Source organism: Nesoenas mayeri (assembly GCF_963082525.1).
Source record: "Nesoenas mayeri genome assembly, chromosome: 5".
Lineage (NCBI taxonomy): Eukaryota > Metazoa > Chordata > Aves > Columbiformes > Columbidae > Nesoenas > Nesoenas mayeri.
Window position 1 is genome coordinate 8,982,512 of NC_137548.1, and position 144,179 is coordinate 9,126,690.

The window sequence follows — 144,179 nt, forward strand, 5'->3', positions numbered from 1 at the left end:
CAAGCCGTCGAGTGCCATCTGCTGCTATCTGGAGATCATGTTAGCTCTGCGAAGGGCACGACACTTAGGGGTCTGCCTAATATGGAAGGAAAAGCAGGAATGAGCTCAGTGGTGCTGCATCTGCTCTCCCAGGATAAGGACGAGCAAGGAAGGGGTCTGGAAATTGTATAGATCCACCAGCTGGCTCAGCACAGTCCCGATGCAGAGCACAGCCGTGCCCCCACGCTGGGGAGGAAAATCTTTCCCGGTGATGTTTTCCTTGCCACCAAATGTTAATAACATGGTGTGAGGTCCTCGCAGATAGGTAAGCGCCACCCTTTCACCTCCTGCTGCAGAGCTCTACGAGGTGGTTTTTTTTGCCGCTGCAGGGATGGCTGGTTTGCATGGCCCGTGCTGATGTTGTGCAGGGGCCTCTGGCAGTGGATGGGGCACAGCAAGGCTGGCAAACTGCTCACAGGAGCTCAGGAGCAGCTGTAGCTCCCAAAATAGTTGGGTTGTGCTGTTTTGGTCCCAGTGGGCCAAAACCAGCATCCATGTGGAGCAATTGGGAAGCTGTTTGGGCAGCATTCGGTGCTTGCACAACCCTTCCCTGTGTCCTCTGGACAGGTGGAGTTGCTGCACCAGGATGGGACCTGTGGGCCACCGAGGGAACTACACTGCAAAGAGGGTGTGTGACACACGGTTGCCTGCCCTCCTCTCCCACAGCACCCCGGATCATGCCTTAATCATGGCAGGGCTTTGCCAGGAGACAGAGGATACACCCTGCAGCAACACCGCAGCCTGAATCCTCTTGCCCCTGCCTGACTCAAGGAAATGCAACCCCTTCCCTTGACATCCCCCATGACTTCTCCCCATATGTAAAGTGAGGTCCAGTTCTGGTGTCCATGCCTTGTCTCAGGGCACAGTGAGCTGTACACGCAGCTCTGAGGCTGCCCAGCTACTTCAGTCTCAAGCAATGCAAGGGCTGCAATTTTCAAACAAGTGCTCTGGTGATTATTTCATTTCAGCATGGTGTGAGCTCGGGCCCTCCTGTCATTCCCTTAAGCCTGACTCGGTTAGGAGGGCAGGTTCATTTGTCAGTGGTGTAACAGCTGCAGTTAAATCCAGTTCTCATTCCCACCAGGCAGCTGACCAGCTTGTTCACAGGCCTACCCTGATCGCCTGGCCACAATACCATAACCTGCTCCATGCACTACTCAGCGCTGTAAACCGTGATTTCTTTAGAAATATAGATGTATCACAGAAATAATGAGATGGTTTCGCAGTTGAAAATGCTTGGTTTTCTGATTCCAGCCTTCCCCTGTGCACTGCAAAACCCTTTCTCCCTCACCAAGAGGCAAAGCAAACAGTAAAATTCCTTTTTTCTTTTCACCTAACTGGGTCTTTGGATGTTGTGAGCTACTTCGCAGCATCATTTCTCTGACCCCACCGGCAGCAGGACAGGTCTGGGCAGAATATGTCCGTAGTGTGGGGGATGTGGGATCTGGGGGGCAGCACAGGGGCTCAGCACCAGGGCAGGGGTGGAGGAACCGGCATGCGCCGTCTGTGCCAGCAGCACCTGCTCGCGTGTGAGTCAACTGCGGAGCGGCAGGCTCTTGAGAGAACACAAGAAGGAGAGCAGATATTTAAGAAATTAGTCACAAACATAATGGCTTAATCAAGAGCCTGTTGAAGGCAGTTGGTTTCACCAGAGGCTGCTCCGGCCACCTGGGCTGAGACGTGGGGGTGAGGGGTCTCCTACAAGAGCATGGTTGGCTCTCACCATCCCTGCAGCTCTCTCCACCTTGTCCCTCAGCAGCGCTGGAGAAACCTTCTCACCACATACCCACCCATGTGGCATCTCCATGAGCCAGCCCAGGAAACTGATCTAGCTGGAAAATAACATAGGGAAACATAAAAGAAAAAATAGATTATGTTTTCCCTACAGCCAAATCTGATCTCTGCTGCTGTCCTCACCAGACCCCGGTATCCTCCCGCAGGCATGGCCAAGAGGATGGAGCAGGCAGGAGCAAGTGGCTGGGAGAAAGGGGTGTGAAGGGTTGGTATGGCTGAAACTCAGCACAGCTGGAGCTAATGAGCCTGGAGATGGGTCACTGGCCTGGACTGGTGTATCCGGATGGGGTGCCACACCACCCCGTACAGCGTTGGTACCTGGACCGCCATGCTGGCATCACCTTCAGGCCTTCAAAGTCTCTGAAACAGACAATACAGTGACAGCCTCCGCTCCCTCGCACTGCCTGATTGTCCTTTATCTGTTGCTGTTTATTATAACAGCAGGTCATATATGTATTAATAATGACAGCCTGGGTATTACAGTGCAAACCCAGATAACAGAGGGGTGAGATGCTGCAGTGTTTGCATGTTTATGTTCCTCACACTCGGCAACCGATTAGATCTTCTGTGCAAAATGGACATTGAAGGTAAACCAACTGCAGCTCCCAAATGGGAAAATAAGGATTAGTGCAAGCACAAAGGAAATTCGGGCTGAATCATCCGAACCTAAGAATTCAGAGGCTGAAAATACTTTGTATTACTAACTGTTTATTTGATTTGAAGTACTGACTGGCATATATACTACTAGTAGATAGAAACAGAGGCCACACTGCTATTAGTTAACGTAGTTGAAACATTTCTGAAGAAATACTTTCGCGAGCAGAAACTAATTTTCACATACAAAAGCCTTTATCTATTCCATAAAAGAAATCCAGGAAAGCCAAAATGCTTCATTGCAACTAAAACTCCATTTAGTCAAAAGATATCTCAGTTGGAAAAGGGGAAGGAGAGATAAGGAGAGGATTTTCCTTGTCCACTCTAGCTGTTTGCCACTTTGTTGCTTGATATCTTGGTTTCATGACCTCTAATAAAAAGTTAAGCTACAATACAGGGAAGAGTCGCTGCACTATGAAGTTATTTTCACTATCGCTACAAAAATGCCTCAATAAATGTTTGGCACAATGCAAGAAGCTCTGATAAGAGATATTGCCAATAAATTCCCAGCTGCATGAGGATGTAAACATAAAAGAGAAGCATTACCCACCACCCCCCCCACCCCCCCCCCCCCCAAAAAATAGTAACAATTTCTGTTAAGCGCGTTCAGGATGGAAAAGGCAGTTGCTATAAACAAAGCAAGAGGTTTGAATTAGATCTTTCTTTTGGTTAGCCCACCTACTTCAATCTGGCTCAGGAACTGAAAGCAGAATCTGGCTTTTTCAGTGTATATCTCTCATTTGCATATCAAGTCTATGAAAATGTGCTATCAAACTTAGATTTTTACTTCTCATATGTTCCCTAAAGGCGAATCCTTTGCACAAAGAATTAAGACTACGTGGCCACATTTTCCTTACAGTAAAACAAATGAGAGCAAGGAGGGAATAAAAGCCACCAGCAAAACCCACTCCTTCTGTTTAAAATTATAGATGTAAGCAAAGAGCCCAGGGAGCAGCCCATATTAGGCAAAGTGCACTCTTTTCTTGTAAAAAGTTTGAAGAATTGAAGGTCTGCTGTCCCCACTTACAATCATCAGTGCGCTTGTGTACTGCAAATGAAAACACGGGAAGATGCGAGGAGACCAGAGCAAAAGGAGGGACTTTAAACTCCTCGCTGTAGGGACTAAGGGGTGGAGGGGGTGACAAGATGTGCACAGAGGGAAATCATGGGGTCACCCCCATTTTGGCTTGGTCCCTTCAGCCAAGCCACGGTTGTCATCTTTGCTGCTGTACTCGCTCTGCAACCCAGAGGGGACTTTTTGGCTGGGGACCCCAGGAGAAGAAGTTTTTGTGGGGAGAGCTGCATCCCAGGGATTTGTTTGGGGTGCCCACCTCCATGCTGCAGGTAGCAGTGATGGGCCATGTTTCAATTTTCAACCCAGCAAACAGTGCCCCATGGTCCCGAAGTGCCACCAGACAGACCGTGCGCACCCGAGACACAATGCTCTGCCTGCAATGGCAATATCAAAATCCGGTTTAGCTCCAAGAGCCTCACCATATGTGACGGCACTGGGTAACCTAGCGAGGACATCGCGAGTAATCAAACCTGTTCAAGGCACGATGTAACGCTATACCTGGGTCAGGATCCCAGGTATGATTTCTGCCAGCTCTGCAGCTGAAAATGTGCTTTCTGGTATCTGGTCTCTCTCAAGCTTCAGGGATCAGACTGGTTTATGAACCTGCTTATATTAAGAGCAAACAATTTATCACTGCAGATTTTCCGTGGAGTCGCCTCACTGTTGTTCTTCTGGTTTTACAGCTACCTGCCCCTGAGAGCTCAAATCTCGACCCATGGCTTTTGGGAGCAAGGCAGCCTGTGGTGACCCCATGGGCACCTCTCCCTCCAAGGCAGACCCCAAATCTGGCATTTTTAACCTTTCTTTTTGCCTTTCCTGTAATTATTCCTGCAAGGTGGCTTCAATCACAAACATTGCATAAAGGGCGCTGGTGCATAACATGAGCAGTGATGGTACACTCTCTATCCTTTACACACAGATTTCTTATTTACGTGCCGTGTTTTTTGGGTTGGTTACACTACGATCAATACATGTGTTTTTTTCCAGATATTCCCCACATACCGTACAGTATGTTTAAAATTGCTGCATCAACAAATCAAAGTAAACAACCTTCTCTCCTCTGTGAGATGATGAAAAACATAAATTATGTAGTCTTTAAACAAATGGTAAAGAGTTTCCTTATTAGGCTTCAGGGTCCTGTATGTGTATATGCCCCTTGTAAAATCTTTGTCATTCCTGGGTCTGTAGGTCTGTATAATGTTCTTTGCAGATTCAATTGAGTGGTCAGCATACCATGCCTGGGCTGGGGGATTTGACACAGACACACATACATATATGCAGATAGATGTATTTATAAACTGCAGTGAAAATGTTAAAATCTCTCCTGATTCTTTTGCAGAAATTTTCTTGAGAGTGAAAGCTTACCTTGCTTTGGGGAGATTTGCTCTTCCATTTCCCTTCTGTAGTGTTTTCACCATTTCTTGGCTTACATAGAAATGTCTCCTATGTTCAGCCTCTGGCTTTACTAGGTAAAAAAGATGTGGGCTGGGGACATGACTTTGTCCTTCCCAGACATGTATGCTCTACTCCATCTCCATATCTCCCAAATGATGGACCCAGCCACATCCTCGCCCACTGCCCTTCCCTGCCCACCACCTTCTCCTGGGCCACAGCCACTAAGGCACCTGAAAACCAGGAAAGACCTTGGATGAAAACTGAAAAAAAGACACCAAAAACATTGACCAAAAAAAGTATCAGCAGCTTTGCTCAGTGTCTCCATGGCAAATTGGGCTATTGAAGACATCTGGGTGAACTTCGTGGCAGCAGAGGGTGGGAAAAGCAGTGAGGAGCCATGCTTACTGTTCCATGGGCAGGGGACCAGGACAGCTCATCACAGTCCTACAGGCACTGGCTCCTTTGAAACAGGACATCATTGTGACCATCAGCTACCTGAGAGCACCTGCAGGTATGGGAGTCACAGTGCCAGCCTTCCCAACACAAATAATTTTGCTTAAACAAATAGCTTCTAGTTCATTGTACCCATTATGAGAAATATCTTGAATAAGGCAAATACTGAGGTTATCAGAGAGATATGTCTTATCTAAGGCAAATGGCAATTTTTAGAAGGGTCATCGCTGTTGACTGATTAAACATGATCCTAATGGGATGTCTGGCATGCACTTATCCATAGAAATGCCTCACTTTTTCTGGGTAGCCTTTGAGAGAAAAACCCCATCCTGGTCTCTTGCCCAATTTCTATTTCCCATGCAATTACCTGTTATCTCAAATCAAATGTACAATGAAGGAGGAGAACCAACAAGAACTTTGCAAAATGGGGTGCTGAATCACAGCTAGGCCTCCAAGGATTACAGCAACACAAATAAGAAGTGTGCTAAACCAGACAAACTCAATATCTCACCATCCCAGGAGTTCTCCATCTCCTTTCTATACCAACTTTTCACCCCACCACGTTGCTGTGTCTAATTTGAGGTGTAACTCACATTGAAGCTACCAAATCCCTCAAGTTACTTTAACTGAGACATTGAACATCCATCCTATGATCAAGCCATGAAACTGCAATCTCTGAGAGTGATCTTTTTGTTTTCTTTTATTTACTATGGACAGGTAAGGAACTGCTCATCTTTGAGAATATAAATAGGTCTGGAAAACCAGCTACTGTACAGGTAAAAGAGCAGGATTAAGGATGTATTTAACTACATCATCACCTCAATTTTCTTGCCCCATTGCTAACAACTGCTCTTTGCAGTAGCTGAGATTTTGCTGGCATTGAGGAGTCCACCAGCATGACCTCCTGAGAGTCCTAGCAGCATTACCTCATTTTGAAAGCTGGAAAAAGGAAAAACTAGGAGATTAAGGTTAGGATTGCCAACTTCCCAATTACTAGGAGAGCTCATCTTGAGATTTTTCTGAATGCTCCATGTTTTAGAGCATCAAGCAGACTTTGTGGTTTGAACATAAAGACTCTGCACCAGCTGTGAACACTGAGACATCCGGAAATCTGAAGACAATTATTAATCCAGTGCTTGTGCCCTTACATCTCTCCTGAAGCACAGCCAAGTCAATGGATATCTTCTACCTGTCCCCTCTCCTCCCTCTTCCAGTGCATGTGTACACATACCCTCAGCAGACCCATGGAGGGACAGGAGTGTCACGAACAGACAACAAATAATGCAAAGATCGTTGATACCCAAGGACACTTGGCTCTCCACTTCATGTGGTAGACACTCAGGTGCTATAAAGAGTGGTGGCAATGTAACATGGTAAAATACATGAGTGTCCCATGCTGGGCACCTAGAAAATGAGGAATACACTAAAAAAAAACAATGCATGCAAGTAATTTGCCAAGGGAAAATCACATCTGCCATTGCCACCAGGCAGGAATTGCTGCTCACACCCTGCTCAGCTGTCCAGCCTCAGGCTGTGGGGGAAATCAGGGAACACAAGGGACATGGACATCAGGTTGTCTACCATGGCACAGGGATACTGGCTGTGTGGGAGATATTCCAGCTGCACAGCAAACAAGTCTGATGGCACAAGATCCTGAATGAGCCCAGCCTCTGAGTTTAGTTAAGGATGGTGTTTTCAGTTAAATGGGCATTTTCTAAGGCGATGAGTAGTTTGAAGGTGATTTTTGGCTTTGATATCTTAGCATGTACTGCAGCTGGCTTTTTTAAATCACTGTTTTTTAAAACCTCCAAGGTAAGGCTATCCACAATTTCTTCTCCACTTTCAGTACTATCAGTCTTTCATGGTGACACATTATTTTTATCTGATTACTCCTAATTTTACTTGTCCTGCCTGGTGAGAATCCCCTGCAGTAACAGCCCTTGCATCCTCACTCATGGCTTTGAGGCAGAAAGGTTCAAGATCTGGAAAAGCGGGTAAAGATTTACTGGGACAGTAAAAAAAAAAGCAGCACACGGAAAGAAAGCTAGAGATAAGCATTTAAAAATCTTAAATACCTATCATTTTACCTTAATTGAGATTTTCTGCCACGGGTGGTTCAACACAGCTTAACATAACATTAGGGACCTGACTCCCATTTCATTTACCTCACTGAAAAAACAGAATAAATCCATTCTATTCAGAGAAACTATAATAAACCATTTTAAAAGGGATTGGAGGTCACCAGTAGGCGTATGAAATCTAGGCAAATTTACATGATGTAGGAGTCCCCAGCTTTTCAGCCACAGTGTAGCTATTAAGTGAACGATCAGCGGTTCATTATATTAGTGTTGGCATGCAGCACAAGGTAGCAGATGACTGAGTAACACATTTCAAATGATTTCTGTGAATCAGATTTAGCTCAAGCTCTCACTGAGGCCTGCTCACCACTTATCTCCAGGCATCAGCTTTGGGTGAGCATGCACCGAAATGCTCTCTCCCTATAGATCGGTAGATGTAGAGAGAGATGGAGCAGGAGATCGATGATATGCACACCTACGTGGACCAGCAGAGCTTCAAAGCTCCATCGCAGCACCTCCTACCTGGGGTGGAAACCACTGCCCATCCCTGAACTTCCAGGACAGTTCATGCTGGAGCAGGACCAATAAATCAATGCTGTTTACATCTACACTTCCTCACTTTAAACATCAGGAGGGTTATGAGGTATATTTTGCTTCCGTGCACAGTGTTCGTGAGGTGCATTCCACGTTTCCTGCGCTCGCCCATGCACGCACTGATTGTGTGGATGCTGCCTTATCTTTATCCCAGCTAAGCTTTTTTATCTGGACTCTGCTGCTGAGTGCTTAATACATCCCCATATAGTCATTTGGCAGCTGAACACATGCCTTGTGAAGAGAAGGAAAGAGGTGGAAGGGCATTTGCAGTAGATTTAGAGACTTATTACAGTAACCAGCAGTTTGTGCCAGACACTATAAATCCAAAGCATAGAACAGGATTTCAAAACCTACAAAAATCCAGAGATTTTAGGCTGATTTTTCTGCTATATTTCTATTGTCCTTTACTGGCTCAAAATAGCACTTTTCAGTGTACAGACCCATACCAGTACTACTTTTCCATACGGGTAGAAGGTAGACCAGAGCGCAAGCACACAGGTCTCCAGCAGAGATAAGAATTTGCAGCTCTGTGCCTCCAAACGTCTCCCCAGTGGTGCCGGTGGCTGGACGAAGCTCCCTCCTGAGCGCCCAGGGAGGAGGAGCAGCGCCCATGACCCAGCAGTCTGCCACGGAGAAGAACCACTAATGGCATTTCGTATCTCTTGGCAAAAGCTGCTGGTGATCGCATTTTCCATTTCCACCCCTTCCCACCTCCCATTAGACCAATTTGGCTCCCGTAGCAAAGTAGGAGAATAAAATATTTGTGGTACTGGGACATGCGCTCATCTCAGTGGCCAGCAAAGCCAGCCATGAAATGCAACTTATTTAGAAAGTTGATTGTTGCAGTGATTTAGAGACATTCTGATGTTTTCTTTGCCTTTCCCCCTTTCCTCCTTCTTCATGCCTCTGTTTTTTGCCACCAGAATTGCTGTCTTCGTATCTGGCTTCCACCATAGGCAGAGACACCCACAGTGACCTGCTCTGCCTGGTGTGTTGCTCAGCCCAAGCCAAAGTCCATGCAGCTCCTGGAACAACTATGTGTCTCATCTGGGACTGATGGTTAGGTCACAGTGCTTCCTTCACATCCATGGGAGGACTTGGAAACAGCATAAATGTTTCTGCATCCAGTATCCAAGTCCAGGAATGGGGCTTACCACCCCAAAGCAGTCACCTGACGTCTCCAAACTGCTTTCTGACCCATCTCGGTTTGCAGACCCTTCCTTCCCAGGAAGTGCCCTGAAGGAAAACTGAGGCCAGCTGGAACAGGGTTGCATTGCTTATGCTACAGACCCACGTCTCTGGTGTTTGAAGGTGAAGCAAATTGTTCTTAATGGATGGACAGGATGGTAAGAGTGTGTGGAAGCATGAGGGAAGCCTCTGGGGTCACAAGGACCCTTTATGGTGACACTATTGTCACCTCCACTGCACTGGACAAGCTCCAGCTGTGGATGCGGCCATACACTGTGTTTTCTTTACTTCTCACAATCTGAGCACAAGAGATGTCTCTCCTGAGGCCACCGCACTGCTCCTTGCTTTCCTTCTCCCAGAGGGAGGGCGGGCAGCCAAGGATCGGGCCCCTGAGGTGAGCCAGGCTGGAGCTTGGAGCCCCTCAAAGACCAGTGGTGTTTGGATGTAGGAGCTTCATTCAGTCTGCAGCAAAGACAGAGCCTGTTCGCAAATCTGGATTTCAGCAGGGCTGAAAAATCCCAAAGTAAAGACACCTTGTGATCTAAATAGGGCATGTCTTAGTTAAATGTTCATGCAAGAAAGAGTTTAGCTTTTGAACCTTCCTTCTAGAGCCCGAAGGGAAGGATCAGTCCCCTCAGTTTTCCTCCTTTTGCATAGCACCCTCTGAAAGATTATTAGACCCTTCGTGAAGTTTAGATATAATGGTGATGGGCACATTTGCTTTGACCGTTGCAAGTTAATTGGGGATTTCTTTTCTTTAAAGCCCAAAGCCCATCTCCTCAGTGTCTGGGTTGGTTTGAATAGGACTCAGAGGTCTAACATTCAACCTGGGCTTTGAATAGGATCCCACAAAGCATTTGCTTCATTCAGACCCTGAATGTGATGGCAAGTGCCCAATAAGTGAGTCAGTGAGGTTCTGTGAATCTGTTTATCAGACAGCAACAATCATTCGTGGAAATGTCTTTTGTAGCAACAGAAGAGCCTATTTGATGGTAGCACTGACTAATGTAAATGAGGATTAATTAATGTTTTCCTGCAGTGATGTTGGCACTGATAGCGCCTTATTCATGTAATTTAATTTCTATTGACAGGCTGCTAATGGAAATGGATAGCAATGGGCGTCTCTTCCATCAGGCATGCTCTGCCACAAAAATAATTCTCTGAACTGGCAGTTGGACTCATTCGTCGCTGGAAACATGAGGCAGCAAAAGAGGACGAGTCAGAAATGGGAAACAAAGGGATTTATTGTCTGATTCATAGCAGCTATCTCCCAGGTATTTGAACCAGGGTAAATTTGGGGGTTCAGGTTCAACTTCCCCTGAAGCCCAGTTTTGATTCAGCCCCAAATCCTGGATGTGCAGCTTCACAGTGGGAAGGAGCATATTTAAAATGAGCAGAAGGATGTGCAGGCAGTCCCCTGGCTCAGGACTTGAGACCCCCACATCACTCCCAGCCCAGTTCTGCGGCTGGGGAGAAGGGCACAGCGGGGTTCATGTGCACCGAGTCAGGTCCTGCCATCCCCACAGGCAAATCCTGCGTGTACAGATGCACAGAAGTCCCTGTTTTGAACAGGTCCACCAGTGTCATTCTAACACAGTAACCAGAGAAAAACTGCTGGTGTTCAGTGATGGTTTGAGCTCAGCAAAAGACATTGAGACCTCCTTATTAACTGAGAGAAATGGGCCAGTCTTCTTCTTGTGTTCAACTCCACACTGTCCACAACTACTCTCCTTAAAGTTTTGGAGTGCAGTTGGAGAACTACAGCTTATCAGAAATCACAGAAGTAGGAAAGCAGAAAGAAATAATCTGATAAAAAAAAAATAATCCCTCTTACCTAGCTAATTCATGTACAAAATCCACATACAAATATTTTTTTTTCTTTTTATGTAATTAATTCTTTATATTGCTTACTTCTTGAGCAAAGATAACACTTTCTAAGTGTCCATGGGAACTCATGGTGAATTTCAAAGGGACCATGATTTTATCCTGTAGTGAGGAAGTCCCACATAAGGCTGATGGAAAGGTCCTTGGGGCAAGGGGGCAATTTGCCAACCCATCAGAGCCTGACACATGCCACTGCCTCTCTCCTTGCAGAACTGAATGGCAGGAAACCATCTTTCAACACCTTTGTATCTTCAAGCACCACCAAATGTCTGACTCTGAAGAAATTTTAGCTGTTTAAGGTCTTTCATATGGTCACCCTGAAATAGTCAAGGTGACATTTTAGGTCATACTCCCACTCATATGACAGCCAGTAGAAAAATACTTGGAAATGTGAAATGTGCCTAGTCATAACAAGTGGTAAGGCTGGAACAAGAGCAACACAACCAACAAGGCATAGTAGGACGTCTCTGAGAGGCAGGAGCAGCCGAAGAGAGAGCCCTGCGACCAGTAGCTGCCCCACAACTCTGCTTGTCCCCACACGTACCAGCCTGCAGCTCTCCCTCTAATCTGACCACCCATTTATGAGCTCCCCATTAGCATTTGCTTAATCCTCATACCTTCACTGAACTCCATCCTTGTCCTTTCAAAGGAAAAGCAATAAACTCTCCCCTCCGGGTGTGCTGCTGTCTCCATTCTCTAACCAAACTGGAGGCTCTAATTCCACACTTCTGCTGTGCTCTGCCCTGAGTGCAGCAACAAGGAGAGTCCAGCACCTCAGAAAACGAAATCTTTGCCATCTAAATACAGCCAAGCACCCAGAACTGGAAGATACTGAAGTCATGAGAGACTGCGATATCCAAGTGAACCACAATGCTACCCCCCACATCAAGGTGTGGGTCTGGGTGACATCAGCCCTGCTCAGAGCTGTGCCCTGGGTGGTGGCAGCCAAGCCATGGTGGCCCAGCCTGCATAAGCCCTTCCCAGATCCCATCAGCTGAAACCATTGCTGCTGCAGCGCTTTATTCCCTATTGCCTTCTGGGGTATCTCCTTGCTGCTGTGACCAGGGAGGACACCAGCTGTGGGGACCAGACCCCCTGGTTCCCACCATGGGCACATTCAGATGAGGAGCCAAACCTACTGGATGTCCCCCAGGAGGGCACCCACGCCTGGCTGGGATACAGAGACATTCTCCATCCTTCCTCCCACTGATGCTGAAACAAAAATAACCGCGGCTTTCATTAGCCAGGAGATGAGGAGCGGAAACAGCTCCCCAGCCTCATGCTCAGGGCACCCCTAAGGAAAGCACTCTGCATTTAAAATTAAATACATGCTGAAAGAGTTGGGAGAAGAGGGACAAGAGCACAGGACTTTCCTCTCCCTGCTTTTACGCAAGACCAGGGTTGTATGGAGATATAACATCCCTCATCAGACAAGCTCACATGGTTGGAGAAAATAGGCAGATTTTCAGGTCTAAAAGACCTTCCTTGGGTTTGAAAGAGAAGCAGCAGGTCCAGTCTAGAGATATTTGAGCATAATTTCTTGAGTTTAATTTTGTTAATTACTTAAGGTAAGTGAAAAGGGTTAGCACCTGCATAGAAGAGAAGACTCTTAGCAAAGTGATAAGGTTAGAAAAAAAGAAACAAAGAGCAAGAATTACTGCCTCAGGGAGGGAGAGAGGTTAATTCAAGGTAAGATCTGAGGTTAAGTGTTAATAAAAGCCTGTGGAGTCCTTGGGGTTTTTTTTGAGTCAGCAGAGCTATGGAGTCTGGTTTCCAGGCTCACTTTTGCCACAGAGTTATTTCCCTCCTTCGCCCTCTTTTCCTACAAGTACCTGTCTGCAGGAAGTCCTAAGCATCTCATCTGTGACCAGACAGCTATAGTGCTCCCCTAAAAGGTGAAGGGAGTGGGGCTGAACCTGTCCCCTCTTACAGAAGTACTCTGATTAGGTGAGGGTAGGAAAAGTGACCCCAGCCCACCTCCCTTCCCCTCCCTGTCCAGGGTAGGGAGCTGAGCACCAGCCCTGTCCCCTTTCAACAGGGATGCCAGATGTGGGTGATGCAGAACAGCTTCTCTTTCCTTTTTTTCAGTCTCTTACAGCCAAGTGTTGTTTTTGCTGCCTGGATTGGGCCTTTCATTGCCTACAACATCCTAAACCTCAGTGGTGCTCAGGCAGCAGGTAGGCAGAGAAGAGCAGGAATTTCCACCCAGATTGCACACTTGTAGGTGACGTGTGGGAGTGGGCGACACATTGGGGCGCTGAACAGGAAGTGCAGCTGTGTGCCATGGAGTGCTTGATGCTCAATGCTCAATGTCCAGAGGATGGCCACGAAATTGGTGAAGGGTTTGGAGCAGAAGCCATATGAGGAGCGGCTAAAGTCACTTGGTTTGTTCAGCTTGGAGAAGAGGAGACTAAGAGGAGACCTCATCGTGGTTACAGTTTCCTCACAAGGAGAGGAGGAAGGGCAGGCGCCAAATTCTTCTCTCTGGTGACCAACGATAGAACGCGAGGGAATGGCCAGAAGATGTGCCAGGGGAGGTTTAGGTTGGACATTAGGAAAAGGTTCTTCACCCAGAGGCTGCTGGAGCACTGGAACAGGCTCCTCAGGGAGGTGTCACGGCCCCAAGCCTGACAGTGTTCAAGGCACAATTGGACAACACCCTCAGAGGCACAGGGTGAATTTAGGAGTTGTCCCATGCCAGGACAGAAATTCGATTCAATGATCTTTGTGGGTCCCTTCCAATTCAGGACGTTCTATGATTCTACAGTTCTCCCAGTTCGTGCTCTGGCCATACCTGCACATGGTCCTTCTCCAGGGATTTGGCTGCTCTGTGGACTCATTAGCTGATTTTACAGGGCTGCCCCAGGGCTTTGCTGCCAGGGTGCATGCATGGGCAGTTTGCACCCAGTGCACAGCACCCACTGGACACCACAGCTCAAGGTTCTTGTGCCAAGGCTTGGCATTGACTCGCTCCCACCCAGGCAGTTGTGGGTGTCCAGCAGCACCCCTGTGCTGGCCTTGAAAGCCATCACCCAATGGAGGTACCACTAAGGAGGTTGGGCAGCTCTGGAGTGAGCAGAAGAGATTTCTGCATCACAAATTCAGCCTTGAGTGCTTCCTCATACATCCTATGTTTATCACCTGTATCCTTGGCTGAATGTATCTTACAGCAGCCCTGCCCCAGGTGATGGCCCACTGGAAGCATGGGGTTGCATGGAGGCTGCCAGAAGCCACATTGCTGGAACTGAAACAGTTGCACAGATGATGATAGGTGTTTTTTGAAAAATCACTTTTGCAGTGTTATGGTATCTTATATTTTGGGCATTTACAAACATCTTAAAAACAACTTCCTTACATTTGATGCCTGAGAAGCTGAGTGCTGAGCTTCTATCTGCAAGCTTGCTTATTTTCTGCTGGGGTACCAATAATTATATATATATATTTTTCCCCCTCATGCATTTGTTGGTTGCTAAGCCTGTGAACTGATCTCCATGAACATGGTCACTTAGATCATCTGTCGAGGAGACGTGACCGACAGGATTCACTTTCTGCTGGATCCATCAAGTCCACCAAGCAGCATCTGACAAGCGTGTTTGCTGATCTTCTGATAATAATAGCGTGTCACCCTACATCTTCAACACTCCTACCCCACGCAGACTTTCTGTATCTGTTTCCTTTACAGAACACAGTAATTATCTGTTTTACACATGAAGATACTAGCGGCAGCCCAGCATTGTTCGGCTGACGGTGTTGCACCGCAGGTTGTAGTTTACTCTCGCAGCCCGAGAGGTAAACAAACAGCCTATTTAATAACTACCAAATTCTGTCAATGCTGGTAGTTGCCATGGTGAGAATTCCCAGTGCGGCGCTGCAGCTCCTGGTCACTCCGGGCAGACAAACGTGGGCGTTTCGGATCACAACACCCTGTTTACCAAGGCAGGTCTGAAACGCATCAGAGGCCAGGGGCGGAGGTTGCTCGAATAGGAGCCTGCTAAGGAAACCATCAGTAACAAACACTCATGGATGGGAAGATTTAGGAATAATCAGAAAAGCAGCTCAGTTCGGCAGAACCGAATTCGGCGCTGGCTGAGAGCTGTTCGGTTTCTGTTGCATTGGCATTTTTCAGAGCAACCCGGAGCACGAAGTGATCCGTAGCACAAAATCCCCCGGCACAGCAGCCAGCAAAGGCACCAACGAGCAGCTGCAGATGGAGAAATATCTGCTCTTTCAGCCCTCGGGGAAGGCTGTGCAGGAGAGATGAGAAGGCTGATAGCACGTTTCTTGATCTGCCTGCTGCGTCCCCACTGTGCAAGGAAGATTGCAGGCTCCAGGGCTGTCAAACCGTCAAGTTTCACTTGGTTTGACAACAAACTCACTTCACATATACCGTTACATTTAAAGAAAATAAGAGGAAGAAAAAAAGAAAGCTGTTGGAGCAAGTTATGTCCACAGATGCTTCCTAGAAGTAGAATGTTATTTTGCGATCTGGCACCAACATTTTAGCAGCCTATAAAAGGTAAAGTTGGTACTACAGCCAGCCATTTGTACTGTACAAATAAGAGCTGTGAATATATTCTGGAAGTAATGTCAAAGAGGACCAGATGGGAAATGAGCAGCATTCATTCTAATTTAACAAAGACAGCTAACTCAGAATATGCATTAACATGTAGCATTTTTCATCTGCCTCCATTCAGAACAGATTCTCAGTATCATTTCCAAGCAAAGGAAATTGAAGGAATACTTACTCCTTGGTGAATTACTGTTCTCTCATAATTGGAAAAGTTTGGCATCCGAAGCTAGGTGTAATATGTTTTGCCTGGAAATGTATGCAAGGACACAATACACCCACAAAACCCTGCGCTCGGGCGTGCAGCCAGCTCCGTGTGTTTTGGTCCATGCTGGATGGTTCCAGGGCTTCAGAGGCCCTGGGCAAGTTACTGGCCTGTGGAAGGAGGTTTCACAGGGCACGGCAGCGAGGGGAGGATGTGCCAGCCCTACAGTGGGTCTGACACAGGAGCTGGGGGGTCCCTCTCCAGGCTGGGACATGTTGCTTTAATGCACATTAAAGCAACAGCAGGTCTGATTCCCTGTCTCCTTGCATACATACATCATGGCTTGCGTGCCATATACACTTTGGACACACACTTTGAGGGCTAAAACCAAATTCGGAGGCTACCAGATCCCAGATGGACATTGTCAAAATGCAAATTCATTTTTGGCTCTTCCAGGACTGCACCAGGCAGGGTGAGCCTGTTTGAGGTGAGAGATCCCAGGGTCCAGCAAACTGTGGGGTTTCTTAATGTGTTTAGTAGAACCTCTGATCCTATTTTTAAACAAAGCAACATCTCCATTCCTTCTCTTTTTCTTTTTTTTTTTTTTCCCCTTAAGTATTTAGAAGGGATTAACTACAAAAAGAAGACATATCCTGAACACTTTCTTTTGCATCACAAATTCAATCTTTTCATTCAAAATAGTTCATTACTGTTCATTACTCTCTCAACTTCCAAGCTCCTTAGTGTAACATTTATTTTTTTTGAAGTCTTGACTGCTGCAGTTCTCCCAGACCCCCCATCCCACCACACTACAAAGCTGAAGATTTATAACATTCTGCTTAGTGGAGCTCTGCATTTAGAGCATACCATTAATTTACAATAGCAGCACAACTTCTACACACAGTTAAGGAACAGGTATCAGCTCCACTCCGGACCAGCTTTTTCCTTGAGATAAATGCATAAACACAACCTATGGCATGTCTCAGATCTCTTTCTCTGCTGCTCACGGATGTTTTCTCAGTTTGTTACACAGCCCCCAGGGCCAAATCCTGCCCAGCGAGTGGCCCTTCCTGAACTGAACGTGGGGAGCTCTGCTGCAGAACCTCTGCATTAATAACAGCAAATGGAGCAAAAGTCTGAAAGCCAGTTGAGGTCAGACCAGGTCACCACAAAGTTTCTGTCTGACCTTGAAAGGCCTGATCAAAATGCACAGCTCTGACTGCGAGTTGACACTGTACACAAAATGCTTTTTGTACAACTGAAGCATCTGGTTTAATGGATCCCTTTGGTCCCTCAGCTTTTTCTATGCAGAATCACAATTGGAGTGGCGACGTGTAACTCCTGGCCAGCGATAGGTGTCTGCAGGGCATAAATCCTCTTTCTATCTCTCTCAATAATTCCTACAATTCCCCCAGCTGGTATGTGAAGAAGCTACTTTCGGAAGCAGAATGGGATCTCCAGGTTTCCAGGTGAGGGCTCTGCCCTTGATCCAAAGGGACGGCTGTGCTGGCCCAGGAGCACCGGGGGTTGACCCAATCCAACAGCATACCCTGGCTAAGGTCTATAGCCAGCACCAGATCGTCCCAGCAGACTCACCCAAATCCCCACTCCTCCCAGCTCTGGGATTCTGCCCTGTACGTCCCTGTGCTCCTTCCTACAGGGTCACTGCACTAACATCTATTTGCTGTGTAATTCGCCGTGAACAAGATATGGTGGAGCCTGTTGAAAGCGGTGGCAGCCTGTTTCACTACCTGCTTCATCGCTGCTGAGCGCTTAGGTGCAAAACTGGTTGTTGGTGAGTGAAACGAGGCACAGGTTTGAGTCTTGCTCGTTCATGGCTTTGAGGGTTTATAACGCAATACTGAACAACGTGAGGCTGCTGCTGTGTGAATACGCTGGGGATCATCATAATCAGGAACATAAACACAGGCTGGAAAAAATCTTAACCTGCAATTATGTGCAGTATAGTGCACAAAATCCTCTACACCCCACAATCTTTTTTATTTTTTTTCCATGTTTTCAGCCTCCGCAAAGCTACAGTGCAGGTTGTGTCCTATTCATTAGGGCTAGAGTAATGACTTACAATGGCTCCTGAAATCGCTACCCTTGCTGGCTAGGGCAAAGGAAACAGCATGAATCTTTATAGGCAAGAAAGACTAATAATGTGTCTCCCTTCTCCCTTCCTCTAAAATCCTCCCTCACCCCTCCTCTCCCAGAAAAAACACACTTTTAAAAGGCTTTTAAATAATCTCATGTTCCTTAACAAAATTACAGCAGCAGTTTCCTCCTTTAATAGCACTCTTCTTCTTAGTAATCTTGTTTTAGCTACAGTTTTTGATGGAGAATGCTGGCAGATGAATCATCTGTTGCCCCTCTTGGTTATTTTGCCTGGCTCCATGAAGAAGGAATTCTGTTTCGGAGCAGGTTCTCTTGTTCAGAAGAGGAAGCTCTCACTCATGCCTGCTTTTAACTAGGAGTGATAAAAATTTTATTTGAATGGTTAATCAGGGCATAAACAGATGAATTGTGAATGTGACTCTGCTCCCGCACAATGGATGGCATGGTCCTGGCTCTGACTCATCTCAAATAAATTGAGCTGTCTTCTGCAAGCTAGAGCTCTGCTCCTGCACATCACCTTCTTATGGAAAGTGCTGGAAGGCACTGGCTGAAAGAAAAGGCAAAGACTGACCGAGATCCGAGTGTTAATGGAGACAGGGGCTCAAGTATTACAGTTCAAGAGCTCTGATGTGAATGATCACCTTTCCGATAACTTCAGCTACACAGAAGTTCAAAGAGATAAATAAAATCGAACCTCTTTCTAAAAAATTATCAAAATGCAAGGGGCTGGAGGTGCCAGTGATGGAGAAGAAAGATTGCATGAACATGCACATCAGATCAAATTATGCATCAAGTAGCAATTCAAATAAATGCATTAATAACTGGAAAAATATATAGGAATGTTGTAGTTATTGGCCATCTTAAGAAAAAGAAAAAAAAAAAAAGGTGTCACTGTACAAGCGCAGTATTGGACCTTTTTGCTGGAACACCTTCTCTTGTGCATCTCCGATGCTGAGGCTGGACTGGCATGAAGCTCACACCAGTGTTCAGTAGTGCCATTTCCTTAGGCCTGACTGCTTTACATCTAAGCACCTTGTGTAACAGCAGTCCCGACATGACAGAGGGCTCTAATAAAAAGCAATCCCTCCTCCTTCAGCGTTGGGTAGGTTTTCCAGGTGACCAGAAATACTGGGCAGTATCGGCTGAGGATGCTGCTGTGCCAAAGCCTGATATCAGTGAGGAATGCATGAACCCTACTCCACTGATGGTGAGTAGGATGCTTTCAGACAAAAGAGATGGAATAATAGCTTTAAATATCTCATATTTTTTCATTGTCATCTACCATACTCTCCACCATACTCACATTTAAGTTTAACAACCTGTGAGCTGGTCAAGGCCAATCACATGGCTAACGTAAAAAGAATTTATTTGTATGAAGAGAAGTGTGCCATTACATCTATATACGTATATCTGTTATCTCACTATGTTGCACCTTAACAATTCATTGTATAGATAGATGTCTGCTTGCCTCCCTATCCATTGAATTCTGCTGCCTCCTCTCAGCAGGACAACAGCACCTCCTGGTCAACAATGGCTCCTGCTCTGCTGAGTGGTCCAGACACAGCAGTGGGATATCAGGCCTCCCTCTTCTGACAGATTATCCAAGATGTCAATGGCTTAGTCTGAATCTAGACTGGGTTTCAATTAGATAAACTTCCAACTGCATCCTGGATAATTTCTCTATGAATTTTCCATGGGAACTAGAGATCTGATGTGTTGCCAGTTGGCTAGAATCAACATATCCAGAGCAGGTTTCCTTAGCATTGACCAGAACAGTTCATGTATGAAAGGAGGAAGGGAAAATTCCTTCCAGGAATAAAGCACTAGCTATTTTGGTCATGAGTGGCATCAGCTGCTTATAACTCTTTTCCTGGAAATGAATGCATGGCTGTGCAGGTGGCATCACCAGGAAGGTTTTGACTTGCCTGAGCCTGGATGGATGTTCCAAGAAAAAGAACTGGTGTTCAAAACTAGCATTCAACTCACAAGGCAGAAAGAGCATCTCTGTGCCCTGATCTGCCGAATTAATGCAACTGGGATCTGCAACGATTAGTTTCAAAAGTGAACAGGTAAATAAAAGCATCAAGTACTTGGGCAGAGGTGTTATAAACTAGGGGAAATACCGTTACTCATAAGAAAATAATTGGAGGGGTGCTGAAGAGGATAATGGATCACCCAATTAAATAATGCAAACAGCATAGGGAATAAATAAGAGATTAAAACCTTGATACACAATCAAAATGAGAACAAAATTTGACTCTAACCAAAGAGAAGGAATCGCTTATAACATGCAAGAGGAATGCAGCTTGGGTGAGAATGACCATGAACAACACAGTTCACGAGTCATAGGAAAGGAAGGAAGGAGAACAGCAAAATAAATACAATGGACTTCCAGAAACCATATTTCAAAAACCTCATAGAACTGATAATCATGAGAAACAAGTCTCAGAGAAAAAAGAATTCAGGAAAAGTTTACAGCACCTTAAAAAAAAAAACAATGGTAGAGGCATCAGTTCAAATAATGCCAGCAGAGAAGGGAAAGCAACTATTGTAAAAGACAGATGATCTGCTTAAATCATGATCAGTTCATCGTCCTATAATGCAAGAAATGGTGCATTCAGAAAACAGAAGTTAGATTCACTTGCATGTGAATGTAAATGCATAAGCTGAAAATGTAGAGACCAAACCAGAAAAGTCAAGATGCAAAAAGAAATGCAACCAATAGGACCAACAGTGCATCAAGAAAACACAAAATACATCAGCAGTGACATGACGGCCATGAAAGAACTACCAGACATGCAAGGAAAGCTAGCAATGCATGATATGAACACAGTGGAAATACTTAGCTTTTTCACTTCAGCTTTCAGTAAAAAGACCACTCACAGCAAAACAGTTAACACAATTAGGGCCATAGATGACAGAGAAAGGCCTCAGTCTAGAAATAAGAAAGAATAAGAGAGGAATACTTACCTAGATTAAACATTATGCACTTAGACTGCTTGTTGAGCAATCTTACAGCTGTTAACAGCTTTCTGGGACCCCACAGAGAACCAGCAAGTTGTCAGAAGGCTGGAGAAGGGACACAACAGCTTTTTGGAAAAGGGAGGAGCTGAAGAATAAAGCAAAAGGCAACCTGATTTGAATTCCCAGAGAGAATTGGAACAATTATAGAAATGTTCTATAAACGCCTGGAAAATAACAAGGAAGCAAGTAATGGCTAACACAAATTTGTTAAATCACCCAGATGTTTTTCCGATCACTGGGGCAGCAGGGTATGCAAGAGCTAGTAGATTCAATAAACCCTATCCTTTATTAGGGATTTGGACACTTTCATGCTGTTCTCATAACTAGAAAACATGATCTAAAGTTCCAAGGCTAAAAAGCTGTTCAGTGGATAGTAAACCAAACTGAAGTCAACAACATCATACTGTTGCAAGAAAGAAAACAGAAGGGAATGGGGAGGTGGAAGAGTATTAAAGCAAGCATCATGCTTGTACACATAACCAGAAGTGACTTCTGCCTGGTCTGTGATGTATTCCTCTCACATCATCCGGTGCTGTTAAGATCTCACGGGAACTCTGTGTGCAATTTGGGGCATTAGATTTTAAGAAAATTAAGGACCAAGGGCAGAGAGACTATAGTAGAGTCCCAGGAATGGTCAAGGGTCTATGAAATATGGGCTATGACCATACAACACCTGAAAAATGCTTTCCTCGCCCCATCATTGTAAAGAAGAGACATGAGAAGGAGGCACAACAGTATTCTTCAAATACGTAAAGGGTAGCAGCAGAGAGAAAGGGAATGTGCTGTGCTCCACATCTATTACAAACAGGTCAAAAAGTGGGATCAGAGTGCAGCAATGCAGTAGCATACATCCTCTGAAGGTTAACCACTAGAATAGGTTATCACAGCTAAGAAATTTCTATCTGCTTTTAAGAAGAGGTCGGATACCCATCTGTTATGCAAGAAGCAGGCACTGTTTGTCCTTCCTCGTGGAATGCAATAAACTAGATAATCTATGGATATCCTTTCTGGTCTTATTTTCTGTGATTCATGCACAAGGAAAGTCATAGGTAGAGGTGTCTTTGAGGATGACTGCAACAAACATGAAGAGGAAAAGCCAGTTGTGGTTAACAAATACAGGATGGTTCAGTCTGTTTTGAGAATGCTTCTCAGACAGGTTGTCTTCTGAAAATCCACCAAGAAGATAAGCCAGTGGGAGAGCATGAACTTCACTCTTAAGGGAGTGGATCAAGTCTCAGTAGTCAGATCAGCTGAGCTGGTTTTCTAATTTTTTTCCCCCCAAGTGACCAGTTAACACCTCCACCCTCATCCCAGGTGTCAACATTTTAGGCAGGGCTTTGATACATAGGAGGTGATCAGCTGGGAAGAACTCTCAAAGTCTGTCTTCAGTAAATCTCCTTCATTTTGTTCATGTTGCTGGCCTTTAGTACCAAGGTGTACAAGCTGAGACCAACTGACTTCTCAGGCCAGACTCAGCATATGCTTCTGCTGGCAGAAGAGCAGACCCCAAAAGCAGAAAGCAGCAAAGTTGAAACAGTAGGAAACCACCTTCTTTCTGCTCTAAAGCCCGCAGAGGCCAGCACCAACTCAGAGCTGGGCAACCACTGAAATAGGAAAGGGTGGTGCCAAGATCTCATCTCCTTTCCTGGCACAACTTCCATCAAGTGCAACTTCACTTTCACCATAGTAGTCAGGAAGGAAGACGGATATAAGCACTACCTTATGCCTTCTCCACCTGGTCTTCTCTTGGGCTGTATTAGTAGCTCAATCCTAAACTAAGAGAAACCACTCCCAGGCCTTTTACTGGAAGGTATTTTAAAACAACATCCTTGCAGTTCAAGTCTGCTTTGCTTCCATGAAGAGCATGTGTATGCATGTATACACTCGTTAAAGACATTACATGAGCCATACAAATCCAACAGGGCTCTTCAGTCAAAGTCAAGGGAGAAGACATGTCTTTGCCCTGCCAAGCCCACAGCAAAGCTCAAAATACCTTACTCCAGCCAAGTTCCACAAAAAAAGAGAGAGGAAAAAAAATCCTTCTCCTCTGGTTACCCTCTAGCTCTCTTCCTGAGCAGTCTTCTCCATTCACACTGTTAGCCCTGGCCCACACGGCTTCTCATGGAGGAGGAAGGAGAGAAATTAATTCTTCACAGCTGGTTCTGTCCTGCAATGCCTTGCTCTCAGGACAAGCAGCTGTAGCCTTCCTGGCCAGAAAGGGAGGGTTAACTCCTATCCTGCCAAGTTTCAGATGGACAACATCCAAAATGATCTTCTTGCCTTTAACTTTCCCAAGTGGACGCATTCTGGCCTGGGTAAATGAGATATATGTCCATATCCACACACACACTGATAAATGACATCCCTATACCTCTGCTGTCTCTAAGGCAAGGGATAAACCGTGCCCCTTCCTAGCTGCTATGATCCTCCAGGGATACTTTAGGCAAATGATTTAATGAGCATACTTGCAAAGGATTTGCATATAGGCATAAACTTAGCTCACGCGTGCAGCCAGAGAACAAGAGCAAAAACTCCTGGCCCAGAGGGCCGGGAACAAGGAGGTGTGGGATGCCGGCACTCCACCCTGCCCGACACAGGCGGTGAGCGTGTCCCTCCCCTGCCAGAGGGACCGATGTTCTCCAGTCGCGTCCCTTGTGCAGGATGAGTAACTGCTGACTGCAAGCTCAAACCCCGGTTGAAGTCAGGCACAAGTTTCCTCAGCCCCATTTCCACCCCTTTCTCATGCACGGCCCCCATTCCCACTCACTACCCTCAGCAGGGGTTGCTGGAGAAAGGAGAAGGAGCAACAGGAGGAAGTGAAGGAGCAGCAATGGGAGGGTATTTATGGGGATTTTTTAATCTGGATCTTGACAGCCCTTGCTTTGTCGTGGATGGAATGAAAGAAGAGCAGCTCAAAGCTTGTGCTGGGCATGGAGAAATTCATACTGACTTCCCCTGAGCAGCAAGCAGGTGTCTGCCTGCACGGGGCTGCATGGACAGCCCCACAATTGTGCAGAAGCACAGGGACCCTTCTCTGGCGAAGGTGAGGGGACAATGACTCTACAGCGGGGAAGGAAAGGTCCCAGCCTCACCCACCAGGGAAGATGCAGCCAGTTGCAGGACGGCCGGGAAGGGCGGCGAGTTGGGTGACAGCAGGCTGGGTGACAGCAGGCTGGGTGACAGCAGGCTGGGCTGCAGGTGTGCCTGTAAGAGGAGACATGTTACACTTGGCAGCCACGGCACTGAGCAGGCCTTGGAGAGCGCAGCTGATTGGGAATGAGTTATGGAGCCCGGCACCTCCAGCGTGCTTGCTCAGAGCAGGGAAAGCCTGGTCTCGTGAGCTGCCCTGGGTGGGGGAACGCTAGAGCAAGAAAGGAACAAATCCTGCCAGCGCACCCCTGGATGCAGCAGAGTTTGGTGGCCTGTTGGAAGTATCCAAGGCACCCCAATGGTTGCAGATGACCTTTTGCTTTTCATCTTACCTAACCTCATCTCCTCCAAAATGCCAGCAAGAGGCAGCCCCCACGGGAAGGCAGGGGCTACATGGGAGGCTGGACTGTCCCCCTTCATGGGCAGTCCCACAGGGACAGTCCAGTGCAGGCTGTCCAGCCTGCGAGGAACAGCTCCTCTTACCCTCACTCAGCATTCACCTCCAGATCTGACCAGCAGGTTTGTTTCAAAGCTCAGAGTTCATCTGTTAAGAAATGCTGCTGCTGCATTTCCTGAAAACCGTCACTACCTGTGCATAGCTATAATGAAACAACTTTCCATACCCGAAGAATAGAATGCAAGTCCATGGCACTTGAGAAATAATAACCATGGTGAGAGAACTAAAGAGTTCAGGCTGAAAATGGGGCTGCAGTACCAAGAAGAATAAAATGAAAATTTCCCTGAGCAGAGAGAATGCCTGGAAATAGCTGCACCTCCCCTCTCTGCTCCTGTGAAGTCAGGTTACAGCAAGAAAAGGCATTTTAAAATGGCACCAGAGTTTCTGAGTACTGCAGAATATTTACAAAGGCAGAACCAAAGCATGAAAAGAGCATGCAGCGGGCTCCAGGTAACAAAGAAATTCTGTGATACAGCAGGTAACCGAGCTTGGCTCTGTAGAGACTGAGCATATGCTGTAACTACTGGATCATCTTTCTTCTGTATTACATTTGCTTAGCTTGGTGATAAAAATACATGTCTTCCTCCACAGGCATACTGACCACATAATGCTGAAGGTAGATTATGAGGTTTTATGTTTGTTTATGATGATATATGCAAACAAAATACCTGTCTTGCAAAATATTTTGGCTGCCATCCACCACAAAGTAATCATTAGGCAGAAAGCAAGTCTAAGAAACTCCTTCCCTTCAGCCATCAGAAAAAGTAATTAAAAAGTAAAGAGCATTCGTCTATCCCTTTGGAAGCAAAATTAGTAAAACTTTAAAATAACACATTAAACTGATGTACTGGCCATCCCTCAGTTTCCCCTGCTTTCCCTTTGTCACCTTCTAAAGGTGGTTATACCAGAGATTACCTTAACAAAAAAAATGCTTGAATGCACTTAGGTTGGAAGGCACAGTTTAAAAGAGAGGACACATAAAATAATTAAAATCAATATTCACCGCTCCACTTGAGAGAGCTCCTGTTTGAGCTCAGGAGAGATGAGAGGGAAAGTAGGGGATGCTTCCTGAGAGCAAGTGAGGTGAATCAGGACAGCAGAGGGGTAGGCTCAGGACAGGAGGGAGGTAGGAAAACAGAGCAGATTGTGGTGAGTGGGAGATGTGGGTGGGGAAGGAGAAGCAGGTCTGTAGGTGGGGAAGCAGGAAAGCAAGGGGAGTGGGGCGGACAAGAGGATTTTGGAGAGCAGCTAGCCAGCTGGCACACATATAGCAGCTGCTGCTGTGTCAGCCTAGGAGAGTAGCTGCAGCTGCACGCTGGCCATGAATAGCAGAGGAGCAGCGTGCCGGCTGGCTGCTGGAGGGATGGGAGGCAGCCGGGGCGCTGAAAAGGCAGGGGGAGGCTCTGTGAAGGGTTTTCCACACAGGGGAACATGACAGCCCTTTGATTTCTGAGCTGTTTGTTCTTCAGTTGTCCAGTCCAGTGGATGATCAGTACTAAAGAGTTAAAATGGGGCGTGGGAGCCGAGGGAGAGAAACAGAAGGAAAACTTAAGTCCTAAATGCAGATCTGGGCTTTGATAGCATATCCATAGCATGCAGTTGTCTGGATGTATAGCTTTCATAGTTGTCAGCAGGGATCAAAATCACAGGGTGCTTAAACTAAAGGACAAATCTCTGCTCAGTGACTCTCAGAGTTGCTTGATCCACCACTGGAGGAGGACATGATCCCACCACTTGGCCATCTGGTTCGTGTACTGCACGTCACTGAGAGAACTCTATGAGCCATCCTGTGAACTTCTACATGGCTGTGGGTGCATGCATCCCATGTACTCCTCCACAGCTGTTGGCACATGCACCCCACACACTCCTCTGAGGCTGTGGGTGCTCTCACTTTGTGTTTCTCTACAGCCACGGGTGAACCCACCCCATACACTCCCCCACAGCTGTGGGTGCGTGCACCATTCATGCTTTTCCACAGATGTGGATGATTCCACCCTGTGTTCATCTCCATAGCTATATTTGCATGCACCATGTGTGCTCCTACATGGCTGTGGGCACTCCCAGCCAGCTCAGTTCTCCGTGACTGTGAGTGCATACATCACATGTGCTCCTCCACAGCTGTGGGCAATTCCACCCTATGTGCTCCTCCACAGCTGGAGATGCTCCCACCCTGTGCACCCATCCACAGCTGTGGGTGCATGCTCCTCCGTTGCTGGGGTGATCCCACCCCAAACACTTCTCCCTGACTGTGTGTGTGTGCTTGCAACACGTGCTCTTCCACACCTGTATGTACACACACACTGTGTAGCTCTACATTAGTGTGGATGCAAATACCCCATACACTCCTTTATGGCCAGGGATGCATCCACCCTACACACTCCTCCACAACCGTGGGTGCGCATATCCCACGCGTGTTTCTCCAACACTGTGTGTGCACACACTCTGTGCAGTCCTCCATGGCAGCATATGCACACACACACCCCCATCCACTTACACGCAAGGGTGGGCACACGCACCTCAAGTGCTCCTCCGCGGCTGCGGGCGCTCTCACCCCGCATGGGTGCACATACCCCACTCATGCTTCTCCAGCCTCGCTCCCCCATCCCGCACCACCTGGGGCTGGCAAGACGCCCCGCTACCGGCGCGGCAAAGCAAGGCAGGACGCGGACCGCCACCCGCCACCCGCCGCCCTTTAAGAGCCGCGGCGGGAGCGGCGCTGGCCCCACCCGCCGGCCGCGGGGCCGGGCCGTCCCCCTCATTAATATGAAGGCGGCGGCAGCGGCGGCGAATGGGTAATGAAGCTGTCACTCCGGCACCTACTTGTTGGGTGTCCGCGGAGCCGAGGCGCATAGAGGGCGAGCGGAGCCCGCGGGAGGGGAGCGGCGGCGGAGCGCTCCAGGCGGCCCCGCCGGCAGCTCATGCCCTGCGCCCCCCGGCGCGCTGCGGGCGGCTCCCCCGCCGCCCATGCCGCGAGCGGCCCCGGGTCCGTGGCCGGTGGGCTCGGCGGGCTCCTCTGAGGCGGCCGCGCGGAGCAGCAGGCATGCGGGGCGCCGGCCGGCGGAGCCGGGCCCCCCGCGCCGCCGCGCTCGGCCTGGCGCTGCTCATCGCCTCCTGCGTGCAGGTAGGGGGGCGCGGGGGGCTCCGCTCCCGTCCGCGGGGTGCTGCTGCTGGCGGCGCGGCTCCCTCCTCCCGCTGCGCTTCCACCTTGCGCATATCTTATATATATATATATGTTATACATATATATTTTATATATATGCCGGCGCGGTGGGGTTAAACCCGCAGCCGGCGAAAGTTGGAGAGGGGAGAACCGCGGAGCGCCTCGCCGTAGCCCCGCGCTCCCGGCGCTGCCCCGGCCGCGGTAGTAACGAGGCTGTCTCCCCCTTGATTTTTATTTTTAGGTGTCCCGGTCCACGGGCTATTTCGAGCTGCAGCTTAACTCGGTGCGGAATGTAAACGGCGAGTTGTTCAATGGGGAATGCTGCGATGGCAGGAAAAGCCCCCAGAACCAGGACTGTACCCGGGACGAGTGCGACACTTACGTGAAAGTCTGCCTCAAGGAATATCAGGCCAAGATCACTCCGGTCGGACCCTGCAACTACGGATTCGGATCTACCCCCGTTCTCGGTGGAAATATTTTCTATTTGAACAACAACAGATACTCCCATCAAGGCAGAACCCCCGAGACGGGCAGGATTGTTATTCCCTTTCAGTTTGCATGGCCGGTAGGTTGATGATCGCGCTTTTGTTATCGCCCCTTTTTTTTGTTCCCCCCCCTCGCCACCCCGGTCGGTTCTGCAGCAGCTGCCCGCTCCTCCGTTGGAAAGCCGGGCGAGCTGCCGGTGCGCGGCCCGGGCGGGGCCGGTCGCCTCTCGGAGCTGCGGGGCACGGGTGGCGGAGGGGGATGCGGGGGCTGTGCCCACCCCTCGCCCCGCCGAGGGGCGTGGGGGCCGCGACAGCCTCGCGGGGGTTTGCTGGTGAGGAGCGCCCGGGGGTGCCGGGGAGCGGCTGCGGGCGGACCGCGTGAGGGGCTCCCGTACCGGCTGCAGGTGCGGCTCTCTGCGGCTTGTGCGCGAAAACCTAAGAAATTCATAATAACGCTGTGAAGACCCACCCGGCAGCCGCAGCCCGACGGCGGCAGCGCACCCCGGGCCGCGGAGCGCCCCCTCCCCGGCTCCGCGCAGCGCGGGGCTGTCCCCGGCAGGGGGCGCCGCCGGGCGGGCGCGCGGCGCAGGTGGGGGCGCGGCGCAGGGCGCGTGCCGCGGCTCGCGAAGGGCGCGAGCTGCCGCCCCTCCTGGGGCGCGGGCGGGGCCGCTCGGCGGCGCGCGGGGGCTGCGGGGCGGGAGGCGCTGCCGGTGGGCGGGAGGGGCCTCCCGAGCGCGGCGGGGCCCCGCACCTGCGCGGGGGCGGCCGCGGGTTCGCGTCCCCCGAGGGGCCAAGGGCGGCTGGGGCTGCTCTCCTCCGGGCACGCTAATGGCGGGGAGCGCCCGGAGCGGAGCGCTGCACTGATCTTGTCCGAAAACGGACCCCTGCCTCGGCTCCGTGGCGGTGGGAGCCGTGGGCGTGCGAGCCCCTCTGCCCGTCCCTCGCGGCAGGATCTCGGGGGTGTCTGACCCGCTCCCTAACCCAGCCCCCACCTCCCCGCGCGCCGCCTGCCCGCCGGGGCGCACCCGCAGGGGCTGCGCTCGGCCTCGGAGGATGGGGCGCTCCATGTGCCCCTCGGGGGCGCCGGGTGCGGCGCGGGGCCGGTCCGGGAGCGGTGGGCGGGAGGGCCGGCCGGGCGGGCTGCCCGGCAGCGGGCAGGTACGATCCTGCCGGGAGTTTCGCAGCTGTTGCTCCGGGCTCTTCCAAGTGGGGCACGGGGTGGAAGCGGCAAGTCGTGAGGCGCTGAGGAATGGGGATGGTGCAATGCCCGAGATGGGGATCGGGAGCCCCGGTACCTGTGGGTCGTATTTGGCACCCGGTGCCTAACTGACCTCTTGAGAGACATAGCTTTGTTGCTGGAAAACTGCTCCTAGGAATAGTCATGAACAAAACTGCTCGTTTGTGTTTCTAGTCCACATAAATCTGTTAACTTTCTGAGCTCCCACCTGATGCACCCATACCTCAAATTAAGAACTGGATGCTATTTGGAGGTGGGGGTTTTGCTGGAGTTAGATGGTTTAAAAAATATAAAAAAAATAGTACAATGGTAAATTTCTCTGCACAGAGGCACTCGGGTTCTGTTGGCCAAGTTGGGGTGTTTTGATTGCTTTTGTTGGTCCTGTGACCTGTTGGACACATAAAGGTTCCTGTTAAGAGGTGTATCCAATACTATAAAAAACAGGGTATTTAGAGCTCTGCTCTTAAGTTAAAAGATCAAAGGGAAAATTAAGCTTCTTTCTCCTTTTAATTGACCGTTTAATACAGGCTTTATGAAATAATAAACTCTTCAGTAAGAGATTTCAGTAACGTTAGCACCTCAAAACTTCATATGTTATCTGCATGAGGAAGTAAAGGTTAACTTGACTCACGCTTGTATTTTGCCAGTTTCTGGTATTGCTACTTGAAACAAGAGGAGAGTTTGATAATCCTTGCAATACAGGTCCCTAAGCCCAGCCTTCTTTGGTTTTTCTCGGTTGGAATAAGCACATTCCTACCTTGCAGCTGCCGGATATTGTTGTTCTATGCTCATCAAGTCCTAAGAAAGGCCTGTTTGACCTACCTCTTGCAGGTAAATTACCACAGCGTCTCTAGCATACAGTGCCCCGTCTGCTCTTGTTTCTTGTGTCATTGCCTCCAGCATTTTAAAGGGTTGGAAGTCTTTGGTCTTTCTTTGCAGCGATTTTTTTGCAGCTGTTGCAAAGCAGCCTGTAATTTATTTAAACGGTACCACTGCAGTTCAGTGGGTGGCTGGCTGATTTTCGGAAGGTTTACTGAATACTCTCCCTGCCCACCTTTGATTCTAAAAATAAGCTGTGGAGTAGTTGTACTTTTAAAAACAGTCCCTGTATTGCAGTCCGTGGATGCGCTCATGGAAAGGAGTCTCTCCTGTATGTTGTAAAAACATTTTGAACTCTGGATGTTCAGTCTGTTCATATGGAACAGGGCATCTTTGTCACAACTGTACATAAGCTGTACAGATTCTGGAAGGAGAGGCTTAATTGTAATGCTAGTTTTATGCAAGGGTTTTTTGAAGGAGACTCAGTTCCTGGGTTAAGTTTCAACTCCCTGCAGTAATTTCAAAATTATTCTCAAGTAGTATTCTCTCTCTACTCAAGTTTGCAAACCAGAACCAACAGTCAGACATAGTCTTTTCATAGACTTTTTCTTCTGCTATGCAACAGTAATGAAATTAACATTCCTTTATTTAATATGCTGGGATGGGACAAGACTAAAGAGAATCAGAAAGTGTGTCCTTTGGTTATTAAACAAATTTGCCCTGGTGCTGGCAGTGAGCAAAGCAGTTACTTCAGTAGTTCTAGACTGGATTTGCAAGACTGAGAAATCCATCCCTAATGAAAGCCAGCACTGGTATATGTGGGCTTCTTACTGAACCTCATCTGAATAATGCCCTCACTTAAGGAGACTAATGCATTAATGTTTAAATTGCTCGAGGGAGGTTTTCTTGATGTCTGTTTGATATTGCAGTGTCTTAAGTTAACAGTAGCTGTAAGGCAAGTAGTATCTTGAAAGGTGGGGTTTTTTGGCCTTGGCTTTGCTATACTGGTTTTCTTTTTTTAATTTTACATGGTAAAATTTTACTCTAAAATTTGGACAGGTACTCCTTCTGTAAAACTGCAGTACCAGAGTTCAGTGGCTTCCACTGTTTGATACAGTGTCAGTTATCCAGTTTATTCATATTTCCTGTCTGTTTTTTAATGTCATTAGTCTGATCTCTGATTTGGAAGAGGAGCTTGGGGTATTGCCAAAAAGTTCTTAAAATTGCTACCTTGGGATATATCATCCACAGAAATCTGGCAGTGGGAGAGACCGAGGAACAGCTAGAACAATGCAGCTGTCTTCTTCACCCACCTACCTCACATTTTTTTTCTTTGCCTCCTGCTGTAAAACTTGAAGTTTAATGCTCATTTGAGATTAACAAATGATGCAATTAAAATTTATGTGTGACTTTGAAACAAACAAACAAACAAAAAGTAGCTTTGAAGAGTTAATTCTCATCACTTATACAGTTCAGGTTCATTAGACTTGAACGTGTTTGGTTTTTTTGCTTCCTAGCACAAAGCTGTTAATTCAGACACTGAAGCTTCAGAAAGTACCTTGCACAGCAATATTTATCAATAACAGGTTATTGGCAGAATTTTAGAGTTGGGCTCAATAAAAGAGGGATTACTTTGAAGGCTGCTTCTGAAGAAGAGGTTTTAAAGTTGCAGTTCTGCTGGATGTGTTGTGTGGAAACATTTTTCGTCCTCCTTTGCAAGGTGGCATGAAATGGAGTTGTGCATGTGTGGTTTTTCCCTCCACCCTGTTCCTTCCCTCGGGGAATTCGCAGCTTCTTCCTGCACCATAAATACAAGTATGGCATCCATTACTTCAGTTAATTAGTCATATAGAGGAATTGTTCTGACTAGTCGTGGATGTTGAAATCCTGTGTTATGGCATGCATCATCATCTCCCCTCAGCCCCTCCGTTCTTGTGATTCTAGTGCGACTGAGGGTTCAGTGCACTTACGAGGACAATATACTCTGAGATCTGCAGGTGAACTTCAGAGTTCAAGGCCTTGGAGATAAGTAGCAGAAACCAGAAATTTCACTTTTTCCGTGGTGCTTAGCTGTGCTCTGTGTGTCTATCTGAAGAAGGGGTAGGAGAGGTTCAGGCAGCCCTCACAGCTTGTTCGGATAAAGGGTGCCTTCTGCACTAGAACGCGAGCATCTGATTTTATTAATTTTTAAGCACTGATCTTACATTTTTCCTATTTAGAGCGTGATTGTGGCACCCTTTTCTAAACTTCCGAAGTACTGTTAGCTTTCAGGTAGATAAAAATATGTGGAAGTATATAAACTTAGTATCCAGGTTCTGTGTGAGTTTCATCCACGTGCAGTCCATATGTGAGTCTCATCCAAATGCCTGGAAGGGTTCAGTCTTGATCTAAAACATACACAGGAGCGCGAACCATAAAATATGTAAAGCTGTTGAGAGGATGACTTGGCTGCAGCAATAAATGTTGAATTTCTTAGAAAGCAGCCCCTCCCCTGCCAAAACCTGAGCCGGAATACCTGACCTTATAGCTTTTATTACTTAATGGGTACAGTGTTCTCTTTGGCTCTTTCAGATGTTGTCTACTTCAGTTTAGGACTCTGCATCAAGCTCTCTCAATCCTTTTAATTTGAAAAAACCTGTGTATTATGAAGGTGGTTAGGCCCTTGAAGGCATTCAGCCTTGAAGCACATCATCTGGGATCCTTGGTGCCTGTAGGGAACTAGGTAGCCTCACTGTAGGATATGTTCTTGTCTATTTTTGTGTGGCTGGTAGGTCTGCAGTTGGTCTGTCTTCTGTCATGGCACAGCCATTGCTACTCTCTGATCAGGATCTTGAGGCACTGTAATGAAAACATCCCGGATTAGATTACTTTGTGCTCCCCAAAAGAGAAAATGTGCATCCTGTCAGCTTGAATGACAATCCACTGTGACAGATATGCTTAAAGTTAAGCCATTTAGCACTGAAAAAGGTATTTGTACACAGTTGTACCTGAGGAACAGTATGTATACTTTTCTAATGAGGATGCTTCATTTGTAAAATTCTGATTTTTTTTCAAGTGGTATGCAGGAAGCTTCACCTCTAAATGATTGTTCTTTGCTCCATTCAGACTCCCTTTAAAATAAATCAGTGCATACAACCACATGTCCCAAGCAAGACCCAAGGACAGGGAATAGTAACTGAGAGCAAGACCTTATACCAAAATGTAAAATTCAGCTGGTGTAGTGATGGGTTATAATGCACACACATCACACCTCCTTAGCAGAGGGAGTCAGCATGGAAAAAAAACCCACAAAACAAACATGTAGTTGATAGCCATATATTAATGAACTATGTAGATGTTTAATGTGTTATTTGCCTGCAGCTTAACTTGTTTTTCCCCAGGTGGAAGGCTCTGCTGATAGCACAAAGCTTACTTTTTCATACCTGACTGCTCTCCCTGGCACACCCCATGCCCCAAACTTGATGCTTGCTCATGGACTCTGCCCCATTGCCTTGTCAGCGGACCCCAGGACTGCTGTGGTGGCCGGCATGCCAAACTGTTGCTTTATTTTGAGAAACCACCTGTAGCCCTTGTGCTCATAAAACCTTTCCCTGCCTGTTGCAGTTCACAGACAGATATATCATGGATCAGAAGCCATGGATCCATGTTTCCTAGTAGATCAGAGAATTGTCTTTCAGTTGCTCAGTGCTGTCTTTGCCTTCAGACTTTTTTTGATCAGAAATGAAAGGCTGAGATTGGGAGAATGGCTTTTTATATAAATAATATCCCTTATTTTCAAGTTATACAAATGCAAAGAGTAGCTTGCAGGTTTTATTATGCTCTTTCTTAAAAGATGATGATTGGGTGATGTTTTAGAGACTGACTTTAGCAATGCTGCTTAGTGACAACTCCAGTTGATTTCAATAGCAGCTGCAGGTGTCACCTCTAAAAAAGAATCAAGGCCTTCATGGTGAGCACTTCAGAACCACCCTTTGAAAAAGGGATTTATTATTGGCATGCTCTGTGTGCCAGCAACTATTTGCAGCTTGCCTAGAATAGAAAGCCTAAAGACTTAAGTTTCATGTAACTATAGAAAATCTGTCTTCTAATTTTAAGCAGAAATGTTCTTTGCACTCCTAATCTTTCATACATTGATGTCACTAGATCTAGAATTTCTTATGTCTTTGAAATAAATAGGCCTCAGAGGACAGCATTTTGCTAACTATTTAAGCTTTTATACCTTAAAGTTCTGAGAGGTTTTTGAATGTCACAGGGATGGTCAGATAGTAAAGAACATTTCTATTTATACTCCTTCAAAGCTTCCTTAAATAAATACTTGCTTGTTTATTAGAAACACTGAGGCTGAACTGAAAACGTGCAAACAAATAACCTTACCTTCCAGACACTGAGATACACCTCTTATCATCTTTCTAATCTTTATTCCAGAAGGTACTCCTGCCAATCAATAAGTGCTGCCCTCCTAGCCACACAGCTGGTGTGGGCATTAAATATATGACTGGAAAGGGAATAGGTACTAAAGCTGTGAGGATTACAGTTGAGATGTGAGCTGGAGAACAGGGCGAGGTAGAAACAGAGCATGTTCCCTTCACCGCAACATGATGAAGGCTCCGTAGCACTCTCTTTGGGCTGTTTGAAGATGTTTCAAACACGTTTTTCTCAAAAAAAAAAAGTCTGCATGTGAAGGGTCTGCTAAAAACATGACTACTTGTAGCTTTAATCTTAAAACAATCAGGTTTATCTTTAACAAAGTTGCTTGGGGTAAAACCATAATTGGTTGTGTTTATATCAGACTTGTGATGTTTGGCCTAATTGGGCCGTGTTCCCACCGCACTGTAGGCTTTCTGAGCGGCTCTGTGAAGTTCAAGGAAATCTGGTGGGGTAGATGTTGAGAAGCTTTGTGTTGTAAAAGCTGCTTTATGTGTTTGATGGTGCTGCTTGTGTTCCTTGTTCAGCTCTCTCTGAGTTACTGAGTTCACTGTCAGCACAAAAGCTGCAAAAAAAATATGTTTCTGTCGAAAAATAAATGATGTAACCCAACTGTTTCCTGGGTATAAAAAAATGCCAGAAATAGTGTAGTGCATTTTTAATCTGTTTGTCATTAATCAGTTGTAACAAAGTTTTTATTGTGTGAGAAGGACTGTATTTGAGACAGATGTGCAAGGTGAATGATGATGATTTTGTCTTTAACTTTTAAAATGGCTTTCGTTTGTCTTGTCTCTGTGGGCCAGTAGGTGCATGGCCCCTCTTGAGCAACACCTGTAGGTGAGAGGAGTGGAATCCATCCTTCCTGTGCAGTCTGACTCCATCACTTGTTGTCCCTGTAGGTGTAGCTTTCTGCAAGTGTTGGCTCTGAAATACACGCTATGAATGTACTTTAGAAACTCTTTTATTAAGTTCATAAAGCAGCTATGATCACATAGGATCCTTACTCATCTGCAGAAGCTTTAAATTGCTGTGTGCCTGAAAGCTTCCCTCCCTCCTCTTCTGAAAACAAAGCCCATGTTTTGTCAACTCTGTGTGGGTCCTGTTTTCATTGCTTGCTCTAATTCACAGCTTCTCAGCCTACTGAAGAGACTAAAAAGGGAGGGCGCTTTCCTGCTAGCACATTGTGTACTTTCCTTGGACCTCTCCAATTCTAGCTGCTAGTAATCCTCTGATCTAGAAGCAGCTTGGGAGCAGCAATTTGGGAGGAGAGAAGCTACTTCAAGAAGCAAGGAATAAGGGTATACAGGCATTGCTTCTGGCTGCTTAATGCTTAGCCAGATGCCTACCCAAAGGATAGTTGCTACTGTTCCTTGGCAGTGACTCCACTGTTCTCTGCCTCTCCAGCACTTGGATATGCCTTTGGGCTTCTTGCTAGAAAGCTGCTGTGGCTTCTGGTTAGTGTTTAAAGTTTATCCATCTTAGGCTGGAGGTGACAGCTGGCCTTACTATCTGCCATGTCCAGTTGGTGGCTTTGGAGCTGCCTGTTGAGGTGCTGTGTGAGCAGGAGGTGGACACGGACCCTGTCCACTGCCCCCAGGGTTGCAGAATGAAGCGGTATGGATGGCTAAGACTGTCTGTGCTAGGTCATGTTGGGCACCTGCTGAACTTGTGCCTCCTTATGGGGTGGTGGGACCCTCTTAGAGCTGCTGCCTTCCCTTGCTGTACAACCTTGGAGACCTTTTGGGAGGGGGAGAGCTGGAAGAGCTGTGCGGTAGCTCTTGGGTAGATGATCTTGTGTCAGGGAGGAGCGACTGTCCTGATTTAACTGTACACTTTTGGTGCCTTTGCTTACTGTATAAGGAAAAACACTCTATATAAAATTTAATCTTTAAGACTGCTGTCTTAAGTGGAGACTATCATATGACCATAGATACTATAGGTGAGCAATGACACCGTACAGATTAGTTTATTTTTCATTTACTCAGATGCCTCTGGCTTTTTTTTTTTTTTCCTGGTCTGATGGCCAGAGTTTTGCTCAAAGATATTTGGTTTTAGGAATCCAATGTGTAGATACATTTCAGCATCACCAAAGATTTAAATACCACTGAGCTCTGAGATAAATGCTTGTTATTTACCTAAAATGTCTCTACTGCTGCTTTTGATATTAAGCTTTTTTTCTTGTAATTATATCTGGAGAATGTTTTACTGTTAAAATGTTGTTATTTAAGAGTTGAGCTACAGCTTCTACTCACATATTAAACTTTATTCCCAAGGTCACTTTTTTTTTGAGTTGTAGTTAGCCTTTATTTTGTATAAAAAGGAAGAAATTTAAAGGTTTATTTTATGAATTGCTGTTTCGGACACTAAATTAAGTGCAAAAAGCATATTTGACATGAAGATCCCCATAGCAAATGGTAAGAGGTACTCTCAGCTGAGACGCATAGTAATCATGGATTTTATCTGTGGTTGGAATGACTGTTTGCTCCTCAGTAGCAGTTAGAATGCTATATTAGATGGAAAGGGCCGGGCATTTCAAGGCTAAATGACAATCTTAGTCTTACTTGATTAGAGCTTGCAGAGGTTGCTAAGAAACAGCCTAATAGTCCTTGAGTAACCAATTATATGCCTCTTGGACAGATGCACAGGTGCTCATTCTCTGAAGTTTTTTTTTTAAATCTCAGATAAGACTGGAGTATTAGTACATAAACTGCAATCTGTTTGCATCCTGCTTTGGGCTTGAAAGTCCTGATTACATATATCTTGTTCCTAGCAGCATGTGTTCCTGGTGTTTTCTGTTCAGTACATTACTATTTGATTGCTATTCCACTTAAATTGTTTTTGCAATGCCTCGTCTACTTCCAGCTAGTCCACTAGACCTCTAGTTTCTCCTATGCATTCTAGTAGTTCGAACAAACCAGCTTAAATAACTTTAAGCATCTAATGTTCAAATTGGAATTAGTATTAGTATTGATGCAGTATCTTACAGTTGGTAGAAAATGCTGGCTTCAGGTAGAGCTAGCTTTCATTACTCCTTCCAAAGCAGTTCTGTACATGCAAATTATAGTGAAATATTGTATGAGATGATAATTAACCTAACACATCAAATAGGATTATTTCAGTCTCTTTTTCCCTGAATATGTATAATTCTGTTTATAGCATTTGTAAAGTTGAAATATCTGCCTTAAAACACAATCTGCACTTTGAATGTTGAAGGTCCAGGATTCCAGCTGGAGAACTGAAGTTCTAATTAGGGAGCTTGTTCATACTTGGAAGTCTTGACTGACACATACTTTAAGCAGTAAGTTAAGAAAAATGTAAATGGCTTAATTATTGATCTACTTCAAGACTGAAGCAGAAGTATTTTTGGGTGTGCCATTTTTGGTACCATTTACTGTTATTCCTATTGGTTGAGGACAATTTTAATAGCATTGCACCTGTGCTGCTGCCTAATATGTTTTAGTGGCAGTTCCTTTCTCTTAATGTACAAAACATTTTTTAAGGTACTTTTGATATTTCTAGTTACCTTTTACTTTACAATAGCATGATTTTCCTTGTATCACAGCATGGAGTTTTTACACTTCCTGTGTTGGTTATAAACTGTTGTTTAAACCATATGTTTATAAATAGGCCCCAAATTTTTTAGTGTTTTAGTTCGCTATTGTAGACCTTTGTAGAACAGAGTATTGTGTCCATGATTCATCCACACAGACCAGTGCTTTCTTCTATCAGAAGGTGAGGAAGGGAAGGAAGTAGAGAAACTGAAATGTTTAGACTTGCATACATACTTAAGATGTTGGCTGTAAAATAGTTTGTGTTCCTGCAGTACCTTCTGATGTTTGCTGTTAAGCTGTGATAACTTCAGGGTTGTATGGTTTATAGCTTGCAGTCACTGCACATCTCCCCTTGCTGTGTGAGAGGTGAAGGGTGAAGTGGTTGCTCAAACCCAGCTGGTGGCAATTCTTTAGAAGTTGATTCCCAGAACTTAAATCTCTTTTTTTTCTAACACTGCATGTCCTGGACTTAAAGTGTGGACTGTCAGAACCTAATTGTCACATGCCTTAGAAAAACAAACTGTTGCATATCAGCAGGTCTTCACAAGCTGTTCATATCTACTCCCAGATCACCACAGATGTAAGGTATATAAAATAAGCTTTAGCTGCAGGAAAAGACAGTCTGACTTGTGGCAGCTTGCTGTTCAGTGATAATTTGTTTGTTCCTAAACCCTTAGGATGGATTTTCAAGATTTGGTAATCTGTGGAGTTTCAGCTTGCCAAAGAATCTGGAGAAGACAGAGCAGTGAAAGAGTCAGTGGCATATGAAGGACCAAATAAATTGAAAAGTATTCATTAGTACGCATTCTTGAATTGTGAGTCCAACTTTAGACTAGCAGAATTAGTTTCCAGGTTTTCTAATGTTAGTTTTCTTTACGTGTCTTCATTCTGTTTCTCCATTGATACTTGTCCTTATGAGGAAAGCTGTAACACTGGTGCCCACCAGAGAAGTCAGTAGGGGTCAGATCCCCTCCAGTTTACATTAATCTGAAAGATACAATTTGATATTGAAGTTCTGATGCTGCTTAGTTATGGTGGGATTGATCAAGTCTTTGTTGACATATATTCCAATAGGTACCTTGGATTTACTGTAGCCACAAAGTACTGTTCAGAAGATTCAGTTCTGCTGCTGGAATACGATACAAGCATTTGTTTCAGGAACATGACGATCAACTTTTTTCTCAACTAAACTCTGGTGCTTCCATATATATTTAACTAAGTACGCATGTCTGTGCAGAATCCCTGTTTAATCCTTTATTCAAGCTCCTTGCATGTCTTGATAAAAGAACTTGCACCATCTCTTACAGTGGTGACTCTTATTTCTCAGCTTATTCCTGTAGATTTATGGAGAACAGGAAGATACGGATATAGCTTTGGTTGTGTCTACTGTGTTCTGGTTCAGAGAGCAGAGGAGGTTGTACGGGAAGGTGAGCAGCTGTCCATGAAGTTGAAATAAGGCATTTTCCTTCTGTTTGTTTCTCTGTGAGCCTCTTTAGCATGTATGGAAATCCAAAACTGAGCTAGTGTTCAGTCTGGGGCTAAAATGAAGGGCAACTTAATGGCATTATCCACTTTTTTTTGATTAATGACATGTTATTAGTTTTAAGGAAATGTACAATATATTTGATAAGTTTCTTGTGAAAATGCAAAATTCAAATTGACCTAAATGGTTGTGCAACTCATGTAGCAATAAAACTTAGACATTCATGTTCCTTTATAGTGAGAAGGTGTATGACGATACCTGTGCTCAGAGCCAACGCCATTGGAGAAAAGTGATGCATCTTGTTTGGAGCTACACAAATGTTCAGTCAGTCAGCTGTTGCCATCACTGTGGGCCAGTGAAGCCTTTGCCTTGTGTGTTGTGTTTCAAATGTGATGGATGCTGCCCAACTAGCCCTAGAGTTGACTCATTTGGGTAGGACTGATGAGAGAGTTGAAGAGGATTTAGAAAAACAGTGCTCCCTTAGGAACAGAGGTTGAGTATGGGCCTCTCCTCTTCCTAGGGCAAGACATCCAGGCTCATTAGCTTGACTTGGTTTTGTGGGCATTTGCTTTTTCGAAAACAAAGAGAAAGACTGCAGTGCTATCAACAGCTAACATAATTTAAAAGGGTGAAGATTAAAACACTACTTTCTCTTCCTGGGAAATTTGCATACATAGAACTTTGAGGCATATCTTTTTTTTTTCCATATTTGCCTACCTTCTTAGTATGCATATTTCCAATACAAAAGAGAGTGCATGCAGGTGTTCTGTGTTTAGAACAATAATTAACGTCTGTTATTACATAGTTAGTTTAATTCCCTCTAGACTTCAAGTTGAAATTATAATGATGCATGGCTTGAAGTGCCCAGAGGACACTAATATCCATGCCACATGGAGCGTGGAGGGGAGGGGAAGAGCAGTATTAATTACCAGTTCATCTTTGAATTCTAAATATTAGCATAAAACAAGTCTTGCACTAACCATTAATGGGTCTTCATGGTTGTTACATACACTTCAAAAGAGGCAATCTAGCTACATTTTCATTAATGCAACAAGAAAGAGTACATATAATGGGTTTAATTTATCTTGGACTTCTTCCAAAACTTTAGGAGAAGAGGAGGGCATGGATACTTGGTTAATATCAAGTTTGTCTGAAACAGTTCAAAGGTGGTAGCAAGGCTGAAAGCTCCTGCTTAAATCTCATAAAATGATGTTAAGATGGTACCCAACTGTCTATATGGTGTTGTGCATCTCTTCCTAAAAGATTTTTTTCCTCTGTTCTCTAATTTTATCAATAGTTTCTTCTGTTCTTTGCTGTCAGATTAACTTAGTGGACTTCTGGAAACTGTTAATACTGGCCCCCGTGGTGGTAGAGAGGACTGTCTTAATAGCTGTGAACTCATGACAGTATCCATGATGTAAATATCTTGTTTATTTCCTTTTATGAAATGATCAGGCAAACTGGCTGTTGAAACTTAATCCTGTGACTGTTTAAAACAGTGTTTTCTGATAGGTTTCTGACTTTTTTTGTCCACTAGAATTGGATACTCACAGAGAAACATCTACTGGAATTGCGACTCTTTTCTCTTGTAGATAACTTCCGATTTAATCTCAATCAAAAATCAACATCCCACGTCCTACTTGAATAGGATGGAAGGGAAGGCTAGAACCTGAGTTTCAGGTGTGTTTGCAGTCTTGATGCATGTGGGGTTTAATTTCATTTTCCTTTGTGCTGTTTCTGCTCTAGAACTGTCAGAATGAGAAACAAAACCTGTGGAGGTTACACTGGGTTCTCCCATTTGAGAGACAGGTACAATACAAACTGTGGCACTTGTTTGACTACCTTTGGGCAAACTACTGGATGTTGTCTCTTCTTTTTGTATGGTTGTGGTACAGAACGCCAAATTCTATTGCTTTGGTAGCTGTTCCGTTTAAAATAGTTTCATTTTGGTAATTGACTGGCTTTTCTATTATACTGAATTCTTCTAAGGTATGGAAGGAAAGCTTGCTGATGCTATTTTATATCCCAGTTTGCTTTCCAGAAAACCTTGGTGGAGCAAGACATATTAACACCTATATCAAAGGATATTTAAAGATTGGTTAACTTTTAATCAGATTGTCTAAAGGTTTAGCGTATATAGTTGTGTTAGGTAAATTAAGTAGCAGAGGGGAGCTGTGGCGGTAGGAAGTGGTCACTAGTGCTGCTTCTGAGCACTAGTATTTGCTGATTGTCTTAACTCTTTCATGTTTTGTGCTCATCATTACCTCTGATCAGCTACTGAAACAAAGATAAGTGACAAGCAAGATGATTTGTTAAGACTCTTTTCTGTCGGATTTCAGTTTGTGTGCATATCATCCTTCTTTATAGTGCAGTTTGTTCTTCCACAGTGGGTCGCGTATGAGCAAGAAGAGCTTAGCAGTGCTCTGGCATCTGGAAGATCTGGCCAGAGCTGGGAGAAGCTGTCCTTTTTGAGGCCTGTTTTACACGTGCCTAAAGCTTATTGGGGGGGTTCTAGGTGGGCCTGTGCCCAGCAGATCTAACGATCCATCTCCAAGATGCAGGCAAAATCTGCCGTGCTCTTTGCAGATTGGAATGTGTGTGGTGGGGTGGGCTTCCTTTTTGTACAAGAAAAGCAGTTTTACTGAGTTTCTGGAAGTCTTTTGCCATGATTGGTTAGAGACCTGAACGAGGTTGTGTTCTGTGAGTACTGACCAAGATGTTTAAGGCATGTTTTCCCTCCTGGACAGTGTGCAAAAGTTCAAAAACTTTACCTGAAATAGGTTTACCTCCATAGGTGTGGCCTCAAAAGGCCTGTGATAGAACCCCTGTTCCTTTTGGTCTAAAACGTGTTTCCTGAGGTCACTAAGGATTCTGATCTTGGCTCAAATTCTAGACCTGTGTTGTCTGAGCCCTGGACTGAGCTGAGCCTATAGTGACTGTCAAGTCCATAGCCCTTTGGATCTGCTGGCAGCAGCTAAGCGGATATACTGTTTCCCTTTATCAGGAGTACTTAGCATAGCTGGTCAGAGTGTCTAGAAACCTAAGCAATCAATCTGGCTCTGAAGAGACTGGATCTTCTTCATGTAGACTGTCCTGAGTGCTGACAATGCTTCCTTACAATATTTGAAGATAAGTTTTATAAATAGCAGTGTTGTTTTTGAGGTGGTTCAGTCAAGTTAGGGAAACTTCTGCAGTAAGTCTATGACTTTTTTTTTTTTTTTTTAATTTAATTTTCCCCCCCTTTCTGGCTTTAAAGGTCTATCACATCTTCTTTCTTCATAGTTGGTATTTCCAGCCTGTCACAGGTGCTCTTGCCTTTGCAGCACTTGTGCTGGTTATGCTAACCCAATATTCACCATGCCTGTTTGCTTCTTCCCCTTATTTCCCCTGGAGAGTGAGAGTATAGGTGATAATGTTTTTTAATAGTTAAACCAGGATCTGTATCACAAATGTGCTGATAAATTTTTATGTTTTTATGTTGAAAAATTGCTATTAAATCAGTAAGCTTAGTATTTCACTTGATGCTTGTCAATCTTGTTGTATTTGTGCATTTCTCTTATCTTGCCTTGGATGACAGTATGTTCTGCTTTGTGCCACCTGAATTAATCCAGAAAGTCTTTTAAGAGTGATTAGCTGTTCCTTAGGGGAAGTTTCAGAAAAGCTTATAGTCCTCTAAATCTTTATTCCAAATAGTAAGATCTCCCAGTTAAATGTTTTAGCTCAGCTTGTCTTTTCTCTGAATAGCATTTGTTGCATCTACTGCAGCAGGTACATGGCATACATGGTTTGGTGATTTGTTTTTAATTATTTCATGTGACATTTCAGTATGGCAGAAAGAAGAATCCTGATTAGGTTTTTCAGTTATGACCTCTGACGTGGCTTTCAAAGGGGTGTTCTGGGAAAATTATAAACCTAATTCAGAACTGTGTTTTCTTTCTCTTGGCTTACATTTTTTTCTCCAGACATGCCTTGGTCGTTATTTTGATTACCCTGGGATACATACTCAGGCAGGCATGCAAGATTCTACAGTGTAACTGAGTTTTTTTAAGTACTCTCTTGTTTTAATGTCAGCCATCAGAAAAACTGGAATACTTGTTTCAGAAAAGCACCTGTACTGAAAACAGAGTCCAGGAAACATAAGCAAATGCTCATGGAAGGTTAAGTGCAAGAATACAGAAAATTTATTTTAATTCTCCCAACTTCTGTTTTCAACCGGGGAACTTCTGAACTAGTTGATGGGTCTCTGCTCAGTATCTCTGCCAGTCTGGCCTTGGATCCACAAAGCTCTTAAAACTACTTTGCCCCTGGGCAACCTGTGTAACATTTTGCCAAACTTCACATGAAGTGCCATCTAATTTCTTTTCTTCTGACCGTTGTTCCTGTTATCTTGATTTGATGCCCTAAAAAACTAAAGTTTTTGTCAAGAACGAGAACCTCTCCAGGGTCTTCTGTAGTGTTGCAAACTTCTATTGCATACTCCAGGTGTCTGTCTTCCATGTGGAATTTTGATCAAGTCTTTAATTCCTCTCATGGAAATAATTCGATTCTTTTCTTCCTTCTTGTTGCTTTCTCTGGACCTTTGATTTCTAACATCCCTCTTTCAGGGGATGCTGTCCCTGCCACACTGCTTCCTTTCACCTGCATTTACAGAATCCCTGTTTCCCCCGCCATGCTCAAGCATCCCATCTAGCCAGGGCGCACTTTCCCAACTGACTTCTGAACATTAAGTAATCAAGACATGGATGAGAGTGTTACTGTGGTCTGATCAAAGAACTTGGGTGAAGCTTGTGAAGGCAACTTGCTTAGTGAGAAACAAGCTGCCTTTGGTGGGTCAAAGGACCAGCTGTTTATGGAATTGACAAGTCACAAGACATATTTTGTGCTAACTTGCTTTATCAATGAAAGCTTGCACAGAAGAACAGTCACAGGTGTCATTAACTCAGGGTTATATGAGGCTCTCTGAAAATTAGTTTATATTCATCAAGGTTGGATGTTTAAATAACAATATTTGAAATACTGTACTCCCATTATGACAATTGGTACAACGAATTCTTAAAGATACCATGGAAAGAGAAAGAAATAATTGGTAAGATTAAACTGTGTATATATTAAAGAACTGGTTTAAAGACCTCCTGGAATGCTACTATTCTAGTCACTACAGTAAAGTTCTAGTTACTAATAATTCACCTAAGATTAAAAAGATTCTTATTTTTTTCATGAGCATTATGCTTGCTCATCTGGTAGGCAAAACAAAAATCTATCTTTGTCATCCTTGATGTATTGATATGTTCAAGGGTTGGACTTGATCTCTGAGGTCTTTTCCAACCCAGTCGATTCTGTGTTTTTGATATACTTTTGTTGAGACTTGTGGTTCATAGGAGATGTCTAGAGGTGGCATAAGCAGAAGGTATCTGCAGTAAAGTAAGTGTTTCCATAAAACTGGTAAATGGGGTAGCTGATAGCTTGCATTGGTATTACCTATTGATACTAGTCTCATTTCTTACTGGAAAATTGCAGCAAAGGATAAGTAGCTATGTTTTCACTGGCATGGGATTTTTTTGTTTTGTTTGTTTAGTTCTGGAAGTATGAGGGAAATAAATGATTTGGAAGCCAATCCTGTGGTGTTTGTTTAAATTTAAGTGGCCCCAGCTGACAGCTTGGACTTCAGAGTAGGAACTTGATCTCCCCACGTACAGAGATGTGTATGTGCTGGAGTTGGGAGGGGGTGGGCAGGATGGGGATGGACAGCAGACAGCTATAAAAAGCAGAGGCAGGACTAGCATTTCTGCTGTGTGTGTAATGGTGAAAGGCACTGCTTTAAAATAGGGTTGAGGTCTTCGCTAATAGAACCTTTTAGTGTTCTGGGAGTAGCTGGCAGATCAGCTTTTCTTCTGACATAACTACTGCCTGGTCAGGTCTCCCACAGCTTTTCTGAGTTAAGCAGCTAGTGATTTGCTCCTGGCACTGTGAAAACTGTGAGGTGGATGCTTCCTATTTACTGAAGGAGGATGCTGCTCTGTCTGCAGCAGCTGTCTGACAGAGGCTGGGACCAAAGGTCAGAGCCGGTACTGAGGTACTGGGAGCACATGTGCAGATCTATAAGACCTTTCATTTGTCACAGGGTTGAATTGGCGGAGATTTGCTTTGGGTTTGCCCAGGGTGCCAAGTTGCAAGAAGCTTTGGGAGTCTGTGTTCTGGTAGTTTATCTTCTCATATGTAGGTGGATCTCCAGAGAGCTTTCTCCTTGCTCTGTATGTGGTCTGAGGTAGCTGCATTAATGCTCTCCCTTGAGGAGCTCTAGTCAGACGCATGGCATTTTTGCCTCTTGTGAGCTACCCGAAAATGAGTCATTGTTTCTACAGGCATAAGCTAAAGCTAATATGTGACTTCAGGTGTTTTTTAGAAGCCCACAGCTAACATGTTTGCCGTCCCAAGACACCCTCATATCAAGAAACTCCTGTTGCATTGTGCCATAGCAGCAGGATCAGAGTATCTTCAAACTTTCACTTGAAGATCTTCCTAAAATTATCTGGTGAAGTATGTAATGATTTAGTAGTTTGATCCCCTTGGAGAGAATCACTTTCTGCTCCTGTTTCACAAAGCGCTAGGCACTGCCAGATAGATGTTGTAATACCTCTTTGAGTTCCTCCTTGAAGTTGTTTTATCTTCTAGATGCATGCGGCTGGTTGTTGGTAGGATTTTTCCACCCAGTTCCTGAGTAATTTTATTTAATGGGAGGTTAGTCTCTACCTGGGTGTTAAATTTGATATATTAACTCTGAGACGGACTACATTATTCACCTGTTGTTTTGATTTGTGCTCCTTTTGCAATGAAATGAGTCTTTAATAGTCTAGACATCTAGATATTCCCCTTTGCCACCCCCATATGTGTACACACATACACACTCCTCCAGTTTTGAATTTGCTTAGTTTGGGGGAGGAGTGGAATGAAGTGTTCAAATTCATGTAGGCGGAGAGATATCAGCCTGCTGGCTGTTAACTGTGGCAAAAAATACCCCCCTCTCCACTCTGGTTTTGCAGACTTCCTAAAGACTGTCAGGTGGGGCTAATTCATGAAGAGATCCCCTCAAACAACAGGAGGGCTCCAAAGCTTGTAAACACTGTCCTGCTTTTGTGCCTGGGCCAAGAGGAGTATAACTGCAGTAATTGCTCTCAAACAGAAAGTTGCTCAACTGTTTTCTGCTCTCTGCTGTTTGCAGTATTTTAACCTGGCCTTCCACAGCACTCATAACACTTGTTTTTTTTGTTTGTTGGTGTTTTTTTGTCCCTGGTTTCCAAAGGGGAGGCTTTTGTTTAGGACTCGTTATGCCAATGGCGCTTACTTCTCAAATGAAAAATGAGGGTTTAGAGGATGGGTGCCTTTATTTTGTGTGATGGAATGGCCTTTGCGTTCAGCAGATGAGTTCTTGCATGGCTGAAACATCCTTCAAGTTTCAAAAAACATCTTTCCCCTCACAAATGGGGAACATTTATTCCTTCAGTAAAGGTCTCAGTTGTGTCTTTATAATGTCTGCTTCTAAAAGACCAACCTGCAGGCTTTTTCCATCTGTCTGCCTTTAAAGCTGTGTTGATGCTGAGTCCTGGACCTTTTTGGAGTGTTTCTTCATTTCTCCCTTATTCTCTTTGCACTTCTGGCTTATTCATGAGGAAGCTGTAAGAACTTGCCTAGCTGCAGGGCGCCTGGGGAAGGAAACAGAATATGCCTGCCTTCAGGTCAGCTTTTTCCATGGCAAACATGCTGCTTGGGGGAGGGAGAGAGGTGCTGGGGGGGAAGCCCTCAAATCTGTGTTTGTCTGACTTGTCTAGAAGCTTCTTAGGAAAGCAAATCTGAGTGTTGACTGTGCTGATCAAGACTTAATGTGCTTGGTTGCAAGAAATACTGGTGATGAGTTACTACTAGTATAATTTTTGTAACCTCTGCAGTAAGAGTAATGAAGTGCCGCTGGCTTTTGACCTGCTTTTTTTTTACTGTTGAAATGTTCAAATAGAACTGTTGCATATCCTTGATTGAGATTTGAAAGGAAATGGTACGGACTGGTGATGAGGCCTTGTGTTTACTGTGTGACTGGAACAGGAAGATAATCTGGGCTCTGGATTTACTTAAGAGCCACGCTTATTTCTAATTCATAGACAGTTCCTGATTTTTTTCTGAGGTTTTTTCCACGTAGAAACTCCAGTCAAAGTTCATTTATTCACACAGAAGTGGTAATTCTTTGTTTAGAGTAGAAGTATTTTAATACACAGTAGCTTGTTATTGATGCAGAAAATATCAACTGTTGATTTAACCTCAACCTTTACTTTTAGCAGTTTTCAGGCTTTGAGTTGCAGCACATAAGTTCTATTCCTGATGGAAAATGCTGTCAGCAGATCGATCATCGTTCTTGGGCTAAAAAGTCTGACATGTCTGTTTTGTCAAAAACAACTAAAACAAACAAAAACCAAAAAACACCACTTTTGAATGTTGATTTGTAAATATCAAGGTAGTAGTAATAGTTCACGTAAAGAAAAATGCCAAACCAATATTGCAGGTCTTGTTTCCCCCCTCCCCAGAAAGGAGGTAACTGGGATAGTATGGGGAGTGTTTTGTTTAATGTAAACAGTGGAATAATGCTTTGAAGTTGCTTTTGTCAACACCAATCCTGAGAAGAACACAACTGAAACAGCATAACCAGGATAAACAGGCTTAATTTCTATCTTTCCAAACTGCCTGGTGTATCTATTTAATTAACTCCTACAAAATGGTTCCCTCACAAAGCTGAGCTTTTCTGCAGAAGTGTGCTGGTGTTTCTCTTCTGACTTGTAGCCTTTAACATCACCTGGAGTTTGATTTGATGAGCACAAGTGCTGTCTTGTGTTTAATTCTCTATGGAGGATAAACTAGCCACCAAAGTCTGTAGAATCAAGTATGTTTTCAGTGCTCTGTATTCACCCCTTTTTGTGTATTATGCATAAAATACTCATGAATTTGAGACATTCTTGGGGTGCTTGCTGGAAAAATAGATTTGTATGTTAAATTTATGCTGGCACTTAAACACACATCTATGTTAATCAATAACCCCTGTGGATAACTTTTTACCTGAAGTAGCTTATAAGCTAGCCCCTTCTTACTCATGATATGTCAAAGAGCTGGTACACTGCTGGTGATGTGAGGGGTTTAAAGATTCACAGTATGGGTAGACCTTAGGTTCTGGACAAGAGTTAAGTTAATGCAAGTTCTGTAATTGTTTACTGGAATCATAATTTAAGAAAGATGTCTGGTATAAGCATCTGTGCTGTAGAAGAGTTACTTGCAGGTTGTGCTGGGTTGTCTATGTTAGACTTTCTGTTGGAGAGCACAGACATGACTAATGCAAGCCAATGGCAGAGCTTTTATAAAATGAGTATGTCCATTACGTAAGCTAAAAGTGTTCTTCGGAGCTCGTATCCATTAGTGTCATTCAGCTTACAGCTCTTACTGTGGTTATTGGACAGGGTTATAGTATGGGTGAGTGTATGGATATTAAAATTTTCACTAATAAATGTTTCTGGTAGTCAAACAAACGTTGCTGATAGTTGAGCAATAACTGGAAAGCTCTCAGTGCCGCATACCATGAACATATTTGGTAACAGTGGTGCTTCTTTGTAAGTTTTCAGCTGTTCTTTTGAATTTTGCATTTTTTTTTATAACAACTTGAGCAGATATTTTGCAAGACTTGGTACTTTGGGGCAGGCAGGAGAGGTGTGTGCTTGGTGTGCATGTGTTTGTTTGTTTTTTTTAACCAGTAGATTAAGGATCTGTTTCTGGTTTTGAGGTATAGAAACTATCATGTGATTATCCCTCACACTACTGTGGAGAGGAATTCCTCTTTGTAGTTATTGACTAGCTGGAGGTGCGAAGAGGTGCCAGGTTGGATTGGTAACAATTGTCTTCTCTAGAGGCAGGATAGCCACAAAATCAGTTTTTCTGGTTATGTTCCTGCTGTGTCTGTTGGGGGTTTTTAAGGGTGACTGTAACTGTGAGTAGAGAGCAGGAAGTTGCACAACTGAGAACTGTCCCAGCTGAAACTGATTTTTCCAGTAAATGTGCGTTTGTCTATCAATACCATTTACTGCCATTTGAATAACATCTCTTGTTTCTTAAAGTGTGACTATGAGTTCTTCCTAAAGTGTTACACTCTGCATTGTTGCTCATGTGTAAATGGCCAAGTGCTTGACTGTTAGACCAGAAGTAGACACGGGGCAAGTGAGGCAATGGGATGGCAGTAAGTGAAAGGATTCAATAGTGTTGGTCTTGTCTTTGTTGCGTATGTTTTTTAAGTTTTTCATAGATGGGCTTATAGTTCTTGATGGTCACCAATGGGAGGAGGGTAGAAGCAAATGCTTGACACCAGGCCTGTGTAAGCTGGGGCTTGCAGAGCCATGTCCTTGCCCTGCCTGCCACCGGGAGGCAGCACGAGCTGCATGGGCTGCAGGGTCAGTTATTTGCCCAGAAATCTGGTTCTTCCACATCTTGGAAGAAGATTTGTGCACCAGAGTCATGGTTACTTGTTATGTACTGTTAAGTTTCTATAAGGTAGTAATCTTTTCAACTCCAGAGTCTGTGCTAGCTTAGATGGTGAGATTTGCCACCGGAGCTATGGAACTCTTAACTTTAAGCATGTAAAAATTGGTAGAATGCCTCTTTGTCCCTATTCACACCTTCCAGCACATGTGTGCTGGAGCAGCGCATTGCATGGAGTTCTTTTACCCACAGAACTTCTCTAGTATCCTAAGCAAAGATACAAATCTGCTTTGAGGTGGAATGTTGGGAAATAATAGTTGACCAGTATGCTTCTGAAGGCAGCAAGTCCAGCTTAATTATTTCTTTTGTTTCTTGCCCTGTATTAGCCTGTGTGGGCAGTCAGATGCAGCAGCCAGTTTGCAGGAGGAAAGACCAGCACTTACATAAGATGAGTAAGTGGACATCTGGAAGCACTTGAGCACTATTTTGTACTTCTAAGACAAATCAATGTACCACAGGAAAACCAATGTTAGAAGATTGGCTGTTAAAAGCAGGGGTAGTGGATAACAGAGCTTTGGATCATGCACTGATTTGCAGAATCCTGCCTAGGTTAGCACTCTTAATTTTAACCCAAAATAAGGAGACTTGCAATTGCCAAACTTCAGGGCTTATTTTCTGATACTGTTCACATTTGTTTTTCAGATACTATTTTAGGAGATGGGTACCAAGTAGTGTTTTCAGAATACAGGAGGATGCTATCCTGCTTCCCTCAGTGCTGAGGTTGGAGAACAGGCGAGAGTGGGCAGTTGAAGGGTGAAGCTACTGTGATGTTCCACTAATTTTTGTTTTCAAAATAATTGTGGAGTTGTGAGTTCTGTGATGTTGTCGTACCTCAGAAGCAGAGGCTTTTACTGTCTCAGCTGGTCTCTCAGTTGTCCTTTTCCGAAGGAATTCAAATATGCCTCTGTCCAGTGTTGTCACTGCTGAGCTTCTTTCTTCCCTCCTTCATTGAGTGTAATCTATTTACCACTAAACCTTTATCCATTTCAGTGATTTACCACTAAACCTTTATCTGTTTCAGTGATAGAAAATTATCTTCCTTGGTATATGTCTGAAGCTGCAAGTACAGAAAAGTATTTCAAAAGCATAGATTGTGGTTTATATGTTAATGTAACTAAGCAATAGAAAAATATGCACTCAGTTAAATTCATTTCTGAGTAGACTAGTCCCTTGCTGTAGTCATGAAGGACCTCAGGCGAAGAGCCCTTCTGCTTAGGGTGCTGCACTTATCTTTTTGTTGTTGTTGTTGCTACTGTTGTTCTAAATTCACGATATTTCAGTGTTACGATCAACCTTCCTTAGTGGGGATGGTCTGTATGTAACAGCAAAATGGTCCTAAGCACCCTGTGAAGGGCAGCTGAATTCTTCAATAATCTTCTTCCTAAGACGGTGCTCTCAATTTACTGGCTGAATGTCCCCAAGTCCACGTGAATCATAGATGATTAGCCCGTGAATTCTGTGCATATCAAGGCTTGGCTCTGCTGTGTTTAATGAGCTTCAGTTTTTGGTATGACTTGCCTCTAAGCATAAAGATGTATACATGAGGGTTTTTTGATAGCGGTGCAAGAAGTTTCTGTTCTTAGAGGTTTTTTCCTTGGTTTTAAATGTGTGTGAGCATCTCAACATTAACTTGGTCAAGCTGGAAACTGTCAAAGCTGAAGGGTTTCACACCTGCTCTTGTTAAACTCAACAGGTAAACATTACATGTATGCATAAAGTAACTTTTTCCTAAAATAGTTTAGTATTTGAATATCTATCTATCCTACATATTTGGTCATAAAACCAAGAAAAACACCTGAAGCCTTGTTTTAGTGAAGTAAAGCCTTCATGCTTTTTCCAAATCATTTTAAAACTTCTTTCCTCAGGGGAAAGTATACTACCAAGTGTGCTTCCTTTAACAATTATGTTTCTGCTGTGTCTTTTCCAGGTCTGTGTTTCACCCTACTGCTTTCATGAGAAAGTAGTCTAAATTCTTGATAGATGCAGCATGGATTTTTGTGTGTTTATTCTTTAGAGATGTTTTTTTTCTACAAAACAGCAAAATGATCTGTTATATAGACTGGGGATTTTTTGTGCACTTCTGAAGGGATGACTCTGATCTTATTCCTTTTTTTTAATGGTCTTCAGTTGCTTAAGTCTTAAATATCCTGGCTGTTTCCCAATCTTCAGAACCCCTCACTTCATTCAAACATTTTAGGGCTACTTCTGAAAAGGATTTCTGTGGCTAAGCAAAGCTGAAAATTAGATGCAGTGGGAAGGGAATAATAATTCAGTCCTTGCTGTGTGGGGAGGGATGTTTTTGTTTTGCTGTTAGCATGCTTCACCCTACAATTTTTAATGCTGTTATTTCATGCTTTTGAGAAGATGCCTTCGAGGGCTTTCACATGACAGCAGAGAAGTAAAATTTAAACTGCTTTCAGTTGGCTTTCTTGTAGCAGCAATGTTTGCTATTACGTTGGTGCAAAAGGAATTGCAGTTTTTGCGTTGTTGAAATTTAGTGTCGGGTATTGGAATACATTCTGAAATAAATGTGGTTATGTTATACGTCATTTTAATGTGCTTTTCTCACTTTGTGGGTTTTTTTTTTTTTTTTGCTACTGACTTATTACTTGCTATTTATCTTACGTTTATTTTAGACTATGGAAATTATGGTAGACAAAAAGCAAATTCAAGCAGTTGTCTTATTCAAGTTCAAATGGGTCATAAAGCAGCAGAGACAACTCACAACAATAACACACTTGGCCCAGGAACTGCCAATGAACAGACAGCAGTGGTGGTTCAAGAAGCTTCACAAGGGAGATGAGAGCCTTGAAGATGAGTGTAGTGGCTGGCCATTGGAAGTTGACAATGACTAGTTGAGGGCAGTCATTGAAGCTGATCCTCTTACAACTGCATGAGAAGTTGCCAAAGAACTCAACATTGACCATTCTATGGTCGTCTGACAGTTGAAGCAAATTGGAAAGGTGAAAAAGCTCAATAAGTGGGTGTCTCATGAGCTGACCAAAAATCAAATGAGTTGTTGCTTTGAAGTGTCATCATCTTTTATTCCACCCAACAACAGTGAACCATTTCTTGATCAGATTGTCATGTGCCATGAACAGTGGATTTTTATGTGACAATAACCAGCTCTGTGGTTGGACCGAGAACCTCCGATGCACTTCCCGTAGCCAAATTTGTACCAAAAAAACAGGTCATGGTCACTGTTTGGTGCTATGCTGTCAATCTGATCCACTACAACTTTCTGAATCCCGGTGAAACCATTCCATCTGAGACGTCTGCTCAGCAAATCAATGAGATGCATTGGAAACTCTAATGCCTGCAGCTAGCATTGGTCAACAGAAAGGGCTCAGTTCTTCCCCGTAACAACACCTGACCACATGTCACACAACCAACACTTCAAAAGTTGAACAAATTGGGCTATGAAGTTTTGCCTTGTCCGCCATATTCACCTGACCTTGCCAGCCGACTACTACTTCAAGCATCTTGAGAACTTTTTGCAGGGAAAATGTTTCCACAGCCAGCAGGATGCAGAAAATGCTTCCAACAGTTTGTTGTATCCTGAAGTACGGATTTTTATGCTGCAGGAATAAACAATTTCTTGTTGGCAAAAATGTGTTGATTGTAATGGTTCCTATTTTGATTAATAAAGATGTGTTTGGGACTATTTATAATTATTTAAAATTCAAGGTAAAAAACTGCAATTATTTTTGCACCAACCTAATAATTGCCAATCACTGCTTGTGTCTGGTGTGTAGCATTAGTTTATTACTATCTAACTGGTGTTTTGTTTCTTTTCAGAGATCATTCACATTAATACTAGAAGCGTGGGATTGGGATAATGACACAAAATCTGGTGAGTATGTATGTAAAACTTGCAGTTTTCATTTACTCTGTGCTGTTTTTACACAGGTTGCGGAGATTGAGGGGGATTGGTATGATGCTGCATTTAGCCATTCCTCTCTATCAGTCTGAATGTGAGCCTGCTATTTAAGTAAAGGGCATGTACTAATCCAGGCAATGAATATTGGGTTAGGAGCTCTGAAAAATTGTTGCTGATAGTAAAAAGGATGAACAGTAGTAAGCGAAGGTTGTAATACATGACTCCTAATCATTAGTGTTAAATAATGTTTAAAAATCATGGTAGGCTCGTTCTTTTTTTTTTTTTTTTAAAGGAAAATAGTCTGTGGTGTAGAATTGTGTTTTAAGTTCTCCTCAGCTTTCACAAAACCATGTTGTGCAACACTTATCATGACCAGGTAAACAAATAAGCATTCTTCTCCCTGTAAAGAAGCCATACCAGATGTTTTTGATGGAAGTGTTCTATATCATGGTATGATTCCTTCATTTGTTTCTTCTCAAGTACTGCAAGTTACCTTGCATTTCTGGTCTGTGAATGCTAATGCTCAGTAGCAGAGCAGGGCTAGTGATATGAAGAAAAAGCAAGATTATTGCATAAATACTTCAAAGTCATATGAAGGTGCTGGTTGCCATGTTGCTGCTCAAGTAGGACTCCAGCTTTTGAATCTACTCTTCGGTAATGATTTACAAACCTGTCTAAAATGATATTTTTGCTATAAGTGTTAAGTGAATTTCAAACTTTCATTGTGGTTAATGATGGACCATTTAATCTTGCCTGGGATCAATATAGAGGAATATAAGGGCTTCAATATTAAGATAACAAATGTTTGTCCCAAGTCATCATCAGTTTTTAACTATAGGTTCAATTCTATGCCGCTTCTCTGACCATCCTTATCAAGCATAAAAAATTGGCAAAGCTTGATTGATATTGATATTAAGGCTACCTTAGAGTTTCAGGGTACTTTTTTTTGAAGTATTTGGATCAGTCCCACTTGCATTTCCTGACAGAGTTTCCTAACTTAGAGGTTTTTGTGACACACTCTATCTCCAATGATAGACAAAGTAATGATGAGTTTGTACTTTGTTCCTGAGCCCACCCCACCCTCTCTTAGAGTTAAGCTTCTTATTTCATGCTTAACAGCTCCTTCAACCTTTTCTAATAGGTATGTTTTCTTTAGATCTCTGGTAATTCATGTTGAATTCAAACCCTTCAGTTGGTTTATAGCCTTCTTGAATGGCACTTCCAAAAGCTGGACATGGTATTCAAAATGAGATCTTGTGTGCTGAGCGGAGTAAGCCTGAATCTTACATATCCTACATAGCAACAAATCAGAGGCATCCTCTTGAATGCTTCAACCAAAAAGTACTACATGAAGTTAATTCCTTTAAAGAGTTTCCAGCTTGGGAGTAATTTACCTAGGGGCAGCTAATACAGCAAATGTTGAAATATTCATGCCCTAGTTCTAGATGACAAAACATGAGATGGTGTAGAAGGGGATGAATATGGGGAACCTATCTTTCAAAACAGATCTGTATGCATTTAAGTGCTGAAATTTGTTTTTTAATAAGCTACTTAACAAATAATGGTCTTGTAACTTGCTATGTTTATGTCTTAGAATCTGCAGAATCCTCTTGCAAACCTTTAGGTTTAAAACTCAGGTTTCATTTTAAATATACTTGATAAGGGAACAGTCTCTTTAGGCTTGTGTTAAGTCTTTCTTATGCTTTTTAGTTTAACATGCCCTAACAAATCTGTTTGCTTGCATTGGTGTAACTTTTTTTCCCTGAACTTCAGGCCAACAGGTTATATAGTGTATTCTGGAGGCCCAGTGGGCCATCTCCTTAATTTAACAGTTTCCATGGACTAGGGGAGTCAAGTTACAGTTTAGTGTTGATGAGAAACTGCTAATGGAATGATAGCTTCCCTTTAATGTAGGCTGCCAGATATTGCATCTGAAACCTCAAAGGCTTCCCACATGAATTTAGCAAGGCTTTCTTGGCCTATAATTCAGCAGAAGACTAGCTTGTCTTGGTAAAATATTTCTGTAGTCTGTTTACCGATTTCACGATTGAGACCTGCTCCAATTTAGAGTTGCATAGGATTCCTAGGAAGAATTGCTTAATGCTGAAGGTATCATGTGTTCATGTGTGGTATATGGGTGTGTTGTTGTGGGGTTTTTGTTTGTTTGGGTTTTTTTTTGTTTTGTTGTTGTTTTTTTGGTGTGTGTGTGGTGGGGTTGTGTGTGTGTGTGTGGTTTTTTTTCCTCCTCTTTTGAGTGGTCTTGTTCCAATAAGTTTTGCCTTGTGAATCTGTCAAAATGCAAAGATGCTTCCCTTTTGTTTCTGCAAGGACTACTGAACTGCCAAGCAGGAACAGATCAGTAAAACTCGTATGTGAGAGAATAGGAAAGGGAATATGGCAACTCCTCCAGAGAAAAGACAAACAAAACCTGCATCCTGGAGGGGCAAAGAGCATATCTGTGGAAAGCTGAACTCCCTCTCATATCCTGAACACTGAGTTCATCTCTGGATCAGGTTACATGTGTCTTCTTTTGCTACTGTAAGAAAGATTAATCGAAGTAATTGCTAGAGTATGTCTATAAGCTGATTAATTAGTTCCAGAGTCAGGTTTTGCTTTCCTTTAATGGGGATGAGCAAGGCTAGAAGTTTAATGCAGGTTATCTGTTCCCACTTGGACTTTGAAGTGGATATTTTAAACAAGCAAAATCCCAAACAAACCAACAAACAACCACTGTGCCCTGGTGAGGCTGCATCTGGAATATTGTGTCCAGTTCTGGGCCCCTCAGTTCCAGCAGGACAGGGAACTGCTGGAGAGAGTCCAGCGCGGAGCAACGGAGATGATGAAGGGAGTGGAGCATCTCCCTTATGAGGAAAGGCTGAGGGAGCTGGGTCTCTAGCTTGGAGAAGAGGAGACTGAGGGGTGACCTCAGTCATGTTTATAAATATGTAAAGGGTGAGTGTCAGGAGGATGGAGCCAGGCTCTTCTCGGTGACAACCAATGACAGGACAAGGGGCAGTGGGTTCACACTGGAACACAGGAGGTTCCACTTAAATATGAGAAGAAACTTCTTCATGTGACAGAAGGGTGAGGATGACAGACACTGGAACAGGCTGCCCAGGGGGGTTGTGGAGTCTCCTTCTCTGGAGACATTCAAAACCAGCCTGGACACATTCCCCTGTAACCTAATCTGGGTGTTCCTGCTCCGGCAGCGGGATTGGACTGGATGATGTTTTAAGGTCCCTTCCAATCCCTGACATTCTGTGATTCTGTGAAATAAAACCCCCTGAAACCTGTAAAGGAGGAGCTTTCATTGAACAATTTGAGGCTTTAGAACAGTTGTCATTCTTCCCTCCCTCTGTCTCCTAGCATCCTCTGTTCTCCCTTGCACCCATGGAAAGCGAGGCAAAGGTGCTCAGAGCAGATCTGTGATAGACCCATTGCAATAACAATTCTGCAGGGCAAACGCTTCCCCAGTGCTCACCTCAAACTGCAAACTTTAAGAGGAGCTGGTCAGACCTCAATTCCCAGAATGACTCCTGCGCTTTTTCCCTCTCCCATGTGCAGCAGGGTTGGCTCAGAGGGAAGGTTGTGGCGGTTTGTGTTACCGCTTGTTTGCTTTGTGAGGGTGGAGGAGGAGGAGAGGAAACTGCCTCAGATACAGAGTCACTGTGAGGGGCCTGTGCTCTGTCATCTGTCACAGCCGTTAGTGCTGCTTTCCAGGTAAGTCGTTTGACTTGGCAAACTTTGAGTTGTGTAGCAGGGCTCTTGGCAACGCCTAACCCAGCGCTGCCATCATGAAGCGAGACTATTTAAATCTTCACATGTAACTTTTCATTCGACTACATGTGTACTGCAGAGATGCAGTGGTTGTCTTCCTCCCTCATGTCAGTCTGTAGGAGACTAATCTGTCCTTATGGCTTTTTGAAATGGTTACTTGAAAAAGGCTGAAGAGAATGTGCTTCCTGAGGTGGTCACCTCCTGTTCCTTTGGGCATGAAGTCCATGTGCTGCCGTGTGTGTTTCCTGGTGAACAGTGACTGGTGTCACCTTTTGTATTGCCCTGTGAGTGGCTTGTTGGGCATGTCTGACCTCTGCTAAAAGTTAGGGTGTTGATAAGAAGTGTTCTTATTTAAGTGTAGTCATGGCTCAAATCAGATGCTTTCAAAACGTTGATTTAAGAAACACCTTTTAGCCCTCAGCTCCTTTTATGAAAATGTCTGTGCCACTATGTGCTTTTCTAGAAAGGCTTATAGAAAACTTATTAGTAACCAAGAAGCTTTATTGCTTCTGAGGTGTGTGTGAGGGGAGGTTTGAGTAGCGTATACTGCTTTTTTGACCAGAGCAATTCAGTTATGCAGCTCGGTGTCTTTACTGAGGACTATAAGTAATGTGTATGAGTTCCTAAGTTGAATTTTAATGGAAAACCAAATGCAGGGAGCACACTCCTTTCATCAAAACAGTTAAATGTGAGAGACTGAATATCTTCAGAAACCTTTTGGTATTGTGGGGGAGGAAGGAGGAACTTTGACAAACACGTTCATGCCTGTGATTACACATATCTTTGGAAGATGCACCTTTATTTGGGATCAGTTTTAAATTTGAAGTAAAGCAGGGTTCTCATACTTACACTGGTACTTAAGAACTTAGTATTAGAAACTAAATGTCTTGCAGCTGATTTCCGGATACCTTTTGTGATTCACGTTAAATTATTTGGCTTGCTTATTTAGGCTGTTAAGCCCTGTTTTCACTGATACAAGCTATAGGAAAAGCTCTTCAGACTCAGAATATGATTTCTTTATTTCAGGAGTTTGTGAGATAAAGTTTGAGTGTTTAAACATAGAAGGTGCTATTGGGTTATTTCCCCTGTTCTTGACCCGAGATATTAAGAGGATTGTTTTTCATAGGTGTATTTGCAATAGCTGTAATGCTTGTTCCAGTTGTTTAACTGTATCTGATGAATCTGCATGAACCTGAAGATGCTTGATAAGACTTTTATTATATCAGCCACTCCTCTAATCTCAAGACCTGTTCTTCAGTCCATCTGATGCACTCTGAGGAAATGCTTTTATAGCAGTGGCTATTGCAACCATTTTTAATGAGCTTGTGTTGCTTATAGCCGGAAAGTAACTCTGTGATGCATATTTGCTATTTGTTTCAATCCTTTGACCATCCAATGATGCAGCATTTTTCCTTTAGAGTTTTTCGTCAAGGTTTTCAGATCAATAGCCATTAGAGAAGAATGAGGTTATGAAAAGATGTTGAATCTAATCGTGAAGCTTTTAATGGTGACTGGTGGTATTATATATCCTGTTTAGTCAAAACTAAAATGCAGGCAGTCTTTTCTAGCTTGCAGGTTTCTTGTCCACTCTGCTGCTGACCACATGCTGCTGGATGACAGAGTTCACGTATAGGAATTTTAGAGTTAAAGAACAGAGACTTTAATGTGTCTTGTCTAACTATATAGTATGTTTTATGCAGACTAGTCCAGACAAGCATGAATTGTGGTCTGTACCTGGCAATACCACTTTTCGCATTGAAGCACAGAGATACTTTGAGTTCTTAATAATTGGAGAACCTTTCAATGTTTAATTAAAACAGCTTTTTAAAAAAATTTTTAGTTCAATATACCGTAATTTTAAGAGGAAAAAATTTTATGGTAGAAGCAAGCTTGAAAGAAAGACATTAAGATGACAAAATGCATTGCAGAGCCCACTGCTTCTATAGGTTTCGTTTTCATTAAATATTGGAGTGACTGAAAATTGCTGCTGAAGTCCTCTTATGTTCTGAGAGGGAAGTGCAGCTCTGGTGACAGATGGACAAGATGCCTCTGTGCTGTCAGTAACTTCCTAGGTGAGAAACAGTCACTTTTGGTTTCATTTTCTAAACATATTAGGTTAATGAATTCTAGAAAGTAAGTAGGTGAAACACATTTTCTGAAAATGATAGTGTTGGTTGCTACCAGCTTAGTGTGTTTTGTATTATTAAGAATCTGAAGTTTAGACGTTATATTTCTATCATTACAGCCTCTTGCTGTGTACAAGATTTTGGTTCTTCTTTTAACATGCATGTTAAATCATCTTTACTATTTAAAGAAAATGGACACTGAAGCTCTGAGCTGGCAATATTCTAGCAAGTTCATAAATGGATATGAAATTCATGCATACAAATGGAGCGCTATTTTGTCCTTAAATAGTGCTTGGAGTTCCAGCTGCACCTTGCAGAGTCACCTAGAAAGTCTTGCAGGAGGGTTTTACCAGACTGGAATAGTGAAAACATTTGAAAACTTACCACTGGGGTTACTCACTGTCTACCCTTACCTTTACTGCCTTGCGCTTATTCTTAACATTTACTGAAGCAATTGTATAATTTCATTGTACTGACTACAGTTGTGCCTCATGTCCCAGTAGTGAAGCTTCTATACCAATAATAAAATAGATAAAAATACAAAATGGATATTCATAAAAATGAAAATACTTTGTGTTGCCAATTCCATAATCTCATATACTAGAATCCTCTAGTCTCATGTGGCTGCTAATGCTTTGTGTACATTTGGTCTCAGTTAATGGAGCCTGGCAGTAGCAGGGTAAGGCAGGATGCTTGTAGAGTGTATGGCAACAGCGATCATAACTATCAGTAGTTCCACTGAGGATAAGGATAAGCAGGATACAGCGTTCAGAATGGCCCCTTGATGATTCCAGGTTCACTTGTATATTTCTTCTCAAAATGCCAAATAAGAGCTGCACAAAATATTCTATGAAACGCTTGCTAAAGATGTTTTGCCTGTTCTGTAGGGAGAATGGTAAAATGGAAATGAGCTAGTTTATGTACATAATGCAAGCCTACCAGAGCATTTACTATTGCTTAGCAATTTTGCAGCAAATTGATTGTGTTTTGCTTTATTTTTAAAATTAAACTTGCACAAGAGAACTTTAATATCTCATCTACTAGGTTATGCAGATTTTGCAATTTTATAAGAACAAAAGGGAAGCAAAAAGAGCCTCAGATCAAGATAAAGCTGCTGGTTGTCAGCGTGTGGGTGTGGTATGTTGGCTGCCTTGAAAAATTAGCTATTTCCTATGGATTATGTTCCAGGATTTTTTAATATTTCCTTTGGGACACTTTTTAAAATTGGCCTTCCTGTAATGAATTTTGCAAGGCAAAGGAAAGCTCAGTTATACAGTAGATCTTTATCATCTTAACATTTTCTTTACTAGATTTTCTCTTAACCAGTTGAATACTTTTTGATCTGATTTTATATGCTCTTGTGTGCTATGAGACTTATCACCTGTTGAATTTACCTTTTTCTTTTAAAGGTGAAGACTTGTTAATAGAACGAGTGGCACATGCTGGCATGATCAACCCAGAAGATCGATGGAAGACACTACAATTTAATGGTCCTGTTGCCCATTTTGAAGTACAAATAAGAGTGAAGTGTGATGAAAATTACTACAGTGCTCTGTGCAATAAATTTTGTGGCCCTCGAGATGATTTTGTTGGTCATTACACATGTGATCAAAATGGAAACAAAGCCTGCATGGAAGGTTGGATGGGAGAAGAATGCAAACAAGGTAGTATTGTTTGCTGCTTTTTAGATTAGCTCTAATGTGTATATAATAGGTATGAACTGAGTAGGTATTGCTGTAGCATATGAATTTTAACAAAGATAGACTTTGTCCCCTTCAGAGTCTTTGTCAAAGTGTAATTATAACTTCATCTTGTTACTTTCTTTTGAAATGAATTTGGAAACTGGTGGCAGAAGAAACATCCTCTGTGAGGAGTGGAGTACAGGTCAGAATATGGTGTTGCTTAAGGTGTGTGCTTTGGAGGCTCCACAACAAACTTAGGCTTTGAAATAGTGCAGCATCTTTTTACTAATGGACTTCATTCAATGGTAGTGTTACTTCACAGCAAAATGATATTTTACATGTGTTAATGTAAGATTTTATTGAACATTAATGATATCAGTGATACTGTAGACTGTAAAAATGCCCTTGTAACACTATTTTAACAAATTAGAAAGTTTTACTTGTACGCAAAGCTGAAAGCTTTTTGATAGCTTTTAATGTGAACAGAAATTCAAGTATAGTCATCCTTTTTAATGTGCCACTCAATCAAATCTCTTTGCATTTTGCCTTCAGTCTCGGGAAGTAATTAGCGCTAAAATTGCTCAACATAGCCTTCTTTCTGTTGAGGGCTGCTTGGTTTTGATTTCTGTTCCTTTTCAGTAAAGGGAGACCATTTCTTTTAGGGCTTACTTGAAGTCATGTGTCTCTTTTGAAGCTTGGGATTTCCAGCATAATAGCAGTCTAATGACAGGTTTAAAAAATAACTGTATTTGATAAATGTTTCAGTGCTGACAATCTTGCTGCAAACCTATTTGACAGTAACTTTTACAATGAATTACCTTAAGTTACTTTTCCTGAAGCTTTGTGGTGGTGTTCTGTTTTGTGAAATTGCAAGCTGGAAGCAACAGCTATTGGAACGTGGTAAGACAGTCAGCTTTGCACAACCAACAAATAGACTAAATGACAGACGCCCTGCCTGAACAGTTCCAGTTGCTGCTGTACTAGTGGATATGTAGCTGCCCAGACTGATGCCTAAACCTTTTTCTATTTACAGCTGTATGTAAACAAGGATGTAATTTGCTCCATGGAGGTTGCAGTGTACCTGGGGAATGCAAGTAAGTCTGCAAGCTTGAGTATCTCTTTTTTAAGATTACTCATCTTTCCAGTGTTTTCCATGTATGTTGCTACTTTTAAAAAGTCTACTTTAAAATGGGAAAATATGTATACAAAAAAAAAGGATGGAAATAGATCTGAAGTAGATTGCACATGTGTAAAAACTGCATATACTTCATACTGCTTTGCAATCCTGTTGTATTTTTTTGCATATCCAGGATGGAACAGATTTGCTTCATGTAATCCAAAACTATGCCTTTATCAAATGACAATAATGTTGGGGTTTTTTTGTTTGTTTGTTTTTGGTTTTTTAATTTCTTTTAAAAATCTGTAGGAACTTTGATCTCTACATATTATTCTCCTCAAATGAAAAGGGGAACTTGCTTTTTTGACTATTATCACTAGGAAATACTCAGTCCTAGAATGCTCAATATATATATTTGATCATCAAAATATAGTAACCTTAGCATTTCCAAGAAAAAAAGGGTTTTTTTGGTAGCAATGGAGATAGCAGCAGCAACCCAAACCTAAACTTTCTACCCCGAGGAAATGGTTTTTGGCCCCTAAGCGTGAGAGAACGGAGCCTGAAAATGTTCCCTTAACTTTGTGATTGGGCTGAAATAGACTCCATGATAGCAAGAGGAGTTCATTGTTTTCTTGTGAAAGTTCAGGAACTCAGTATAGTAGGTCAAGGGGAAATGTGTGTTATTTTTACACTGGCTGTTGAAGAAATGGGACAGATCTACCTGCAAGTTTGGGATCCTGTGTAAGTTACTGAGTTTGTGGTCAGAGTTATACGTATCAATGTGAGACTGGATTTGAGCAGTGGTCCCTTTGTAAGCTGTATGGAACCTGCTTGTTTGGAATGATGTGAAACTGAACTGGCTGCCAAAACCCCTGAGAGCTGACAAAAACCATTTGTGGGATGCTGTGATAGTTCAAGGCAGCTCTGCTGCATCCTTCTATTAGTAACTACTACAACTACCACAGAAGTGGCAGGAGTGGGATGGAGGTCACTTAGCTTTGCTGGACTTGGAGCTAAGCTGGGACTGAAGTGCTGGTCTTAGCTGTGACAGCTACATCTTGCTGGACAGCCTGAAGTTTTGACAGTGGGGTATAGCAGACAACAAAGTTAGTCTGAAGTCATTGCACCACAGGCTAGTTTCTTACCGTCCCAAAACTTCTGAATTTTGGAAGATTTGGTGTGTTGTAGCTCTCAAATCCAACTGAAACCTGTAAATTCCAGTATATGAAGTGCAGTGCTTCAGTGCATGTGCAGTTTCACGTCTGGAGAGCTATAAAACATCCGTTAAAAGTTTTTTTCAATGCAGATGTTTAAACCATGGCTTCCTTTTTCTAAGAATGAATACTTCTATTTAATGTTCTTTGGGAACTTTTCATATCATTAAGTATTTTGCTTGTGGTTTCAAGTGTAGTGTGGCCCTGCTTTTGTTGGTGATATTTTAGGTTACAAGCAGAGGTTGTGGTTGAGAGCTGGGCAGGTGTCACTTCTGCCCGAGTAAGAAGCCCTCCTTCCCTTGAGCCTTCTGAGAATACGTTTTTCCCCTTGAGAACCTGCTCTAATGAATTTTGATACACATAAGGGTTCTGGAGCTCTGTAGTTATCAAAGGAGTGCCCTAGGAACGTTTGAATTTGAAAGCAAAGAGCCTTTGAATAAAGGTGAAAAAACCAAGAGATTCAGACAAATGTGAAACAGTACCCTTTTTGGGGGGAGAGGGAGTAGTGCTGTTTCCTTTTTAGCTTTTGTTTCTCTGTGATAGCAGTTGTCTGGGAACACAGAAGTTGGGGAGGAGGAGTAAAGTTTAAAGAAGGGAATACGAACCTTTTTGAAGATGGGGAGCTGGGTAGCTGTGGTACCTTTTCTTAAGGTGTCTGTCAATAGGTAGTGTCACAGTAGCCACGCTTCTCTTTACAGCATGTCACTGATGTGACAAAGCATCTAATGTAAACTGAGGTGTCCCCTTCAAACCTGCCCAGCTAAATAAAGCCCACGAAAATAACACTGAGTCTGAATAAACAGAAACCTTGTTATTTTGTTTGGTGGATTCTCTCATCTGAGAGAAAGTACTGGGTAAAGCAATAAGGGACTTAATGTTTCAGGTGGGTCATGTGCTGTTTACCTTGTTTCTTAACACCTGCTGAAGTGATAGATCTGTGATCAGCAGGCTGAAGGAAAACAGTGACCTTTCTATGTATGGCTACTCTGTTTCCAGTAATGCAGAAGGTTCTCTGCTACCTCTTTAAATGAGATTGGTAGCTTGAGCTTGTTCACACAGGTATCTTCAGCTTGTATTCTGCAATAGTTATTAGGCTACATTAGATATGTTGCTTTTAACCCAAATGGACAATGCTTTCTGTAGAAAAATAATGCTGAACTATAAATAAGCAAGGCTTGCAGACGTGACCTCTGTCTTCAGCAGTACAAAGGAAGCTGTTATTTAAACGAAACTGCTATGTTTGGTGCTATTGAATTATAATCTAGATTCCTTCATCCTTGTTTTTGGACAGTTGCCACTGTCATTTAACAGGTGAAAACAATGTCCCTTTTTTAATTCAGAAAGAAAATGAAAATGTGAGAAAAACATGATTGTAAGTGGTGCCAATAGATAGATTGGTGCCCAAATCTGCAGTGGCATTTATAAATAGAAAAGTTGGAAAGCAGTTTCTGTCTTCAACTTGTATGAATGTGCAGGTAACTTAAGCAATGGCTCTGAGGCCTAACTCTCATAGCAAGGTTCTATCCTCCATGTTTTGATGTTCCAAAGTAATTTAGAGCTATTCTTTATGCGAAAAACATCTTAAAAGTAGCTAAATGACTGAAGACTGCTGTTGCCAGTAACTGTGCATCATCTGTTGGCCAAGTTCATGTACCCCTTGTTGTGAGGAAGCTTAAGTGTTATAAAGTTTGGCATTACTTTTGTCGAGCTCTCATCAAATAAATGGAAAATAAGTAGGAAACAACCTGATGTCTCAAAATGACGTGATGTTGGAAGCGATTTTGTGGTATGTCTTGACCCAGGTGTTACATTTTTGCCATTGTGGAGGCAGTTCAGAAAAAGTAATAATTTACTGAATAATGAGCAAAATTACGTCCTTGAGGAAAGCAAAAGCAGCTTAACTGGATCTTGCAAAGACGGGAAATTGGAATCTTCTTAAAATAAAAGCAAAACCAACCTTGATTGACTTCACCAGCCCAAAGTAGTAGAAAGGTTTGTCAAAGTAGCAATGCTGCCAAGGCATGGTGATCAGTGTTCTTTGTATATTTTTGCATTGCTTGAAGTACTTTGTTAAATTCCATTAAACTGTCTAGAGAAGAATCAAGTTTGATCTGATAGCTTAAAAATGGCTTAGGATTAATCACGTTATGAAGTTATCAAAGTGAACATAAAGAAACCACAAGTGACAGTCTCCTTCCTTGATTAAAACTGCTGACTTGAGTATGTTTGGTACCAGCCATATACTGTCAGTGGGCTTAATGGCTTTATCTTTTACTTCCTTTTGATCCAGAGTGGTATGGGTTTGGCAGAAGTTCAGATATGCCTCATATTTGGGCTACATTGTCAAATTCCTGCTAGGATAATGGTATTTTTCAGAAGTTTTTCTACTTTTCCTGCTGCCTTTGAATGTTTGAATATATCTTGCAAAGCAAAACAAAAGGGATCAAATCCCCAACACTGCTAAGCTTGTGTTCAGCAGTAGGACCCAGGTTATGTCCTGGGAAATGCACATCTTGCTTCAAACAACTGTGATACAAAAGTTTATATAGAGTGTCTAGACTAACTGAAATGAATTAGAAATGGGATTGTTAATAGTATTCTAATGTGAGTTCTTGAAAGGTGAACAAAGCAAATGTATAGCTCTTAAAATTTTAAAGTAAATTAATTGTTTAATCTGTGTGCTTTAAACTATCTTACTCTAGAATTACTTTTGAACTGTATGTGTCAAAATTTTGGTTTTACAGTGTTGGTGATTTTTGTTTATGGGTTTTGTTGGGGTTATTTATTTTTTTAAATTTTAATCACATATCTTATGTTTGTGCTGTTGAAACAGATTTTTCAAGCTTCCTGTCCAGTGCCATGACTTTGGTAGTCCTTGTATTCCACTTAAGCCTGGCTTGTGAGGCTTTTTCTTGTGTCCAGCAATGCCTGCAGATGCTTTAGCCCTCTCTCAAGTGATTTTGCTCCCTTGATCTGTCACTATGAGGGCCAGAACCTGCTCAACTATTATTTAGTGCTTTCTTTATAGAGATGCAGGAACAAAAGCTTGGGTTGCAAAATAAGCTACAGCTACCTGGAGTGTTGGGGATGTAATAGTGTTCTAGAGATCCTTTGTTAAATGTTAAAGGCTTGCATAGGCTTCCTGTGCTGTTCAGTAGGAGGCTGACCAGCATCACTAATGTCTCACTTGTGTTTTCATGACAGTTTGGTGGATATCATGGTTAACAGCAGCATTGGGGAACTCTGTCTGAACTTAAAGAAAAAAAGCTGCTGTATTCTTGTAAACTCATTCTTGGGTACAAGGGGATCTGGTGAGGCATCTCAAAACAGATTGGTATTGAAAGACTGTAGAGGACAAACAAAAAAATCTTAGAGGACTGAAAAAAAGAAGGAAATGCAATTCCTGCTTCTAAATATCGGGAGAAGGTAAGAGATGGGGAACTTCCATACCAGCTAGATCGGATAGATCAGCCAGATGAATATGGCTTTCTTCCATAGCTGTTCCAGGAGGGAATTATAAGATAACTCATAAGCTGCTCTGAACAGTAAAATAGAAAAAGTCTTGTTTGTTTTGAGCAGTGTGCTCTCTGCTATGGATTGTACCATTTCAACTCATGCCATCTTGGGCTAGCTATAGTCCCTAGGGAGTGTAGGGCTGTTGTTTGGCCCTGCAGGAATGCACTTGGTACTGGTACCTGGACATCTTCTCCTGTCTCATCTTTGCAAGATACTGTATCACAGCTTTGAGTTTCAAAGAACTTGCAGAATTATTACAATTGCTCTGTGTCTCATGAGTTCTCTTGCCTGTTATCATAACCAGTATGCTTTTATTATGTTTTTTTGTGTCCTAGTGGTAAGCATCTTGGGATGATTGACAAGTATTTCACAAGTAAATATATTAACCTAAGCAAAAAAGAATCCCATGTTTTGTTTCTTTATTGGTCAAGGAACTGAGGTGCACTCTGCGCTCACTTCTTTGGATAGTTAGTGGGTAGGAAGGCACAGAATATATTAAAAAGGTAGATGCTGCTTCCAGGAGAATATGTTCAGGAAATAAACACGTGTAGTACTTCTCAACTGCGTCTGCAATAGCAGGTAGTGCAGACAAATTAAAACCGTAGATCAAAGCAGTGTTGAGAACCCAATATCCATACTAAAAACGCTTCTTTTTTTGAAATTTTAGACTAGCTCTAGTCTGTTCTTGTGGGCTGGATGCATGTTTGCAGCTGGAACACATTAGGTGTGCTCCTGGCATATGTTGTCTTACATTACCTTAGTTTAACCTAAAAGGAATCCAGTTGCTTTGTTCCAAAACAGCTCTGTGATATGAACCAACGCACCGTCAACAGGAATGATCAGGCAGTTCACTGAAAAAGTGTGCTCCTGGTGAGAACTAATGCAAATACAGACACACCCTGAGAGCCACTTACTGCAAGTTTACTGGGCAACCTTTCCACATATGTTCTGGGTAAACAATTTTGAACCACCCCCTCCATCAGCTCCTTCACAAAACTCTAAATAAAGTACTGAAGTGAGAATGTTAGCTTTCAATAACTTCCTTTATTAGAGAAGAAAAAAGTTTGTAGGGAAAGGTTTGTATCTTTTAGTCTAGTAAGAATGCTGGGGGTGAGAAGGAAAAGATGACAAGCTTTCAGGTATTTAAATTGAGTTCATTAATGAGCATTTTTTTCCTTCCCTTTTCACAAAACTATCATGCCTATTTCAAAGATAAGAAAGTGAAGAAAACACTTCTGTGACAAATCTTAGTGAGTGAGTAGTATACTAGCTATAACATCAAATCTGGATGCTCAGTGTTGTAGAGTCTAACAGCTGGACCATATTGCTGCCTGCTATGCAACAATTAATCTCTTGAAAGATTAAACAGACTTTCTTATAGTTATTTTAAGTAAATAACTAATATAAAGCTATTGTTCTGGCCTATGCAACGCCATCCTGTTCACGTCATTAGAAAATTTAGTGGTTTTCCATTTAAGAGGGTTATTTCTCCCCCGCCCCTGAATGATGCATTTTGCTTCTGCTCTTAATGTCACCGTTTGCTTCGTTTTCCTGTGTTGAGTGTTTTGGCCACAGCTTCCAATTGAAATATGAGTGGGAGAAGCTCTCTCCAAAAAGCCTGCTTAAAAAATGATGTGTAAATATATCACAATGATCTTTACTTTGGCCTTTGTAGGATGTGCAAGATATCAGTAAGGTGTAACCTTTGGTAATTAAAGGTTTGTACCACATTGCCTACATCCTCCCTAAGATTTTTTAGATTTATTTTTAGGCCTCATGTTTTGACCTAGATTTTGGGAGTAGATTAGTTTTGATTTCCTTCACATTGGTGGTTTAGGTGTACTTACACATTAAAGGCTGTGACAAAGCTCTCTAGCTAGGTGTAGAATATGCTTTATTTAGGTATCCTCTCATTCTCTTGTATTACAAACCTTTTTGTAAGGTTAACCAGAGTAGATTAAGGATTGGTTGAGACCTAGATACGAAGTTTCTTAGGTGAGCTTACTGCATAGAAAAGTTCAGCACTCCTAAATAACCAGAAGTGATTTGAACCAGGAGAGTAAACCATATGTGAAGATAGTCCAAAGCAGCTAAATTGACCATTGAGAGCACCCTCACTTTTTGGTATGTTACATGTTACTCCTTTTGGAGAAGGAGTTAATCAAGCAAGGTGCTGATTTATTTACATGGTTACAGACCATCAGGATCTGGGTACATCTCCTCACCTTTCCACATCACTTCCATCACTGCTGTTGTAGGATTTGTCATAAAATCATGGAGTTTGGAAAGGACCTCAAGGATCATCTAGTCCCACCTCCTGCCCAAAGGACCAGATTGCTGAGGGCCTTATCCTCACAAGTAACGTATCTGTTTACCCATGGCAAAATGTGATGTTTTGAACACCTTGTGCCATCTGAATTGGAAATGCTTGGTTTAAACCTAGTTTCACTAAATAATTCCTCATAGGAAAGCAGATAGCAGTATTGGCTTTTTCCTTAATTATAACTGTTTCAGAAGAACACAGGGTTAAGTATAGTTCTGTAGGAAAAAAAAAATAAAAAAAAATTAAAAAATCTCTATTTTATTGAACTTGACCAGTTCAGATTTTTTAATAGTTCCAGGAAAAGCAACAAAAATAAATAATTCATTCTTTTTTCCCCTCTTCCCCCGACTCCTGTCTCAGAGTATGTATCTTTGAATTTTTCATAGTGATGGGTGCTTTTGTAGGATTCCTTGGTACTAAATTTACTTACTTAAACAAATGAGACTTACTTCAGAAGGTGTTTCTTCCTTGTCATGGAGTTTAGCTGTTTGAAGCCCCACTGGCTTATTGTAACCAAATACACGCTATGAGTTGAATTATTGTGGCTTTATCTGCTTGTCAATGACAGCAGTATTTTTCCTGCACAGTTGCAGTTTCTCTAATCTCAGGACCGAAATGTTATCCAGAAGCTTTGCTAATGTTAACTCCTGCCACCTCCCCTTCCTCCAGCTTTGTATTTAAGTTCTTATTTTCTATTGCCACCAGACTCTCATCTGAGGAAAATGGAAGCTGTGAAGCATGTCTGTAGAATTATCAGGATCTTTTCTGCAAGTTATTGGTTTCAAGATAACTAGCAATTGTTCTTCTATTCCAATTGAACTCTCCTGGTGTTAATCCTGACCTGAAAGGACGCTTTGCTCTGGGAGCAGATGCCTGTACTTCAACCTTCCATCAGGAAGTTACTAAACTGTAACAATCTATTTATGGTAGCTTCTTTTGTACTGCTAATAACCCAGCATGGGCTAAGATTAAGCCATCTCTGATTTTGTCTTGCGTGTGTTTGGTTGTAAAGCCGTGCTAGAGCCGATGAAGTCAGCAGAGGGGAAGGACAAAGGAAGTAGAATCTTGATTCCAATAAGGATTTTCTTTGTCTGTTGAACAATGGGAATCCTTATGAATTCTCTAAATTTGGCTTTCTCATTTAGTCAGATGTGTGAAATTTAGGATTGCAGAAACTTCTAGTGAATTATTCTCAATTGAGGGGAGGCAGGGAAGAAGTAACTTTATCCCACCATTAACTGTACTAGCCGTTTCCTCTTGGCTGTTACACAAGTGGTTGTTACTTGAAAGGGTATTTTAGTTTGGTTCTTTTTATAGAAGGTGTTGCTTTGTATCTGTATCATTTGGGCTTCCCATGGTGGATCACTAACCTTATTTCATCCTTGTGTTTGGCTTGATACTGTTCTCGTAATGACAACATGACTTTCTGAGTTGACTTTATTGATCACATCTTGCTCTAGGGGTGATCTGAGATCCATGCAAGCATTATCTTTTTAGAAGGAAGTGGGATTAAAGCTGCTCTAGCACCTGCTAGTGTAGGATGCGACCAGACTTCCTGTTCAAGAGGAAATCCTAATTTACTCTTCCTTGTAAACTAAAGGCTGATCAGCTTACCACATAGTAACCTTTTGACTTGTAAACACTGTGTTCCTTTGGACTGCTTTTAGCTTCTAGAAATTATTTCCCTCAGGCTTGGTGGTAACTCTAGCAGTAAATTTGACTGTGGTGAATATCATGAAAAAGCACCAATCTTTTTTTTGCCAAATTAACTTTAATGCAGCCAAGCATACACACTCACGTAGGTACTTACGATGCCTTCAAGTTCTAAGAAGGTGGCTGGATTTTTCTTTGCACTCTTTTTCACCAGTGCAGTGTTAAACAATAACTTATTATCTGTTGAGTATAGGAAACAAATTGAGTTATTGAGATTATTTGCTGTGTGATGCAGACTTTCAGCCCTTGAAAATACTTGTTAGGTGTGGGTGGGGAGTTGGCTTTTGCTGGGATAGCCATGGTGAATCACTGACAGTAGTGCCAGCTTTGGCAAGGATGGAGATTTGGGTTGGGGCCAGTAAAGTGAGTTGCAGTGCTTTTTTTTTTTATTGTTTATTACCAGCCCCTGAAAAGATTTTTCTGTCCTTGAGGAGGAAGGAAGAGATCAAATTTAGCAGGAGCAGTATTTATTTCCTCTTACTGCTACTACAGCAAAAGAAAGCTGCTTCTGACATATGTGTGTTCCCCAGGCTTCTGATCCTTAGGGATCCCCCAGCTGAGAGGGGCAGATACTGGGACTAAGAACTCACAGGTCTAAAACTTTATATTATAAAAAACTGTTTTACGAAGATCTGCACCTGGATTTCTTCTGCCATAATATGCTGCCACGTAACCTGTTCTATGCCTCTGGGGATTGATAGAGCTCACTGTGAAACGGTAGAAGTGGGTCGATTCGCAGGGAACCCAGACTCCTTGTTTGTACTGCTTTTCCTTGTCTTCTCTCACCACACCCCAAAGACTTAAGAAATGATTTTCTGTTCTTTTATGGTATTCAAAGCATGGTGATAATAAAATGGTGGTGTTAAATATATTAGAAGTACAGTTTCCTTTCTAATGCTTTTTCTCCCCTAGGCATTACCTCTCCACTGGCACTCATGTGCCCAGCTCCCCATTCAGCATGTTTTTATGCATCTCTTTGCTACAATGGCTCTTAGATTGTTTATAAGAAATACTAGCAAAATAACAGGCAGAATGTGTTTGGTTCTTTGTTTGTTTGGGTTTGGTTTTTTTTTTTTTGTTGGCCCAAAAGAGCAAGCTTGCTATTCTTTTTTATTAAAATGCGTGGGAAATATATGTTTAACAAAAAAAAGGGACAAAAACCCAACCAAACAAAAAAACCCCACCACAAACAAAAACAAATTATCTGAGACGATTTCGTGAAGATGGGACTTTTTGTGAAAGAACAACTACTTTCTGTACAGTTGTCGTAACTCAGTGCTTGGTGTAGTTTGTTGCCATGGTATATTATATGGTTGAGCGAGATGAACTCCAGTAAGGATGTTCAGCAGGACTGTTTATCCTGTTTAGAAGGGATGTACTAAAGTTTTGTTACCTGTTGCACATTGAACAGTTGATCTTGTTGAGAATGGTAAGTGTAGTGTTCTAAATACCTGTAATGCTGATAATTAAAACATCATGTCGCTAACTTTTAACATGTGAACTTACATCTTAGGTGTCATTATGGTTGGCAAGGACAGTTCTGTGATGAGTGTGTCCGCTACCCAGGCTGTGCTCATGGGAGCTGTAATGAACCATGGCAGTGTAATTGTGAAACCAACTGGGGTGGCCTGCTCTGTAACAAAGGTACTTAACATTAATGTACAGGAAAAATAAGTAAAGTTGCATGATTAACTGATAACTTATTAACATTTTTTTTTCTGCTGGTGTGCAGCTACCTGAGTATTTCTGTACCTAATTCTTTTATGGCAAGTGGTGCCTAAATACCACAAGTATAGGAAGTTTAAGACAAAGGACTGGGAATGATCTTGATTCTTCTAACTCATACACTTTTCTCTTGCTCATCCTTTTCTGTTCTGTGGATAGTTACCAGGTGACAGGCTAGCTAATGGAATATGGGGATGATGTGGGTAAATGATGTTCAAGCCAGAAAGGCATCTGTATGTCTGACTAGGGTTTAAAATGGTGAGATCTGTGTTCCATGTTAATTGACACTTTTCTTTGTCCAGATCTAAATTACTGTGGAAATCACCATCCCTGCCTGAACGGTGGAACCTGTATGAATACTGAACCAGATGAATATCGCTGTGCTTGCCCAGATGGCTACTCTGGAAAGAACTGCGAAATTGGTAAACCTCTGGATATTGCATGTATTTCAGAAACTGGAAACTATTTTAGGCATGGCTGCATTCTAGTTAGCCAGGTGGCATCTCTATATGCCCATTGTTGTGTATTTTTGTAGAATAAAGGCGCTGTGTTCTCCTTTCCAAAAGCTAGCTTGGTTTCTGAAACTTGATTTTTAAAATCATCCTATCATATAGGACTGTTAGTATATAATAATGCTGATGTTAACTGCTATGGAAAATGTGCTCAAGCCCTCTTACAGGGTCACCTTGAGCAGTCTAAAGAAAAAGTTTCTTCCCTGTTCCCATTGGCAAAACAGAGGAAAGCTTTTAAATCATGTTTCTGATGAAGTAAACTTTCTTGACTAGAGTCTAACAGATCTGTGCCTATCCAAGATGAAAAAGTGCTTCTTATCTTTACATGTGTATGTGTTACACAAAGACCAAAATTTTCACGTGCTGGAGACAATTTTGGTATTTGGAGGCTTTTCCTGATTATTCTGTCTCTGGAGATAAAGGGGCACGTGCACAATTTCTGTTTCTTTCCTATTTTGCTTTAAAGATTTGATGTTTATAGAAAAATAAAAGCTTTCAGTTCAACCTTTTCACATGTCGTGTTCAGTTGGATGTTCTGCAGTGACTTTCTTTGCCATGATGGATTGTTAAATCCTTTTTTTTTTTTTTAATGTGATATTCCCAGTCTTCTCACTCTGAATTTTGCTGTTCCTTGATAGTTAAGTGCAGATGGAAAGAACCCTTTTTTTCATTCAACTGTTTGTCTTTAAGTTCACTAAACTATTATTGGCAGAAGGTTTTTACATTTATCAGGATGTAGACCTTTTAACTTCTATAAAGTGCTATATGATATTAATGATACTATCAAAACTTCAATTTTACTTCAGCAAAGTTTTGGCTAAAATGGATGAAATCTTGTTTTAGCTTGTCCCAAAAGTTGTGGGGAAGCACCTTGGCTCTTTAGATGAGGAGACAGGGGTAAAGTGAGCCATACATATGACGAGTTCTGTGCTGATTATTGTCAGTAGATTGGTATGTGAGCTGCTTTACGTAGTAGTACCTAACATCATAGACAATGTACATTTAGTTTGTAAACTGAAACATCACTGAAAGCAAGATTCCAAAATATAAATGCTAGCAGTGATTAGAAGGTCTTACCTAGTAATGGGATTGTTCTATTCTTTCCAAAAGCTTCCTTGGTTTCTGAGAGGGAAAATATCAGAAGTGATAGCATGCACCTTGCCCCTCCTCAGCTTGATTGTTACTTAGTGCAGCTTCTGCAAGTTACAGCCCTACATGGAGCGACAACAAGCTGCACTGCCTATAATTGCAAGTAGCTCTATTCTTTGCTCTTTCCAAGGAACAGTATTAGAATGAAGTTAAACAGACCTTTGATACTTCAGCTACTACTACTGTTCAGACCTCTGCATACAGCGTATCTGTTTTGTGTCAGTGAAGGAGGAAAAAAAAGTGCTGGAGCACTGCAGAGGTGGGAGTGCATGGCTGGAAGCAGTAGGTTAATGGGGAACCTCTCCAGCTCCTGGGATAATGAGATAGTGACCTGTCTACCTTTAGGCTTTTTAGCCAGTAGATATGAAGGGTGATGCACCTTCAGTAAAATCTTGCTTCAGTCTACTACTGGGAATTTTCTTCTCTACAGCTGGGAGAGGGAGGCTTCAGGCTTCTCTACAGGTACCTCTCCACTGCTCATGCTCTTAGTCACTTTAAATCAGAACGCAATTTCTGACTGTATAAGTTCCCTTAACTGATACTGGAAGAGTATTGAGCAAGAATTTCTTTCCCTCTTTCTTCCCAGCGGAGCATGCTTGCGTATCTAACCCCTGTGCAAATGGTGGAATTTGTCATGAAATTTCATCAGGCTTCAAGTGTCATTGCCCATCAGGGTGGAGTGGACCAACATGTGCTATTGGTGCGTATGCATTTGCTGGTGACTGACCGATTAGGTTGGAAGGGTTGATAATATCATGTTCTGTGGGTGTGAAATTTAGTGGTATTCTTACTGTCTTTTAACAGCTATGTGTTGGGAGACTCTAAAAAAAAAGATTAAAGGTACTGTGCAGCCAGCAGTGTCTGTTTGCTGCAGCTGAGATCTGCAGGTTATCAAAAGCACAGCTGGAATGCATCCAGAGAAATGCCCTTTTGCCAAAGCTTGTAGGACAATTTCTGACTCTTTAGCTGGTCTAAAGCAAAATGGATTTGTTTTGAGAAATATAAATGTGAATGTGAAAGGTTCTCCACCTCTTAGAGGAGTGGAAGAGTAGATTACTCAAATGCTGCTTAAGTGTCTGGTTTGGAAGACAGGGAAGTAGTTGAAATGTATTGTGGACCCGTGTAATTGGTTTGCATGTTGCCTGTGGTTCGGATCATGGGCATTTTTATTTGTTTTTTGACAGCAGCTATGTTAAAAAAATATGTATACTGGCTAAACTTGTGATCTAGGAACCTGACTACCAATTAATGTGTTCATCATTGCGCAGATTAACTGAATCTTCTTGCTGTTTGCAGACAGAAGATTTCAGAATTCCTCACTCCGATATCTCAAAGGTGTGAGAAAAGCCCAAGTAAAAATTAGGTTAGAAATGTTCCTAAGCTTATTTGTACGTTCTCCCCTTTCATCTTGAATTAACTTTTAAAAAAGACAAACATACAACCACAGAAAACGAACAAAAAGACGCATCCCCGTAGCACAGGTTAAGCCAAGTTGTAACCCATGTAATGGAAGGCACACTTTGACTTTCCAGATATTGACGAATGTGCATCTAACCCTTGCGCTCAAGGAGGGACCTGTATTGATGGTGTTAATGCATTTGAGTGTATATGTCCACAACAGTGGATTGGAGCAACGTGTCAGCTTGGTAAGTAATTATTTTCTAAAGTTTTGAAGACCACTAGAGATTATTGGCAAATAATGAGTTACTCTGCGTGAGTGTGTTTCTGACATATTTATTGAAGAACATTTAAGATGTGTGTTGCTATTGGTATCTTAGCTCTTCTTTAGTAGATCCTAAAGCCAGGAGTTTCAAGTGAACTTGTGACTATTTAAGCCCCAACTTAAGCTTACTTACAATAGTTCCTCTAGAATGCCCGATAACGTTTCTGTTTCAAAATACAGCATTGGTGATGGTAGCTCCTTCTTCATGGTGGCAGAACAGTGACTATAAGCTTATGGAAGCAAGGAAGGGATTTGCCATGACTAACATATTACCTTTTTGAGTTTTAGCAAACAGAAAAGTAAGATAACATGCATGTGCTACTATAGACAAGTGTGCATTAAAAACCTGTGGTATGTTAAATTGTTTTAGCACCCTACCAATTTGTAATATGAGCTTCTGATGCTTGGGTTGCATGGAAACTTTGCTTGGTGCAGTGGTAATCTGTTTCTTGGTTTGTTCTTTATTCTCTTCTTTCTTTTATCTTCTTTCACAGATGCTAATGAGTGTGAGGGGAAACCCTGTGTTAATGCTTACTCTTGCAAAAATCTCATTGGTGGATATTACTGTGACTGCATTCCAGGATGGACAGGAGTAAATTGTCATATCAGTTAGTATTTCTTTAGTATGTATGTTGACCATAGGATGCTTTATTCTTTAAAAAAAGTTTTGTGATGAACAATAGTACACGTGTACAAGAAAAGATACCTGTTGGCAGGATTTTTCTCGCTTCCAGCAATGTAAATTGAAAATACTGTTTGAAAATTTAGAGATTTAATTGATATTAAAATGAGCTTAGATATACAGTTATATATCTCTAAAAATCTCACTTATCCCTGATTCTGAATTATGTCATGTACTGATTCAGTTTGTAACTCGTTTTGCTAAAATGTTAGATATGAAATTAGCTGACAACATTTGATTTAATTACTATTATTACACTGTAATATTAATAGAAGTATAGAACTTGATTTTTCTATTGTATAATTTTAAAAATAAGAATCTCTTTAGACATCAAGCATCAATGTTTTCCATTGAAACATTTAGTAAATTCCTTTCTGAAAATAATTTATTTCCATTTTTGTGCTAGACCTGTATTTTACAGCTTAGTCTTCTAGTAGAAATTCTGATGCCTTGCATATTTTATTCGTAGATATTAATGACTGTCATGGACAATGTCAACATGGAGGGACTTGTAAGGTAACTCTTATTTATTACATGCTATGTTGAAATTTAATCTTGTTATAGCTAGTTACAAATTCTATAGTTTGGAATTACAGGTTGGTTGAGTGAGGTTAAATGTTAAAAGTATAGTGTCGCACTTGCAGATTCTTGCACTGTTTCACAAAAAAAAATTATGAGGTGCTACTGCTGTTTGCAAATCCAGAATACAGAAATAACCTGAATTCTTCTGTGCAACATATAAACAAATCTTTCTACTTTTGCTTTTGTGTTTTCCTCTTTTTCCCCCTCTGTGAAGGATGAAGTGAATGGTTACCACTGCTTATGCCCTCGTGGTTTCACAGGAAAAAACTGTGAGATAGAAACAAATGACTGTGAAAGCAATCCGTGCCAAAACGGGGGCCGTTGCAAGGACCTGGTGAACGGATTCAGTTGCCTGTGTTCACAGGGCTTCTCAGGAGTCTTCTGTGAGGTGAGGGTGGTGGTGACATTACTGCAATACTTGGATCGAATTCTTGAAAGAAACATGTCTCTGTGTTTAAATGGGAGTGACCCGAGGCTCTAGAGCATTACTGACTAACATAGCTGTTACTTGATACTCTGAATTAAGCCAATTTGTTGTGCAGTGCTGTCATAGTAGCTGTAACACTTGAATTTGCAGCCTGATAAACTGCAAATTGTTGCACGTAGGTGTTGGCTCTCCTAAATGTGTTAAGGCTGCAAGTATTCTTTAAGCTTGAAACATTTTCCTTTGCCATTCTCAGGACTTGTGTCCTTTTATTACACTAGAATGTTTTAGATCTTCATCCTAATAACTCTGAAGTACATAACTGAACTACTTTTCAAGTCATACTACTGTTGTTGGTAGGAGTGTCCACATAATTAAAGGCAGGCAGATCTGCAAGTCATCTTTTTTCTCTGAGATCATTTTAGGAACATGTAGTTCTAGTTCTTAAATACAGGTTCAGATTTGAAATACAGAAGTGCTAGTGATAGTTCATAAAGTACTCCATGATAAAGATGATCTCCCTCTTTCTAGGGAGGACATTATGCTTTTCAATGTAAGATTATATTGCCCGCAGTATGTATTTCTAGCTTTCACTGATAGCCAAATTCATGTAAGTATTATGGCTAGCAAGACAGCATCAGCTGGAAGTGTTGGGTTAGCATTTTGTTGGATTTGCTCCAGAAATTTTCATGGACGGCATTGAAGTGATCTCTTTTAAATGCTGAAGTAATTTTATTCTGTATTATTTGTGTTATTCAAGAGACAATATTCTCCTTTTATTGAAAATTAAAAAGGGTTGCAGATACTGACCAGTTTAATAAAGCCACTGTAGTACCTAATAGCTGATGTACTATTTCTATGTAAGGATCATAGCTCAAGTGCTGTACTCTTAGCTGATTCATAGCATACTGTGTAATTAGAGTTTTAGCAAATCGGTTTGAATAATAGGGGGGACTTGGCTGCTTGCCTTGTGTGTTGCAGGAAATATGTACCATTGATTCCAGATGCTAAAGTACCAGCTACTGAACTTGCATTGGGAAGGGGAAATTTACACTAATGGAAGGAAACAAATGGAGACATCTGATAGAGGAGATTTGAGAATCTTTCTCAGACATTACTTATGTTTTGTAGTTTGCTTTGAATGTTCCATACGAGAACAAAATAGCTTGCTGAAAAATATCTATGTTGCAACTGGAATTCAACGTGCTTCTCTGAATTTAAATACTTAACACTATCTGCACTCCTTCTGTTTTGGTTAGCTTTGAATTTTTTTCCTACTTAACTAGAGAACTACTAAAAATATTGACCACATCCAGCACTGGTCTGAATTTTGTCTGTAAGGTTGAGAAAGCTGCCTTTCTCACAAGAGAGATGTGAGGGGGGGAAAAACTCACTTGAATGGGAGGAAAACAAGAATTGAGAATAACTATTTGGAGGAAAAATGCTGTGATGTATCAATATCCCTTTTGAGGCTACTTTGTGGATTTTGAGGCCAATTTAGGGCTGCAGCAGTCTCAGATGCAGAAGAAACAGAATTACCTTTCTACAGCAGTTTGGCTGTGTTAAGGGTTTTATTATGAAAGCTAGGTTTAAATTTTGCTTAAGATGCGTTCAAAATATACCTATTATTTCTGTGTGTAAATTGCCATGGTGACAGTATTTGTAAGAATAAGACTGTGAGCAGCCTAGTGTAAATAGTCCTACTTTGAGTGGGAGGCTGGGGAGTAGCTGACCTCTAGAGGTCCCTTCCAAGCTATGTTGGTTCTATAATAAATTGTATGTCTTAATTGAGATGGGAAAAGAACTTGCTCTAGAGAATCGGATTTTTAAAAAGTTCTGTGTATTTTAAGTGTCTTGGAGACACAATGGTAAAAAGTGCACCGGTATTTAACTTGCAGTGCAACTACTTAGTATGTGGGTGTGAAGGACAGAGAAGTGACTTAAAATGATCCAGAATAGTCACAGTAAGAATCTCTCAATGGCTTGTTCTTTGCTAACTATTGCAAATGTGCTTATTTAGCCTCCTGCAAAGGAATAGCTTTTAGCAGTATCAGAAATGCTCTGTGTTAGGATTGGCTAAAGTAACCTGAAGTTTGTCTGTGTTGCAGTATGGAATGTAATATGTATGATTCATAAAGCTTTTTAAAACTTGAGGTTCCTTGTACATTAGCTTCATCTGTGTCTTTGGCAACAGAGATAATGCTGCTTACTCCAGGGAAATGAAGCAGCTGCTGCTAACTATGGTCTTTCTTACAGATGGATATTGATTTCTGTGAACCTAACCCTTGCCAGAATGGGGCTAAATGCTATGATCTGGGAGGAGATTATTACTGTGCCTGCCCTGATGACTATGATGGAAAGAATTGTTCTCATCTCAAGGACCACTGCAAGAACAATTCTTGTAAAGGTACCTGCTGTTGTCCAGGAACTTGTCTTAACGTGCTGGTGGTACATTAAAAGTGAAAAGTAGTATTTCTGAGAATAGCATAATGCAGAGACACTTTTATTATACTCACTTGGACTTTATGAAATAGTGAGACAGTGAGAATAAATGCTCATAACAATCCTTATTTATAAAGAGGTGGAGGGTAACTTATACCATTTTCCCAAAAATAAGACCTACCCCAAAAATAAAACCTATGTGATTTTTCAGGTTTTTTTGAGGATGCTTGAAATATAAGCCCTACTCCAAAAATAAGCCTTAGTTACAGTTCATTAAAAAAAAATCAATTTAAATAGTGTTCAGGCAGTTATACATGTAAAAAAGTAACAAGTTTTGGAGCTAAAATATAAGATCCTGTCTTATTTGGGGGGAAACAGGGTAGTCAATGTAACTTTTAAATTGTGATTAGCCTTAATTTCTGGATAACTTTTTTAAAACAAAAAACTGGTGATGCAGATTATTAGTCTGATGATATACTTCTCATTCTTAGTAATAGACAGCTGTACAATAGAAGTCTTCACTAACACTACCCAAGAAGGAATCCGTTTCATTTCATCTAATGTTTGTGGGCCTCATGGACGGTGTATCAGTCAGCCAGGAGGGAATTTTACTTGTGCCTGTGAAAGAGGTTTTACTGGAATATACTGTCATGAAAGTAAGTAGGAGTTTCTTCTAAATTATTTTCTTAAAGTTTTTGTTTCGAAGCTTTACAACATTATTAAAACCTGAAAGTTTTATTTTAAGTTGCGTAGAGCATTGTTGCAGGTGAACTGCTCGAAATCCAGTTTCTTCTGGTAACAGTTGTCTTTGTAGTGGTTCACGCTTCCAGCTTCAATGTGAATGTCTGTACCTGCTACTTCTATGTACAGTCTTACAAGAAGCCATGGATTACTCAAACATGGGAATGATAAAGAAGGGACAGACACATTGACAGCACGGTTTAGGAGCGTGTGTATTGCGGTTCTGGGTGTTTGGGTGTTGTTTTGTTTTTAACACATGGATATTTTTGCCAGGTAAACTTAATGCTGTGGTTTGACTTGGTATATATGAGAGAATGCATCTAGAAACCTTACCAGGCTTGAAAACTGATGTTTGAGCTATTCTGATGTATGTACAAATGGAATATAACTTTGCACTGCTTTTCTAGAGACACAAGTGTAGATCACTTCTCTAGGTATATGAGGACAGCTTGAGCAATAATCATTGACTTTTTGTTACAGATATCAATGACTGTCTGGGGAAACCTTGCAAGAATGGTGGGACATGCATCGATGAAGTTGATTCATTTAGATGTTTCTGCTCAAGTGGCTGGGAAGGAGAATTGTGTGACACAAGTGAGTACTACTAAGTGTTGCAGGGTGAAGTATTGCAGCTTTGTTGTAATAGTTAGTGATGGTTTGTGTGTGGTTAAAAATAATGGGGTAGTTTCTCTGTTTTATCATCACACTCTACCCAGTGGTGTTTGCAGAAGTATTTTCAAGAAGATTTTTGTGTAGCAGCTCTGGAGACTTAGTTGCTTTAATAGGACCGTAGTCAAATTCTTTGGTGTAGTGTAGCGCATATCTCAGGAGGAGAGAACTTATTTTTCTGCTGAGGAGAAGCAAAAGTGAATATACCTTGTTTGGGAATCTACTCGTTATGTAGCTTTTATTGCTATATGTATTTCTTAGCGTAGTTACTGTACATAAGTTTGTCCCCTAACAAATCTACTCATACATAGTAGTTGTCAAACTTGAAAAGCTTTTAGCTTTAAGCCAGTGCAAGCTGTAACGTTCTTCTGCCTTATTGAAGGAATTTGTAAATTTAATATCTGTTTCTTTAGTAAGGAAAGAACTGCTGAAGCCTGAATTTATACTCATCGGTGTTTGGTATTCTGGATTCAGTGGGAGCAGCTCTTTACTCTTGCTGCCTTGGCTTGAGACATGTTGGGCTTTAGCTGACAAAGAAGTGTACTAGGCTAGTTCATGGTTAAGTTACCTTAGAGGAAACTGCAGTTGGTTCTTTTTCTACTCTGAATGAAGCTTGTTCTAAAATGTGACGGCAGGGACTTTGAGACTTATTACAGGACATGCACCAATTAAGATGTGAAATAAATACTGAGAAACCTTTGGCATCTGTCACTGTCAAAAGTGCTTTTTGTGTGGCCTCGATGAAATTCAGTCTGGAATATTGTTATAGCTGTTAAAATGTTTGTCTCCAGTAGAAAGAATTTTCTCTAAAATCCATGTATGTTTAGGTATATGTTTACTGGGTGTACACATATATAGATAGAATCATAGAATCATTTTGGTTGGAAGAGAGCCTCAAGGTCATCAAGTCTCAACCATAACTTAACTCTGGCACTAAATGTATGTGTATATATGTGGTTAAGACATCTGAAGGCTTTAACTCTGTGTTTTGAGACATAAAGCAGGAGAGGGAGCCTTGACTGTCTCATGTGGATGTCCTGGGTTGGGGATTCTTCTCAGAACATTGTGGGTCCCTACTAGAAAGTTTTGTCTTATGTAACAGTTAAGAACACTGTCTTCCTAAGTAGTATACAATTTATTTCCTTTATAAAGAACTATTTTATACTTTCTCATGGGCTTGGCTAGGCTAGATCATCTAATTTGAATAACTCTTTCTCTAGATTTCAATGACTGTTCTCCTAACCCATGTCACAATGGTGGCCGATGCATTGATTTGGTAAATGACTTCTATTGTGAGTGTAAGAATGACTGGAAAGGCAAAACTTGCCATTCACGTAAGTGTTCTTTACTTTGATCTTTAGTTTACCCAAAGTTTTGTTTTCTTTCTTCTCATGAGGCTAGAGTTCCTGAAATTTAAAATAACACAATTGCAGTGAAATAATAGGCATATTTTCATTACCTCTCCCAGTTTCCCAGCAACAAAATGGAACATTTAAAAAATTTATTCCTTCATGTAGTGCAATAGTGTTGTAAGAGATGCCCTTAAATTCCATTGCTTTTGTTGCTTACTGTAATACAGCAAGTGGAACTATGCATTTCTAGTACTGTTGCGTTTAAATAGTAATTTTGTGATTAAAAAGTACCTGGTCTTAAAATTTAGCAAGCCCAATGGAAATTAAAACTGTTTTATTGTAATGTATAGGTGAATACCAATGTGATGCGAATACTTGTAGCAATGGTGGAACATGCTATGATGATGGAGATACATTCCGCTGTTCGTGTCCTCCGGAATGGATAGGAAGTACTTGCAACACTGGTAAGTTTGTTGTCTACAGATACAGCCAGAAGAAGTAGAGAAGTGTTTAAATAATACTTAGCTGTTTAGTAAACAGGCACACTGTTCTTCCAGCTGGCTAGTTCAAAGCTGTTCCAGGTGGCTGGAAACTGAAGTTTAGAGTAATTTCTTCTACTTACCTGAAATGATACTGAGTTTTTGGAAGATTTTTCGCTGCAGGCTGCTTACCTGCTCTTGGATAGCTTCTCCTAAGTAGATTTGGAACACTTTGGTCTTCTGTTGTCTTGTTAGTCTTTACAGAGTTTTCTTGGGAACTTATCCCCCTGGCGTGTTGCTTGAAGGTTCATAATGTGATTAATTTTGTAATTGAGAGGTGTATGAGCAGACATACTCAGGAAAAATGAAGTGGTTCTTCCTAGGGGAGATTTGCAGGGTTACTACCTACTGTAGGGAGCTACTCTTGATCTTTTTGGGGATTTAATGTAATCTTCATGGTACATTTTTCTAAATATGAAGCTTCCATTTATAACCAAGAAGTTGGATGAAGGTAATTTAGTGTAGTTTTTCTACTTTTTAGATAGAATTGCAGCATTTAATCAAAACCTGAACTTGAAATAACTAGTGGTTTATTATGAAGTACACCTCATGACCTGGGTAACTCACTGCCAAAGTAGGAATTTAGCAGTATTTGAGGAATGCTTACAAAGATAGGAAAAATGTAGATATTTCTTTTTTTTTTTTTAATAAAACTTTGTTATTCAAACAATTGAATTGGGGTGATGGGGAAGGTAGGTGAGAGACTATGTCGTGCAATGTGACTATTTTTGGAGTCTTTTGGCCTTCTTGGAAGTCTCACACTGTTGATTTAAGTGCTATTCATGATTGTGATATTGACATATTCAGATGATAAATACTTTGTTTTCTGTGCTAAATAGAGACCTTTTCTGTTTTTAAAGCTAAAAACAGCAGCTGTATTCCAAACCCTTGCATGAATGGTGGAACATGTGTTGGCAGTGGAGATTCCTTTTCTTGTATCTGCAAAGAAGGATGGGAAGGACGTACATGCACACAGAGTAAGGTTTTATTCCTTCCTTCCCCTGCATTACCCTGGGATATTAGAAGTGTCTGTCACAGAACTATTAACTGAAACAAAACAAGTTTATGGAGTTCCTATGCCAAAATATCTGAATCATTCAGGGTGGGAGGTAGATAAAGAAAATGATGCTTGAGCAGTGAATGAGGAGCTTGACATGTTTTTTTTGTACCTAGTCTCTACCAAAATAAGACTTTCAACCTTCTATAGAAATATATTATTTATGAACACGTGCAGAGCAAAACAAAAAACCCTCATAGAAATACTTTAATAATGAAAAGTATGTGGAAAGGCAGGCAGTAGTGTATATTCCATTATTTTCTCTGAGGATAGAGTTAACTAATTTGACATACCAATACAATGAATTGGTTAGGTGGAGTAAAGCCTGCAGCTTTGATTTATTTTTTTATTTTATACCCAAGGTGTAATGCAGAGGAAAAAGACTATATCTAAATTTGAGCTCTGTTTTTAACTCTAAATCTACTGTGAAATTACTGTTGTATTGATGTATGACTTAATTAGCTGCTCTAAAGCTGACAGTGCTAATATAAATGCTAAGAAATAATTCAGCGTCATTTATAATGGGAAAGAATTATGAAATCCGGCTAGTTGCATGTATACATATGAAGTGCCAAAGTAGTAGTATTCCTTGAGAAAGCTTTTAGAGCCTGGTTGCATTATCCACCACGAATGCAGGCAGTACCCTGTCTTCATTCTGTTATGTTGCCATCATGCTGCATCTCAGTCTGTGCTGTTGATGCATCAAAATACACTGAATTTGTAAATACTGCATTTGTCAGTATATGAATAAAATTTAAGGTATTTCTTTGGTGTGTTAGGTGTAATTGAACTTTTTTTGCAAGTGTGGAAGAAAATGTTCAGTTCTGTATTATTTTTCTTTCCTTCCCTTATCAAATATAATATCTCTTGAACTATAATATTACACATTAGAAAATAAATATGCCACTGGTTACACTAATCGCTATTTCTTTTTCTACAGATACCAATGACTGCAACCCTCACCCATGGTAAGTATGCAGACTCCCATTCTGTACCCATCATGAACTGAAAGTGAGCACAGAAAGATGGATTTCCATTCCAGATTAGAACTAATTATACCATAAAGTAATTAAAGCCAGCCTCCTTAAAAATCTTAAAACAACTTTTTTTATATGCCTTACCTATTTCTTGATAGCAACAAAGACCATAAAACAATACTGAGTTGATTCATATATGAACAGATAAAAGTATGTTAGTGTAATCTTTGTGCCAGAACTGACTAGTGAATTATTGTGATATGAATTGGCATCTATGATTGAATTTTAGGATAAAAAATGAGAAATTGAAATCTGTTAGTTTACAGTAAATAATTTTAGGTAATATAAAAATGCCCTGTTGGATCAAATACTATGTATAAATGTGTTTTAAAAACAAAAATAATTTTTTGGAAGATACAGTGGGAGTATTCAAAATAGAGGTTGATATTTATGGTTGAAGGGGAAAAATACTGATATGTGTATGAAGCAAACTATCTACCTTATCTTTCTCTGTTTTCCATTTTGATGCAATAACCTGTAGTTCATATGTTAAAAACACGCCTTGCAAAAGAGTTGGCTTTCTCCGTATTCACTTTACAGTGCTGCTTTATTTCCTTGAGTTCTGTTGATACAGTTCCCCACACATGCACACACTTGTGTAGTATGTTGCTGTTTTAACAGGTGACTTACTAAGCAATATTGTTTATCTAACAGTACACCTTCCCTGTTGGTGGGAGCAGATCATCCCCTGAAAAAGCAGCACAAGGCTTAATTAACAAAGCTTTAATTAGAGACCAATGAAACACCGTAGATGTGTTGTTAAGTAGACTCATATTATGAATTAGCAAGCACTTTTTAATTCTGCATTGTTGAATAGTGAGAAAGTACCATGAGCAGAGACAACAGAAATTTGCATGAGAACACACTGTGCGAGACCTGTGGTTTTTACTCATCTTTAGACTAGTGAATCTATCCTGAGAACTCTCGTTGTAATGATGGGTTTGTTATTTTTGCAGTTACAATGGAGGCATCTGCGTTGATGGTGTGAACTGGTTTCGATGTGAATGTGCACCTGGCTTTGCTGGTCCTGACTGCAGAATTAGTAAGTACCTGTGCGGGTAAAGACCAGAAAGGTTGTACCATTCTGATGCACAAGTCAGAACACACTGTGACCATTTTTGCATTTGGTTAGCTGAATTCCAAATAATGAAACAGAAGCCACCTGTCAGTCAGCTGGGTAGTGATACCTTTTAAATAATGGCAATTTATGTTCTCTCTTTGTTTCATTATGTGGAACTGAAATGAGTTGGCTTAAATTATACTCAAAGACTTGGTTGTTGGATTTTTCAGACATTTCTGAAGGTTCCAGGCTGCTGGCTTCATAGAATTTTATTAAGTTTTAAATATTTTTCTTGATAAACAACTTAAAGATTGCTTTTATAACTGAGTGTTTAGCATTAGAAACAGAAAGCTACTGAGACATCACAAATAAGAACAAAAACAGAGGTACAGTGCCAGCATGTGAATAGCATAGAGAACTATGATAAATGTCTTTCAAAGCTATGAAACAAACCTGTTACACTGCAATTATCCTGAAGGATAGAAACTGAAAAGACCCTAAAACTGCATTGAAGTGTTGTAGAAGAGTAGTTTTGTTTTTGTGTGTTTGGTTTGTTTTGTGGGTTTTTTTTGTTGTTGTTGTTGTTTTTAATGGAATCTTAGCATTTTGACTTGAATGTGGTACCTTATTTTTTCCTGATTTTATTTTTCCCTCTTTGGAAGATCAGACTTTGAGTCTTTTGCAGCCTCAAGGCCATTGCACTTTGTCTTTTCACTCCATCAGTATGGTGATCTGCTTTCAAGTTGAGATTTCTTCCTCAGCTTTGCAATAGTAAATGAGCCAACACCTCTAGTCAGTGACTGTAGCACTTGTGGTAGCATCAGCTTTGTGATCTCTGGATATAGAACCAGAGATGGCAGGTAATCCTGTATCTAGATCCAGACACACAGTGAGGGATATTGAATTCTCCTTTTCCAGACAAGAAATACAGAGAGGACTGTTAGGAGACAAAGGCAAATACTGTGCATTTGTGATAGGACTGCAGACTTTTTTTTTCCTTGTTTAGACTGATATAGACAATGGGAGTAGCTCGGACAAAAACTCAGCTCTGCTGATAACAGAAACAGAGTTAAGTCACTTTTCTCAGCATGTAGAGAATGGAAAAATCTTACACCAATGTAGCTTGAAGAGAGGAGGAAATAGTAGTTCAGCCCTGTAGTATTTTGGATACTTCTGTATTTGCATAAAACTTAGAGCACTTTTGAAGGAAGCTAGAGTAAAACCAAAAGCCCTTCAACATCCTTTTGGCATTTTCTATTGCCCACATGGGTAACAGTCTCACAACTACTATTTATCACATTCACTTTCTAAGTTTTGTTCTTTAAGCGCAGAAGATGAGCTGATACTGTGCATCAGTTGGGGATTGGTGTTCAAACAGTTTTTCTGAGGGATTGGAGTGGGCACTCATTTTCAGTGGTAGGAGAGCTTTTGAAGGATGCTTTGAAAGAGGATAGATATGGTTGAAAATGAAGCAGTTGTTGCCTGTGGCTCACAGCTTGGCAGGTTGGTTTCTGTTGCCTTTGGTCACTTCCCCAGGATAACAAATAATGTTGTTGTGCATCTGGACTGTGCTCTTACCTTTTTCAATAGACTTCTATAGCTAAATCTTTGAATCCTTCAGGGTTGTTCTTTCGAGAGGTTTTTGTGCTGTGTATGTACTAGATTCATCTACTTACTGTTTTTTGAGCTTATTTAAGTTACATCAAATGTTTGTGACAAACTAAGCTATTGCTCTTCTTCCTTATGTCAAATTGTATCGCAGTAAGTCACTTTTCTCTAGTACTGTTGAGCAAATTCATTGTTCAGTTCTTGCACTCTGATAACTTCCTGAAAGCATGTGCTTTTCTAGGAAGCCTAAATGTCTTAAATTAGCACCAGAACAGGATGTGGGACTTGAGTTCTATAGCTGAATTACCACCCTCAGCTGTCCAACACCTCTGCTCTGTGAGATGAGTCAACATTTGACCACTTCTTTGATCACCAGTGTTTCAGTTAGGGTGCAATTATGAGAAATACGTTAGAGGTTACTGCTGAAATGATAGAACTGTCCAATTAGGAAATTAATTCTAAAGCCAAACTGTCCATTTCTTACTAGAAAAGCAGATATTGTCAGATTACATCTCAAATGTTTAATTACAGTGTTTTATGTTGCTGCTACTGAGTTTTATCTATTTTCTGTCTAGATATTGATGAATGCCAGTCTTCCCCGTGTGGATATGGTGCCACTTGTATAGATGAAATAAATGGATACCGATGCACTTGTCCCCCTGGAAGAATTGGTCCTAGGTGCCAAGAAGGTATTTCTATATCTTCTGTGAACTTTTACCCAAAAATCACTAGTGTACAATGTAGCCAGTATAGTCTTGATGTGCAAGGTCACACATGATGTAGCTAGTAGTTTTTTATTTAAATTTGTATAGCTTTGGTAACTTGAAGAGTTGAAGTGTCTGAATGTGGTTTTTTTTCTTAGTGATTGGAATTGGAAAGCCTTGCTGGCTTAAAGGAATTACCTTTCCCCATGGCAGCAGGTGGGATCAAGAATGCAACCACTGCCACTGTTTGGATGGTCGTATTGACTGCACCAAGGTAGGCATTTTGACCTATTTTCTTAAATCCTTCTGACTGAAGCTTATTGTTCTTCATGCACAAGTTAATCTTTGTTTTTTTCCATCTAGACTCTTGCATAGGTCTCCCTCAAGCTGCCTTTTGTTTAGAAAAAAAGAAGCCTAATCACTTCCTTAAAAAATACTTAAGGATTGTCTTTATAATCCTAAGCTATTGTCCTGCTCTGTACCTGCTAGAACAAGCTCTCTATAAGCAGGCAGGCACTTTCTGCAGAAAAGGAAACATGAACTGGGATGGCATAATGAATCTTGGAAGGATAGATAAATCACTCTGCCAAAGTTTTGCAAACAGAGTTTTAGAGCTCCTAATTTTGTGAAACATCAGTTCCAAAGTAAAGGATATGTAGGAAGAAAAGATTCTTCAGTGGGTATTAATTACCATTTTGTGTTGCCTTTCAGTGTGTTCACGAATTGTCAAACTACAACCTTTATATATTTATTATGGACTATATCCTGGTGGTTGTGGCTTATTAAAAATAGGACTAGCCTAAATACAGGTTGAACATATTAATATATGTCCACCAGGCCTTTCAGCCCTTCCAAGATAGAATTTCTCAGTGAGTTTGTGTTACCTGTGTGGCTGTAGATCACAGCTGACGAGGGACAAGATCAGTGCTCCTTACAAGCTGTAGGGCTAGGTGGGTGGCTTCAGATGGGCACTAATATTACTAAAAATATTGCCTCACACTGCAGTCTGTCTCCTACATTTCACTGGAAGTACCACTTAAAAAACCTCTTGGTTGTCTTAATCTATGCAGCCTTAATCTTACTTTGTTTAGCTAGGTAGGTACTGTAGGCAAAGAAATAACTTATTCTTGCACTTACTTAGAAGTGCACTTTTTAGACCCTTTATGGTGTTATGGTTTCAAGTTTGAAATGTCTTCAAAAAATAACAGTGCATGATGATAACTAGAATCTCAGAAATGGTGGTGCAGTAAATGCAACTTAACTGTATATGGTGTTTGATTCTTTTATGCAGAAGTGAACAAAATGATTTCTTGCTGACAGCTGTGGTTTAAGAAATCCATAAATTCCTAAACCAAGAGCTGTGTAGTATTATATAGAATCTTAAAGGGTCCACCATGAAATGGAGCTGTTCTTGGAAGCTTGTTGCACTTGAGGCATCAGCATATTGTTTTCTTTTGGGAGACCGGTTGAAGTGAACGGTTCTTATCACAAATGCGCATCAGCTCTTAACACCTTCAGCATTCTGTGGCAAGGATTGCAGTGTAAATATTGAAGAGAAATTAATCATTGTGAAGGTGTTTCTAGATTACAGAAGCATAAATGACTAGTTTAAAATAAATGCTAGAAGTTCTATGTAACTCAGTTCTGTGGCACAAATCTGTAAGCCTCTAAGAAGACATGCCCGGTCACTAATGTCTTGGGTAGTCTTTTTACAGTATTTACTCTTTTGTCTATACAAAATGTCCCTGTTTTGTGGAAGAGCAACTCCATCTGGTACTAGGACAACAGCAGTATTGAAATCTGTATTTTTTTTTTATAGCCAGTAGTAGATCATGACCATCTTATGTGAATTGTTTATTTTGATTTGATGCATAAGAGCAATTAACTGTGACAGTACTTTGTTCTTTTTAATTTCTAGGTGTGGTGTGGGAAAAAACCTTGTTTGTTACACAGACACTGGGATAATTCAAATAACCAGTGTCCCATGGGTCAAGAGTGCCAGGAGAAGTATATGAAATGTTTCCAGCCACCGTGCACGGAATGGGGCGAATGCAGTGCTTCTGAACCTCTACCTGCCAATATCAAGTGTCTGCCTAATTCTGGATACTTGGACAATGACTGTGCTAGAATTACTTTAATTTTTAATGGAGACAAAGTTCCCCAGGTGAGAACGGAATTATTAATGAAGTATGGCAATATATGTAGGGATATATTCCATGTCACAGCATGGAAGATTAATATTTCTAATATGACTTCTTGCTGTCGTAAGCTTGCAAATTTTATTATTAGACTCCTCTGTTGCTAGTAATTGTGCTTTGTCTAAAGGGCAAGGCAGAATTAGGGTTTGTACTGAATATTTTGGTTTTTAAATCTTAAAGAACTGAATCTTCTTAAATTTCAAGATTTATTCAGACTGTCCTATGATAGTCATGCAAGCTCAGTTTCTCACCCTTCATTCCAAAACCCTACTCTTTACTTTTCTGCCATTTCTTGCTGTCCTCTTTGCCACCTTTATCAGGTCTCAGTAACTGCAAAAACTTTTCAGAGTTTTATTTTTATGTGCTATCTTTTACTTGAACTAAAGTCATACCATCTCCCTTGCTTCTAACAGGGCACTACAACTGAAAATATCTGTTCTGAAATTCGGTATTTACCAGCTACTAAGACTGTTTCTAGGGACAGAACTCTGATAATTTTATGTGATCTGTCTTACTCCACAGAGAATGCAGTGGAAGTTGCTATTGTAAGTATGAGACTTGTATTATTCTATATGGGATAATCTTTTCTTATTAGTTTGAGCTGGAGAAGAGGTTGTTTAAGCTTGTTTCACTTCAATGCAGATACTGCAGTCTGTGGCTTAGCCTGACTTTAAAGCAATGTTTGTGATCTCACAATTTCCTATAATGCTAGATAGCTGAAACTGCAGGTTTCATTAATGACAGAAGGCTACAACAATCTCCTGATAAATTACTCTGAAGACTAGTCCAGCCCGAATTAGTGAACAAGTGCCCACCTGTTCTGTTGGAAATCCTGGGCGATGGACCTTCTCAGTAAGGAGATACAGTTGCAGGTGGCTGAATTGGATTTTTTTGATGTAAAGAAGCTTCTGCTATGCATTTAAAATATGGCTGCTTCAGGATGGTCATTAAATACATAAGCACTAAATGGGAAGTGGCAAAAGGTGCAAGTTAAGTAGATGAAACTAACTGTTGCTCTGCTGAGCTTAAAAACTTGCTTTAGAGGCTTTACAGCCCAGTCACTTGGTGCTTGTGTATTGCTTAGTTTCCAAGTAAAGAATTAATGTTCGTAGTGAAGTGTTTATCCAGGCAGAAGCTGGACTGTCTGTCTCTACTGGTACTGTAAAGAACATGCTGAGCCATGATGCAGGAAGCAAAGTGTAGGGTATAAATAGAGCAGACTGTTATTAGTCCAAGTTTCTATCTAGATAATCCACGTCTTGAAGTGCTCCAACTATGACTAAGTTTAGCTCGGCAGTGTAAGTAATGTGGAAGTCAGCTGCCTCTTATTTGAGGTACGCTAGATTAGCAAGTAGGTGTGTTACCCACCGAGTCTGGCATTGCATCTGCAGTTCAGATAGACCCCAAGCTGTGCTGTTGCTACCGTAAACTTTGTATTGTTTGTAGCTACTGTCAGGTAAATTCAACCCAGTGAACTCAATTAAGATGTAACTGCCTTTAAAAAGTAGATTTCTATGATTAGGTGATTGTAGTAACTTTTTTAAATTTTTCTCCTTCACTCCCTTTAGTCTTTTGTCCCACATCGAGATGAACAAGATAATAGTCTCATACAGAATGCTGCTAATACAATAGTAAATGCAATCACTAAGCGGCAAAACAGCACTGTTATGTTGGCAGTAACTGAAGTCCAAGTAGAGACCATAGTTGTTGGGAATTCATCATCAGGTAAGGTTCTCAATGCATACGTTCTGTGTGTGCAAGTATTTGCTGTTCCCCTGCTGTCAGTCTTGTCTTATTGTGACATGTTGGGGAAAACAATACATTGTGCATTGTATCTTCAATTGCTATCACTAACTGAAGAGAAAGTGGCTTTAAAATCAGGTTTCTGTACTTGTTGACGTAGTTTACCTCATCCTTAGTGTAATATCCCACATCTACCCTTGCCACTGTTTTGGCTTTGACTTCCAACCCCGTTTTCTAGTCTAAGCACACCTTTCACAAGGTCACGAGTTCTTCTCATGTGCTGTTCGGTTCCTTGCTGATTCTCCTACATTAACTTTAACCCAACCTCAGCCTTTGATGCTGCTGCACTGTAGAAACTGAGGTTGTAAGGTAATGAAAATATGAGGAGGGGCAAGACCCACAGTGTTGACACTAAGTCTCTTCTGAAGTGCTTATATATTAATTAATTTAACAAGAGCTAAAGATGTTTAGCATCTTTCATGTATCTTGGCCATGATCACGTAACACTTCACTCTCTTCTTCAATATGTGTTTCTCACCAGTGCACAGCTGGTTTAAAATGTAACATTCCTCTTAATGAGGATGTGATGTGATTGGAGAGATCTTTATCTCTGAATATTGGCTCTCCAAGAGCTACACCAAAAGAAGCAGTTGAAGATTTGCATGCCTGTGTTCCTGCCTTGGAGAGGCAGGAGAAAGTCTTGTGGAAGACCCCTGGTAGGCTTCAGTCCAACTAAGCCCAAAGTGGAAGTCTCACAATGGTAGGAGGCTCTCACAACTTTTTCTTAGACCTCCTCAACATAATATTCTGGAAGATCTTCCACCTGTAGTCCAGATGATTAGTAAATTGTGTGGTTCTACTTCCCTTGCATTTCCCTTCTTAGGGGATGGCTTTCATCTGTTAAAGCCTTGGCAAATGTACTATTTTCTCAGCTCTCCTGAAGGAGTGTACCAGCTTTGTTCTTGTCTGGAACAGAAATGGCATAAATTATAAAGAATCGAGCTGAAGTTCCGATGTACCTCAGCCTCTCCCTCTTCTGATCATGTGTTAAATGCTAGGGCAAGAGGGATGGGGATTACTTTGCCTCTCGCCTCAATAAGATTCCAAGATTCTCTAAGAAAGTGGGTAGACTTTGACTCCTCTTGTAGCTAGTGCTAGAGAACAGTTTCCAGACTCCTCATTTTAATATGGATGCTCAGTATTGACCACTGCCCCATAGTCCTTTAGCTGGAGTTGTTTTGAAGAAGTAAACTGGTACTTGGACTTTCATGGCCTTTGAATTGGTTTGTGTTACTGTTACCCTTAATTGAATGAGATAGGTGGAAACCTATCACAAAATGTGGTGTAAAGCCCTGTCTGTGGTGAGAATCTCATTTCTGTGGGATACTCAAGTGTCTAGATGGAGATGATCATTAGACACTTCATTAATTTTCTCTAGCTTTAAGGAAAAACTATATTTGGCATCTCCATATAGACAGTTCTCTCTATAATAACCTTTTATTAAGTTAACTTGGATCCACAGTCATAGGACTGAATAATAGATGTGACAGTCATGAGAATACAAGCTTTCTATTCTAATCTTGGAGAAGCTGGTATGAAGAGCTCCTCTTTCCTTGCAGTATTCCCTCTCCCCCTGCCCCTTAATGGTTTAGTATTAGATTGCTTATGAAAAATGAGAGAGAATAGCAGTTACTTCTAGAAGTGCATTCCTTCCCAAAACTGCTAAAATATGATATTTAGATACCTTGAAGCGTACCATGTTTGCTGTTTATTCATCCTCCTTTACTAGAAGGAAATGTTTGAGGATGTTCCATCTTCCACATAACAATATGTTCAGAAGACACTTCAGTGTTAGAATGAATGACAGTGGTATGAAGCAGTCAGTTGTTTTTATACAGCCATGTGTAGGTTTTTCTCTAAGCAATTTTCTTAAAACTGCAGATGGAATTTACTTTTGGATCACAGGTTTGTTGTAGGTTGACAGCATTTGTCTGCAGAGATTTTGAGCAGTCCTCCTGTCTCTACAAAAAGCAAAGCGCCTCATGTCTTACTGCCTCTTAACACGTGTGAATTCTTGTTTATCAAGAAGAGTATGAAAATGTTGTTTTTCTGTCCTAGCAGTAAAACCCTTGAGGAGGGGGGAAAAAAGTCCAAATATACATAACGTTTTCAGGAATTGTTTCCTAGAGAAGTAATCTGGGGCTGGTGTGGCTGGGAGAGCACTAGTGGGATTTGTGATTGGGAATGTGGGGACGAGCAATTGTCTCAACTCCTTTTGTTTATTCATTGAGCACTGAAGACTCTTATCTCTAGTGACAATATTCTAGTGTTTTACTCTGAAGTGAAACTGGAACATCCTAAAGAATGCATGATGGATTTAGCTACATAGGTCTAACCTGAATGCTTTTGAGATAGTTGATACAAAAATGTCTATGGCCTTGATGGTAAAGGACTCTTATTTTTGATAGTAAATGCATGACATATTTCTGATGCAAGTGCCAGTACTTCTTCTGGAGGGACTGCCTCCTACAAGGGTAGATTTTATTTATTGCTGTAAGAGTCATTGTAGGCTTTCTAGGTCAGCTTAGCTTAGGTGCTTGAGAAAGAGGTGCTACTTGTATAACCAATTTGTCTGTTGGAGGGGGAAAAAGCATCTCAAATGTAGCATTTCAGCCCCTATCTTTAAGCACAGAACACTCTAATGTATTCTAAACTAGCGAAGAGCATTTCTAGATGGACTAGTGTGTTCAGACAGCTATCACATTCTGTAATGACATCTTATTTCCTTTCTCCTGAAAACCTTTCTAGGTCTAACCTATAGTTATCTATGGATACTTCTCTTGCAGATGTCCAGTGCTATATATCTAGTTTTGTTAACTCAAGGCTTTATTTTGTTTTTTGTTTGCCCTCTAGATTACTTGGTTCCAATTCTTTGTGTGGTATTTAGCATTGTGTGGCTGACTTGTATAATCATCTGCGTGTGGTGGACTCGGAAGAGAAGAAAAGAGAGAGAGAGAAGTCGTCCTCCCAGAGAAGAGGGTGCCAATAACCAGTGGGCGCCTTTAAATCCCATACGAAACCCTATAGACAGATCTTACAGTAACAAAGACATTCGTTATGAATGCAAGAACTTCATATCTCCTCAAAAAAGGACTTGTGATGCAGTAGAGGAGTACGTAGAGTATGAGGAAGAGGAGGATGAAGAGGAGGAAAGAGATGAGGAAATGGACAAATTCCTCTCTCACAAACTCACAAAGCCTTTGCCGACAAAGGCACCTGACACATCAGAGAGCAGTCCAGTAAAGAAATCCCATCAAATAGGCAAAATGGACAACAGATCTGTAAAAAATGTGAATGCGTCAAACTTTGAAGGCAGTAGAGACTAACCTGTATTTGGAATGTAGGCAGACTGCGCCTGTGCTTACTGGGGAGGGGAAAAGTTGACATCTCCACTTTGCATCAAGGACTAAAAATATCTGGAGTCAAATGTTCATAGTTTCTTTATTTTGCGTAAAAAAAAAAAAATAAAAATAATAATAAATAAAATTTATTTTGTTTCTTTAGCCTTGTATAAATTATTCAATTACTGTCAGATGAAAAAAAGTGAGTAATCTTTGATAGTTGCTATTTTTGTAAAGTTTACTTATAATACACTCGCTGTGTGGCAGAGGAGAGGTTGTATTTTCAATATGTGTAAAGTTTATTACAAAAGACTGTACACTGTTTACAGAATGTATTTCTTTTTATTACTTGCTCTAATTTAATGGTGGCTTTAAAACCTCCTGGTTGAGGACATTGTGTGAACTTTAAACTGCTTTCTTGACTTTGAATCTCTATTAATGGCAGCTCACTGCACTTGTTACGTTAGTAGCTTCTGTGATATATTTTCCAAATTTGCCTTACACACTTTGTAATAGGAACAAAAAGAAAATATAGAGATCTTTCAACTGTGGTTTAAAAGTGGCCTTTTAATTTCTGTTAAATTCCTTTAGAATTGCAGTATTGAAGCATGTGACAAGTGCCTTGAGATTAAACTTTTTCTATAGCAACTGTCAAAGACTGCCATATCAATATAGTAAAATTGTGAGAACTCTAGGTTCCCCAACTGACACAGTTTATTTTCTAATAGTGAAAGTGCTTTTTTTTGTAAATATGTACATATTAAATGAATCACTCTGTATATTTGATTTAATAACTTAAATATTTTGGTCTTTTTTTTTTACGTGTCATTCCTTTTAATTTATGTTGCAGAAAAGGAGGTTTTATGGCAGTTTATAAGACTCTTTTTTTTTGGTATTATGTCCAGATTAGAAAATGATGTTAATACAATCAATGTTAGCAATCTGTTGGTCATTTGTATTTACGGAACATAACCACTTACGTGTAAATAGATCCAGAAATGTTTGTTTATCCCCACGTTCAGCCCATCTCAAGAACACTAATGGGTGCATCTACTGTACAGTACCAACATAGCGAGGCATTGTTTTTTTTCTTTTGTGAATATGTTAATTACATGTGGTATTACTTTTTTTTGCGTTTAAATACAGGCCTAATGAAGGGAACAATATTTTGCTCAATCTTGTTTCTGTTGTGCTTTATTCATCTTCTGCTCTAAAGAAAAAAGGCTGGTGAGCTCAGAAAATGAGAGTACCTCATTAGAAATGGTTATTTGTAATGGAAGGCTTATGCGTGCTTTTTTTTTTAAGGCTCTATTATTGCTATTACCTGGGCAAACTAAGTTTATTTTAATTACCGAAGAAGCATAACACTACATACACCTAGCTACCCTACCAGTGAGAGGAGCGGATGTCTGAGAATATAAACTCTGGCCCATGAACAATGTAAACATGAATGTTTTGAAACTAGTTATTTTATACAGGAACGCAGGATTTGCTTTGCAGAATCTTCTGTTTTAGTACATTTTTGTTTGACATGTTCTTAAAAAAAAGAAATAAAAAAAACCTTTCAGAAAAGAAACTATTTATTAAAGCATTTTATAATGATATTTGTTGTAACTTTTTTACTTGTGCTAAATATTCAAAACTTATTTTGATAACCTGGTTAGGAGTTAGTTTAGAAAAGGGTACTATCCTTCTCATGTTCCCCAGTATAATCCTGAGTATTTAAACCAAAAACACTTTTTTTCTGCTACTCTTGTAACTTTTTGTACTGTAATGCTGCTGTCTTCCATAATCTAATAAAATGATTCCCTCATTGTGTGTAATACACTTCAGATTGTGTTTGCTTTCTGGGTGCTGGGAGTTCTGACATTATGAGGAGTGAAAGCACAGATTCTGTGCACGGTGCTCCCCACATCCCAGTGCCCCCAGCATCCCGGTGCCAGTACCTCCCGCATCCCGGTGCTGATGCCCCCCACACCGGCTCATCATCAATATCCCCTGCCTGCTGCTGCACCACGAGGGGTTCCTGGAGGAGCTGGTGTCCCACAGCTGGTCCAGCGGCATGAACACCTTCCATACCTGAACTGGGACTCTCCCTATGCTCCCTCTTTGCAGAGCACCACGGCTGGTTTTAGCTGACCATGTGTAGGATGTGCCTTGTTTGAGGTGGCTCCCTCCCAGGTGCTGAGCAGAGGCTTGTCAAGCAGCATCGTTTTGCTTCCTCAGGTGATAAGAGGCTGTTTGAGCATGCAGGAGCTTGAAGTTTTCTTGCTGGATTGAGTTGGATTTTTGAGTAATACCTTTCTCCCTTCTTCTACAGCCATTCAGACCTTGTCTTGCTCCAGTTTCAGTTTATGCCTGTTTGTTACGGTGATTTGAATGGCTTTTGTACAGACTATTTTCTGTACTAGAAGGTGAACTCTTACATAAAGTACTGTGGAATATAAAGTTGCGTTTTTCCTGTAGCTATCAACCTTCAAAGCAGAATTCTAGATCCTAGCAGAGTGTTTTATTCCAGTTATCGTACAGTTACTGTGGTATTATTTCCCTTGGACTTTTGTCTTCCGTTTTGATAAGTGAGAGCTGTTTCTAAGTCTTCAAATAATAAAATTCAACTGTTATCTTTGATTTCCACTTTTCAACCATCTCCTGCCCTTGATGAAAAGGCTAATGGGAGAGGGGAAATTCAATGCTGAGACAAGGGAGCCAACACTTTTTCAGTGATGTCTTTCTAAATTCAGCTCTGTGGTGCCTTGGGGAAACTTAGTGGTTGCCAGTAGCTGCTCAGAAATTGGGGGAGCAATGCTATAACCCTTCAGGACAGTGCCAGGATAGAAAAAAGTCTTTTTAAAAGATGCAGTGCTCCCAGAGACCACAGTATGTGTTGAGTTTCTGGTGCAGAGAGTGATTTCTGATAGTCACAATGTATTTCTTGAAATAGCTGAGAGAATGCTCCTGGTTGGAGGCTTTCCATGAATACAAATAAATGCGGTGGGTGTTGCTGCTGTAGGCAGAAGAGAAATTGATTTTTATGTACATATAGAGTAATGCTGTTGCTGTTCTGTTGTGCACTATTGAGCTGGCTCACTGCTCCTGAAGGTGCCATTTCTACTTCTTTATTTTAGTTGAAATAATATATAAAGTAGCAGGGTCCCAACAGTGGTCATCACCCACTGTTCTAAGCAAAGGCTGAGAATGTTCCTTGATGGCTGATATCACATCTGATACTTGTTCCCCTGAGGATTCACAAAACCAACACCAACAAGTTGTTCAACTCAGTAGTGCTCTTTGTCTGCCAAAACCGGGAATTATTTTATGCCACCTTCATGTGATGACTGAGGGTGAGTTATATAGACTGAGGTGTATGAAACAAGATGAATAAAAGAGGAGTATGAACAGAAAGTCAACATTTTGACTTGCCCAGTTTAACCTTTATCTGTTTCATACAGACTTTATTTCTATGCTGCTCTGAAATTGTGTGCCTTCTCCACTTGTTCCACATCATTTTATTCAGTAGTTCTGTTTCTTTTTGTCTTATTTTTACATGAAATGTTGAACTCGTACATTGCAACTTCTTGCCCATGCACATGTGCTAAGTACCGTGTTACTTCCAGAATCAAATCTGTTACAATTGTGTAATGAGGAAAATTAGTAAATGGGCTTTTCCTTGAATTTTTCTAAGCAATGAGTAATTCCAGATTATTTTTTTCATATCTGCTCTTTTCAGGATCTGATGTTAACCTGTTACCTGCTTTGTTCTCCATCAGGCCATGCAATTAGTCCTCTCGACATCAAACTGTGTTTGGATGAAAACTTAGTTCATATAGCAAAAAATCACTGCTGCCCCATACTCTTTTCCAGGAACAACCTGAAAGTTGAAAGGCATTTTAGTCACTGCCCTGAAAGCCTCAGGGTACACAAGTTGCAACGCTAGTTTTGAGGCAGCTTGGACAATAAGGGATTGGGGTAGCATGGAATTACCTCACACAGGAATTTGGGTTGATGCAGTCCAGTCACACGTGCAGTCTCTCCCTGTCTTCTTGTTGAGTGCTGAGGGGCTACCACAGTCCTTTGGATGCACCAGACAAAGGATGAGCCTGAAGGAGAGTTCAGGGACCCTCTGAGCCTTCCTGGGCAGTAGCATCCCTTCTGTTAGCCAGTCCAGCTGTGACCTGTGTGAGGGATGACAGTGGAGGTTGGCTTTGCTTTTCTCCTTTCTCAACAGTAAAGTAGGGGTTTGAGTCATTCTTTGTAGTAATCTTGCTCTTGCCTTGGAAAAATTACGTGAATCTCAGACTTGCGCTGTTCAAGGCTGCAAAGCAGTCCCTGACGAGCTGCTTCTTGTTATTCATCACAGATGGTGGAGTAAAGAATAGGTTTATAAAACAGTGAAGGAACAAAAGGTCCCCTTGGGAATGAGGTATGACTAAGTCCTTTCCATTTTCAGCCATTTTAAAGCACCCATTCTCATGCACAAGAGGCTTCTATATGGATATGTGGAACTTTCTGCTTTTACAAGTGTTTTCTTTCAGCATGATAGGGGTTTAGTCCAAGTGCAAAAATACCTTTTCTTCATGCACTTGATTGTAAATGTCTGTTTCATTTATAAACATCTGATTGCAATGTCATAGGTAATATTCTTAAATAGGATCTCTTTTTTTCCTGCAAGCATCGTTTAGGTTTCATAGTCCATTGGGTCACCTTTTCCCTTGCAAAAGCCAGTAAAATCTGTGTGGTTTGTATGAATCTCCTTTTTACACCATATATACTCCTTCTAGAGCAAGAAGAAATAGAGCTGGAACTGGGCAGTGTCTATTCATAGCACCAAGCCAGTCTTACAAATGAGCTGGACACGGACCCAACTGTCCTGCCTCAAAGTGAACAAATCCAAGTTATTTGCAGAGAATTGACGTGATTTGCAGCAGGCATGTAATTTCCCGCAGATCGAGCAATGCCATCTTGATGGTTCTTGCGGCCAATAACAAGTCCCACATTTGTACCTATAACCTGTTCCTACAACTATACAGATGGAGCACGTCCTTCCCAAAGGGCACTTTCTAATACCTTTATGCAAGGAATATGAAAATCAATGAGCTTGAGTGAAGAATGACTGGGTCTTTAGAAACTCGAAGGAGGAACTTCAATTTCTTTCTGTGGCAATAAAGCTGCTTCAAAAATTTCTACGCGGGAAAACAAAAGCAAACAAACAAAAGAAAAAATACACAAACAAAAGAAAAATACACAAACAAAAGAAAAAATACAAAAACAAAACCAAAAGTGGGAACCAGGGACTGCTTTGCAGCCTTGAACAGCGCAAGTCTGAGATTCACGTAATTTTTCCAAGGCAAGAGCAAGATTACTACAAAGAATGACTCAAACCCCTACTTTACTGTTGAGAAAGGAGAAAACCAAAAGCAGGTAATGTTTAGGAGGCATTATGCTTTTGTTCATATTAATGATATTCCATCCATATTGCTCTTTATAAGCGCAAAGAGACAAAGAATGTGTGCTTTTCTGAAAACCAAACTAAGGGGTGTTTTTTTCTGTGGTGGATAAGACAGAAGGATCACTTTGCAGGTCTAAATCTGACAAGTGTGTAAGGATGCAAGACTGACTAGGGGGTCACCCTGCTTTATGGCCCATGGGTTCCCAAAAGAGGTTATTGCTTTCAAGTGTTCTGTCAAAAAAAAAAAAGCAAAACCACCCACCATGCCAAATTCATATCTTTCATCCTTGTTAACTTGTAGATCTTTTTTAGTGGCCATCCGATCTTTTCTCCCACCCATCTGAAGGAGGCTTGGGTTGGAGCGGACGTCTTCCTGCAGCAGATTGGCCCAGCTGATATTAAAGAAGGTTGAGCAGGGAGCTGTGGAGCAGGTTTGGAAACTGCTGTGGCAGCGGCACACGTAAGGTCCTTTGAAGGCTCAGCCATCTGCCTGGAGGCATAACCTTGGGTATAACCCCATCTATTAATTAACAAAGTCCTACCTGTAGGTGGAAGTTGATTCAGCCAGCAGCCATCCTGGTGCAGATCAAAGGTCTAACTATTCTAGTATCCTGCATTCTGCAGTGGCCAGTGGAATATGCTTAGACAAAGCGCAAGGAAGCAGCAAATTGCAGCGAGAGCCCTTCTCATACCCACCCAGCTTCTGTCCATCAGTGGTTTAGCAGGTTCCTGAGCCAGGCATGTTTGATAGGCACTTCTTCTCCATGGCATCATCTCATCTGTTTTGTGTTTTAGGCCTCCACAGCATCCTGTGGTATTGAGTTCCACAACTGCACCATTAATTGGGTGGAAAAGTGCTTCCTTCTGTTTATTGTGAACTTGATCCTTGGTAAGGTGATGTGAATAGAGCGAGCAGTTGTTCCCTCTCCGCTGTCTCCACAAATTCTGGCATTTACAGTGTAGACACCCCTCTTTCCCTAAGTCTCAGGATTCAAAGTCCCAGCCTGTTCTCCCTCCACTTGCAGAGATGTTGTTCTACATCTCCAGCTGTTTCTCCTTTGTGAGCTCTGTGCCTTTTCAAAATATTCTCTGCCTCTTTTGAGTGAGGATGACCAAACCCAACAGCATCAGATGCATGGGCACCACACACAGGCCAGCACTGTGCTCCGCTTCATTCAAATCCTCTCTTGACCGCCCCTGGTGGGCTGGTTACTTTTTGGCCCCTGCTGGCTTCAAGACCGATGAGGAAATGGAGGTGGTTCTTTCATGCCTTGGTTCGGCATGTGAGGATCCTTGTCAGGCCAAGGGTGCAAAGCTGTCCAAATCCCACCGCTCTGGAGAAACTCACTCTCCCCATGATCATCCGCAAGGAGCAGCACTAGGAATTGGGGTGAGGGGGCCTAGGCCAGGCCTGGGTATTCTGATCCCATTTGTTTGGTGGGAGAATGTGCCAGTGCCCCGGACTCGTGCATGCAAGGCTGGTAGAACTAATCCTTCAGCCTCCCCAGCAGGGAGGAGGCTGAAAAGGATGTGGCCATCAGTGAGTGTGGAAGAGGACTATGTTTTGGGGAATGCTACATCAGTAACATCCAGAGATGAGTCTTAGGTAGGTTCCACATCACACTGGTTGATCCCCCTTCTATTTATCTGCTGCTGAAGACCTGTGCAACAAGTCATGGCTGACAGAGTCTTTCTCAAAAGCGCAGTGTCCACAGCTCCACGGTCCCCAAGTGAGGCCAAGATGTGTTCATGCTCTACCACCAACACTCCTGCTTTGCTGTTGGAGAGGCTAAAGAGAGAAGGAAGAAGGGTTTGGGTGGCTGTTTCCCTGTGCACAGCCCTGGGCAGACATGGGGTTGCTCAAGCCAGGAAAGCAGCATCCACAATGATATCCAGCAGAGTGGCAGCTCCTGCTTGTCGCTGGGCTACCTGTATTAAAAGCTTGCCCATGTGCAAGAACTGCTGCAGGCAGCTTGTTGTTTTAGGAGCAGAGAAAAAGGGCTTTTCGAGGTCCTGGTACCCACCAGTGCTGGAAAAAGCAGGAACACAGACAAACTCCATTCAGAAATAGCTCAGAATTGCTGCTTTGTATATTTAGGAGCTATAATTTTATATACTGTTATAAGTGTTGCATCATTTATAAATAGTATATGATAGCTGTTGGGGAGAAGGGAGATTGTCCCTCCTTTTGTACCCTTATTAGATGTAGGACCTGACCTTGCTATGGATTAGAAATTCAGGAACATTTTGTACCCGTTTCTCCTTTTGCCACATGGCTTATCTACTTCTTCCCTCTGTGGTGGTCCCTTTGCATATGTATGTCTCCATGACTGGGCTGCACTCCAAAATCCTCCCTGCATTACTTACAAAGAAGTGTAAAGGGGTAGGAAAAAGGGCTGTTTGGTGCTGAAGCCCCAGGTCCGGCTGCGCAGGAGATGTGCAACTCAGCCCTTGCTATGGCCAAGGTAACATCCCTGGCCTGGCCCTTCCATGGGGCTGAAACTCCCCAGGCTCCCCCGGACAGGATGACAAAGGTTCATCTGCAGCTGCATTTTCTAATCTCCACTTCTCAAAAGCAAATGGAAATATGGAAACGGTGAGTGCAGCAGCTTCTCAACAGGAGGCAAAATAAGGCATTGCTGGGGTCGAATATTTGGGTGAGTTAAAAGGTGAGTGTGGATCAGCAGGCTCTCCTCTATGCTTCCTCTCCATTTTACTGTTGTTGTTGTTGATAAAATGATAGCCAAAATAAAAAGAAAACACAGAGTAAAAAACATTGGTAGCAAAGAGCTCTGCTCTTTTGCGACAGCCTTGAGTGTGCCCTGTGAGGATGCTGCTTTGGCTCCCTGGACCCCAGCTAGGGTTGCCTGGATGGGATGCAAACCTCAGCCTGGTGAAGTTCCCTGGCATGGTGGCACAGGGACAACCCTCACACATATCCCGAGGCACCATGAATGTGAGTGGTCGGGAGGTGTTCTGACAGCCCGCTGACATCGCTTTCAGTACAGATAAACTGTCGAGGTTATCTCAAGTGCAGCAATATCCTCTAAAAAAGTGAGGAGGAGAACCTACTTTGCACTGTGTCACTGTGGATAAAAACCTGTTAATGAGCAGCAGTGGTGGGAACAAAGACCCAGCACCTTCTAGGGGCACAATGCAGCAGCAGCCTAGATGCACAGGACCCACAGCAAAATGCAGTGGAGAGACTACATGGCCAACATTTTCCAGCCTGGGTGTTTAAATTTTGCTCTATATTTAGTCCCCTAAATGAGCGCTTTGATTTGCAGTGTTTCCAAGCACCTGCTGCTTCCCTTGACTCTGGTGGTCTATATGGGTCCCAGCAATCCTCAGGGTTAAGCTGCTCTATCTACATGCCTAAATTTGGGTACTTGGGTTGGTAGGTGCGGGTGCTATATTCTGCTTGGGTTTGTGTTTCTTCTGCTGTGGGTTATGGTGCTAAACTAGGGTTTGTGGGTAAAGTGTTTTCAAAACAAGAGCAACTTTGATTTACCAGTTTCTGGTTCAGCTCATCGGAGTGATTAATCATTTATTGGAGCAGACAGTGATTAAAACTTCTGGAAATAAAAGCTGAATGAAGGCAGACTACTCTTTCCTGGCAGCAGACGCCTGACGCACGCACAGCTCAGCCGCTGTGGTTCATCTCTCTTGCAACGGGAGCATTTTTCATGGCCTGTCCCTTGCAGACACAGTGGGGACACTGATTTCTAAGGCTGAATGCAACCATCAAGCCATCAAACCCTCCAGCTGGCTGCGACAGCCCAGCCCGGCATCACTGCCAGCAGAGCCAGCACTTGCCTTTTAAGGAGCCCTGGTCTGGAACCGGGCATAAACACTTCTCCCTCTCATGCTTCTTTCCAAGGCAGGTAATTTATGTATCTAGGTAAGCACTGGCAACCATGTCCATGTTTCCATCCCTTTGTAATATCCTGTTGTTGCTTTCCAGAATAAAACACCAGCGGACATTCAAGGTTACTTCCTTGGCATTCTCTGTGTGTTTTCAGCCTGATTGTATCTGCGCCACTTGGATGTTTCCTGACATGCTGCATCACCCCTGCTCTTGCATCACAGGCTGAGCATTAACTTCTCGTGCTTTGCTGCAACAGATGAAACTTTCTTCACCACAGCCCTGACTATGTTTTTGAGGCTTGCTTCCAGCCACATCCCCTCCTTTCTGCTGCTCCCGCTTTCCCAGATTGCTCCTCAGATACTTCTTCACGCTGCTTGATAGATGTTGGATGTTGACGCAAGACTTTGCCCACAGCACAAGATGAAGAGTGAACGTGGCGAGGACAACATGCCCACACATACACATGGGTGCTGGGAAGAGTCCTCAACTTTCTCACCTCTAAGTAAACAACATCTCTCAAAGATGGTCTTTAAAAATGACTTTCATAGTGGGCTGACTGCTCCAGGGCTGTCTTCAGATATTGCTCTGGTTCCCTGCAGCACCTGGATGAGACAGAGCAGCCACAGGATCCTCACATGTGCGTGATGCTGCTCCCCTTGCTCATCCAGACTCTGAGAAGTGTGAGTCCAGATTTGCTGTTCCTCGTTGCTCCAGGACACTTCTGCCTTGAAATTCATTAAGGACATTAGAGCCCGTAGCCATCTTCTCTGCCAGGCCTGGCCTTCGGCAGCACGGGGCAGCCCCCAGTGCAAAGCCTGCATCGTGTGTGATGCTGCAGATGAAAGCTGTTGTTTGTTTACAAGCTTTCATCAATTAGAACTCATTTGCTGCTCACACACTATATTTAAAAGCTTATGCTTAAATCAGAGCTGCTGATTTAGGAGTGCCTGTTTTGTTTTCTTTCCTGGATACATACATTAATTTCTCCACCTGTTAAAATTAAAAATCTGATGCTAATATTTGCTGTCAAGTTTCTTTTTTTTTTTTTTTTTCTTTGTACCAGGATAGCCAGAGGCCTGCAAGTGTTTATTTAACTGTAGCTGTTCGTTTCTCATAAATTTCCCTGCCTGTAAACCCATTTGAGAACAGGCAGGAAAATGCTTTGCGATCAAGCTGGGTTTGATCCAAATAGGCAGCAAGTTTCAGTTTGGGCGTTTTGGCAGCCTGGGATCTCTTCAGAACCCCTCTCTCAGTGACACTTTCCAACATATGGCCCCAGACCTAAAGAGGGGAGAAGCTCATGTCCCAGTGCCACCTTGCAGACCATTGTCCTGGTTGGTGCTGGGGGTCCTGAGCTCTGCCCCATGGGATGACTCGCTGGGGACTGCTCTAAGCAGAGCCACGGTGTCTGTCCTCTGGGGCTTAGCTGACCTTTTAGCCTTCATTGTTGCAGGTCAGCTAAGTGGGGAAAAATCTAATTGTTTTTTTTTGTTTGTTTCTCAAGGTTATTTTTTTTACAACTTTCCAGTCATTTTCTTTCTATTCTGTTTATTCTTCATTATGCCTTTTTGCTAATTCATTAAAACTGATGTCTCTGTGCGCGTTTTTTCAGAAGATCAAATCAATCAGATCAGATTTACCCATGGGAGGATAACTTTAGCCTTTCAAGGAAAGTTCTGTTGAGATTGTAAAACCCTTACTATACAAATTGTTCTGTGTTTTTGTGCACTTGTTTAGCTTCACCTTCACGTGAATGAAATTTGTGAGAGCTGCTTAGCAAATTTCCAGTGTAAACTTAGGAAACTCAGGCTAAACCCAGGATGACAGGACAGACTTCCTTGCCTCATAGGTGAACTGATCCAGCAGACTTCCAGGGAGATTTGTCACCCAAGATTTGTCACCCGTGACTTTGGGTTTCATCAGTCAGTTCTCTGAACTAAACCTGCCCTACTAAAGTAGGACATGGAGAATTTTCCATTTTGATTTTTTTTTTTTCCCACTTACTCAATTTTTATGACATTGAATGTCAAAAGAGACCAAGATGGGTTTTTCAATGGGTTACAAGCTGGGATGATGACAGAAATATTCCCATGTAGGTGCCTGATTGGGACACAGCATTTCTTTCTTCAGTGCCTCTGGTTCTTTACGTATTTCATGTTTTAGACAAGTGCCAACCCCCGTTTCCCACTTCCACACCATGAAAGTCAGCAGAATCATTCTGGATTTTCTGCAATCTGCATGAAAAAAACTTTTTGTTCCTTTTATAGTTTTTAGAACAACTTGAATGACTTTGGGAGTGCAGTCAGGAAACATAATCTTGAGTAAGAGAGAAACAAGAAAGTCAAGTCCTTGTTGTATCTTCCATGCTATTTCCATCTCCAATGTATTTCCTCTCCCAAATTGCTTCTCTCCAGAGTCACACTCTGCCAGAGATAACTAGGTGGCAGTGAGTGAAGAAAGGAACGGTATTGTCTACAGCTTTGAACCATGAATAGCCCTTGGAAAAACAGCAGCAGAGAGAGATACAAGTTCACGCTGATAAAGGGGGTTGCCAAGTGACAGAAGACTTGATCTTGTTTCACTAAAGTCGGTGGTGAACTCCCACGGACGTTACTTTTATCGCTGCTCACAGCCCATCTTGGGTATCATGCACCGCCAGCCTGGGCAGAGCGTGGCCGCGGGATCTCAACAGGGATGGGCTGGCTTTGCTGACCAAGCATCCTTCTGCTGCTGCTGCTGTGACCAGGGCCATGTGCACCCATGAAAAGCAAGGTGGGTGAGCTTAGGTTCAGCACCCTGCAGATGCTGTGTGGTGCCCTTTGGTCTGTATTGTTAAAGGAGTGAGCTCACATGCATACACATATGTATAATACATTATATTTATGTGTATCAAGACCTCATTAGCCACCAATTTGTAAGCAATAACCCCAGCAGACAACATCTGGTGCCATTGTCTGCTCCTTACTGAAGAAGAGTGAGGCCCTCCTCTCTCTGTCGATATCACAACTCATTCTCAGTTCTGGCTCCATCAGCAAAAGCCTCCCCTGTTTATGTTGGTCCATACCGTGGTATACTTCTTGAACGGCACAGTGGGCCAACCCCAGGTGAAGGATTTACCTCCCAGACCCTTGACCAGACCCACCACTGTGCCTTTGCCAGGTGAGGGAAGGGGATGAAGAGATTTAAGGCCATTTAATAGCTGCCTGCTTCTCTACTGCCCTTTTTTGCCCACTTGGTGTACATGACATGAGATATCGGCCAGCCCTGCAGCACAGTCACTTACCTACTTTCACTGGGACCATTTGCCAAAGCCCTGTGTAATACCAGCTGACAAAGGGAAACCGTTTTAATTCAGTGCCTCTGAGGGGGCTAGATGAATACCTGAACTGTAGCAGACTAATGGATTTTGGAGGTGGGGGAGAAGCGGGCCGGGACACAGCAACAATTTGCTAGGAGGCGTGTGGGGAAATGTTGTTGCAGCAGTGAGGAGAGGGAGATGGAGTAACAATAGCTCCGGTTTACATTGTGCTGCACCGGCGCTGTGATCTGCTGCCAAGATCAACCCGGGAGAGAGGAACTTGAAAATAACACGAATAGTGTGGCAAGAGAGATACCCTACAGCATATCCTGCTCCCTCAGACTTCGCCTTTGAGTCAGGAGTGAAATATTGGAGCTATTGTGGTGAAGTGAGACTTAAAAATAGAAGGGAAAATTGTTGGCTTTTTTTTTTTTTTCCTCCAAGGGGACATTAATTGTTTTTAAGTTGTGCTACTTCTAGTTTGAGTCAAGAAGAAAAACACTTCAAGGCATTGAAAGGGCTAGAAAACATGTCACTCATCAGCCGCGGTGCGCGGCTGTCTCTCATCTCCATTGCCGTAGCGATGCCGCTGCTCTGGTTACTCTCCCCCCTGGGTTTCACACTGCTCCCTGCATTTCCCTCTTTGCTTAAGATCCTTCCATAGGAGTCCTTGTTAATACCACAAGCCTTGCAAAAGTCTAGTGCGCAAGCTCAACTTTGGACTTGGGGTAGCGGTTCTGGTCACCCATGTGCGCGCCCTGTGGGGGAATGTAGGGCTGGTGCCAGGGGTTTCAGCAAAAGAGATGAAGTTCCCTTCCAGGAAAAAAAATACAAATTGTCCTTGGGCTTGCAAGAGCAACACCTTGTAACCAAACTGAGTTTGCAGAGTTACAAAGCTTACACTTCTTTTACTGTTTTAACCCGTTTGATTTTTTGTTATTGCAGGGATGGGTGGGCTGGGGCTATGGTGGTTGGCTGGTAAAGCTGAGGTTTCCCTGTCTGTTCAGAGAATTGCATTTACATGGATGTAGGATGAAGCAGATCATCACCAGATCTGGACATAGCAATGCAGATGCTGTTTATCTGACACCTTCAGGAGCAGCACTCCTGTCTGAATTAGGCTTCTGTCTGGATGCTGCAGGCTGCTACCAATGTTGGACCCCTCAGAGGTGCCTTCTGGGTGCGCAAAATACTCCCTCTCTGCCTTCGCATTTCCCTGGGAGCAGAGAAGCCAGTCTGTGATGCCAACACCACCACTGCCCTGGAATGGCCATGGACAGCTTCCAGCTGCCCTCCTGGAGGGTGGTCTCCATCCCAGACCTGCTGCTGCCCTTCAATGAGTGACTGCTGCCATGCAGGGATGGGGCTGTTCTCCTACAAGGAGAACACAGCACTGGTTTGTATGAATATAGCACACAACATTTATGTCTGAGTCTACCAAATTCAGCCCTTATCCCACTGATAAATTGTGAGAACCAGCAGGATTGTAACTTTTATGGCCAGAAGTAATTGCTGAATCTGGATTTACCCAGATCACTGAGCTGAGTCGTTTGAGCTCAGTAACTTGTTTCTCTGAAGTCTACTTTGCTCTGAAGATACCGGGAGAAGGAGTGTCTCTTTGTCCCAATAACTGGTCACCATCATTGCTCAGTTGTGTGCTTTCCTTCTGGTTTAATATGCTTGTCATTAGCTCTCAAACCACCTATGACTTTGGTAATGTGAAAGATCTCAGCAGCACTGAATATGTTCACCTCTTCAAAGCATGCACATTAAGCTGTCTCTCAGTCCTTTGGTAAAAATAAGGAAAGGCTCAGCTTCTTAATAGACTGCCTCTAAGGTCTGCCCTCCTCCCCTATTCTCGTATTACTGCCATGCCTGTGGTGTCCATGACAGATAATTAACATTCCCCCTATTCTGCATCAGAAAACTAGTATCACACCAACAGTTTCCAAAACTGAGTATGTTTCATTTTTCCTCAAGCTCTGGAAAGGCCTTGTGACCAAACCAGGCACTTTGGGATGAGTTTAACTGAAGACCCCTCTGTGGCTGAGATCCTCCCAGCAGCAGGTCCTGTGAAGGCACCTCCATGGGGTCGGCTGATGCTGAATAAGGAGCTGATGGTTTCTGCAGGACAGTGTGTGGCATGGTTGCACCTTGCCCAAGTGCGTGGCTCTTCCAGAAGCTCAGAGGAGCCACCATGCAACGGCTCATTTCTGCAGCAGATTGAATCAGCAGAATGAATACAGAACAAACAACAGATTTTAGAAGATGGAAAAATAACCTCTTATTGAGGTGAAACCTGACAAAATACCCAATTGCTGTTCAGAGATAGCATGACTTGATAAAGCTGATAGGGGTGGTACTGCACTGGACATGAGGGTTGTCATCCCAGAGGAATCCTTGGCCAGCTGGGACAGGTCCGATGATAGTGGTGTGATAAGTGATCAGTAGTGTTTTGAGTTCATCACATGCTCAAGGAAAGGTGTTGACTCAAACACTGGAAGAGGAGCAGTATCAAGTTGTTAGCATAGGGGCTTTTTAAATGGCCTTGAAAAGGAGAAAAACACCAATAGCACCCAAACATCATAGGAAAAATGATTCATTCTGAAAACTAGACTATTTATGGCAGGTTGTGACAATGATTTTAGGTCCCAAAGCTCTGAGAGAAGGCTGGGGCAAGGAGTTCAGGATGTAAGACCTTGACTGCCAGGGCTGCTCATTGAAGAAAGAAGTTTCCTTTTTATGATGTGATTTTTTAGCTCAGCACCCAAAGAAATCCCCTAATAGAATCATAGAATGGTTTGGCTTGGAAGGGACCATCAAAGCTCATCCAGTCCAACCGCTGCCATGAGCCGGGACATCTTCACCCAGATCAGGTTGCTCAGAGCCATGTCCAGCCTGGCCTGGGATGTCTCCAGAGATGGGGCATCCACCACCTCTTGGGCCAATCTGGGACAGTGTTTTACCACCCTTATTTTAAAAAATGTCCTCCTCATGTCTAGCCTGAGTCTCCCCTCTTTTAGTTTAAAACCATCACCCCTTGACCTGTTGTAACAGGCCCTGCTAAAAAAATCTGTCCCCATCTTTCTTATAGGCTGCTTTTAAGTACCGAAAAGCCTCAATGAGTTATCTTTGGAGCCTTCTTTTCTCCAGGCTGAACAATTCTAACTCTCTCAGCCTGTCCTCACTGGAGAGGTGATAATTTTTGTGGCCTTCATTGAACCCTCTCCAACAGATCCATATCTTTCCTCTGCTGAAGACTCCCATGCAGCTTTCCCTCTGCCTTCAAGCTGTGAGATCCAGAGTGGACATCCACCTTCTTCCTTTCTCTCCATGCCAGGGCCAAGCCCAAGAGCTGTGCTCACCCTGCCATGTCCTTGGCTTTGCCTCAGGTGGAGAAGAGCCAAGAGTATCTGTGGTTTGCAGCAGGGACAGGGAGAAAACCCAGTCACTCCCCAGTTAGCAAGTGCCTGACCCATTAGGACATTAAAACTGGAGGTCAAAGAGCTCCTGGGTTCCCAGTCTGGGCCCAGGTTTTGGCCACACATGGTCTCTCCTCCAGTTTTAGAAGTAAGAAATCAGACAAAGAGTACACTGGATCTGTACCTGCCATACCTCTGGAATTGTCCTTCTGTCCATGGGAATCACTGTCCAGCTGCAAGTCCTTCCCCAAACTGGGTTTAGTTCATCACAGGACAGAAACATACCTCAAAGCCTGTGTACCCCATTAATGCTCACTTGAAATCAGCCTGTTGGGCTTTTCTCACTTCATGATGTTCAGACAAGAACCTGTTATGCTTTTTAGGTCTGCTTTTTCCTTTGCCTCCAAGGAAGCAGATGGCACAGCTCCCTGTTCCCTTGGCCTCCAGAGTGGTTGTGAGCAGTAGTAGTGACATCTGAACATCCTGAAGTAATGATATGCTAACCTCCTGGAGCAACTACATGTCAATGTGCTAGAGCAATGACGTGCTAACAACGTGAAGAAATGACATGGTAGTGTCCTGTCGAAATGACCTCTCAACATCCTGGAGCCAGAGGTAAGAACCAAGTCCTCACTTGAGCCACAGTAATATTAATATTTATTTTACCAGAGGACCATGAGACAGATCAAATGCATGGCTTGTCAGTTTTGACACAGAATGACTTCATACAAAAATGCAAGACTGCCTGAGAAACTATGCTGATCGCGTTATTATTAGTATTTTATTCTTTGTCTCTTTTTATTCTTCCACCAGGTCCCCAAACAGCTCAGTTCATCCCTCTTTTCTGTCCCCTGGGTACAATTATTGATCCCCCCCGAATTGTCTTTCCTGCTGCAGAAAGTCCTCTCTTAATGCAGATACTTTGCAGTTTTATTCAGTTCATCAGAGGATAGAAAAATATACCACAGCTGACATTTCCCATCAGAATGCACCTGAAATTCCAACAATGAGCAAAAAAACCCCAACAAAACTTCCCAGCCACAACCCACCAAGAAAAAACCCAGTCCCATAGTCAAATAGTTCCAAGAAATTTGCAGGGACCTCACTCATGTTCACCAAACAAATTCCTTGCTGGGAATTATTAGCTCAGTTGGAAGTAAGCATTTTCTTCCCCTCTGTGCAGTGTTGCATCTCAGATGACGATTTAAGAATCATTTGCCCACAGTTGGCTGACTCTAGAGATGGGCAATTTACCATTTCATCCACTGATCCACACAATAATGTCACTAAAAAGGGTCAGAGCACGGAGTCTATTTGGTTATCAAATAATTCCCTCTTTAAAAAGTAAAGTCTTTTTGCACCCTAGGAATACTCACACCTTTCTAATACACTGGTGTAAATCATTCAGTCCTCAGAAGAAAAAACATTTAATATTTGTTGCATTTAATCTGGACAAGAGACCAAGAAGCCTCCTCCTGCAAAGCCAACTGAATGCTATAGAGCAGTCCATGGCTTGCAAAGACAAGAAACCTGTCTTTCTGGTGACTAATAAACAATAAAATAGACCCATCTCAGAGAGAGGAGTGCAATGATTCAGTAAACACTCCGGCAATGGCCTAGATGGCATTAATCAGCTCTTGTGTCAGAGATGATGTGTGCGGTCATCTCAAAAACCAAGTTCATGGCAGCAGCTTCAGCAATGCCTCTGAGTCAGCTACAGTTTTGAAACCTCAAGGTACCAAATTTCCCAAGTGAACTCAAAGTGGTTTCCCAAATGGCAAGTCAAGTGTGGAGAATTTGGAGCCCATACATCTGCAATGGGACTGGGACACTGTCCATTTGTAAATCTCCTGTCGAGTAACCCAACCAAAGGGCTTTTTGTGCAGGATCTCACCCAAAATGGAAAATGTCATAGGAGACGAAAATGTGCAAATAACTTACTGTATGAGGCCAGTCTTTAGTGCAGCTTCTTTCTTCTGCCTTTGCCCCATGTATCCAGGAGCTGAGTTACTTGATGGAGGGTCAATGAGACCTTCTGAGAGCACCTGCTTGGTTTCTGCACATACACAGAGACACTCCCAGGCTTGCTCCTTGGGTCTGGGCTTGTGTTTGTGCCTGGACCCAGCCATGGGGGAGGGATCCCCAGCCTGTTTTTGACTGCAGAGCATGCCCAGCAACCCAGCTCTCAGTGCTGCTGGTGTGGGACCAGCCTCTGGCATGGGCTGCAGCCGTGCATCATCACTTTCCACAAACATTGTGGTGTGCAACCACCGTGTCCACAGAAACCCTCAAATTTTGGTGGTACAGGTGAGAGAACCTGTTAGGCAAGTGCTCCACAGCCCAGGAATTTGGGTCCCCTCTAATCTGATCTCCACTGCATGCCCACACTGGTCCTGTGGCTCTTAAACCCTCTGCAGAGAGTCTTCTTTCTTGAAACTCTGTCACCATGTTGTGGAGTCTGCAGAGGGGCTTCCCGATGCCCCTGTGACATCTATGGGAGTGGAGTCGTGCCAAGAGCAGCAGAAGAAAAGCATCTCTGAACATTCTGCTTTTCAGTGGTTTGTTTTTTTCTCCCCAGTGTGGCATGTCAAGAATCTGGATATCACCTGAGGTCCATCTCCAGCCATCCTATTTCCATTTCTGCCTGTACCTGGACAGGGACTGCAGCCAGGTTGTCTCCTTTCAAAGGTCAGTAGCAAGTAGGGTTCACAAATCTGGAGCACAGCCCTCCTGGTCCAGAACCCAGGCCACAGACACCATTGGGCACTATTTGGACTGAAATCAAAGAAGGTCCTTGTTGTGCTGCCTGCAGCAGCCCCGTTGCTGGGGAATGCCACAGGGTCACTACACCCCACTGCCCTCCATGCTCCTCACAGATGTTCTCCAATAAATTTTCTCTGCAATTGTTTTGATGCTGAGTCAAGTGGATATCGACATATTTGCACCAGAGGCAATATCCCCTGTGCTCTGTGTTTTTGATTTAAGAACATCCTCCTTTTGAGGTGGTTGATGGACTCTTTTTTCTTGCAGGCTTTTCCATTCCCCATAGCCCATAAGTGGCTTTATGCCAGCTCTGGTGATGACACATTTTGCAGGTCTGCGGGGGAAGTGAGTAAAGATACACAGGATGAGAATTTCCTTTCAGGGGGAGGAATTTATGTGATTTTGAAACTTATCTGAGTTTGAAAAATTGGTTCCAAACCAAAACATAATAAAAAAAACCATTTGAACTGCTTCCAGAGGAACAAGTGCGACTTCAAATGTCGGAAAAACATTCTCCATCAATACAATCAATGCTCCTCACTCCAGCATTAGTATTTTCTGAACTGTTCTGCTGTTTGTAATAGAACATGCATTAAAAATTAATGAAACATAGTTTCAAAGCAGAAAAAAAAAAAGGCAGGAAAAAAAAGCAGCAAAAAGGAAAGAGGCCCTTGGAAGAAGCTGAGAGGATGTCTTGACCTTGACTGGCAGGAAAGTGCCAGTGTAAGTTCTTGCAAAGTGACTTTTGGTTAAAAGTTCTATGTTCCCACAGAAAGTTTCAATTTTTTAAATAAACTTTCCTTTCTTTATTATTTTTTTTCTCCAGGCAGAAAGGGACTCAACCTGGATATTTGCAAGCAGCTGTCTAAATAGGCAATTTGAAAAATGTCTTCTTGTGACACTGAAGGATGATCAAAAGTATTTTTGGTCACCGAAGTGGATGTACTTAATATCACACATTTTCCCTCTACATTTTTCCCAGCATGTTTCCCAAAGCTGTAGGGCATCACACGTTTCTGCTCGGGAATTTTGTCCTGGGGGTTTTGCTCCCTGTTTTGGGCCCATTTGCATCTTCTGCTGCCATCTCATCCCATTCCCTCTTGTCTGACCCACCGTGAGCTGATTGCTTCTTCCCTCTTTTTTTGGCAGCCTGATAACCTATCAGGGAACGCAGCCGTTTGTTCACAAAGTGTGTATCAGTGCCCTCAGGCAAACTTGAAGTCCCTAAATCCCCTGTTAGATGCCTCAGTGGTGCATTGAATCTGGTTCAACAGTCTTTTAAGCATCAGACCCTCCATAAAGAGATGGGGATGGGCACGTCCCTTTCTTTCCACTGCAATTTGCCCCCCAGGATGAATAGGAGCATCTCAGCTTGAAGCTGATTATTTTTTTAACACTTGGAGATATCTGCCTGGGAAAGTAAGATCTGCAAGCATTTGTGCATAAGGTGTAAGTAAAAGGAGGGCAATTTTCCAGAAAAGTTGCTGGGCTTGTGTGTGACAGCTCAAAATTGCAGGGAGGCCCTGACGGAGCGGGGAGAGAGGCTGCGTCCCATAAATGGCTTTTCCTGGAGGAGGAGGAGGGGGAGGGCGGCGAGGAAGATGGGTGAGGGAAGCTGGTGCCACCACGGTGCTGTTTCTCCTTTTGCAAAGAGGAAAGGCAAATGCCATTCTCAAACGAAGCTGTGAGCATGGGGAAATTGCATGTTGGTTTCCAAAGATACAGCAGATCCAGTGTCTGACTGACCCGAGCCCCTGTGATTTTCTCCCCATCCCCTGTACAAAGAGCTTGTCCCTTGCTCACCACCTCCTAGTGCAGCTCGGCCACGATCGCTGGGCTCTGCGGTTGCTGTCCCTGTGTACACAACACACGCTCGCACACAATGCGACAAAGGAACCTTGTAAAACCGGGAGCAGGAGCAGTGTTTGGCCCTCCAACCCCTGACCCTCCAACAATTCAGTTAATGATTCTGGTTATCAGATATACTGGCTCAGCAGTGCATCCATCACCGGGCTGACAGGGATTCAATCCTATAAGGGGAGGGAATGTGCAAACACATTCAGTCATGGCCCCTCCAACCCCTGGCGAGCCTCCCCCTGCTAAATCCAAGAACAAACAGACATTTCCACTGGGGGGAAGATCTGTGATTTATTGTAAAATAATATACAAGAAGGGCCTGTAGATGCTGGCAATGCCTCACATGCAGGACAAACCCATGAGATGCTGCTTAGCTGCTAGTGCTCCTTGTAGTGAATTGGGGGAAAAGCAAATAAGCAATTGTGCTTTACTTTCTGCAACAGTCTTTGCCCGTTCCTCTGCAATATTTTAATTGCATTGGGTTCAATCATGCAGCCCAAAACTGAAGTCAGCAGCTTTCTTTGCTGAACCTAATGTTTTCACGTTGCGTCTGGACTGTTTCAATGTCTCAGCTCTGCACTGAAGCCTCTTGTCCTATTTGTTTTCAGCCTCTGCCCAGGCCACTGTGACCCCCCCAGTCCTGCTCAGTTCCTCTACCTGCTTTTGGTAGATTATTCTGTAATAAATCATGGGAGTCTTTGAATGATGGAAAAGCTCTCTCTGTTCTTGTGTTTGGGGAAGGATGGTAAAGATGCTGTCAGCTACAGCCGCGCAAATGGCACCAAAGTGAGGAAGAGAGAATTGGTGCTGTGACAGCAACAGCCCAGGGTTGATTTGCCCACACTTGGACCTGACCCAAAGCCTCCTAAGGCTTGTGACTGCTGGATCACCCCTGTATTTTCAGGGTGAGAAAGGTCTGAGACAAAACACTGAAATATGGCTGCTAAGCTCACCAGCTTTTTTTTATTAACAGGCTTGGAAAATTCTGGAGACACTTCCTCTGAACAGGCGGTGCAGAAACAAGCCTGAATCCAAAGTCTCCAAAGACCAGTCCCTCCTTCTGCTCAAATGCCATCAGAAATCCCCACTCCTGTTCTGTTTTCTTGCCTCATAATGTCACACGTGTGTGGGGCAGACAGCAGGGATACACAGGGCATCTCTCAGGGTGTGGATTTTCACTCTCTATATGAAAGAAACCCTTCCAGAGGAGAGGTCCAGAGAAATGATAATCAAACCCCGACCATCCAGGAGAACCAGGAGACAACCGACCGCAGAGCAGGGCATGCATTAACCAGCCCAGTGTGCATCTGTTTTGCATAGCAATTATTTCAAATAAGACCAGGGTTAATTAGCTGCTCCTGGTTGCTGCTGCCTGAAACAGGCCACCCCCTGCGCAAAGGGCTGCGGTGCAAAGCAGACCTGGCACTTGCCTTCACTCCTAATCAGACAGCACCAGTTGGGCTTTGGAGGGGTGGCAAACACTGTGCTAAGATTTATATCTTGTTTTGGACACCTCAAGCTGCCCAAAACCTGGGCTTAGCTTTCTCAAAGCTCACCCATAAGCAGGTAAGAAGGGCACAGGAAAGCTGGCTGTAGCATGGATAAGGCACCTCCTGTCTGATGGGTGCTCTCTCGAGTAAAGTGCCCAATGACAAGAAATTCTTCCTGGGGGCCCTGATGCCCCCTGTACAGGCTCATGGGTAGTAAAAAACCACTTCATTGGGGTTTACAACCTGACCAAGTGCAGCATCTGTACACAGCGCTGCTTGCAAGAAAGAGGCTGGCCCCATCCTCGGAGCAGTGGCCAGCTGCGGGGAAGCTGCGATGAACGCACACGTTACCCTGGCACTCTTTCTCCTCCCTCCGTGCTTTTATGAGATTCCTGAGGAACACGAATGTGGCCATCAGCACAGCAAGAATAGCCTGATTTCTGAGTAGCTCTGCTGTGCCCGAGTCTCTGGTCCCATGCTGTGGGACCCCTTGGCGCTGGCCAGACCTCGGAGCGACCTCTGCGTTAGGGAAGCCACTCCGTAGCACTGCACGATAACAGCAGATAAGAGAGTTCCTGCTGTGATTATGGCATGACCAAACAAGTTTCCTGATCCCATACCTACGCCTGCTGCTCCTTGAGACAATACTGTTATCCCTGTCAGGAATGTGCAGGCAAGCAGGAGCAAACCAGAGCCAGAAGCCCTGCTACCCTGTAGCAAATAAACATCACTGTGTACCCTCGTCCTGTGCAAGCGGCTGGCTCAGGGACTCGGGGCAGGGAGATTTCCCAAGAAAATGTCCTGGCAGGGCAGAGAATTGATTTCAAAGGTACAGTGAAAGGAGAACAGGATGTGAACCGATACTGAAAATATGACAAAAAGCAGCTGAGTGCGGAGAATGTCTCTTTGCCAATGTGTGATTTGCACTCAGATGCTATAGGGCAGCTGAGACTCATGGCAATGGAAATGTTCTTCACTCCACCAGCTCTTCACAGCTCCACCATAGATGTCATAATTGCTCCAGTGTGGTGGTTCAGCACACCCTGAGCTAACCCCCAAATCACCACTGCCTGACTGTCTTGTCCAGCAGAAATATGTGCCGAGGAGCTTCCTGAAGCATGTGTGGTCTGGGCTGTGTTAGCTTGGATGCAAGACCAGAGTCTGGCCAGCAAGCTGGCTTGAGCCTCATGAACGCATTCCTTACTGGCTCAGGATGAGCTAGCCCGAGGAACATTCAGCAATGTTTGTTTGTTGTTTTTTGGTTTTTGGCTTTTTTTATTATTTTATTTTTATTTTATGGGACTGTTCATTCACATGGGCACTGAGCTGGGCAAACCAACGTGCTCAAAGTCACGCACATCGTTGCCAGGCTTATATTGGCATTTTAGGGTAGAGCGTGTGCTGACCCGCAGGGGAAGGCTTTTCTGAACTGGAACCTCACCCACAGGGCCTTGCCTGACTGATTTTCCTTGCCATTGAGGGATTATCACTTCCCTTTTAAGTGAGCTAAGAGTTTTCTGGTGCTTTATAGTTGGCTTAGCTGCTGTTCCAGCAGCAGATGAGAACAGAGAGCTCCAGATCCACTCAGGACTGTGCCTCTCTGGTCTCTTCTATGGAGATGCTTGAAGGAAACCCACCTGATTTTGGAGACAGACATATTGCACCAGTATTGTATATTCAAGTCCTACTGTAAACATATAGACACCATGTGATTCTTACCCTCTTCATAGCGCAGTGAAGTCATCAGTGCTGTGACAGTAGCAAACAAGGGCAAATGCAGCCCAAGCAAGTCCCGTATCTGTAGCCTTTCATTACTTTAAAGGGGCCGATAAGAAAGATGGGGACAGACTTTTCAGCAGGGCCTGTTGCGATAGGATGCGTGGTGATGGTTTTAAACTAAAGGAGGGGAGATTCAGGCTGGACATGAGGGAGAAATTTTTTACAACGAAGGTGGTGAAACACCATCCCAGGTTGCCCAGAGAGGTGGTGGATGCCCCATCCCTGGAGACATCCCAGGCCAGGCTGGACGTGGCTCCGAGCAACCCGGTCTAGTTGAAGATGTCCCTGATCAGGGCAGGGAGGTTGGACTAGATGAGCTTTGAAGCCCCATTCCAACACAAACTATTCTATGATTCTATATCTGTGTGACTTGATGCACAGCTGAAAATGTTTTCTGAATGCCTTGTTTTAGCAAGCTCAGTGCATTTGCATCTATTTAGTTTTGATGCCCAACCTGCAGTCCAGACAAACAGCATCATGTCATGCCAGGGTGTGCACCCAGCATGTACAGTCAGCACAAAGGAGCAAATAACGGCCTGTTTGACCGCGGTATTTAGCACAGCCCACAAGAAAGAGCTTTCCAGCTATCTCAGAGGGCTCATTTACATTAACAGAGCCAGTTTGCTTCTGCGAATGCTTCTTGGCCTGTCCAAGCAGTGACACCCCAACGGCACTTAAGAAACATTTTAATAGGTACCAGTGCATAAAACACTGTAGCTGCAAATCAGAAAGATCACTAGAAAAATTACTCCGAAGTTTGACTTTTTTTTTTTTTTTTTTCCTACTAAGAGTTAATTTGCATTAATACAGAAGGATCACCAGGAGTTTTTGCTGTTCTTCAAGCTAGTTTCTGCAAAGGACCCATAACGCAGAGATGATCTCTCCCCCTTGACAGTGGAGAACGTGCTCTGATGAATACCTCTGGAGTTGTCCAGAGGTGTAATGGTTGGACATAGGGTTTTCAATGAGTCTCCATAGTGTGTTCAGTAACATAAAGACCTGCTGGGTGGTCTACCTCCTTTCATCCCAATAGCTGGGTCAGTGGTTGTGGTAGTCCATCTCCTGGTGTTTTGTCTCTTAGGAACTGCATCTTGGCAATGGGCTGGGAGCTCAGAAGAAAAGCAAATCATGTGTGTCATGTGGCCAGCTCAGATGAGCAGGTATTCGGAAATAAAATACATTAATGACATACTCAGATGGTGGTGGTGATTTCTACTTTACTAAGGAACCAGCTACCAAGTCTCCTGATCTCTACCGCTGCTCAGCAGATAGGTAACTCTAGTGTCAGAAGAATAACAACGATAATTTATCTTGGTTAAAGGTACAATGGGTCTCTCTAGATGTAATTAAGTGCACTCTAAAAGCAAGAGACTGTAGCTAAGCCCGGCAGGCACGTTTGCTTGACCACAGAAGGCCCTCATCAGAATATCCAGTACTAATATCACTAATGATGACAGCCAACAGTTTTTTCTCCACATGAATTATAATTACACATTTTCACTTGGCTGCAGAGTCCAGTTTTCACAAGGAAAAAAAATTGCCCATACAGGACAAGAAATATTAGCAATACCTACAGATTGTTCTTTGCTAGTATTTTTTTTACACTCCGTTTTCCACCACTAATTTGTTTCAAATTATTTCCAGTGTTATTAGATTGGTATGAATGATCATGCACCACTTTTCTCTTTCAGTAGCCCCCATGTGTCTTTAGGTGCTCCACAGTTTTACAGTTAGCCTGAAGGCACTAATCAATCTCTTAAACCAGCCACCACAAGAGGGTTTGCCAATCTTTATCTCACCACCAAACCACTGAAAAAGTCTGGCATTTGACATCTAAGCTATGTGTTCTTCTTAACTCCAATTCACCTTTGGAAATGTTCCTTCTCTAACAAGCATATTTTAAGGACCGCTGCCCTTGATGTCCTGTGCTATGTCCTACACTTAACATAACAAATTGCTCTGTAAAGATCATAGGCTCAAGCAACTTTGGAGGTGTCTGTTACCCATGTGAAGTGATACCACAACAGAGCCTCCAAAAGCAGTGCACCTTAAGAAGCTCTGTAGAACAAAGGTAACGGCATCAGCTCTTCTCACAGCTGGAGATGCAATGTGTTAAGAGGCACACAGAAGTACTTCAGCTAGACCCCAAAACAGATGAAATGACTGAACAAGAAGGCACTAGGAAAGCCTGAGACTGTCTGAAGGGGGAAGTCATGCCAACCTCAGCTGCCTCTGACAGGCGACGCGTCGCTCAGACATCCTGAGGTGCTGTGACGGATGGGGAGGTGTTGCGTTATCTGGGCTGAAACCGCTTCCTCAGCTCTGGGGAAGCCCAGTGCCTCTGTGAATCATATCCTGAGTGCACAGACTGTGTCTGCTGTCACCTCTCTCCGTCTGTCTGTCTGGACTGCTCCTCCAGGAGGACAGAGGGCTGGTACTGCCCAGGGAAAGCTCAGCAATACCCAACCTGGCAGCCAGCACTTTGTCCTATATCAATGTCCCTGCTAGGGAAATTCCTTCTGAAGCATATTTGACTCCCTGTATCTGTAAGACAGTCTCCAGGGATAGCAGGTTTGCTTTGTGACACTGCTCCACCACTCATGTGTCTGCCAAGGGATGAAGATACAAGTCTCGCTCAAGACAGCTGAGAACACACTTGGGTTTTGAACCCCACACATCCCCAGCCACAGCTCCAGTCCTAGAGCCAACTGCTGCACTCTGTTGTACCTCTCTACTCTGATGATTTTGGTGCATCCTGCTAAGTACATGCCTTCCTAACACTTTCTTGATGAATAACCCCCTGCAGACACTTCCTACCATCATTTGCAGTCACTTTACTCCACTGAAACCTGCAAGCAGCTTGTCACCAATTTCAACGGGGCAGCTGGATCTGACCCTCAGAAATCAGGACACTGCAATCAGTAGGTTTCATTGCCTATAAAATGGAGCTGAACGCCATGCACGTTTTTCTTGGAGTTGTTGTTTGGCTTGAAGATCCTCCTCCAGCCCACCACAGAGCCTGTCCTGCAGAGCAGTCCCCTCCTTCCCGCCTGGATGGGACGCAGGGTGCTGGAATCTCATTCATGCATCTGCTGTTGCACCACTGCTGCCAATCCAGCCTAGGCTTTAGGAGAAGATAACATGATCGCTTCGCAGGGCACTGGTGGAGTCACTGCACAAGCGGAGAAGACCAACTAATCCTCGCATTCCTGCAGGAAAGAAAGCTCTCAGTGAGCTAAACATAAATGGCCAACGGTGTGTGTTATTTTTAAGTCGGAAAGCCTGAAGGCAAGGTTTAAAGGCGAGTCTAATATCATTTTTTACATGAGCAGTCTTAAGTCCCCTTGTCTCCTGCCTGGATTGCGTCAGCTAGCAGTGACATATTTTGGTGTGGGAGCTGTCTTTGTCCCTGTTCTCATGGCGCTTTAAACCTCCGTGCACGACTGGACCAGGCAAACTGAGACGGAGCAAATGCTGGCTTCCATCTACATATCTTGTCATCTGGGATTGACAGAGACCACAGAGTGGCCTCGCAAAGGGATAAAGTCAAACGATATCCCTGCCTGATGTTTCGCGTTTCACCATGCCTCTCCTCCCCGGAGCCAAGGGGATGCTCGCCATGCCCACGGTGATTCCCCTGCCCACCAGCTGTCCGGCACCCACCGCCGGCGAGAGGCCACACCACCTCCTCCCTGCTGCCCCGACCGGGCACTGAGGATGGGAAAACCTGACACATATCCTCCTTCCCCACTCCTGCTTTCCTGGCCTCAGGGGCTGGGGCTGCACCAGCCCTCCCAAGTACCCAGGAACATCACAACTTCTGCTTGCTTTGCTCCCACATCCGCCAGAGCACCGACCAAGACACAAACCAATGTCTTCACTCTATGAATATGTCTAAATCCCACATTTAGACGTGTTGTCACTGTGCGGAGCAGTGCTAGGAGATGAAATGAAGGTAGCAAATGCAGGAGGAGCACAGCATGTGCCCTCTAGGAAGCCTGGGAGCTGCAGCTTCTGGAGCATCCCAGGTACATACTGATATTGCATGGCATTAGGTAATGCGTTCCTATTTAACACTTTCTCCATTGGAAGCAACTGTAGAGGCAGTTGAATGGTCCCCCAGACTTCACAATATCTGCCACAACTATATTTTCATATGCCAGCAATCATTTCTGACAACAGCACCATTTCTGTGAGACTGCTCCAGCCGGCTCTGCCTTGACTGCAAAGTATAACCATCTTTGACTTCTGCAATGTTTTATACTCTAAAAGTAAGGTGAATATTTTTGTTACAGTGCAGATGGCTCTTGCTGAAACAAGAAGCCATTTGATCTGGGACGAAATCCGGAAGGTAGGTGGGGCTTTTTTTGGAAGGGAAGGTGACTCCTGGGGACAAAGAAGCCCAGGTCTTCCCCTGTATAGAAAGGACTGAGGACAAACTTGGACATCATTGTGCCACAATGCCGATGAATGTGAGAGGTGATGGGCGGCAGCCGAATAAGCCCCAGGGCTGAAGGCTGAATGCAGATTCCAGCCCGTTTCTCAGGATGGCCTGACTTGCATACACATCAGCAGGCCTGACACTCAATCCTCAAACCCCCAAATCCCTGGCCTGTGCACCCTGCTGCTGCCATCCATGTTTCTCAGTGTGAAGAAGATACAGAGACACATGGCCCAGAAAACAACCATTGGTGTTTTGTTTTCTGAACAAACCTGCCCAAATAAGCTGTCTTATTTTGTTCCTTTTTAGCTTTGGCTATGACACCTTTTCAGTTGCTCCTCTTTCAGTGACCTCATGTACATTTTTGCTCTTCCTATTCCAGGTTTTTCTGTCCCATCATCTATCCCCTGAAGACCCTTGTTCTCACAGACAACAGAGATAAGGGAATTCAGATATATATTGCTCTACCCACCAGGCCAGTTTCCAAAACTGCTTTTCCTGCTCAGCTGTACCGTGCTGGCACCTACGGAACAAATGGGACTAATATGAAAGCAAAGTCCCCAGCACAAACAGGGGAAGGGACTGATCATCTGGGCCAGTCCCTGCATCTCTAGAAGAGGGCATCTAGAAGCAGCAGTGGCTCAGGGGCAGCAGCATGATGTTTATGTAAAAGCACTCAGGCTTGTATCCAGGGCCTCATCTCTGCTGAGTGATGGAGTCTGAGCAGAACCCAGTGTCTGGGCTTCTTCTCCAGGCTCCTTTGAAACAGACAACTTCTGACTTGGTGCAGAGAAAACAAAGTAGAGGAAACACCAGCATCGATTTGGGGATGGAAGTGAGGGGACCTTGTTTCTGAATTTTTTAATTAGTTGAGTCATGACAGTGAGAACAAATTCTGTTTAAAGCAGCCAAACTGATCTTATTAGTAATACAGATATGAATGCACTGACTTCCTGGACAGAGGAAAGACTCTCATCACAGAATCACAGAATGTCAGGGATTGGAAGGGACCTCAAAAGATCATCCAATCCAATCCCCCTGCCAGAGCATCTTCAGCAGTTTCATTAAAATAATTACTTCTACCACCTCTCCCTGCCCCCAGCCCTCACTATAGGTCCTCCCTTTCCCATGCTGGTGACTGTGCTGGGATATGCCCCTGATAATCTTCTGCTATCCTGGGGGCCCGGGAGGCAGGAGGGCCATGGAAAGAATCCCAGCGTTTCCATCTGTCGAATTCCCGAGTGGTAGAAACCTGACCCCGCACGGACCGAGTATGGGCTGCATTATTGCTGCTGTGGTAGAGCAAGCAGCCTGTGATCCTTGTCATGCATTATTAAGTGAGCTCAGAGAGAGGGAAAGACACCAACGAGAGGGCGAGTGAACCTGAAAAGTTGAAAAGTCAAATCTATTCCCATAATAAACAGAAATAATTTAAAATGCAACCCTGAGCAGCCTCAGCAGCTGATGCAGCAGCTGCTTTCATGGGCAGAGCTGACCAGACATGAGACAGAGACATGACAGCCATGCTGATGGTTTGCTGCAGTAGCGTGGGGTTTTTCCATGATTTTAGCAACTGCCAAGTAAGGGACAGAGCCTGTGCGAAAAAAGAGGCAGTAAATGTTAAAGCCTGCAATGCACTTGTTTCTATCCTAATTAGCTCAGGGCTGAGGGAGTGAGAATAATTTACCATTGCATGAGCTGCCTCAGAGCCAAACCCCACACAGGTGGTAAAATCCCATGCAGCAATGTACAGGCTGTGAGCCTGATCAAGTGCTCCTGGGGTGGTTTTACTGGCACCCAAGGCTGGGGGACGCCACGGCTGGTGCAAATCAGCTCAGCTTTGGCTCCCCAGGCAGCACGTCCCCTTGGTCCCAAAGCACATTTGGGCATGGTGGCAGGGCACCCTGCCCCATGCAGGGTCCTGCCATAGGCACAGCACTCCTAAGCCATCAGTCAATGCTACCCCAGGACCCACATTTAGCCATGCAGGTGTATCCCTACAGCCGTGCTCCCAGCCAAACTGCTGCACTGTGAAACTGCATAGCGTGAAATAGAGGGGAAGAGCACAAGTACGAGGTTTGTCCTCTGAAACTCCATCACCCATGGCTGGGATTTAATGGGAGGAAATGTGGAGCCCAGAAGTTACCTGCCTCTGCCCAGCTGATCACAGTCATTGTGGCAGCGGGAGGGTTTCAGCCACCAAATGACATTGAGCTCACCTGTGGAGAAAGGCCACCCAGCAGTGGAGGTCCCGAACCAGAGATGTGAATTTGACCAGGTATGTGATCCCTTCACAGTCTTTTTCCTGAGCTTGTTTACAGGTCCTTTTATAGATGCTTTTGCCAATTTTCCAGCCCAGTGGCAATAATTCCTTATATGGAAAAACAAGATCATAGAGGAACTTAATGTGTTTCTAGCTGCTTCTGATGAAATTTAGTAACTTTGGCAAGGAAGCAGAATCAGGCCAACTAATTCTTCATGAACCCAGAACCTTAAACTTGAAAGCCTGGCTCAAGCATAGAAAAAAATGGCCACTCCTGTTATTTGCAGAAGAGGTAAAATTGCAAAGGGCCAAGTATTGCAAAACCTCAAGCTCTGCAGAAGGTGATTTATAGTTACCTGCAAAGACCTGACTAAGGAGCTCAGGAATCCTGAGCTGAACAACAGTCTATTGATAAGGCCCAAGACACAGCAGGCCAAACTCTTGGCTACCCCCCAGCTCACCCCTGGCAGTGTCCTGGGCTTGCCCAAAAGGCGAATGCGCGCAGGTGAGAGGCACCTGGGAGGACAGGAGGGCACTGTTATGGGCCAGGGTCTCCACACACCAGGACTGGTTTGCTCTTGTGAGCAAGGGATGGACCGAATCTATTGCTGGAGGCAAACAGCTTCATCGCTGTCAAGGGACTGAGGGTCAGACCTCTGCTAATAGAGGTGGTTTTGGTTTGTTTTTCAGAGATGTTTTCTTTTCACTTGTACTCCTGGAAATGCAGAGGCACACAAATAGAAAAGGACAAATCAATAAGCATTTATGAGCCTTGAAAAAGCTTTCTTCTTGCTCAGGTAAAATCTTAGCTGCACTCTTAATGTGGCTGAGATGATTCATTATGCTGCCCTCTCCCACATAGGCAAGCAGAAATAAACAGGAATACTTTCCAAATTCAGGCAGGACACCTTCTCTCCCTCCCTCTTTTCCCCAGTATTAGTGTAATTTTCTCCAGACAGCTCAAATCGTTCTCTCTGAATACGTGCAAACTCCTGATCATGCTTGGTTTGCTGCAGCACATTCTGGCATGCAGGCGACTGGTCTTTTTGGCAATGGATACGTCCCTGATCGGCAGCTAATCTCCGTGTGTGCCAAAACACTCCTCTGCTCCACTGAGCTCCACTTTTGCTGTCACTGGAGTCAAAGGCAAAACTTCTCCCAGCTCCAGCAGGAGCTGGAGCACGTTTTGCCCAGCAAATCCACCCGTATCACCATATGTTGCTTTCTTTCCCCGTTCTGTTTTCCTTTCTGCCCTATCTATCTGCTTCATCAAAGAAAGGGAGCTGCTCACGGCAGCCACGCGGGGTGTTTGCACAAAGGCGGTAATTCAAGCCCCGGCGCGAGCTGTTTTGGCAGCGTAGCCTAGGCACCGCTTGTTGTTTCAGCTGACCTCTTCGGCGCCGCCTGCCCTGGCCTCCTTGCTGGATGCAGGTGTCTCTCACGCCAGCCTTTCCCCCAACTGGTGCATTTTTTTAAAGGTATTTTCTTGTGACTTGCTTGCAGATGAAGCAGCTCCTGTCCTGGTTAGCAGGACAGCGGAAGATTCTGCCAACAGATGGTTTGTACCCTGCGTTATTTTGAAGACCCTGCTGGGCCAAGAGGTGCTGGGCAAGGGCAGCAGTCCAATAACAACACTAAAGGCCAGTGCTGCAAGGGCTTTGCCTGCTGTGGGTCTTTGCTTGGGCAGGAAAGCCACATGCTGCTCTCCATCCTGCTGCACATGAGCATGCACCCATCACTCTTACAGGACCCAGCTATCGGTGCCTCCACTATCTCACTCTGAAGACATGCATTGCAATTAAAAGGAAATTATGACTTTCTTTCATGTAACATGGGCTCTGAAGCTCTCTTGAATCATGCTCCTGGGCTGGGTGTCCCAGGGGAGACAGCAGGAGTGATGGAGTCATTCACCTTTGCAGGTGAATCCTTGCAGGGAGGGAGGCACCCAAGCGCTTCTGCTCACCCTTTGCAATGGCCTGGGATTGTGCCCTCTGGCCCTTACTTTGGAGACACTTTATTCCAGACCTGTTGCCATAATCCAAGGTCTTTGTAGTGAGTTTTCTGGCCCCCAATGCATTTGGAGATAGTGCAGGGTGAAATTCCCTTTTGCTGCACTCCTCGGTTTGGTTTCTCCCCAGTGCAAGAAATTCCAGGATGGAGAACAGTCAGATCAAAGAGAGACAATCCCAGCTGAAACATGCACAATTTGCATATTCCATTAAAAAAAATCAAAGGGGAGGGCGTGTAAAATATTTGTGCCCTGGAGCATATACAATGTATGCCCCAACAAGATGCTCCGTGTAGGGCTTACACTTATATATTCTGATACTTAATAGCAAAAAAAAAAAAAAAAAAAGAAAGAAGGAAAATTAGACTTGTAATTTTCACATCCCAAATGATTCTGGCTCATCTGATACGCAGACCATCTCCTTGAAAGAAGCACAGATATCCCTAAAAAGCTTGGGCTGACTTTTGGCAAATTACTTACTTTTGAAGGTCAAATTAAATACATTCCTTGTGCAGTGGGAGGTCCCTCATTGATATAAATCTTTATTGCCCTGGTTCTGCCATTTCATTTAGCACTTGATAGGCCCCAAACACAGGGGAGGTGAGTGCAGATTACATGCACCTTTCTCTGCCAAATTTTAGAATGGCACTGAAAAGTCAAAATGGCAAAGCTGAGTTTGGTTTAGGCTGAGAAAAGCATGGGTTGTGAATTTAACTCTGCTGCTGGCTCTGCTGCCAGCCAGCTGGGTGACAGTGACAAGGTCACTGATCTGTGCCACTGTTTCTTCATCTATAAAAAAAATGTTATTGATCCCTTTTTGGAGTATTTTGAGATTGACTGTTGGAAAAAGAGCTGCCTGAACTGCACACCACTACCATTAGCATTAATACTCTTGTTGCCTTTTATTACAGCTGTGGTGGCTATTAACACTGCTATTCCATGCTGCACCATGTGATGTTTGAGCACACGCACTCCGTTTTCAAAAGCAGAGTGATCGTATTTGCATGGGGGGATGTGACCTGCGCTGCTTATCCTGAGTCTAATGACTGTGCTCTTCTTTCTCTTTCCAGCTCCACAGTCTGCACTGATCTTCGCTGCCTTCTAGCAGGAGACAAACAAATAAAAGACCAACTGCTCTGTGCTCCCCATGGAGGGGTCGGTCACAGGGCTACTCTGCTGACCTCCATCTCTGAAGCTTTTCTTCCAGAGCTTGGTGCAGGTCACTCATCAGTAGACCCCGAGGGATGCAGCAAAGGCTGCAGAGCAGCACGTGGAGAGGAGAGGCAGAGGAAGATGATGGGCACACACCCAGATGGGAAAACACCACGGGCAAGAGCAGAGCATCTCCTCCCACCCATGGCCACCCCAGGCAGGGGCACAGCCCTTGGGTGTCCCTTGCAGAGCTGTGGGCTGGAGGAGGCACTCTGCTCCTCTTCCCCGCAGAGGTTGTATCATGGGTAAAACCCTCCTGTGCCAACACCCCACGCTCATCGGAAAACCTGACCTGCCTTGTGCCTCATCCCATGGTCCCACGGCCACCATGCCTTGCTCCAGCTGTCCTTCCCCTCGGAGGAGCCAGGAGCGGTGGCCATGCTTGGTAATGCCCTAAGATAGGCGCTGTCTTCCTCCCATTGAGTCCTTCTGTCTGCTGGCACACTGCAGCAGCACTGTATTGATTTGCTTAAAGGCAATAGTCGGGTCCTTCATAATTTATTGAAAAGCAGCCGGGTGGTTTTTGCTGACTCCCACGCCTTATGCAGCTCGCATTAATAGCGATTGAGTGACAGCAACGAGTCATTTTTTGAGAATATAATCCCTCTCACAGAGCGTCTTCCAAGAAAAAAATAATACACAGGAAAAATGCACCTCAAGACACCAAGCATTTTAGCGTTGGTTTATTTGCTTTTTCCCAACAGCCTGCCTTTAAGGTACATTGTTTCTGGCATCGGGTTTCCTCACGTAGAGACCATTTAAGTACTTAAGGTGCTCTCTATGTACTCAGCCAAATGTTTTGCCAAGAAACCTAGAATTTCTCTGCTTTAAAGGCATAAAGTCTTCCATCTGAGTCTTAATTATAGGGTTGAATACACAATGAAACTGCAGCTAAGCCCCTACATGTATGGAATGTAACACCACTTCACTGTGCCTCACCTGAAAGACAACTTGTAAAAAAGCCACAGATGAGTAATAAACTGGAAGGACACTAATAAGAAAAGAGAAAAGATTAAAAAAAAAAAATCCCTCCAGTAAATAATTAGCTTTTTTTTTCTGATTATTCTCCTCCTGATAAAAGACAAAGAGCTCTGTCAGGAAGTGACTCCATCTGAGAACCTGCTTCCAGAAAATGTGGTTAAAGTAGTCTAGACCATCTGCTCTTGGCCACGGGAAGGGAGGGTCTGAACCCATCTGCATTCAGACAACTCCGACATGGGCTCTGAAGCTCTCTTGAATCATGCTCCTGGGCTGGGTGTCCCAGGGGAGACAGCAGGAGTGATGGAGTCCCAAACGTGTCCTGAGAGAAGGAAGCCCAAAAGCCATCGCTGCTGGGATGTATCCTGGGTGCTGTTAATCTGTAGTGCTGGAGTCAATGGGAAATCTGTCCAAGTTTCTGCGGGCCTGAGGTCAGTCCCAACTACAAGGCTCGTTTTGCACCTGGACAGGGGGTGAGGTGGCTCTGGTGATGTGGCAAACCTGACTGCTCCTTCGGGTCTCTCCGGAGCACAGCAAAGCCATGGGCAGTGGTCTCATGGCCGTGCTCGGGCCAGCTCAGACCCCAGTGGCACTGTACTCACCCGACTCTGGCTCCCCACCACACCATTCCTGCTGACAGGGCTGTGCCACAGGGTTTTGGTGGAATAAAACAGTGTAGATAAAAGGGAGTGTATGGACTCTCCTTCCCAGGAAGGAGAGGGGACAGGCTGAGCTGGGACAGAGCTTGGGATAGAAAACCCTGGAGAGGCAGGTTTGCTTTGCATGGCCACAGCAGCCGACTGTGTTCTTCCTTCCTTGTGGGTGATGTGCCGCATGGTGCAAAGGGCTGAATGGCAGAGAAAAACTCTCCAGATAAACCCCTGGCATGGCTGGGTCATCTGCTCGGGGGCAGAGACAGGAATGCAACAAACAACGTAACAACAAGTTTTTGCTGCCATCACTTCGAAAGAAATGTGCACTGCATTTCTTAGCAGGGGAAGAAGCCTCATCAAAGTATACCTGAAAGGAGGGAGCCTGCTTTATCCAGAGCACATAATCTTCATTTTTAACCTGTAATTTATTTTTTTCCATTGAAATATCAAATTAGCTGCTTTAGCCCAATCTCTAATTAAATGTTTTTCTTTTTTCCTTTTTCCAAACGGCAAATTCCTGCAAATTCAAACAAGTCATATCACCTGACAGAATTAATTTTTAGTCAGGACATGCCTGTCATTCCAAACAAATTAGCAATCTGAAGAGGTGGGTTCAGCTGCCTTTCTGCGCACTAACCAAACCAAGCAGTTATGATCCACACGGGGCCAAAAACCATGTTCTTCAGGCGACAGCAACCCCTATGCATACCAGCACCCCGCTGAATCAAAGAGTAAACACCCATTGTACCCAGGCATATGCCGCTGTGGGTCTCTGAACCGATGTTTAATGACCTTGTCAGGGAATGTGTGTGCTGTACTCTTACATTTTTAAGAAAGCATAATGGTGCTTTTGTCTTCTGTTTTTTCCTGTGTGGCAAGTTGCAGCTAGTCTTCAAACTCAGCTTAAAAACTTCACTTATTACTTCTGGACAGTTCTTTTGCCAGTTCTGTGCTTTTATTTATTTTTTTTTCCTGCTGTTCAACTGGGTGTCTCAGCAGATATTGAACTTTTTTATTTATTTTTAAGTGCACTAATTGATAGTTTGCAAACCAGTTGCGTGTCCGTGCATGTGTGTATCTGCAGACTCGCGCTCTCCAGTTCATTGAACAACCATACGGCAAGAGCATAACTTCTGCCTGAAGACCTAAAATAAACACTAATGCTCCGTTAAAGGGCCTTGGTGTTTCATGTCTCTATTCAGCAGGGAGGTTCACTAGGTGGCTGCCTTTTGGCATGTGCCAAAGTCCTGTTAGATGAAATACTTTACAAACTTTTATAGTGGCTAAGAACAGAGAAAACGCTGCATTTACAATCAAAGTGAAACATTCTCTCCTCCTCACCCAGAGGCTTTCAGGACAACTTAGGATCTTTTCACCCATTTTTGTCTTGTGCTCATGGGTGTGCAAAGCACATATACAGCTCGTCAGCCTGCACTGAATTTACAGCTACAGGCCTGGAAAGCTGCTCTTTCTGGCACCTAAACCCACAGTTCAGTTACAGAAAGGGACACTTCATTACAGATAAGATAACAAATTGTATGCATACGCAAAGAAAGCTGTTATGAGAGCTTCATATAAATTTACTGGGGCCTGTCACTGAGATTTGGAGGTTCAGGAGGATGTTTGGGATTAGGAGGTAGTACTAACTATTCATCTGGAGCAATTAGAAAGAAGTAAGGGGTTTTGATGGCTTTTTCAGTGCAGCTATGGATTTTTCATAGTTCCTTATGTTCCTCTGTTTATCCAGCATTAACTATTGGAGACAGTGTTCGCAGCACAAGAGTAGGATTCATCTCAGTGCATTTTATACCTTTACAATGCAATTGCCTCATCAGAACTCCCTTCACAACTATGTAACTTGTTCTAGAGAAGGATGGATGTAATTGATATTTGAGCATCTAATTTAGCATGAGTTGAATCCTGCTTGAAGCTGTTGACCCTAAAGAGACAGCAGTAGGCCAGGTGGTGGCCAGCTAGATGAAGGTACCTGGAGCTAGGGAGGTGAATTTCACCCTAGGTACCATTGAAGTGCTGGACAGGTCTACCAACCAACTGCTTTTGCTGCAAAAATTGCAGGAAAATTAGTCAGGGAGCTGGAGGAATCTGACTTCAGGCAGATTTCCTGGCAGGAAGAAAAAGCTCTGGGAAGTGAACAATTAGGAAGGTGTATGAATATTAAAATCTTAATGGCTTCTGAGGTGCCTGTTAGTGTGGATGGAATGGAAGACACACAATGGGCCTTCCTAAAGAAGATGACTATGAGGAGTTAGGGAGCCTTCGATAAGTTGATTTTATCTCATGCCCTCTAATGCTTCTCGAGAGTCAGCATCCTGCTGCAGGGCAGCTGAAGGGAGGACACCCAGAGCTCTCTCCCAAAACCACCTGAGAGCATCCTCAAGCATGCTGATACAAGGGTCCATCCTGGGAAACTTCCCAAAGGTTATGAGCTTTGGTGCAATGAAGTCTCAAAGAATCAAACCCCGACAACTTGCCAGGAGACAGTCACTTGCTTTTGCTCCCATTGCCTGAAGAAGAGCTGTGCAAGAGGCAGTGAGGAACCAAAAAGGTAGGCTGAAGGACCACTTTCTCTCCCCATTTCTCCACCGCATGCCACAAACATGGGTGCGAAACACAACCTGGGGGGTGGACACTGGAAGAAGATGAGATGAATGCTAGAAAGACACAAATGGGAGGGTGGGAGCAAGGTCCTGAGAGGGTGATTTACCCTGGAAAATGTTGGGAAGGGGACTGAATTTCCTCACTCATGCCTCAGATGAGTGTTTCATTCACAAAGATCCTACTCTTCACTCCAAATCAGGAGTTTCAGACTCTATACCCCACATGCCCACGCTGCCACATGCTGCAAGACTCCTAAGAGCCTGCCCAGGGCTATCGTGCCATGCTCCAGGGATGGACACACAGCTGAGCCCTGAGTTAACCAGGAGATGTTACTGTGGGCAGGATGTGTCCCTTCCCCGAGTTGGGATGTAGGTGTTTCAGCAGCCTCCACATTCAACCTCCATGCCTGTTGGTCCTACCTCAATACTTCCCATGTGCTCACACACCGTCTTCCAAGGGGGTCACAAAGTGCCACCCCACATAGACTGCACGTGCATGTGAGCACACACTTTTATACGTACCTACAGACAGAGCTTTATAGGCTTAAGAACACAGAAAGTTCCTAAGTCTTTCCATAGTGCTATAGGAGGCCATTATGTATAATGTCAGAGTATTAAAGACAGCAGCTCAGGTCCAGCACAAGTGCCCCACATGAAGATAATGCTTCCTATTCCAAAGCGCTTACAATCGAAACATAAGAGCAGGAGCAACAGGTGGACACAGACAGCCAGACTGGAGGGAAGCACACAGCAAAAAAAGGAAACCAAGAAATGCATGCTGTGCTAATGAAGCTGCATGTCCCTTTTACTGAGATTGGCTTTGCCCATTTCTTGAAAAGTATTGCATAAAAAATAAAGTGATGCCCTCCATCCTGTGTTGTACAGATAATGCTGGAGACAAAATGGATCAGCTACAACCATATGCTCTAGTATAGGCAAACACTGACAACTCATAAGGGCTTGTATCCTGTACAAGAGATCCCAAATTAGATATTTTTGTTTAAACGACACTTCTGCCCTTACAGCTTTTCTCACCAGCTGTCCGATGGAGGACTATGTTCTATATCTGTTTGTTTACCTACTCTGCTGTAGGAACCGTTCCTATGACAGCTCCTATTAGAGAGAACACCTGCAAGTCTGAAACTCCATGCTCCTTGGTTCAGAAATTAATTGTTCATCTTGATGGGCTGAAGCCTGCATCATTTAAAAAATGGGACAAGCAAGAGTTTAAAGGGGGTTTGGAGCTGCATATGTGGAGTTGCATGTAGAAGGTGGCAGCTTCAGATAACGATTTCCAAAATTCCCTCCTACCAGCATGTTATGTAACAGATTTGAAATTAAAGTCTTCAGTTGCCTTCCGTTGTTAACTACCTGTCCGGTGATAAATCTCCAGGACCCCTGGGCTTGCTGTAGCAGGCACTATGCAAACACATAGAAAGGACATAGCCCAGAGTTTACAGTAACTTCACAAGATGGGCTATTTATCCTATGCTGCTCATTATTCTTTTTTATTCTGTTCATGAATAAGAGCTGGGAAAAGGTTTCTTGCAGCTTCACACAGCTCAGAATCCATGGGCAAGCCCAAACTCAAAAAACCAAATCTCCCACTTGGACACTACTTCGTCATTGCTGAAACTAAACTGTGGTCCAACATGAAGCTCAAATTCTGGTAGTGTTAGATGCCAAACAGCAGACATCTTAAAAGCAACCAAAGTTTGCTGCACGAGCAAACACTCTAGCAGTAGCACCTAATATTGGTGTCACCTTCTTCAGTCAACAGACAAATGCCCATTGCCTGTACCAAGGAGGCCAACCTGGACTACAGCATCTAGATGGAAAACATGCTGTTTAGCCCTTCTCTTGTCTTGCAGAGGACTGTGGGCTAGAAGCCCTTCTCTTGTCTTGCAGAGGGCTATGCTTGCTAGAAGATTTGACTTAGTGTCTAGTAAGCTTGTTCCTGTCACTTCCTGAAGAGACGTCTTCATAGAATAGAAAATCAGAAAAAGACTTTTCTAATGGGTTATCTTGCCTTATCTGTGGGTCTTCCCACACAGCAGGATGAACTATGACTGCTGCACACGTTAGTACACTGCTAACACATCTCTAGCAAGGAGCCCAGGACATGAGCTTTGTCAAGCACAAGTAACAGGAGGAAAAAAGCACTGGACACCTAACGATTTCCAAAATTCCCTCCTACCAGCATGTTATGTAACAGATTTGAAATTAAAGTCTTCAGTTGCCTTCCGTTGTTAACTACCTGTCCGGTGATAAATCTCCAGGACCCCTGGGCTTGCTGTAGCAGGCACTATGGTGTTTTCATTGTCCCATTTCCCCTGCTAGTTAAACGAAAACAAACTGGGCATGTTACAGTGACTACCTTGCTCTGTGGCCTCAACCAGGCTCTCATGTCTTGGCTAACGTCTCCTCCTTAGCAGGGGCTTTCTGTGATACCTGATTTGAAGGCTCTCCTTCACTTGTCAGTCCCCATGGCTCACAAACCCCATGGAGGTAATAAGAGGCAATGAAAAATACCACTTGTTTAAAATTCTCATTTCTGCCCTTTGGCTGTGCCCTGGTAGAAGTCATGACACAACTCCTTAAGGTTGTGTCTGCAGATGAGCAGCTGTGCCAAGGGCTGATCTTATGCACTTCACGCTCTTGGGTGATAGTAGGCTGAAGAGTAAGTGAAACTTTCGAAAACAAACTCTTCTGTATTAGAAACACGAATCTAGGCACATTAATTAACAGTTTGGCTCTTAAAGTGATACAGTTGACTCTCAGAAGCATGAAACAGCTTTGTGCCAGAGACCAGATTTTAAGAATTACCTGAGAGGTTCATTCAACCCTACTACCCTTGCAAAAGGTGATTTTGGAAAATGGCACATGTATTGAAGTCAGAACCACATATCTGGATGCATTTTGTGGCCCAGCGATCTGCTAAAGCAAACAGTGGCAGCACTATCCCTTGACTCCCCCTGTAACACAATACAGAGCAGCTCCCAGGACTGATGCTCCGCAGTGCCGTCACCTGAGGAACCACTGGACTCTGCTGGTAAACTAATCCTTGAGGACAGGACAGAGTGCAACAGGGAGAGGGGCACACTGAGAAGAATAATCCCAATCTCCTTTAAAAATTAAAAGCTATGTTCCACTGGTCCAACAACAGGTTGCACTTTGTGAAACATTCACAAAAACTGAAATTTTAAGTGTGCAGGCTCCCCCAGCTCTTAGCTAGGTGCCATGTGAAGGGGCTTGCCTGGGTCTCTGCAGAAACAGAGAGCAAGTGCCATGGAGGACCACTTGCCCCATTGCCCCAAGTGCCTGGTGTCAAACAGGGAAACCGCCTCCCAGAGGGTCCCAGAGATGCAGGGACACCCAGAATCCTATCTCCTGCCCATGGACAGTAAAAGCCTTATCTCCTCAGACACCTTCAGATTTTCAATTTGCAACATTCTATTGGGACCTGCTCCTTGAGAGACATTTCCCTGTCAAGCCTGGGTCTTCAAAGATGGTGCAGCAAACAGTGCTGAAGATCTCACAGCCCAGGGATGATAGCCAGGGCTCAGATGAGACCAAAGTTGTATGTACATCCCGGGTAGCTGCCCCTCTCCAGCCTTTCACAGGCTGCCACCTCACCAGGGTTATATTTAGCGAGGCATCTGCGGTGACAGTCATTTTTTCAGTATTTAGGAAATGCTAGTGCTGTCTTCTGGTTGGCTGCCAGGTGCTACTGGGAAACATGTGTTGGGATTATTTTCGGCGCTCCCATCACCAGAGTGCCCATCAATCATGCCTGTGGGGCTGCTTCAAGTCTGTCTGGACCACGGCAGCCTCACAAAGTCCTCCTGCCTCCCCAGGGCTGGGGGAGCATGAGGAGGCTCAAGGAAGGCATGCAGATCATTTTTTTAAGGAATTCCTGTCATGCCGGGCCCAGCTGAGCCCACCCGGCCCCACTGCAAAGCCTGGGGAAAGAGGTGACGTGCAAAAAGAGCAGGCCCAAGCTGGGGGCACGCTCTGGCTTCGTGATGAAGGCTTCCTCTGAAATGGTTCCCAGGAGGAGAAGCTGAGCGAAACGCTTTCATTCCCCAATGTGCTGGCTCATGGCAGGGTTTTCAGCAATTGAGCTTTTGGTTCATTCTATATTGGCTTCTCCCAAGAAACAGCCCCAAGTTTGCTTCTTGTGACAGACTCTTGCTACTTAGAAAGCAAAATTCACTAATTGCTCGTGACTAAGCAAGGCATTGGAGGCCAGCAGAGAGTGGAGGGTTTTATAAGTGTTGTTATTTCCGAATTGATACACTCTGTTAAACCCTTTACTTTCCTTTAAGTGAGATTTTTTATTTCTATGCACTTTGGCCACAGCAGTGTCAGAGAAGCATGGCTCGAGCCAACACTTCTGCCAGGTCTTGGCGGGCTTTTCCCTGGGTTGTGATGGGCTGTCCTTGGTGGCGTCTGCAGGATCTGGACCTACCTACGCACCTCAGTGCCCATCACTTCCCAGTGGGGCTCTTCCTTCAGGCTCTTGGTGTTCCCAGATTTTGCTTTCTCAGCCTCTCCCCTTCCTCACAGGTAGGCTCCCTTCCCTTTCTGCTCTTCCAGGCACATCTCCTTACTGCGTGCTGAGGTCAGCCTGGGAATGTACCTCCAGGCAGGGCTTTTGCTGACCTCAGCCCTGAGCAAGGTCTGGCTTGCCCACAGGCTCGGTGCTGCTGTGAGTCCCTGCAGGCTGGGGTCGGGGTGGTCACTTGGTCCCAAACTGAGGCAGGGGCAGCCCATTAGCTGGGAAGGGCTGCAGTGTCAGCATCACTTCATGGGCTCCCGCCTTCGATGCAAACACCTGGGAGAACAGATTGTATTCACAAAGGCTTGCTTCAGGATAATCCATACCAAGGAAAAAGGAGAGGGTTTCCTGGCCAGCTGAAAACAGCAAAGCTCATTCCTCAGCATGGCATCCCCATTAGGGAACACAGTCACAGCCCCAAGTCTTTACTCTGAAACAGTCACTGAGAGCTTCTCACTTTCTCCCACTTCTGTGCCTCAGTATTCTTAAAATGGCATTTTAATCTCCACATTTTTGTCTGCTGTTCACTTAGTTTTTCCTTGAAATATATATATATATATGTATGTCAAGTTGCTGGTACTTATAAAAATGTCTTGTGAATAATGTCATTAACAGCTACAAAGTGATGGCTGTGAATTAAAAATTATTTACAGAGTAAATCTGGACACTGTTTAGAACAACTGATTAAATACAGTGTTTTCAAGAAGTGTGTGAGGCAGAAAAAGACATTAAATGTCCCAAATACATTGCTGGTGATGGATGGATTAATCACTGTGTTCTATCTCCATATTTCAGCTTCTGTCGTATATGGGCTCAAAGAAGCATCTTTTTATTAAATCTCTTATAGAAGTGTTTAGGTTTCCCTGATGGTGATGAGTTGTTGATCTGTTTGAGCCAACATTAAATGCAGTTGATGTTTTTAAGATTCAAGTGGGTTTGCAGAGGTCCATTTAGCTACGTATGGTATGCACCATTGTCACGAGCCAAACACACTGTACCACTCCTGGCAGAAGTCACTGAACCACCAAGTTGCTTTCTCTAAAGAATCCATGCTAGAGTTGGAGCAATGACCACATCACCTTTCCACACCTAACACTGACTCTCTCATCTCCCTTTTACTTTTTTCTTGAAGATAAATGCCACCTGCCACCAGTTGTTCATGAAACACTCCTCAGGCTAGGCAGGCAGAGGCACCTTGCACAATCAGGGACCTCTCTGCCACATCAGAGCAGCACAAAGGTCCACCCCTCAGCTTGCAGGTCAAAGCAGATGTCCAAAGGTCACCCAACACAGGATGGGAAGGCATTTGGGACCATCTAGTCCAGCCTCCACAATTGCACGAGCATCATTCAGCTCTGTAGTACCACCTGTCCATGCCCCGGCCATGAGGCACAGTCAAGGCTGTCCTCAATACCCAAAACATGTTTCCAGTGGAAGACCAGGAACCCAAACATGCCAGAGGAAGGAAACAAGAGGAAACCCGTTGTCACTTCTGTCCTGGGCCCAGACAGTAGGAGGACTTTAATAGGTGGAAATGTCCCTTCTGAGACACATCCATTAACAAACCTCAGGCTGCCCAAGCCCATCCCTGATTATCATTCACCATGGGATTTTCACTGAACTAGAAAGAAAAACAGCATCTTATCAGTCTCTTGCTGCCCCTCCCCAAATGCAGAGTATTGGTGATAGCCCAGTTTCTCCCCATGGTTTCCAAAAATAGGTAAGAAGGTCTTTTCAGTCCATATGCACCCTCTCATAGGGCCCTGCAGTGTCCTGACAGCAAGCCCAGATCCCACAGGCTAGCCTTGGTCACCTTCAAGCTGTACATGCTGCACGTAGTGAATAAGTTGTGTGCAACCTGGACACGTTGGAGCTGCTGTGCACAAATAGTGAAGGAGATTTGTACATGTTCATGAATCTCCCTGTGTGCTGAAGGCATCAGATTTCCCAGAATTTTGCCTCAGGAAACTTTGGATCTCTGCAGCAAGATGTCCTGCTCAGTTGAGTATTCCCTTGTCTGGGGAACAGGAGATGGCTCCACGGTTCCTCCATGGGTCTGGGCACTGACACCCTGCTCTCATCCAACACCGTGCACAGCAGCAGCTGCACCTACATCTGCTCTGAGGGCAAATCAGCTTCAAGCAAAAAGAATGGTAGCTGATGGATTACGAAAGGGACACGGCCTTTTCTCCCAGGGCAGGAGCTTCCAGCGTTGCTCAGATCCTCCAGAGCTTGTTCACTGTAAAATTCAGTTCCTGAACCACTCATGGTAGGTCGAATGACATTGCTCCCTCACAGAATTGGAAGTATTTTTATTTTAATTTAGTTTTAGGTTTTGGACACTTTTCAGAGAATAGTTTGAAGTGACATATCATTTAGGAAGTGTGCATGACTGGCTTTTTTATCAGAGTAATAGAAACCAACATATGAAAATTAAACAACATACTTTGACTTACAGGGATTGCAAGGTTGCCTTTAAACAAAATTGTTCAGTGTCTTCAGACATCCTTTTTCAGCCAGGCACCCAGCTTACTTTTGCAGGCCTGTGGGAGGAAAGAGGGACACAGGGACATGGAAGCCTCCAAATCTCCTTCTCTCAGCCATAGGGAGAGCACTGCCCTTTGCAACACCTGTGCAACACGTACACGAGGCTTGTTAGAGCTCATGCTTGCAGCTGAGAACCTGCATCACAAATTTTCCCCTGGGCAGATTTTCACATGTCACTGACAAATCCCTCAACATGAAGTCTATTATTGAAAATATTCAGAAAAAGATGTGTCTATCTTCTCACATGTAATCTCTTTTGAATCACGGCTGCTCAGTAAAGGCAAAACTTGTGGAGCTGCATGAGTTTCCCTGCTCAGGGAAATCTCCCCATAGACTTCAGTGGAATTTTCACACAGATGAGAGCTCAGAATTCATCCATGATGGTGAAAGAGATGATTCTTGTGTTCAGTTGTCCAGGTTTCAGAAACAAAAGAGGGAATATTTTTATTTTTATATATTTTTTTTTCCACATTAAATGGTTTTTACGTGAGATCTAGTGAGCTAATTTCAGGAAAAACAGCGTGTGTGTATGTTGTGTGTAACCCTGGTGACTGACTGCTCTGGAGCCTATACACACCAAGACTTCAATCAAGATTAGTTAAAATATAATAAATCTAAGTAGGCAGACATGGTCTGCCCTGACTATTAATAGTAGGAGTGGGGAACTCAACAACTGCTGGTTGCTCAAAGGGCTTAAATGGATAAAATGAAACAGAAGGTATACGTTTTATTATAGGGTGTCACAGTGTTATCAGATGCGTGGAAATCATCCTTGCAATGCTACCGCACCACTAAATCTTGCATGCAAGCTGAATGAAGAGGATTATTTCCAATATCCTTTTGCTCATGCTGCTGTCACAGCTTTTCCATATTTGACTTTGGGAAAAGAAGAAAAGAGTTTGTGAAACTAAAAGTTGTGGCAACGTGTTAGCACCAAATCAAATCAGTCATGCACTGCTCTCATTGATACATCAGAAGAAGCTACTAAACCAGCAGAAACACCTCAAGATGCTTTGCAGGAGTCCATTGATACTTGGGTTTATATCCATTTCAAAGGCAAGAAGATGTGGATAAAGCACTCTATGTCAGACTGGCATATAACACGAATATAAGAGTAGGCAACTTAGTCCAGTGTATTAAGACTAGAATTTTGGTTTAATCTCTTTACACTGTCTGCCTCCTGTTTGGACACTGCTTCTTAATCCTTACCCACCTTTAGACTTTCTTGGGCACTGGGGCTGCCAGCTGTGTGGCACAAGCACTGATTTTCAACACACACTTATTGAAGGGCTACACCAACGTGCCCAATCTTCGTGTCTGTAGGAGATATCATAGTGCAACATAACCTGTGGGTTGACTCGAAGTATTTTTAAGTACACCTCCAATACAGCTCTCTGTGTGAGTATGTAGCTGCGTTTAGTGGGTTTTCTGCAGATATTTCTAGAACTGATAGAAATTAACAACAGAAAATAAAACTTGATTTTGATTATTTTCTCTTGGCTCTTCTAGAAAATTACAAAATACATGAGACTGTTGGAACTTGGACACATTTGTTTGACTACAACTATACCACTTCCCATAATAACTATTAGTGATTTCCAAAGTTCCCTATTTTTCTTTCAGCTTCCAAATTAATTGTATCGTGAAGGACAGCAAGTCGTAACGCCAATGGGGGATTTTTCTTTCTTGTTGGGACAATATGAAATCATGTCCATCTTGCTCACATTTTCCATATGGGCCTAGGACTCTTCCAGACTTGAATATAGATGTACAAGTTGAACATTTACTCCTATGACCCTTCCAAATGGTGTGACTTCCTGAAAATCTACTGCAACCTTAGGGAAACCAGGAAATGGTTGCAATGGAGGTTATGCATTGCACGTC

General features: G+C 43.1%; 1 protein-coding gene across 1 annotated transcript; it reads left to right on the forward strand.

Annotated features, from left to right (window-relative positions):
* Positions 1 to 27,463: 27,463 nt before the first annotated feature.
* JAG2 (jagged canonical Notch ligand 2) lies at positions 27,464 to 97,076 on the forward strand (the record flags this gene model as incomplete). The annotated part of the gene is made up of 26 exons (XM_080345551.1): positions 27,464 to 27,796; positions 28,077 to 28,400; positions 54,194 to 54,248; positions 61,588 to 61,842; positions 62,894 to 62,954; positions 73,257 to 73,387; positions 73,771 to 73,890; positions 75,716 to 75,829; positions 76,662 to 76,775; positions 77,347 to 77,460; positions 78,004 to 78,050; positions 78,331 to 78,504; positions 80,797 to 80,947; positions 81,474 to 81,638; positions 82,204 to 82,317; positions 83,613 to 83,726; positions 84,095 to 84,208; positions 85,144 to 85,260; positions 86,281 to 86,308; positions 87,334 to 87,419; positions 89,621 to 89,734; positions 89,908 to 90,023; positions 91,668 to 91,913; positions 92,361 to 92,492; positions 93,516 to 93,672; positions 96,604 to 97,076. 26 exons carry the CDS (start codon positions 27,464 to 27,466, stop codon positions 97,074 to 97,076), a joined length of 3,969 nt encoding a protein of 1,322 aa, XP_080201677.1.
* Between the last annotated feature and the right edge of the window lie 47,103 nt (positions 97,077 to 144,179).